Raw genomic sequence first — 143,247 nt, 5'->3', positions numbered from 1 at the left:
GAAGCCCAGGCAGATGACAGAGTCCAGCTTTGCGATTTGTGTTTTTATTGGAATCCAGGAGCCACAGTCTTATTGGAAAAGTAGACTTGACAGGAGACAGAATATATCGCATGTCCATGAAAAGGAGTTTATGTGGCGGGGGAGGGGCTAAATTCGTTTAACACTCTTGGCACCATCCCTAAGTCCACAGAGGAACTCGGCTTCCTTCTGCTGCATGGATTAGCCGCAATTTCAAAATCTGTAATTTTCTGTTATCTACCCAGACAGTCTCCTATTTATGTGGATAGGCTGAAAATTGACGGTAACTATGAAACCTAACAATCTGGAGACAGATTTGCCAAGGGGCACCCTTTAGAGTGGATGTCAATTGAGATGTTCCTCTCACTAGATGACTCGAGTTGGGGTTTGCTCACAGCTAAAGAATGTGCTATCAATCACAATCCCCCACACTAAAAAAAAAAAAAAAAAAAAAAACTCTCTTACAAACAAGCCTGGTGAGACAGGACGGACTCGCAACAAAAGAGAAGTGAGAGGTGATTTGAGGAAGTTAAGAAGAAAAAAAAAAAGCAGCGAACGCTGGGAGATTTCTGTGGAAGCTACTGACAGGGGAACTCCAAGATATATATGCCTTGTGTTGGTACTGATCTGGACCTGAGTTTGCATATTTTGCCATTTCAGAGTGCATTCTGAGTAAAACAGCAAAAATTAGCTAGCATGCGTGGTTAATGAAGCCAGCTAGCAAAAGGGTAGGTGCATCCTGTTACAGTTCCTGCAATAACAGGGGAACCCCAATTCACCAGGTGACCGCCCCACCCCCCACATGCAGGCACTGGATGGAAGCGGTTCACACGGATTAACTCATTAGTCCTCCTAAGGAGCTGGTGAGGTGCGCGTACTATTCTTGACTCAACTTTCAGGGAACTGAAGCTTGGAGAGGTCAACCAGTTTCCAAAGCTCTCAAAGCTCAGCTTTGAGAGCATAGCCCTGAACTAAAATCCTGTATTAAAATGCACCACACACTTTCTTGCCCACCTGAAACATTTGAGATGGAAGTCATTCTTGGGTTAGTACACTGTCCCTAGACTCACCCCCAAAGCCAACTTTGGGGCATGTGGCTTCTTCCGTGGTAATCCTTCCAAGGATGTATCTTAAGATCCTTTGTCCCTGTGGGGCTCTGACAGGTCAGAGACCTCACTGTGAAGGAAATACTCCTTGCTCGATACAATAGGTTTTAGTCAGGACACCAGGGAAACAGAAGCGTAATCAGCGAAGTCTTCCAATACCTGATTCATTAGAGGTAGTACTTAACGTTGCGTGGGCGTTGTACGTGCTGCTGGCGAAGTCGCAACCCAACGGTTGGAGATTTTCATATCCTACGCCAAGCTGTTCTTGTTGCAAAGCGGGTGGACATTCGAGGTACTGACAAGGGCACTTGCCACCAATTTGCTTCCCCACAAAGTCACAACACGGCCTGAAACTCACACCGCTAAGATCATTTATTTAGACAACACCACCCACCCCGTCTCACCCTGCACCGTACGGATATAAGCATGGTTTTGGAAAGACAAAGGCACCAGGCCATTCGCTGTAAACCCTAGTGAGCCGAAACGCTCGGAAAGACAGCTGGGCTCTGACGGAAGGGGACCAGGATAAGGTAAATTCTGATAGAAAACGAACATGGGTTTGCAAGGGACGGCTCAAGAAGTACCGGACCGATCATAAAGCACAGACTGTAAGGGCAATGTAGTAGTTAAAATGGTAAATTTCCAGAGAGGCCTCCGAGGAATGTCCACATCGTCCTCCATGGATGGGATCCTGTCATTTCTCTTATTAAATGATTCTTGTGGATACTGCATTCTCTTTTAAATTTAATAGCTCTGGGTGGCAAAATCAATAGCAACTATTTTTTTGCTAATCTTTAATGTACCGAGTGCTTTATGTAATCAATATCGTATTTGATCTCCTCGGTAACTCTGTTGGGAATGCGCCGTGACCATGCATATCTCATAGGGAGGTATCTCGGGCCCAGAGGATAAATTACTTACCCACGTTGTAAAGCAACTAAGTGAAAAGCTATGACTACCTTTTGTGTCCCTTCCTTTTGGGTGAGACGCATTGGGGGTCGTTGTGGTAAAGATCCACGCTAAAAACAGACAAGAAATGCTAAGGAACTCAAGAGGACATAAATGTCATCACCTCAGTTTTATCAAAGACTTCCTAATACTTTGCTTCCAAAGATATTTGTATTCGAGTCAGCATTTAAAAGCTAACATAAAATCCTGGAAGCCTAAGGTTGGGGGAAAAAGATCTTCAAACTCATCTTTTTTTTTTTTTAATAAATGGGGAAATTTAGGGGTAGTGTCTGGCTTAAAAATCTGCATGGTTGTCTATTACCAGCTCTTAGAGACGTTTACATAAAGCAAAAGATATGACATACTTGTTACTGGTAACATAGGAAAGAAAGTAGCAAAAAAAAAAAAAAAAGAAACACACACATGCACACATTCAAGATACTGAAAAACCTAGTCACACACACACACACACACACACACACACACACACACACACACACACAGTCTGATTAGATTAGTTAAATAATGCCTAGTCAAACAGAAACTCTACCTCAGTTAATTTGAACTCCACACTCTATCCCTAGTAAGAACTTAGCGAAGAGTTGACTTAAAAACTCGATCTCTAATTTTGTAATGCCCATCCTAACATGGAGACTGTCCATCCTTCCTTGTCCGTTCTAGAAATAAACAGTTGAAGACTTGTTCAATGGTTAGCTGCGAGTAACTCTTACAAGGTTCCAAGGCTCCATTCACTTTGATTGATGGCCCTTAAGTACAGATGCGAAATGAAGGCGTGCTGATTTAGACAAAAGGCAAGTAGTAACAGACTTAAAACGACTATCAATCATTTGACGCTTTCCCAAACTCTGCGTTTGAGAGGATTCTCCATTACTGAACCTCTTTGCTACCTGCTACCTGGGAGTTCGAATCGTACTTTCCTCAGAGACGGTTGGCAGGTTCACCACCCACAGCAATTTGGACAAGCTCTCTTGTGTTTGCTTAAGACCATTTACTGAGGAATTAGAGTAAAGACTGAAGGATACGCAGAGCCCTTCCAAATCCCTCTGTATCCACGATTAGCCTCTTCTGCTGGTTAAAAAAAGACAAGGTTAAAAAGTCACTTTGTTTTTAATTAGAGGAAGAGCAAACAGAATTGTAGCCTTAACTCTTCACTTCAGGGGATGTCACTGTAACTCGTATCTCTAAAGCCAAAGAATACGAAGAAGAAGTCCGTCTGCCACTTCTCGAAGGCAGGCTTATAGGAGGTTGTGGAGATGGAGAACCTTCCTCTACTCTTTAGACCCAAAACGCTATCTGTTACAGCAAGCGGCTTGTGTGTTTGCTTGAGCTTCTGTGGGAAACACGAAACCGCGTTTGCTTCTGAATCCTGAGGTTTTCAAGCTCTTTCCTTCATTAACTCGGGGTCTAGAGTATCGCCTTTCTTCTCTTACTCGAAAAGCAAGTTGATAGCCTTGAAGACCTTGCCAGAGCCTACTCCCTGCTTCCACCCTCGCTGAGTTGTGGCTCCATGGGGGGGTGGGGTGGGATGAGGTGTGGCTGTTCCCGTCTTCTGTGATGCTGCGGTCTATACTGAGGTCCTGAGCCCTTGTAAGTCTTTACTCCACCTCGGAGCTCCTACCTCGGCCCACTCTACTTTTATTCTACACAGCTCTGCTAACTCAACAGGTTGGATTTCTGCCAAGCAACTCTGTTATCTGCAGTTCTAGCTGTTCCCCAGTTCTGATTCCCACTCCGGGCCTTGTGTTCTGGAAGGAGTGAGAGGCTTTGTGATGGGAGGATCTCGGGCTGGCTTTGAACTTAAATTTCAGACTATACTTGAACTCGAGGGTACAGGAGTACCTTAGGACTAGGAAATTGGATTTCTTCTCCCTCCTCCCCCTCCTCCTCCCCCTCTTCTTCCCCATTCTCCTCCTCCTCCCTCCCCCTCCCTGCTCCTCCTCCTCCCTCTTCCTCCTCCTCGTCCCTCCTCCTCCTCTTCACCCTCCTCCCTGCTCCTCCTCCTTCCTCTTCTTTTTCCAACACAAGTTTTCTAACACTAGAAGGGTCGAAATCTCTAGTGCTGAGGGGATCGCTTCACCGAGGTTCTGAGGGTGCTAAATTAAAGCCTCCCGTTAGACCCCAGGCTCACACTTCACTCACTCCACCAAACGGAAAGGGTCTGTTGGGAGTCGTTACTCATTTTGTCCGATTTTTTTTTCCTCCTGAAAATTTCTAGGCCGGTGTCTGATTAGATAATCTCTTGAAAGAGATACCACGCAGGAGATATCAATGCCAACACCGAGGCTGCCAATCCATGAAAATAAAATCTATTTCAAATCAAAGATCTTGCCTTAATTTTCTTTCTTGGCCTCCAGTGTATAGCAGTGTTTGGGTTATAGTGGGAGTTTCACACGTTTATTGCATTGAAGGAGGAACGAAGAAACCCTGTGGTATTCCGCCTAGGGCTTTGATTTCTGCAATTATTTCTTTCAAATTTTCTCATTTGAAATGTTTTTCGAACCAGTGAATAGCAATATCAAGCGGCGATAGAATAACGATTGATTCTACTTTTAGGCTGAGGAAATCTGCCTACTCAGTAGCAAAATTCGGTCCCCAGTATTCACTTACATTAACAGCAAGAGTTCAGCTCTGGCTGCAGTGTTTATTAAGAATGCTGATTTGAAGCTATTCTAAAGCTGCGTCTGCAGCATTCGCCATGCGTCCGGATTTCCCTGTCTGTAAGATCTGTCATGACTGGTGATTCCCCCAGGAATGTTTGTGAGAGCTACTAATTAGATATTACTAATTAGATATTACTATGTACATACCTGTTACTTTCAACACCAATGGCTTAATATGCGAATGTGATGAAATCAGTTGTATACTGTAAGCAAACAAGTTAAGGGTATAGCAACAACACTCTCTCTCTCTCTCTCTCTCTCTATATATATATATATATATATATGCGCTTGGGATTAAATCTGGGACCCCGTACTTGCTGGCAGAGTGATCCACCACTACTGAGCTACATTCTCAGCTCCCACTTAGTTTCAAGAACTGATGCCTGGGGGTTGGGGATTTAGCTCAGTGGTAGAGCCCTTGCCTAGGAAGCGCAAGGCCCTGGGTTCGGTCCCCAGCTCCGAAAAAAAAGAACCAAAAAAAAAAAAAAAAAAAAAAGAACTGATGCCTGAGTGAGGTAGCTAATAGGCAGAAAGTTGGGGATCACAGATAGGGAGAAGGAATCCCACTTGTCTATCGGTGGGATCACGTGACCTGTGTGGATGTCACCAGTCACAAGCCTCACGGGAGTGGAAAAATTCTGCCATGTCTTATTCTTATAATGTAGTCACTGTCCTGACTAAATCATAATCGCCTTTGGAAGTTTTTATTAAAGCTACAGAGCATCTGGTCAGCATTAGAAATAAGACAGCAAGTGCAGCGGCGTTCAATGATCCATTCCGTCGCCTATGCTCTCTTAGCTCTCCCCGTACTCCGTCCCTGCATTTGCTTCACTGGTGTCCGGGTAAAAGCCTGACGACAATCTTGCGCGTTGCTTCTCAGACATTGTCAATGTTTTCCTTTCCTTTTCTTAGACAGGGTCTCTCGCCAGCCTGGAACTTACTTAGCAAGTAGGCTAGGGTTACTGGCCAGTGAGTCACAGAGATCTCACTGTGTCAGCCAGTTTTCGAGCACTTCAGAGGCAGACGCAGGCAGATCTCTGAATCTGAGGCCAGCCTGATCTATAGGGCAAATTTTGTGATATCCAGGGCTACACGGGGAAACCCTGTCTCAACTCTCCTGCCCTCCCGCCCTCCCCCCCCAAAAAAAAGAGAGAAAGAAAAGAAAAGAAAAGAAAAGGAATAAGGAAACAGTTACTGGAGGACTAGACGGGAGATCTGGGGGAGATTGTGACCATCTGGTCGGCAGCACCTTCTGGGATCTCAGCTCTCCTCTAACACCTTCCGTCTAACAGGCTTTCTCATCCATGGGATGCTGCTAACCATCAGTCTCTCCTGCTTTGCTCCCAGAATCCTCCCCGCCTCTGCTAAGTACTTAGCAGTCTGCCTTGTGTTAGATGTGAATGAATCTGTTTTTTCATTAGATTGTAACTCCTTAATGAAGAGAATGTGCCTTATTAATAATTTTATCCTTTGAATAGTCATACACAGAGTTTCTGGCTTAATGAGTGTTGGTGGACTAATGAATCCTAAATCGGACATGAATTGGAAAAGTGCTGAGTTCTTTATAGAGGATAATCTTGATATTAGAATTGAAAAAATGTAAATTTAGCACATGGATACTTGGCGGGGATGCTTTGCTTGGGAAATGCCCTTAATTTTTGCTCTCACAGAGTTTCTAGATTAACCCCACAGATTAATGTATCCAACAATTCAAGCAAAACAACAGCAGCGTTAGGAGCTTCTCTCTGTAGTTGAAATGCATTATTCAAATAGCCCACAAAAGGAGCTGTTACTCATCATAGTTTAAGCAAGTTAACCAATGCTCTTGCCTTCCTTTGGCAACACACTTTTGCCCGAGAGAATATTACTCACGTGAAATTGTCAGTCTTTATTGTTCTCTTCGACAGTGAGCAAAAGCTACAGAACTCACCAGGCTGTAGGCCCCTCTGCATTTCTTTCACAAAATAGATTGCTTAACATGTTCGAGAAACATTGAGACTTGGTGGTTACGAAACTGTTGGTGTGTTTTATAAATGCCATACTTTCTTGAAACCGTTATAGGCGTATTTACTCCTCATGGCTACAGAATGAAGTAAAGCCCTTCTTGTTACCCTCTTGATGTATACAGATGGGCCACTGAGACAAAAGACCTCTACTGAGCATCTACAACGCAACTTTTGCATTTCACTTAAAACAACAGTTTCAGGGCTGGAGAGATGGCTCAGTGGCTAAGAGCACTGACTGCTCTTCCAGAGGTCCTGAGTTCAACTCCAACAACCACATGGTGGTTCACAACCATGTGTAATGAGATCTGATGCCCTCCTTCTGGTGTGTCTGAAGATGGCTAACAGTGTACTCATATAAATAAAGTAAATAAATCTTATAAAAAACCCAATGGTTTCAGAATTTAAAATATTAAGGAGCTCATCACTGGAATGTGTTTATAAATTAGCAGACTGAATTAGTGATGGCTGCTGATTTTTAAAATAGGGAAATGATAACTTGACATGATAATAGTGTGCTGGGTACTACTCCCAGTGGATTCTTCGTTTTTTGTTTTTTTTTTTTTTTTTTTAGTTTTAACATTTTTATTGTTTTGGAGTTTCACATAATGCACCCTGATCGCCCGACTTCCCCCTCCTCTCCAGGTCTGCACACCCTCTAAAGATTTTTTTTATAAAAAACCACAAGTACAACTTGTGTTGCCCATGGTCAAACCATTGGTAGCCAGCCACCAGCCCCTTAAAGAAGAGTGCCTCTTTCCCCTCTCCCACACAGGCAGAACCATCTATGGTGGAGAGCTACACTCTGGCATCCTTATCAGGATTTTTAAGAGTCCTCTTCAACGGCTTCTCGTCTAGGCTGTTACTCTTCTGGGGATGGGACTGGGATAGGGGTTGTCACAGAAGCCTTCTGTGTCTCTCACAACTGTGAGTCTATGAGTGACTGTTGGTGCACTGCAGAGGAAGCTTCTCTGAGCTTTACAGTCTGCAGGATCATGGATCACGGATCGTGGACCTCCACATGGCATCTGGCAGCATCACAGGCCATGGCCTCAGGTATCAGCATGTTCCACGGACCTCAGCGTGGTCTCCTTTGGCAGGTCCAGGTTAGTGATCCCAACATGGTTCCTAGTGGCAGCCTGGCCCACAGGCATCAACATGGCTTTAGATGGCAGCTCAGACCAGGGACATCCAAATGGCCTTCGGTAGTAACTTGGGCCATGGACATTGTCTTTGTTAGGGTTTTACTGCTGTGAACAGACACCATGACCAATGCAAATCTTATAAGGACAGCATTTAGTCGGGACTGGCTTACAGATTCAGAAGTTCAGCTCATTATCATCAAGGCAGGATCATGGCAGCATCCAGGCAGGCATGGTGCAGGAGGAGCTGAGAGCTCTACATCTTCATTGGAAGGCGGCTAGCAGAATATTGATATCCAGGCAGCTAGGGTGAGGATCTTAAGCCTATGCCCACAGTGACGCACCTACTCCAGCAGGACCACATCTCCAAACAGTGCCACTCCCTGGGCCAAGCATATACAAACCGTCACAAACATCAATGTAGTCCCTGGCTTCACCAAGACCACAGGCCCTACTTGGCCCCCAGTGGCAGCATGGACCACAGAGTGGCAGCATCATTCTTTTTTTTTTTTTTTTTTTGGAGCTGGGGATTGAACCCAGGGCCTTGTGCTTGCTAGGCAAGCGCTCTACCACTGAGCTAAATCCCTAACCCCAGCAGCATCATTCTTGATGAAGAATTCTTTTCTCTCGAGAAGTCTTGCTATGCTGTCTAGACTGGTCTCTAACAACTGAGCCACATGGCCCTCCCTGAGTGGCTAGGACGGTGGGTGTGCTTCACTTCATCTGGTACCAGACGAGGAATTTAAAGGGAGCTTATAAAATAAGGAAATGTGTTTATAGTCATAATTTCTGGGGGGCGGGGAGGAGTTGATTCTAGGGGGTTGATTTTAGCAGTGCTGAACATTGAACCCAGGACCTTGCACACACCGAACAATAGCTCTGCCACTGAGCTATGTCTCTAATCCTCATTAATTTTTAAAAATTAGGTCGAAACATTCATGCTTGGTCCACAGACATTTATTTGTATGCAAAATTCTTGTAGGGTATATGTTCCGATTAACTTCCCTGATGTGCAGGGATTCAGTAAGTTTCAAGGTTCCTAAGGTGGGAATGTTCATTATTAGAGATATGCAGTTACAGGAAAGCTTGATATGTGCATCCCAGGCAACAAGGCAATGATGGTGAGACAGGGAAGGTGTGGGTCAGAGACTGAGGAAAGGGGAAGACCGGGCACACAATGACATGAGGCCTGGTGCTGATGGCAGAGAAGATGCAGGGCACACACTGACAGTGAGAAAGACTGAGTCTGTGACAGGCTTCAAATTGGCAGTTCAGGAGACTAGGCCTAAATCTCTGTTTTCAAGTCCAGGCAAGTTAGTTACTGAAAAAACAAAACAAAACAAAATACAAACAAAAACCCCAGGCTTCAGGCAGCTAGTCAGAAACTGCCCTGCCAGCATAAGCTGCCCTGCTACCTGGCCTGAGGCAAGAGGAATGGGTCAGCAACAGTTTCCAGACTTCCCCAGCAACAGTTTGCAGACTTCCCTAGCAACAGTTTCCAGATACCCCCCCTCCCCCCTCATGCCCCAGCAATGGTTCTGGAATGTACCTAGAGATAGAGCCAGCAGATTTAGAGGTCACCTACCCATCCCCTGATTTCCCCTAATGTGCTTTAGGTCAGGCATTTGAGCTCACTTGGGAGCCTCCATCTTGGTAAATGGTAGACCCCAGCATGCTGGACTTCTACATAATAAAACGTTCTTGGCTTTCGCATACTAGTTGAGTCTCTGGGATCATTTTTAGGCGAACCGTGGACCCATACGACAGGAGTTGTGATACTGGTGCTGCAGAAGATGCAGGGCATACACTACAGAAGACATGATGATAGAGAAGACTGGGACACACATAGACAGAAATGTGATGCTGATGGTAACTATCCCACGTCTACAGCGTTGGGTGCCATACATTACCATTTTGCTTAGTACTGTGCGGCAGGAGTGTGTACACAGTTGTACGCTGAGTACTTGTTTAATTATGTGACTTACACAGGATAAGCCAAATAAATGTATGTTACTTTTTGTTCTTGGGCTGTGACTACTACCAAAAGCAGTAACAAATTAAAAGAAAATAAAAATGGTATAAAACAGAGGTGACTGTAGTTTCAGGTTTTCAATGTTTTAATCATCTATTTGATGCCATATAAGGAAGTTCAAAGTTTGTTTTTGTTTTCAGCTTAGAATTTAGCTTAGTAGTAGAGCATGTGCTCAGCCTGATACTCTTGATTCCATCTTCAAGCTATAAGAAGAAAAGGAAGAATGAGGAGGAGAACGAAGAGGAGACTGAAGAGGAAGAAGATGAAGAGGAGGGAGAGCGAGAGGAATGAGGGAAGAGGGGGAGAGGAAGGTGGTGGAGGGGGAGGAGAAAGAATAAAGTGGGAAAGTGATCTTTTAAACTATTCTTAGCCCTGAAAGTTAAAAGTTCAAGAAAGTCAAACTTATAATTGAGGAATCCTCTTCAGTACAAAATAGGGGAATTCCACTTCTTATAACTATTTTGATTTACATGTACCATTAGAGAGGTTTTCAGAGATCAAGTGCGTTAATCCAAGTGTAGAAATTTGAATGAGGCACTTGTGATACAGCAGGAACACTTTTTTTTTAATAACTTGAGTATTTCTTATATACATTTCGAGTGTTATTCCCTTTCCCGGTTTCCGGGCAAACATCCCCCTCCCCCCTCCCCTTCCTTATGGGTGTCCCCCTCCCCATCCTCCCCCCATTGCCGCCCTCCCCCCATAGTCTAGTTCACTGGGGGTTCAGTCTTAGCAGGACCCAGGGCTTCCCCTTCCACTGGTGCTCTTACTAGGATATTCATTGCTACCTATGGGGTCAGAGTCCAGGGTCAGTCCATGTATAGTCTTTAGGTAGTGGCTTAGTCCCTGGAAGCTCTGGTTGCTTGGCATTGTTGTACATATGGGGTCTCGAGCCCCTTCAAGCTCTTCCAGTTCTTTCTCTGATTCCTTCAATGGGGGACCTATTCTCAGTTCAGTGGTTTGCTGCTGGCATTCGCCTCTGTATTTGCTGTATTCTGGCTGTGTCTCTCAGGAGCGATCTACATCCGGCTCCTGTCGGTCTGCACTTCTTTGCTTCATCCATCTTGTCTAATTAGGTGGCTGTATATGTATGGGCCACATGTGGGGCAGGCTCTGAATGGGTGTTCCTTCAGTCTCTGTTTTAATCTTTGCCTCTCCCTTCCCTGCCAAGGGTATTCTTTTTCCTCATTTAAAGAAGGAGTGAAGCATTCACATTTTGATCATCCGTCTTGAGTTTCGTTTGTTCTAGGGATCTAGGGTAATTCAAGCATTTGGGCTAATAGCCACTTATCAATGAGTGCATACCATGTATGTCTTTCTGTGATTGGGTTATCTCACTCAGGATGATATGTTCCAGTTCCAACCATTTGCCTACGAATTTCATAGACGCGTTGTTTTTGATAGCTGAGTAATATTCCATTGTGTAGATGTACCACATTTTCTGTATCCATTCCTCTGTTGAAGGGGATCTGGGTTCTTTCCAGTTTCTGGCTATTATAAATAAGGCTGCGATGAACATAGTGGAGCACGTGTCTCTTTTATATGTTGAGGCATCTTTTGGGTATATGCCCAAGAGAGGTATAGCTGGATCCTCAGGCAGTTCAATGTCCAATTTTCTGAGGAACCTCCAGACTGATTTCCAGAATGGTTTTACCAGTCTGCAATCCCACCAACAATGGAGGAGTGTTCCTCTTTCTCCACATCCTCGCCAGCATCTGCTGTCACCTGAGTTTTTGATCTTAGCCATTCTCACTGGTGTGAGGTGAAATCTCAGGGTTGTTTTGATTTGCATTTCCCTTATGACTAAAGATGTTGAACATTTCTTTAGGTGTTTCTCAGCCATTCGGCATTCCTCAGCTGTGAATTCTTTGTTTAGCTCTGAACCCCATTTTTTAATAGGGTTATTTGTTTCCCTGTGGTCTAACTTCTTGAGTTCTTTGTATATTTTGGATATAAGGCCTCTATCTGTTATAGGATTGGTAAAGATCTTTTCCCAATCTGTTGGTTGCCGTTTTGTCCTAACCACAGTGTCCTTTGCCTTACAGAAGCTTTGTAGTTTTATGAGATCCCATTTGTCGATTCTTGATCTTAGAGCATAAGCCATTGGTGTTTTGTTCAGGAAATTTTTTCCAGTGCCCATGTGTTCCAGATGCTTCCCTAGTTTTTCTTCTATTAGTTTGAGTGTGTCTGGTTTGATGTGGAGGTCCTTGATCCACTTGGACTTAAGCTTTGTACAGGGTGATAAGGATGGATCGATCTGCATTCTTCTACATGTTGCCCTCCAGTTGAACCAGCACCATTTGCTGAAAATGCTATCTTTTTTCCATTGGATGGTTTTGACTCCTTTGTCAAAAATCAAGTGACCATAGGTGTGTGGGTTCATTTCTGGGTCTTCAATTCTATTCCATTGGTCTATCTGTCTGTCTCTGTACCAATACCATGCAGTTTTTATCACTATTGCTCTGTAATACTGCTTGAGTTCAGGGATAGTGATTCCCCCTGAAGTCCTTTTATTGTTGAGGATAGCTTTAGCTATCCTGGGTTTTTTGTTATTCCAGATGAATTTGCAAATTGTTCTGTCTAACTCTTTGAAGAATTGGATTGGTATTTTGATGGGGATTGCATTGAATCTGTAGATTGCTTTTGGTAAAATGGCCATTTTTACTATATTAATCCTGCCAATCCATGAGCATGGGAGATCTTTCCATCTTCTGAGGTCTTCTTCAATTTCTTTCCTCACTGTCTTGAAGTTCTTATTGTACAGATCTTTTACTTGCTTGGTTAAAGTCACACCGAGGTACTTTATATTATTTGGGTCTATTATGAAGGGTGTCGTTTCCCTAATTTCTTTCTCGGCTTGTTTCTCTTTTGAATAGAGGAAGGCAACTGATTTATTTGAGTTAATTTTATACCCAGCCACTTTGCTGAAGTTGTTTATCAGCTTTAGTAGTTCTCTGGTGAAACTTTTGGGATCACTTAAATATACTATCATGTCGTCTGCAAATAGTGATATTTTGACCTCTTCTTTTCCGATCTGTATCCCCTTGATCTCCTTTTGTTGTCTGATTGCTCTGGCTAGAACTTCAAGAACTATATTGAATAAGTAGGGAGAGAGTGGGCAGCCTTGTCTAGTCCCTGATTTTAGTGGGATTGCTTCAAGTTTCTCTCCATTTAGTTTAATGTTAGCAACTGGTTTGCTGTATATGGCTTTTACTATGTTTAGGTATGGGCCTTGAATTCCTATTCTTTCCAGGACTTTTATCATGAAGGGGTGTTGAATTTTGTCAAATGCTTTCTCAGCATCTAATGAAATGATCATGTGGTTCTGTTCTTTCAGTTTGTTTATATGATGGATCACGTTGATGGTTTTCCGTATATTAAATCATCCCTGCATGCCTGGGATGAAGCCTACTTGATCATGGTGGATGATGTTTTGATGTGCTCTTGAATTCGGTTTGCCAGAATTTTATTGAGTATTTTTGTGTCGATATTCATAAGGGAAATTGGTCTGAAGTTCTCTTTGTTTGTTGGGTCTTTGTGTGGTTTAGGTATAAGAGTAATTGTGGCTTCGTAGAAGGAATTCGGTAGGGCTCCATCTGTTTCAATTTTGTGGAATAGTTTGGATAATATTGGTATGAGGTCTTCTATGAAGGTTTGATAGAATTCTGCACTAAACCCGTCTGGACCTGGGCTCTTTTTGGTTGGGAGACCTTTAATGACTGCTTCTATTTCCTTAGGAGTTATGGGGTTGTTTAACTGGTTTATCTGTTCCTGATTTAACTTCAATACCTGGTATCTGTCTAGGAAATTGTCCATTTCCTGAAGATTTTCAAATTTTGTTGAATATAGGTTTTTATAGTAAGATCTGATGATTTTTTGAATTTCCTCTGAATCTGTAGTTATGTCTCCCTTTTCATTTCTGATTTTGTTAATTTGGACGCACTCTCTGTGTCCTCTCGTTAGTCTGGCTAAGGGTTTATCTATCTTGTTGATTTTCTCAAAGAACCAACTTTTGGTTCTGTTGATTCTTTCTATGGTCCTTTTTGTTTCTACTTGGTTGATTTCAGCTCTGAGTTTGATTATTTCCTGCCTTCTACTCCTCCTGGGTGTATTTGCTTCTTTTTGTTCTAGAGCTTTTAGGTGTGCTGTCAAGCTGCTGACATATGCTCTTTCCTGTTTCTTTCTGCAGGCACTCAGCGCTATGAGTTTTCCTCTTAGCACAGCTTTCATTGTGTCCCATAAGTTTGGGTATGTTGTACCTTCATTTTCATTAAATTCTAAAAAGTTTTTAATTTCTTTATTTCTTCCTTGACCAGGTTATCATTGAGTAGAGCATTGTTCAATTTCCACGTATATGTGGGCATTCTTCCCTTATTGTTATTGAAGACCAGTTTTAGGCCGTGGTGGTCCGATAGCACGCATGGGATTATTTCTATCTTTCTGTACCTGTTGAGGCCCGTTTTTTGACCAATTATATGGTCAGTTTTGGAGAAAGTACCATGAGGAGCTGAGAAGAAGGTATATCCTTTTGCTTTAGGATAGAATGTTCTATAAATATCCGTTAAGTCCATTTGGCTCATGACTTCTCTTAGTCTGTCAACATCACTGTTTAATTTCTGTTTCCATGATCTGTCCATTGATGAGAGTGGTGTGTTGAAATCTCCCACTATTATTGTGTGAGGTGCAATGTGTGCTTTGAGCTTTAGTAAGGTTTCTTTTACGTATGTAGGTGCCCTTGTATTTGGGGCATAGATATTTAGGATTGAGAGTTCATCTTGGTGGATTTTTCCTTTGATGAATATGAAGTGTCCTTCCTTATCTTTTTTGATGACTTTTAGTTGAAAATTGATTTTATTTGATATTAGAATGGCTACTCCAGCTTGCTTCTTCTGACCATTTGCTTGGAAAGTTGTTTTCCAGCCTTTCACTCTGAGGTAGTGTCTGTCTTTGTCTCTGAGGTGTGTTTCCTGTAGGCAGCAGAATGCAGGGTCCTCATTGCGTATCCAGTTTGTTAATCTATGTCTTTTTACTGGGGAGTTGAGGCCATTGATATTGAGAGATATTAAGGAATAGTGATTATTGCTTCCCGTTATATTCATATTTGGAAGTGAGGTTATGTTTGTGTGCTTTCATTCTCTTTGTTTTGTTGCCAAGACGATTAGTTTCTTGCTTCTTCTAGGGTATAGCTTGCCTCCTTATGTTGGGCTTTACCATTTATTATCCTTTGTAGTGCTGGATTTGTAGAAAGATATTGTGTAAATTTGGTTTTGTCATGGAATATCTTGGTTTCTCCATCAATGTTAATTGAGAGTTTTGCTGGATACAGTAACCTGGGCTGGCATTTGTGTTCTCTTAGGGTCTGTATGACATCAGTCCAGGATCTTCTGGCCTTCATAGTTTCTGGCGAGAAGTCTGGTGTGATTCTGATAGGTCTGCCTTTATATGTTACTTGACCTTTTTCCCTTACTGCTTTTAATATTCTTTCTTTATTTTGTGCGTTTGGTGTTTTGACAATTATGTGACGGGAGGTGTTTCTTTTCTGGTCCAATCTATTTGGAGTTCTGTAGGCTTCTTGTATGTCTATGGGTATCTCTTTTTTTAGGTTAGGGAAGTTTTCTTCTATGATTTTGTTGAAGATATTTACTGGTCCTTTGAGCTGGGAGTCTTCACTCTCTTCTATACCTATTATCCTTAGGTTTGATCTTCTCATTTCCTGTATGTTTTGGACCAGTAGCTTTTTCTGCTTTACATTATCTTTGACAGTTGAGTCAATGATTTCTATGGAATCTTCTGCTCCTGAGATTCTCTCTTCCATGTCTTGTATTCTGTTGGTGAAGCTTGTATCTACAGCTCCTTGTCTCTTCTTTTGGTTTTCTATATCCAGGTTTGTTTCCATGTGTTCTTTCTTGATTGCTTCTATTTCCATTTTTAATTCCTTCAACTGTTTGATTGTGTTTTCCTGGAATTCTTTCAGAGATTTTTGTGTCTCCTCTCTATGGGCTTCTACTTGTTTATTTATGTTTTCCTGGAATTCTTTCAGGGATTTTTGTGTCTCCTTTCTATGGGCTTCTACTTGTTTATTTATGTTTTCCTGGAGTTCTTTCAGGCATTTTTGCGATTCCTCTCTGTAGGCTTCTACTTGTTCTCTAAGGGAGTTCTTCACGTCTTTCTTGAAGTCCTCCAGCATCATGATCAAAAATGATTTTGAAACTAGATCTTGCTTTTCTGGTGTGTTTGGATATTCCATGTTTGTTTTGATGGGAGAATTGGGCTCCGATGGTGCCATGTAGTCTTGGTTTCTGTTGCTTGGGTTCCTGCGCTTGCCTCTCGCCATCAGATTATCTCTAGTGTTACTTTGTTCTGCTATTTCTGACAGTGGCTAGACTGTCCTATAAGCCTGTGTGTCAGGAGTGCTGTAGACCTGTTTTCCTCTCTTTCAGTCAGTTATGGGGACAGAGTGTTCTGCTTTCGGGCGTGTAGTTTTTCCTCTCTACAGGTCTTCAGCTGTTCCTGTGGGCCTGTGTCTTGAGTTCACCAGGCAGCTTTCTTGCAGCAGAAAATTTGGTCTTACCTGTGGTCCCGAGGCTCAAGTTCGCTCGTGGGGTGCTGCCCACGGGCTCTCTGCAGCGGCAGCAACCAGGAAGACCTGTGCCGCCCCTTCCGGGAACTTCAGTGCACCAGGGTTCCAGATGGTCTTAGGCTTTTTCCTCTGGCGTCCGAGATGTGTGTGCAGAGAGCAGTCTCTTCTGGTTTCCCAGGCTTGTCTGCCTCTCTGAAGGTTTAGCTCTCCCTCCCACGGGATTTGGGTGCAGAGAACTGTTTATCTGGTCTGTTTCCTTCAGGTTCTGGCGGTGTCTCAGGCAGGGGTCCTGCCGCTCCTGGGCCCTCCCCCACGGGAGCCCAGAGGCCTTATACAGTTTCCTCTTGGGCCAGGGATGTGGGCAGGGGTGAGCAGTGTTGGTGGTCTCTTCCGCTCTGCAGCCTCAGGAGTGCCCACCTGACCAGGCGGTTGGGTCTCTCTCTCTCACGGGGTCTGGGAGCAGAGAGCTGCTGCGGGCCGGGATCCGAGGGTGTGGGACTTCCGGTAAACACAGAACGTGCCTGGTCCTAGAGGAATTCTGCTTCCGTGTATCCCAAGCTCACCAGGCAGCTTTCTTGCAGCAGAAAAGTTGGTCTTACCTGTGGTCCTGAGGCTCAAGTTCCCTCATGGGGTGCTGCCCACGGGCTCTCTGCAGCGGCAGCAACCAGGAAGACCAGGAACACTTTTAATACACTGCCTACACACCCATGACTATATTAGATTCATAAGTTTTGAGATCACACGAAACACACTTGTGTATAATCTGGGTCCAACATGGGGACTCAACAGATATGTCACATGCATGAAAATGACAAGAATTTTTATGAAATGGGAACAATATAGAGATCCCTTTCAGCCCTACAATATCTTCCCTTTGCCAAAGTGAAGTTCCTGAAGACAGCCACATTGTATCTTCGGAGAGGCCACATTGTATCTTCAGAGAGGCCACAGTGTATCTTCAGAGAGGCCACATTGTATCTTCAGAGAGGCCACATTGTATCTTCAGAGGGTCTGACTCACCACTAGCTTATCCATGGACATCAAGCAGCAGCTGTTACAGTAAACACCTTTGTTATCTGTCCAAAAGCGTGGGTCAGCTGCTATTAGCAGATAAGGGAGGGGCCAGGAACAGATGTGGTTCTGAAGCGTAAAACTCAACTGTTTAAATACTTGTCATTTGTTTTGTTTGTCTGGGTCTTACTCTGTAGCCCAGGCTGGTATAGATTTACCATGTAACCACAGTTGGCTTTGAATTTGGGCCTCAGCACCCTAAGCACTGAACTACCACCACACCCCACTCATAATTAGCCTTTATAGTGTGATTATCTTGAATACTATTTTTGTAGTGACATGCAAATAACATAATAGGCGAAGTTCAATAACATGAATTTGCACATAGCCTAAGTGAAGAAGTGGGTAAAAAGAAATGCATTGCAGCTTAGAATAGGCTTATAGGTGGTCTTGGGTTTCATCAGAATGAAAATGAATGTGAAACCCCACCTTTACACAATGTTTAGTTATATTTTATCAGGGTGTTTCTGGGGGACACATCTATAGCTGGAGTCCCTCTGTGTCTCTAACAGTACAATGAAAATAATCTTTATTTACTTTCTGATAGACACTAATTTCTCCCTAATGCATCTGTTTCATTTTTTATTCCAAAATACAAACCAAAATATTAAAATGGCGTTTTTTTGTTTTGTTTTGTTTTAGTTTTTGAGAACTTCATATATGAATAACACCATCCCCACCTCTCCTTTCTCCATCTCCTGCGTCCTTTCAATTCCCTCTTGAATTTAGGACCTCTTTTGTAATTATTGTTTAAAACCCTGATAGTTCATCTACTTGGGACTAGAAAACCTAGCAGGGGTTCATCTCTGGAGAAAATGGATTCCTTCTATATCAGTGGCCAGTGGCTACTCACATGTAAGGCATGCTAGCATGTCAACTGATGTTGTTGTTATGCAGGTCTTATGCAGACAAACATACTATTGGGATTTTATGGGTAAAAAATACCACAGAGCAAGGCGACCCAGATCCAGAAAGAAAAATACCATATGTTCTTTCTTATCTGTGGATGCTAGCCTGCAATCTTTAGATTTGAGTATGTGACTTGAAACTTCAGAAACTAGGACAGTTGAAAGGCACCATGGGAGAAAGGGGAAGGAGCTCTTAGAGAGGGAGGGAGACAGTGCAGAACAGGAAGGTGGGAAAAGGGAAAATGGCACAGACTGGCCTTAACTGAGGATAGGGAAGGGTGGGTGATGTATAGGGAGAGGTAAACATTGGGGTGTTGGAAAAGTCACATACTGCCTTATAGTTGGGTGCACGCCTTTAATCCTAGTCCCCAGGAGGCAGAGGCAGTTGGACCTTTGAGTTTGAGGTCAGCCTGGTCTACAGAGTGAATTTCTAGGAAATTCAGGGCTGTACATAGAAACTCTATCTCAAAAACAAAAGAGAACAAAAGTCATTTAAAATACACACACACACATTATATATATATATATGTATATATATATATATAATGTATTATTTTAAGGGATTACATCACATTTTGTGATAATTTGCTCCCCAGAAGCTTAACAAAAATCTAACAAATCCCCAGTGCTAGGTAAGAGACAACTCCTTGTGTGTGTGTGTGTGGCGGGAGGGCATCTGAGTGGCTCCCCAGAGAGTGTAGGTGACTGCCATTGTTCTAGTTTGCTTAGTAGAACTTGAAGTAAGAACTCTATTGCTGAAGACACCACACACTTCAAACAAAAACCTTCAAAGAAAGGAAGCTAGGGTTGACCTCCTCCCTGAGGTCAGAATGAAAGCTACCCAGGGGGAAGCAATTGACCCCACCCAGCTGTAAGGCCTGCAGACCACAGCAATGGCCAGGACAGCAAGATATCCCCAAGGGTATAATAGTGACACTTTTATATTGGGCTGTGGTGGGGGGGGGGTCACCAACAGTTACTGGGCTTAAGGCCACTTCAGAGGAGGGAAGTCATCTCTGGTATTGTAAATCTAGCAAAGTATACATGGTGGGAGATATCACAGACCTCTCGGAAGAACCTACGACTGCAGATTTCCGAATTGATGTTAGTTCCTAAAGGTTTTCTAAATACTTATCTCCATAGATAATGCACAGCTCTCACCTCTCATCACAGAAGCTTCTTTTTATAGCAGGCAAGGCTGCTGTAGAGAATGACAACTGGTTAGATGCAGAGTAAGTGGCTGTAGGTTGTATCAGCCCCAATTGGACCATCTACAACACAACTCTCTCACGGGACCTCTCAGAAGATGGGGGCAGGCAGGTAAGAATATGGAGACCAAGATGCCGGCTACACCATAGCATCTTCTAAGTACGACAGGGGTGCCGTGATGGTGGCATTTTAAAATCTAGGCATGATGTCTGGGTTTTAATGCCAGCATTGTAAAGACAGAGGGACAGTGGGAAAGGGGGAGGAAGGGAGGGAAAGGAGAGGGATGTGGAGAAGGAAACCACGGATTATATTTTACTTGATAGTTACGATTTACAGGCTTACGTGCACTATTTAATTAGGAAACAAATGCTAGGCCTCGCGTGCTGACAAACGGCTGTGGTAATTCTGAGAAATGTTAGATTATGGAGTTGGAAAGCTGGAAAAATTACTTTGAAGGCATGTCAGGTTAGAATACTGAGTGTGTCAAATAGATGGTTAGGAGCAGGGAGGAGATGAATGCCCCACGTCAGGGAAACATGAGAACAAATTGGGTGATCAGGGTGTCTTAGAGGGTGGTGAGTTGATCAGTGCCATGGGGATCCAAGGTTTCTGAGATTCGGGGCCAGGTTTCATCCGGTTCCCTGGCTTTCTTTAGTTTTACTTCAAGTTTCTGAGTTTCTCACCTCTTTTTTTTTTTTTTTTTGGTTCTTTTTTTCGGACCTGGGGACCGAACCCAGGGCCTTGTGCTTCCTAGGTAAGCGCTCTACCACTGAGCTAAATCCTCAGCCCCAGTTTCTCACCTCTTTTTACCTTGTAGATTATGTTATATTACAGGACCCTGTCCTGAGTTTTACACCCTTATGTTTTTTACTCCAGAGTCAGGATGTGATTTCCTTCTTACGCAGATAATGTGTGTGCTCATCTGAGGTGTGTGTGAAAGCATGTGTGTTCATGTGTGGAGAGAGAGACTGGAGGCCAACCTTGAATGTCATCTTCAAAAATGCTGTTTGCGGGGTTGGGGATTTAGCTCAGTGATAGAGCGTTTGCCTAGGAAGCACAAGGCCCTGGGTTCAGTCCCCAGCTCTGGAGGGGGTGGGGGAGGGGAAATGCTGTTTGCCTCTTGAGCTATGGCATTTTAAGGATTAGGAGAATATCCTCCTGCCTTCATCCCCATAGCACCGGCATTATAGGCATATGCTATTGGGTCTAGCTTTTTAGGTGGGTCTTGGGGAATTGAACTCAAGTCCTCAAGATGCAAGCCAATTGCTTCTTAAACTAACCTCCTCTCCTAACCTAATTTTCTAGCCTTTCCAGCTACTTGCATTTCTGAGGCCATTCTCAGAAGCCCAGGAAGCTATCCAGGTTGACCATGGCCAGTATACTTCCGTACATGAGTGTTTGTCACTTAGGACAGAGGCAAAAAGGCACCACTGCCGAGGTGCTTTTAGCCAGAGGACTGTCCTGCCCCTGGTTTGTCTCATCCTCGGCTGTGATTGCAGCTCAAAGTTCACCAAGGTGAAGAAAATAAACTGACCAATGACAGCAGCTGAAGCCCACACAGATCTTGAGACACTGACAGTGCAGGGTAATGGGATTGAGTGATCTGGCTCCTTGCTCTGCCATTTCAGGGATGATTTTGATCAAAATCGTGCAGGAAAGAGAACTGCGCTTTAAAAAGCGACCCACCCACAGCGAGTTCAGCACTGTTTTAGGCCTTCGTGCTTAATGCTCAAAACTCAGGCCACCTCAAAGCCTCCACATGGGAAAACAAGCACAGACGGTTAACTACCACACTGCGGGAGGGCAGTGGCCAATCTCAATCATAAAGATGCCCAACATTCAGGTGCAGGTAGGCGAAACCTGGAGTGGCGGATAGACCTGAGGTTTGAGCCTGGTCTCACCCTTCCCCAACCCCAGTTTTCCCACTAACTAGGCTTTTGACCAAGCCATTGATTTATTCGGTGACCACTGTATGTCAGATATGCTGTTTGGCACTGGGATTTAAAAAAAAGCAGTGTGGCCCTTCCCCTAATAAAACCCTTAACACTAGGTGTGCTGGACTGAAAGGCATTCGGGGAAAGCCTGGTCATCAGGAGGCAAGAACTGTTCTGGAGATCTGAGGAGTAGGGGTACAAATGGGGATTCCGTACATTCAAACCTGCCACTGGAAAATGGCAGAGCTCAGGCGAGGGCTCACAGCGGGAGGTGGCCCTGCAGTCCCAAGCTGCCACCTACTCAGTCAGATGACTGAAAACAAAAATGTTTAGCCTGACTGAACACTGGGCCCTGAAACAGCTTCATAAGAAGCGAAAGTGATTCGGGGTTGGCTGGAGTGAAATTGCTGAAAGTTGGGGTTGACAAGTGATCCTCTCTGTCTCTGAGGACAAGGAAGTAATGTACGTAGAGTGGCAGCCTGAGGCAGGCTGAGATACTTTTCCTTTGCCCTCTCCTACACCCAACCTCTGGTCTTTTTTGAATCAGTGTCCAGTATTGAATCTACCACACGCCACACCTACTCTCTAGATCCTGGGATACACTTGTGGCCGCCCGTGAGTGACTCTTGTGGTACCGTAGGGTTCTTAATGTGGATCTGTTTGCCTGCCACCTAACCAATGGTTCCTGCCCACCAACGGTTGTAGAATAGTAGACAGAAGCTTGGTTAAAGTAAGCTGTGGGTTTGGACAAGAGACTGGAGTTAAAGCTGACTTCGGTGCTAATCACTTGAGTAGATTCGTGTGTCTATCCATGTGAGTGCTTTGAAAGTGTAGCTTGAGCTCACTGGGACAGAAGTCAACCGTTTTCCATGGAACTAGCTCCGTTGTTTCCTAAGCCAGGAGAGGATTCCTCCCTCCCCACCCCTCTCTTCCTGTCCTTCTGCCTCAGAACCCTTCCCAGTCAGGCATGTGGGGACCAAGGTACAGAGCCTGATGGTGAAGTCGGACTCCTTAAATGTGCTCTTAAAAGCACGGCCAGTGGACAGAAGAGACGGCTCACTTTTTAAGAGCACTCTTCAGAGGAACAGGGTTCGGTTCTCTGGACACACCTGACTGCTCACAACTGTGTGCGACTCCAGTTCCAAAGGGTGCGATGTCCTCTCGTGGCCTCTGTGGGCACTAGGCATGTGCATGCTGCACGGGCATACATGTAATCGAAATCTCTACATGCATAAAGCAACAGTTAGAAAAAATAACCCTCAAAACAACAAAAAAAAAATAAAAACTAACAGTGTCAGAACACAGTCTACAAATACAGCCACGTGAGAATTCTGAGTGCTTGTGAGAAAACACCGGGAAAACAAGAGTCTTGTGACCTGTTTCTTCAAAACATGGGATTGTTCTGGGAATGTATTTTTTGTGGCCCTCCAGGTGCAGCAGATAGTTAACTTGAGCTGTTGCTAGTCGTGTGCTTCTAGAGAAAAACATTTTTTTTTTTTTTGGCCAGGTATGGCTTGTTCTTGTAGTTGTACACATTCACGTGATTCTGCTTAACCCTCGGAGTATAAATTGTCCGATGCCCTGAATAAAGCTGGCTATTGCCTGAGACTACAGCCTGCCTCATTTTTTGGACCCCGTGCTCCAGGTTCGTTCGGCCTGGTAGAATGGTGACCAGGTCAGGAAGCAGCTGAAGCTCTATTGTAGAAATGTATTTCATGCTCGGTGTGCCACTGTGAACTGTCTTAAAACCTTTTTCTCAGGCTATTTAGTATTATGTAAATTTTTACATCACCAGGTCTGTGCTGTAAATGCTTTGACCTGCTGAGCCATTTCCACGGCCCCTGCCACCCTTTAACTAAAGAATACTGTCAAACAGTTATGTACTAGGAATATATGTGTGTGTGTGTATAGTCAGAGGACAGCTTACAGGGAATGAGGTTGTGCCACAGGTGTTCAAGAGGTTGATCTCAGGTTGTCAGGCTTGCACGCACATTTCCTCATAACTCAACGGGATGCCTTGGTGGTGACCTGTTTTCGGCAGGGTCCTAAACATTAGCTTTCAAAATCCCAAGTCAGGATATGTGGGATCAAGAAAATGATCTTCTTTACCAAAACCATGATGGTGTTATGGTTACGGGTTTTTATTCTAGTGTTCTGATAAGTTGTGTGAGGCCCAAAGTGCTCGTTAAGCTGAGTCCAGTTTTGAATCGCACAAAATGGCTGCATTTCCCCCGTTATTCTGCTTGAAACACACAACTAACTGTTGGAGGGGACGAGACTCCTGTGGCTTCTCACAGTGAGGAAGATGGCCAGCTCATTTCTAAATGGAAACTCCCAAGTGCCACAACACATCAACCGTCTGACATCCAATCCGACTTCCACTGAGCTGGAATGTACTTTAAAGGTCAGGCCTTTGGATGAAGAATGCCCGTTTAGTGGGTTATGCGGCAGAAATGCCGAAATCTGGAGCACTGTTTGAGCACTGGAGAAGCAGCTGCTTTTCAAAAAGCAGAGGGAAGAGTGAACAGAGGGTTATAGCTGAAAGTCTTTTGCTTAAGCACATTTCCTAATGCCCCTGCCCCGTAACTCATTAAAAAGATAAAGAAAGGGGCTGGGGATTTAGCTCAGTGGTAGAGCGCTTACCTAGGAAGCGCAAGGCCCTGGGTTCGGTCCCCAGCTCCGAAAAAAAGAACCAAAAAAAAAAAAAAAAAAAAAAAGATAAAGAAAATGGTGGTGATTGTATGGTCCTCATCTACTTTCATGGGTGTTCGCTGGAATTGGGAAACAATCAAGAAAACTGGAGAAATTTTATATAATGGGTGGTAAAAATTTAGATTTTTAGCTTAAGAAGCTGGAAACTTCAAGCAGTTATTATTTTATTATTTTAATAATAATTATAGTTATTTTAAATAAAAAGATCTTGCCACGAATTCCAGCCTGGCCGCTAATTCTTGGTTCTCTTGCTTCGGCTAGGATTAGACTTGGGCTATGGAAGGGAGGCTGCGCTAGGCCTGATAGTGATGCATGCTCTCATAATCCCAGTACTAGGGGGGCACAGTGGCAGAGACAGGGAGATCACAAGTTTAAGGCTATCTCTGGAAGGTAATGAGGTCCAGGCCCGCTCAGGCTATAGGTGATTCCATCTCCAGGAAGTGGGGCTAGAGCCAGAGTCCCGTCTTCTCTCTTTCCACCTTTTCTCCATTTTGCCATCCTTTCCAGTACCACATACCCTCTGACCGCATTCCTGGGCCCATCCCGCAGGCATGAGACTCTTACAGTTTATGAAAAGTGAGGCAATCAGGCATTCTTTTTCAAACAGGAGAATCTTTAGTTTGGGTGGGATCAGAAGCTGCCTCTAAAGCTGCCCGACTGTAAGGATCTAACCCTAACCTACTTTTTCAGAATGGTTGAAAGCGAGTAACTAAGATTTTTGATGCTCCAGGCCACAAGCCAGCAGTGTGACCTTGGGCGATAGGGTTAGGTTTTCCCCAGCCAATAGCGATTAATGATCTTTAAAAATGATCTTAATACCGTATTTGTTTTTGAACACAATCGCACGGCTTCTACACTGCACACAAGAGAGCTTTTAAAGCTCTCCCAAGTAATTCTTAAACCGCAGAACGCTTCCGAGAGCAAACATCCGGTACAGTGCGAGGACACCTGGGCTTTGCAAGTCGCCCCGTGGGAACCTGCGAGCTTCGCGCTGTTCCTCCGCCCACGCTCCAGGGTGCCTGGAAAACCGATTCTCTCGGGAGAGTATGGAAAACTGGCTGAGACTCGAAGCGGGCAGCTTCCGACAGTGGGTCAAGCTGCTGGCCGCATTTAAGGACCCCAGAGCGACATACACAATTCCAACCCCAGCAGCCCCGCTGACCCGCGTGGGGACCACTTCCTAGTAACCGGGACCCCAGACTTCACTCCTAGCCCCAGCCCCCACGGAGATGTGCCCGTTCCTCCTCCACGTGACACGGGCCGGAACCGTCACTTCCGGCGGCGCGGACAGCGCGCTTGCGCGCGGCGCCCGGCGCCCGGCTCTGCAAGCGGTTGGCACCGGCGCCGCACCCCCCAACAGCCGCAAGAGGCGGGCGGCCTCGGTGTGAGCCCGGCGCGAACGAGCTGCGGTCTCCAGGGCGCGCAGGCCGCGGGACCTAGCGCCACGCCCACCTCGGCCGGCCCCTCCCTCTTCCCGGGCGGCTCGCGCCCCGCTCGCCAGGCCCCGCCCTCGCCCCGCCCCGGCCCCGCCCTCCCGCTGGCTCTGCGGGCGCTGGGCAGCTGCAGCGGGCGGCCGGGGCTGCGCGCTCGGGACGCGCGGAATGTGAGGCGCGGCGAGCCGCTGCGCACCGACGCTCGCGCGCGCGAAGGGCGGCGACCCCTCACAGACGGTCGGCCGCGCCCCGCGCTCCGCTGCGCGCCGCGCGGGTCGGGCTCTCGCCCCTCGCGCGCCCTCGTGCCCTCCTGGTGCCCTCCAGCGCGCCGGCGGGACCATGAAGAAGTTCTCTCGGATGCCCAAGTCGGAGGGCAGCGGCGGCGGGGCGGCGGCTGGAGGGGCCGCGGGCTCCGGGCTCGGCGGCGGCTTCGGAAGCTCGTCCATGGGGGTCCGGGTGTTCGCCGTCGGCCGCTATCAGGTCACCCTGGAGGAGTCGCTGGCCGAAGGTAGGGGCACGGCGGGAGGCAGGTGAGGGAGGCCGGGGTGTGGCGGCGGCTGCGGGGCCGGCTCGGCGGCTAGAGAGTGGCTCCGGCGTGAAGCCGTTGGCAGCTCCGGTGCGGGCACGGTTGCCTGCTTAGGAGTTTGAAATCGTTCTCTGTTCTTCCTGGCGCGAGGAAAGAAATAGAAGACGTCCCAGTAAGTGATGTGGTGTCATGATTGGACCCGTGACTCATTAGAGGGTCAGATGGAGTATTGCTGGGACACTGCTTTGCCAGCTGGGGCTCTGGCGGGTGTCCTGCGTTGCTTTCGGGTCTGAGCTTCCCGGACACCCAGGGCAGTGGACACCGCTGGGGTTTGTTTGCTAAAAATCAAAACAAACAGGACTCCCAAGCCTCTGTATAGGGCTGTATGTATGTAGATGTGTGTGTGTGTGTGTGTGTGTGTGTGTGTGTGTGTGTGTATTTTGGCACGGTTTTCCAAGTTCAGTTAAGTGGCTGTTTGCGGGTGGCGTGGGGGAGTAAACTTGAAGTACATTTATCTTCGTTGTTTAGAATCTTCTCTGCACAAGGTCCTGTTTTTGTCCTCTCTGTGTGTCATTTTGTTAGTACTTTAACAGGCAAAGTGGAACAGTTTAACTTTCCCCTGTGAGGCTTTTGGTGGCTCTTTTTATTGTCTGAGGGAGGTTATGATAGCATGTAAAAGCATAGTTACGAAAAACAAAGTTTACTCCGTGTTTAAAAAAACGCTTGACTTTAGTTTTGTATTTCTGGTGTAATTGGCTTGGAGAAAATGCTTTCTGATTTCTTATTGCATGCCTTGACCTCTGAAGTTCTGAATGCAGAATCTTAAGGAAAAAACCATAAGAAATATTTCTTGTTGGTATGTAAGTGACTTTTAAAAAGCAGATCAAGAAAACAGAAACTGTAGGGAGACGTTCTGATATTCCGTGTTGGCACGGTTTGAAAACTGGACAGATTCCACTTGTAGTTTTGACATTCCACGCACAATAGGAATCAGCACAAGAAAAAGCTGAGGGGGACATCTGTCTATAAAATAAAGGAAAAGCAGACTTACATTATCAGGGGTGTGTCTTGGATTTGTAGGCCATTGTTCAGAATAATCCCCCTTTCTGAACCTTTGGTGAAGTGGAGGGATGAGATTCAGAGTGTCTGAATGGTTTTGATGGGCTTGCTCCATTGTAAACATCGCTATCAATTGATTCCACACGAATTTCAGGTGTGGGTTAAGTCAGGTAGGTGTTGAGCGTTGGTGGCTATTAACTTACGCACTATACTTTCAGTTGGTTAGTAGTTCACTGAAGTGTAGCTTGAATAGTGGTAGCTCTTCTCACTGAGTTTCAGATCTTTTAGTAGTAAGAAAAGTACTAACATTTCATCAGTAGACTGTAAATCTTAACACAGCTCTTGATATATTACCCCACACTCAGTAACCAAGCCATGAAATCACTGTTAGAGAGAGAGAGTGAGAGAGAGAGTGTGTGTGTATATAAGAGTGTGTGTAAGTGTGTGTGTGTGTGTGTGTGTGTGTGTGTGTGTGCGCGTGTGTGTGTATACACGTGCACACCTGCCAGCATGAAGGCAGGCCCATACCACCAGACTCTTCACCTTTTAGAATTTTGAGGCAGAGTCCTGCTAAAGTTACCAGGCAAGCCTTGAATTTTCCATCTTCTGCTTCAGCTTTTCCGTGCTGGGATTTCAGGCAGGTTGTTACCAACATGCGTGGCTTGCGCTGACTTTTGCTTTAAGTGTTTATGTCTGGTATTTGTTTTGTGTACCTGTTTGTGTGCCTATGGGTGCATGCACGTGTATGCCTGTGTAAACTTCCGTGCAAAGCAGTGTTCAGTGTCTTCCTCAGTTGCTTTCCACCTTAGTTTTTGAGACATTGCACTCAGAGCTCATCCATCTGGCTAGGCTGGCCAGTGAATCCAGGGATCCACCCTGTTCTCTCTGTCTGCTAGCATCTGGGGTTTACAGAAGAAGGCTACAAGCTCAGCTTTTACATGGAAATTGGGGATCTGAATTTAGGTCCTGACGATTGTTTGGCAAGCACTTTACCTTTTGGTTTCTGCCTCATTAAAATTTATTTCATTAATTGCTGGGTGTGGCGGTATTCTCCTGTAATACCGGGCAAGTGGATCTCTGTGGGTTCAAGGCCAGCTTGGTCTACATAACAAGTTCTAAGACAGCAGGGCTACAAATAGAGACCAGGACTCAAAAACAAAGAAAACCAAAAATCCGAAAATACCTACTGACTTGGTTTGAATGAGTGATCGGGTGGTAGGAGGAAGCGAAGGCAGAAGGAACTTTTATGAAAGACGGAATTTCCTGTGTTTACGTCCTGGCTCCTGGGGCCAGGTTTAAATCTCCAGAAGGCAGGGCCTACCTAGGCTTCTTTCCAATGTGCTGGTCTTCCCTTTCTAGAACACACATTGAAATACTACTCACTCTATTTCTCGTCAGTCTGCAGGCTAGGCCTAAGTCTGGTCCACATGTAAGTATGATTAGTCAATAATCGACAGGCATGCTTGTCACTTGAGGTGAGCGCGTATGAGAGGCATTGCATTCAGAGTGACCTCTTGTCGTTTCAGTCTACTACTCACTGTCTTACTCTGTGTAATTGACTGTGTTCTACAAGTTGGAATGAATACTGACTTGCTTAGCAAATACTGAATCATTGCTTCCAGGAGAAGTGGCAGGGCTAGAGAGAAGCCTTGCTTCCCAGCATCCTTGTTGGCTGATTTATATATATGCCTGTCCTATGTGCATTTGCGTTTAAAGACAGCCTATTTGGTGTCTGTTATTGATTGATTAGCATGTCATAGCTCTAGCTCAGGCCAAAATGAAGATTATCTAACACGTTTTCTGTGTAGGAAAACCAGAACCTTTCTTGCACTTGTGTGCTCTAGCTTGGCTGTGCTCAGGAGCCTTTTCAAACACAGAGCTCACCCATGAAAAGCAAGTGAGGGAAGATTACACTGCACACGACCTGGAAGGACCCTTGCTGACAGTGTGAGAGCTCAAATAGGAACATGCAAGTCGAGAGGTCCAGTTTTCCGCCCATTTGTATACCTGTAAGTGACCATCAAAGTGGCAAGATTAGGGACCTGGGGACTTTTAGCAAGTTGACGACGTGACAAAGACAGAGTGCTGAAATGATGACCAACTCTTGTCCTACACACGTGTGCCTGGATTTGTGAAACGTGTTGGTTACAATCAGAGCGCTTCCAGGGGCATACTTCTGGATGTACCAAAGCGTTGGTGTAGTTTTCTCTGTGAAACACTTTACGTAACTGTCTTTCTAGTCAAGCACGCGTACGCTTGAAAATGTTTGGAAGTTCCCCCCACGTCCCTTTCAGTTTCTACTGAAAGCTTTTAGGACTGAGGCTGTAGTGAGGCATTTTCTTGTGTTTTCTAAAAAACAACAACAACAACAACAACAACAACAACAACAACAACAAAAACAAAGAGCAACTCAGTTTCAGGAGTTGAACTAATCCTGACTTGGAGCTTTCAAATGAAGCAGAATCACCTGCCCATGTTAGCCTGAAACACAACATGCACTTGTCAAGCAGAAATAACTCGAGTAGCCTTTCAGCTTTTATTAAAAGCTAGGACTGGTTTGCTGTTCATCTGTGCGTCCAAAAGAAGGGTTTTAATGCTGGTGTAGGGAGCAGGGACTGAACTGCTTGTTGTTTTGTTTGCAAACAGGGTCTCATGTACCTCTGGCTGGCCTGGAAACTTGCTGAGTCCCAAAACTTGCCAGCTCTTCCTGGAAGTGTGAGCGCTTGCCACACACTATGCTCAAGAGGTTGGTTCCTGCTGATGGTTATTTTTTCCGTGTACATATTTAGTGTACAGAATGGCCTTAAAGGGGATGTCAAGAGGAGAGCATGGATGATGGACTGAGCTAATTCATCTTGAGGTTCCCTGGGCCGAATAGGAATGGCATCCCTACCTATGGTTATGGGTGTGGTTGTGCCGCTCTCAGTAATCGGAGCACTACAGAATTCTGTAACTGTAACTTAGAAATCTTCTACGCATTAACTGGGTGCGTGGAGTCTAAGCTGAATGGTAACACCTCGTCGTTAACTTCATAGGAAAGCAGTAACGCGTATACACTTTAAGTTTGCAGTAAAGTCGGTAGGCAGTGACGGATTTAAGTACCTTACCTGGAAGAAATCATCTTTGGCTACCCAGTGACTTAAGTTAGTTACCAAGAGAGGACGGGAAGGATAGAGGGGAGAGGTCACAGAAATGTCAACGATTGTTGTGTCCCACGTTTGTATTAAGGGCTGCTCATGTAAGGAATACAGCCCTTCCCTAGCTCAGTAGAGACTGCGGCGTAACGCGGTGGACAAGTGTTAGCGAAGTAGAAATCTCTTGGTTAAAGTGGTTGAAAGTGAAGAGAACGCATATGGCCTTAGAACCGTTGATTTTAGGGAGGAAGTGTTAGCTAGTGATATATGGAGGAGGGAGGGCTGTTGTTCAGTGGAGAGGGAGCAGTCCCGGTGTGATGAAGACGGTCTCCAGGAGCTGGAAAGTGCTCAGAGCAGTGCAGATGAGATGGCTCTTGTTGAGGAGGGTCATGTTGGAGACAGCTCCAAGGCGGTGGTGGTGGTGGGGTACTGGGCTTTGCACCGCAGGCTGAGTTTGTGTTTTATCCAAAATGTAACAGGCAGATACTGAATAATTTAAAATGGTAACTAATTTTCCTACAGTCCTACAGATTGCTAGATAGAAAATGGTTGAGAAATGTGTAAACTAAAAGGACTAAAAACGACAGAGTAGAGATTGGATTGTTACAGTATTCAAATGTAAGGGCATTGGAGGGCTGTTCAGGAGGTGAGGGGTGCCAACATTGACTTGCTTATGCTGCCCTTGGATGAAGGTAGCATTTGCCAAGTTAGGTACAGGACAGATTTGGAGGAACTACCAAGCAGTTCTAGAATTGAGTTGAGGTATCTGACAGGACATGCTTAGTGGAACTTGGGCGTCGGGTCTGAAGCTCAGCGGTGCCATCTGGGCATCCAAATCAGGACTTACTGTTAGGGTACAGTTTTTAAGGGAAGCACGAGGAGCCCATGGATGGACTCCTGTAGAACACTGGTCTAAAAACCAAAAACAGTATTTAAAAAGTATTTTTTTTTTTTTGTTGATTGCGTGTGTGTGATCGCCCGCACATGTCACAGTACACATGTGGAGGTCAGAGGACAGCTTGTAGAACTCAGTTCTTCCACCATCTTGGCTCCAGGATGAAACTCAGGTCCTCAGGCTTGTCAATAAGCTATCTGCTGAGCCGTCTTGCCAGCACCTGATCTTAAAACATTTGATTTCACCAGAGTTATTAGAGGACATGATGAAATGCAGAATTTGGGGCTGCTTCTCGATTCTCAGTGTGTATGTCTGGCCAGGGCCCTGATACCATTGCTGCAGCATCTGGAGCCGCTCATTAGACAAGTATGGATTTGATGCCTGGGAACCTGGGCTGTTTCAAGAAGGGGAGTGGCGCTTGATCCATTTCTGGGCCTGGCGGGCACAGCCGTTGAGACTCCGCAAACCACCTTTACAGTTTCACCCCTGGACTCTGCTCTAGCCTCAGTGTGCTCTGTTTCCTGTTATTCTGTGAGTCACACTTGTGCTTGCCTGTCCTTTACTTTGTGTAATCCCTGCTCCTAACTAATGGTTATGATAGCTGTTTCCTTCCTCTGGACACTTGTGGCCATTTGCTTTCTCCTGTCCTGTCGCATTCAGTCTTTTGTTTTGAATGTAATTGTGTTAGCCCTTAAAAGCACTAAGGTAGTTAATTATTGTCGGCCTCTTACCTCCCCTAGGAGATAGCAAACTTTGGGGAACTAGAAAGAGTCAGTCTCTCTCCCTCTCCCTCTCCCTCTCCCTCTCCCCCTCTCCCTCTCCCCCTCCCTCTCCCTCTCCCTCTCCCTCTCCCCCTCTCCCTCTCCCCCTCCCTCTCCCTCTCCCTCTCCCTCTCCCCCTCTCCCTCTCCCCCTCCCCCTCCCTCTCCCTCTCTCCCTCTGAGATAGGGTTTCTTTGTGTAACCCTGGCTATCCTGGAACTCATTCTGTAGATCAGGCTGGCCTGGAACTCAAGAGCTCCACTGCCTGCCTCCCGAGTGCAGGGATCAAAGGCATCTGGCTAGAAAGACTCTTAATTGGGGCTATATTTACAAGTTTCTGTACTCGTGCATGGCCATTCAACTATGATGTTTGACTTTTAAAAATAAATGTATTTTATTTTCTTTATGATTATTGTAGACTTGAGAACGCTGGTGCATGCACAGCACCTGTGTAGAGGTCCAAGTGGCAACCTTTGGGAACTGGTTTTCTCTTTCTTTAGGGACCCTGAAGACTTAGGTCTTCTGGGCAGGTGCTTTTACCCACTGAGGGAGCTCACAGCCCTGGTTTCTGTTTCAAGCCACATGTTTTTTTAATATAATTAAAGACCTAATTTGCAAGTTGAAAAGTACCAATGAAGGGCTCTTTATTGGACCATCAAAATCTTTTACTTGGGCCAGGGGACCCTGCATTTTCACTTTTGTGAAGGTAAGCTAATTCGGAGTGTCATTTCACTTAAGCTTTCTAACTTCAAGACTAGCCCAGTGGTCTTTCCAGTCACCTCACTCTGTTGACATGGTTTTCCTTAGTCTACAGAGGTGGCTTTTAAAAAGGGAAAGCACAGGAGAGGAAAGCATAGAGAAAGACACATCCTGTGAGATAGTTTTATGATGTGCCTGCGAGTCCAGAGAAGGCTACTTCTCTAGTCTCCTGGATCCCTGGCTCCTGTCCTCTTGTGCATACCCAGTAATTACAGTCGTTTTCTTCTGTGTTGAGTTAAATTCTTAGGAAACGTTACCTCTCCTGAAACATGGATTTAGTGTTTGAGAAGATTGAAAATGGAATCGTGTGACATATCCAGCAGCCAGAGGCCAGTCAGTGTGGGCAGAGCTCAGAGTCAGGTTTAGCTTTAAACTTTTTTAGTGAAAGCCTACCCCAGCATTGTGATAGCATGTTCTCAGAAGAGCCCCACATGTATCCCCTGTCAGTTGGCACATGAATGCCCTGGCATCGCTCTCTCAGGCCACCTAGTCTCTAGAACTGTGAGAAATGAATGCTTTGTTTATATCCCAGCTTCTCAGACTGTGGGTCACCACCCCATGGGTTATGTAACAGTGTGGGGGTGTGTGTGAAGAGTTTTGGCTACAGTGAAAGGTTTCTGAATGACCAGAGAGTAAAAATTAATTGAAAACCCAACATGTAAAGCGTCTGTCCGAGGTGATGTGGGTGGGCAGCTCCTCTGAAATCTGGGTTCTGAGCACAGAGCGCTCACACCTTTCCTGCCGCACGCTGTTTAACCAACAAACCCCCACAAACACTGCCCGAAACATCTCGGGTCAGCTGGAGAGTTGGCTTACGAGCTGCAGTGCTTTTACGGAACACACTTCTCTGTTTTCTAGAAACACAGCACTTTAATTACAGAAAAACAGAGGTGTAATATTTTCCTGTTGTTATTCCTCATATCAAATTAGTTTATGTTTGGATTGTATCACATTAGATTAGAATGTTTAGAAATTATTTGAATTGTTGGTTTGACTTTTGTAAAAATAAAAATATTTAGTGAATTTTGGCTTACGTCCACTGCAGACCTTCTGACAATTTCTGAAATGTCTCTAAACTTGTGCTTGCCATTTTGTACTGAGTATTATATGAGACAGTGTTCTCAGCATCAACGATTACAAAGTAAAAAATCAATCAGCTGAAAAACATTGAAAAATACTCTGTGTTCTGTCTGCAGAGTCAAATGTTTAGCCAAGATCTAATTCCTTATGTATAGACAAATGAGGACATTCATCTCATTCGTATAGACATTTGCTTTTATTTTATTAAATGGGAAGCTGTGTGTGCCACAGGCCCCTTTACATCTCTGTATAACTTGTTGTCAGTGAAGCTTGATTGGAAATCTGTTCTGCATACTGACTACCTCAGGCTGGGTCAGTTTGTCAGGCAGAGGAAGGGGCTTATGGGTGGACAGGACTTCAGAAGCCCTGGCGGGTCATCACCCAGCATGTGGTGTTCTGATCTGATTGGCAGGCGAGGCGTTTCTGCTTCGCTTACCTTGTATTGTTACGTTTGCCTGGAGTACAGGTGCCTGTTGTTGTGTCTCTGCCTCTTGTGGATATTGGGTATTGTAGAAGGCATTCGTTAATACAGTTTCTTGTGCGAGTCTTTGTTTGCTCCCGACACCTGTCTCGCCCTTTGGTACCAGGTGTGGCAGCTGTTTCTCACGTGATAGCATTTCCTCAGTCTGGTCTGTTCCAAGAAAAGACTTTATTTTAAAATGCAGCTCATTTAGGATCTGGCTTGTAGTCATCTGTTACCTTTACATGTTGTACTCACAGTAGGCATTCAGTGTACTTGTAAAGGCGTGAGTATTTGACTTCCACAGTGACCAGCAGGCCTTGTTAACATTACCGTGAGCGGATAGACTCCCAGTTGACATGGCTGCCTGTCCCTGATGGTTTACAACTGACAGTTGTTCCCCTGCCTCTGCCTCCATTCCTTCACACAGAGTTCGCACACTGCCACTGAGCCCCAGCCCCCGGCCCTGCTTTTATGTCCATTGGTAGAAACTGAAATAGGGAGGAACTGAGAGGTTTAATACTATCTAGATGGACAGAAACACTGTGTGAGATTGGGTCCTGAATTTTGGGCTTTTTTTTTCTCCCCCCTGTTTACATGTCTAGTTAGTTTTTGATTTCTGGGCTTTTATTTAGGTGTGGCTTTCAAAATGTTCTTGCTTGAGGTCCCTTGACTGGTGTCACTCCACTAAAGAAAGTTATTACTGTGGAATAGCAAGGAGCTGGGTGGTTCCGACTGGATGATGTGTAACTCTTCTTACAGCAGAACCCTCTTGGGTGGGGGTTAGTACCTAGGCTTACTAGGATGGGTGGCTGAGAGGCAAGCCATCAGGAGGAAGGGGGACATCTTTTGAGGCTCTCCTCCAGCTACGAACTCCTAACTGGAGCAGGCCACATTGGAATTGCTTAGTTCTATGTAGATCTCGACATTGCTTTCCGATTAGAACATTTGTAGTCTTAGCACAAGGTCAGGGAAACAGCCATGTTATATACGGTTTAGTTCATAGCACACAGCACATCATCATTATCCTGGCATTCTTCCATACTTGATTTCTAAGAGAAAGAGTTCTGACACCCTCCCCTTTCCTGCCTAAATGCTATAGTTACGTGTTTTCTGAGGAGCTTGTTGGCCAGACCTTTGTTAGGACTAGCTTGGACTTTTACACACTTAACTGTCTTCTTGTGAATGGGATTATCATTAGGCTAGATTTTACTGTTCACTCTGGAATCATTAAGATATTCATACTAAAATCGTTAAACAAAATAGTGTAATATTTTACAACTGAATCCTGCGAAGTGTTTCCCTAGGAAGTGTGATCTTCTGTGGTGACCCACTTTCATTCTGTGGCCTGCATCATAGACTCTGCTGCCGAATGCTGGTTAGTGTCCTGTCCTTGGTGTAGGGAAAGTGATGGTGCAGATATAACCGGTAGGGCGTGTACTTTTTTGTTTTTGTTTTTTTTTTCAGAATTAGGGTAAATGCATGTGTTCATCTGTGCATAAATTTTTGATGGTATCTTCTGTGATGTGTAAATTTATAAGATAGCTAATGGCAGGAATGTGGATATCAAATGTTTTGTTTGTGATATGTATATATATATATCCATAAATCAAAATTATTTATATATATGGTGGATCAAAATTAGGAGTGTAGTAAGTTCCACATCTTATTAGTACAGTGCTGTGGTTAATTGATCCAACCTACCCAGTTCAAATCTTCACAAATAGTCAAAGGGATTGATATTAATCAATAAAGGTTTTTAAAAACCTTTTATCAAAATCCTATTTATATATTCCAAGTGAGAAACTTCAGAATCTCAACCCAAACGAGTGGTTTTTATTTCTGACTTAGTAAAGGCAGTGCCATAGTTTCATTTTTGTGCTGATTCTTCATGGGAAGAATGAAAGGGAGAGGAGCCTTGGCTCATGGAATCAGCAGAGTGTCAGACAGCCTGTGGCCCCTGACTTTGTTTCTGGGCCTGGCCAGACATAGCTGTTCATCTCAGAGACAAGACACAGAGGGGTGTGGGACCACAGGCAGCCTCCTAGGCACAACCCCAGGCTCACTTCTACTGTAGACAGGCCCAGCTCCTAGTATTTCACCTCCCAAGAATTTGTTGAGTTGTGTGACTATAGTTCAGTTTATTAACCCATGGATGATGTCAGAGCCCATGATTCAGTCACTCCTCAGTGACTTCCAGCTGGGTCACGCCTTTGACATGAGTCTTTCTCTTTCTTTTCTTTCTCTCTCTCTTGTTTTTAAGGTGCTTCTTATTCATACTTGAACACTTTATCTTTTTTTTTATCTTATTTCAATGGTAATTTTTGAACCTATGCAAGTAACCTAGATATATGGTAGCTCACGGGAGCCTGTACTTAAGAGGGTGGTCAGAATTAAGAGGAGGATTGCTCAGAATTTTATTATGAGATCCTGCCTTTAAGAGAAAAAACGAGTAGAAGACAACCCTCCCAGGTCTGGGTTTTCCTTTCCTTTCCTTTCATTTCCTTTCCTTTCCTTTCCTTTCCTTTCCTTTCCTTTCCTTTCCTTTCCTTTCCTTTCCTTTCCTTCCCCTCCCTCTCCCTCCCTTCCTCCCTCCCTCCCTCCCTTCCTTCCTTCCTTCCTTCTTTTCTTTCTTTAAAAAGATTTATACAGTCATGTATTTTATGTATGTGAGTGCCATAGTTTCATTTTTGTGCTGATTCTTCACGTCAGAAGAGGGAATCAGGTTCCATTACAGATGGCTGTGAGCCGTCGTGGGGTTGCTGAATTGAACTCAGGATCTCAGTCAGTGCTCTTAACCACTGAGCCATCTCTCCAGGGTTTTGTTTCTTTTACTATGTGTTTGTGATAGTTAATCCAAAGGAGATGGAAGAAGCACATTTGTGAATTTTTAGTTGTTCAAAATTGGATTTTTATGAATCTCATGAATTTCTAGAACAAGAAACTTGGATGTATATGTGGACAGTTTATTTGTTTTTGCATCCCAGCACTGCTGGTTGCTGAAATGCTGCAGGCATCACAGAAAGTTAACATTGCTGTGACAGACGGCCCAAGAGGACAACCTAACACAGACTTATTTTAGCCACGACTTCTGGAACAACAAGAAGACAAAATAGCAAGGAGTGTGTGGCACAGCAGAGCAGATCATCTCGTGCTGCACAGAGCCAGAGAGAAGGGGGAGCAGAGACTGGGTAGCCTTTAGAGAGAAGGGGGAGCAGAGACTGGGTATAGCCTTTAGAGAGAAGGGGGAGCAGAGACTGGGTATAGCCTTTAGAGAAAAAGGGGAGCAGAGACTGGGTATAGCCTTTAGAGAGAAGGGGGAGCAGAGACTGGGTAGCCTTTAGAGAGAAGGGGGAGCAGAGACTGGGTATAGCCTTTAGAGAGAAGGGGGAGCAGAGACTGGGTATAGCCTTTAGAGAGAAGGGGGAGCAGAGACTGGGTAGCCTTTAGAGAGAAGGGGGAGCAGAGACTGGGTATAGCCTTTAGAGAGAAGGGGGAGCAGAGACTGGGTAGCCTTTAGAGAGAAGGGGGAGCAGAGACTGGGTATAGCCTTTAAAAGCACACCTCCATAGGCCTGTCCTTCCAGCTAGGAATGGAGTATGAAACTTACCCAGGTGGGTGCATCCCATATTGAGACTGTAAGAGCCACTATGGATGATATGAAGTCAGGTTTATGGAATAGGATTCGTGTCTGGTGTATAAAATCCTGAATTAACAAGAACATATCCATCTCCTTTTGAAAATGTTCTAAATATTGTACTGAGTAGGATTAGTATTGTTGGATTAACAATCTTTAGAGAATGCTAGTGCTCCACCAGATTTTTCATAATTGAACTGATTATTTAATTTTAGTTCCCTCATTTTTAACTACTGGAAGGGAAGTAGGTGATGGCTCCCAGAGTCACAGTGCTGGTGTTGGTTAGAGGGTAGACCCACCGTAGGTCTCATGCCTCTACCCTAATATGTGTGCCTCACATAGGCGCTGTGCACATACAGGACTTCTGATGAAGGCGGGCGGGGACTTGCATGTTGGTGTCAGGAGGCTGGAGGACTTTGGGATCTCGGAGACAGCTAGAGTATTAATGACTGAGGAGTGTGGGGGTGCAATGTTCTTAAACATTTCTTCTTGAGTTTCAAAATTAAAGCTTGTTTATTCTTTTTGAAGATCATCAAATCAGGTGCTACAGCTTTTGAGGCAGTGGTTAATTTGGTAAGTTTAAGATGAGCTGACACACAATTCCAGTGGGCTGGAGGGCCATAATGGCAAAGAAGGCGTAGCAGCTGGGGAAGGGCGCCGAGAAATCACATCTAGGCTTTCCTGGTAGCAGGAGGGGAAGGTGGAGGGAGAAGGAGTACATGGAACACACAGAAAGTAGGGTAAGGCTGTAAACTCACCCCGCCACCCCATCCATGTACTTGCTCCTAACAGGCTCTGTGACCTGAAATTCCTTAAGTTTTCCAAACAGCACCAATAGCTAGGGGCCAAGGAGTCAATCACAGCAGCCTCTGGGGGACATTTCTCATTCCAGCCACCACACCCAGCTTCCTTTGAGTTAATCTGTTGTCTCTGGCTAGAGAAGTTCTGTCCTAATGAGATAATGTATTCACGAACCTTATGTAAGCCATGAAGCCACCGGTTTTGTCAGCTGGACTGAGCAAAGCAGTGCCTAGGGGTGCTTGCAGGGCTGGCAAGGGTGAGCAGGATCCTAAGAGGATTCCCTGTCCCTCCCTTCAGCTGCTGAGAAGCACTAGTCTGTTTCTAGGAATTTGAGTAGACTTGGCACTTCCAGAAGTAGAAGCAGATAGCAGTTGTCCTTTCAAGCCTGGCTTTCTTAACATCGTGTCTTCAGGACTAGACCCTGGTATAGTTTGCATCAGAATTCATTCTTTTATCTTTACTTTTGAAAAAGGTAGGGAATGAGAATGATCAGCTTGTCTAAGCCTCTCAAGTGCTGGGATCACTGTTTGGTGTCTTCAAGCCAGCTCCCCATCCTCTTAAGACTGATGCTGCTCCATGTGCGTCTACATCACATCTGGGTTGTTTCTGCTTTGGGCTGCAGTTGCTGGATATATGTATATTGCTGTATGTATGTATGTATGTATGTATGTATGTATGTATGTATGCATGCATGCATGTGTGAATCCCTTGTACTGTTTTTTTTGTTACATATTCTGTGCCTAGTTTTCGGAGGCACTCCATTCTGCTTTTCATAGTGTTCGTACTGTTTACAGTCCTGGCAGTACACAGGGATCCCAGCTTTTCAGCCTCCTTGTCTCTCCAGTACTCAGCCATAGTCTGTGCTTTCTATGAGCGTGTGCTAATGATATGTCATGGGTTTCATGTACGTTTTCCTAACCATTTGTGATTCTGAGCTTCTTTTCCTTACTGGCTGTGTGTTTCATATCATTAGACGACATGAGAAATGTGGATTTGCTTATACATGGTGAATAATTGAGAAAAAGCCTTCAGAATCCTGCCTTATGGAATACCATTTTTATTTGAAGGCATGGCTGACAAACTGGTTATGCATTTAGATTTGGGTATCTGGCAGCCAATTTTCTCAAGTGCTGAAGTGAATGTCATTTAGGGAAAACAACTGACAGGTGTTATTAATGCTGGAATTTGAACTTTCAAAAGACAATTATAACCCTGGAAATCGTGTATCTGCCATTATAATGCTGACAGCCTCATTACTGTAACGGCTGAGGAGACAGGTGATATTAACAAATGCAGTTTATACAACTGTGTAACAGACGAGCTGCATAACTGGGGCCGGTATTTTCCAGCACACGATTTACAAAGCACACGAGGGGCTGGGGATTTAGCTCAGTGGTAGAGCGCTTACCTAGGAAGCGCAAGGCCCTGGGTTCGGTCCCCAGCTCCGAAAAAAAGAACCAAAAAAAAAAAAAAACAAAAAAAAATACAAAGCACACGATTAACACCCCAATATTAAATATAACAGTACAAAAAATCAACGATAAGGTTTCAGATGCCACATTGCAACTGATCTTTAGCAAACAAATTGTTACATTTTTAACTGAGTAGTAAAGAATAACTATATATAATTTTCTAAGCAGACTATTAAAATATTCTTTACCTATATCTATGTGAAACTCAGTTTTCTTTATACACTTCATGCAGCCAAAATAATATTACAGATTTACATGTGTAGGCCTAACAGTAGTAAGAGCCTCTTTTTCTGCACTGCGTGTGGCAAAACTGTCCTGGGTTAGAGCCACTGGTTATTGCTGGCTAGTGTGGTCTAATATGTATGGTGTGCTTAAAACACAGGATTTTAAAGCTTTATTATGAAAAATGTAATATAAGCTGCCTTTCCCTAGTGGGAGCCTGGGGTTCTTGTTCCTAGCAAGAGCAAGGTCACTACTTCTACTGTCACAGACTGTGTTGTCCTGTGAGTCCCCAAGGGTGACCCCTGTCTGCCCACAACAGATGTACTGTGAGCACCCACTTTGTTATGGCAGGAATCATCAGTAGACAGAAAGGGTCTCCTGATCGCTGGGATGGGTCAAGGTATGAGAAGCATATCCAGTAACTCCCAGCAACTCATTCTTCAGGTTCATCTAGGTCTTAAATCTCAAGAATAGTAATTCTGTATTTAGGGGGAGACTCTAGGTGTATTAAGGATTCTAGGTATTCCTTCAGTGTTGGGAATTTGACCGATATTACATGAAAACTGTATAAATGAGGGAATTGCCATATTCACAGTATTGAGTATAGTTTTCTAGGAACACTTTTTTTCTCCTCCCACCCCAGTGTGTGTGTGTGTGTGTGTGTGTGTGTGTGTGTGTGTGTGTGTGTGTGTGTGGTAGCAGCTGGGTCTCACGCTTTAGCTCAGGCTGCTCTGGAACTGAGATCCCAGGTGTGAGTCACAGGCTCATCTTGTCTCTCTCCTTTTTAAATTCATTCAGTGAAACTTTCTTCATTACGTCCTGAGACTCCAGAAGCTTAATAGCATATGCTTATACTGTGAATGGGTTAACCTTTCATCATTATAAAATCACATGACGACTCTGATCTTCGAGATATAATTTGCCCTTGACTGGTTATGTGGTCTTACTTTAGGCCCAAGAATCAAAGATAATATGACAGCCCCTGTCTAGGAATGTCTTGTCTGGATGTTTTTAATGGACTAGTTTCTCCAACTAGAGGGGGCTCATGTTGGTAGAGAAAAATATTTAAGTCACAAAATGTGAAAGTTAACAGAATTGTATCGTTTGGTGGAAGGAGACAAAGGAAGTTGGATGTCTTAGTCTCTCAGCTTTATAGCATGGGCTCTTAAAGGTCACAGGAGCTGACTCAGGAAGTAACTTTTAGGTGATGGGGCAACTTTTTAAACTTAGTTTTATTTTCTTTGTCACATGCTCCTCCTGCCTAACCCAGATCCTGGCCACCATTCCTTTGTCTCTGAATTGACCTCTGTAAGGTCTCTATAATTGAAACCATGCTGTGTTTGTCTGTCAGGGCGGGCTTCTTTCACTTAAATGTGTTAAGGCTCACGGAAGGTTAAAATGTAACAATCCTGCTGTGGCACTTGTGAAACAGAGCACAAAGGAGTGACAGAGCAAAGCCAGTGTGCTGTACCAGAGCTAAGTCATTGTGAAAGCAAATGCCAGTGCTCGGGGGAAGGAGGACCAGGCCTTGAAGGCCGCTGTGGCTACACGGCAAGCTTAAAGCTGGCACGGCCCTCCGACCTGTCTGTAAAGCAAGGAAGCGGTGAGAGCACATAGTGACAAGTTGGGAGGCTAATTCTAATCCAGCTACTAAAGAAACTTTTTCCTTACCTCCTCTTCTTGAGATAATGTCTCACTCTGTAACCCCAGCTGACTTGGAACTTGCCGTGTAGACCCACACTGGCCTCACAGAGATCCTCCTCTTCCTTCTGTCCGAGTGCTGGCATTAAAGGCATGTGCTACCTCATAGGTTATGGGAATAGTTTATCAACGCTGGTAGCCATAGAAATCTACACCAGTGCTGAAGATGACTTGCTTTATGTCCTTTCTTGATTGGTAGAATAAAATAAGTTGTTTGATTGTAGAATAATTTGCATAAGCTGACCATGTGTGTTCCTTCCCAAGGGTGACTTGTCAGCAGATAGTCTCTAAGCCTGCCACTTAAGTTTTAGGGAAGTAACAGTGAATTCTATTACCCAAAACCTCCACAGAATTTCACTGGATTTATTATCAGAATGCATATGTGACTAATTGGATTTTAAGGTAGCCACACACGTCACTAAGATTCGTGTCTCCTAAGTCAAGTGGTACTGTATGTTTGGGTACTCAGTGCTTTGTAGACAAAGTCCTCTCTGCTTGTGACATTGGTTCTGTCCAGAATTTTAATTTTATCTTATTTTAGAAGTGCTGGGACTCAAATCCAGCCTACACATGTTAGGTAATCATTATACTTCCCAGCTGTACTCTGGTCCTGTCTGAAAGTTTAACTAAGTTTAATCAAAGTGTTTCTATATGCCATGCTCACACAGATAAAAGAGGTCAGTGGTATTATCATTGTTTTATGTTGCAACATTTGCAGGAACGTCTAGTTGCCTAGAGAACTTCCCCATTCATTGTGACCCCCCATCTACCCAGCAGTTGCTCTACCTTTCTTGTCAGCCTCGCAGCGTCACACCCACTGACTGCCTCCCCTAGCCGCTCCCAAGTGTTAGTAGCATCTCAGGTGGAGGGGAGCCTTCTCGCTCGCTCACCTCTCCTCCCCACACCATGCTATAGTTTTGTCTGTCTTGAGCGTGGTCGTCTTGCTCATGCTCTGACAACTGCAGTGAGTTCACAGTGCAGCTCCCTGCTGTGTCCGGAAAGTGTTTGTTTCCTAAGCCATCCACCACTTTGGCTCCCATGGTCTTCCTGCCCCCTCACCCACAGTGATCCTAGCCTTGGGATGAAGACTACGATAACAGATGGCCCACTTAGGGCTGAGCACTGTGCGCCTCTCATCCTCTGCATGCTGACCTGTGGGAGTCTCTGCTGATTGCTTTCTCCTGTGTGCAGAAGCTTCTTGGATGAGAGATGGGCAGGGCGCTGACCTGTGGGTACAGCCATAAGTTATTAGGAGTACAATACCATGTCAGCTTAGAGTGATGATAGCAGATTCCCCGTGGCCCATGCCCCATGCCCACCTAAGCACAGGCCCATTAACAGGAGGATTCCATCTCATGGAGTGGGCCTTAAATCCAGGCAGAAAGTGTTAGTTACTCCCACGAGATAGCGAGGCCAAAGGACTGGCGAGGAACTGGACATTTGGTGGAAGGAAACGGGAAAGTGGATAGACTTGTTGGATGCCTTTCAGAAACCTAGCCCATCTTCTTCTTTTCTCTTTCCTGTGCTGGGGCAGGATTCCAGAGCTTAGTACAGGTTCGCTAACCTTTGAAAGCAGGTGAATAGACGGACGGTTTAAAGGTGGGGGTGAATACGTGCAACTGGAGTGCTGAGAAGGCAGCTGGTTCCATATCCCAACCCACTGCTATATGAATAGATTTCATTGTATGTGGAAAGGAAGGGTAGCTAGCATCTCCCTTTGAGATTGTATTACAATCACAATGTTTCTCCCTTCTCTCCCTCCACACCCTCTCATACGCCCCTGCTCACTTCCCTCAAACCTCATGGCCTCTTTTTCATCAGTCAGCTCTGTGATTCATCAGAATCATGATTTAAACGCTGTTCTAATATTTTAGTAGCAGCTTATTTGCATAGTGTCTGTAGCCATTTATAGTCATCATGATCATCTAAAGAATGCTGCTTTTGTCATTCCGGGCCGCGCCTCCCCTCCACAGTCTGATGCATAGTATATAACTCCTTTCATTGGGAGAGATTTTCATGATGATCATAATGTGTGTGTGTGTTTAAAATACAAGTTCGATCTCAGTATGACTGACTTTTAACAAAAGAGAACATTTAGCATTTTAAAGAATTTTAAAATATTTATTATCATGTTATTATTACTTATTTTTAGGTATGTGTGTGTGCATACATGTGGAGGCCAGAGAGGGTCTTGAATTTCATGGGTCCGGAGTTAGAGGCCCCATGGGAACAAACGCTGCTCCTTTGTAGGAGGAAGCATCTGAGCCACATCTCCAGCCACAGGGACTGGCTTTTCTATCAGAAGGGCAGGTTGTTTGTACGGCAGTGCTGGGCTGAACGTGCCTGTCAGAAGACTTTGACTAGCTCTACCCAGATGATGATGTACTTTGATCAAACTGGTAAGCCACAAGGATGCTATCTGAGTGGGTACCAAAATACTGTTTTCTTAGCCAGATTCCCAAACGGCTCAGTGGTAGTGACAGATTTTTTGCTTGTTAACCCAGGTCAAATACAGACTTCCTCATTGATCTGTCCCTGCTGTCCGTGTTGTTGGAAAGCGGTGATGAGTGGGCTGGTTTTCCATCCCCAGTGGGGAGACGACACATTTAGTCAGGAATACTAAGCACAGGAACTTGGGAGCAAATGTGCTCCACTCTGCCTGACAGAGCTGATAAATAGCGACTGGACAAGCTTTCTTTGTAAGGGAAGAGTTCTACAGATTGCTCCTTCAGTGCGCCGTTCAGTAACTCAAGGTAAAAGTATTTGAAACACTGTAGCGTGTGCTGTCTTCAGGCTCACACAGAATGGGTAAATATGTATGTGCTTTCCGAGCCAAGGCTTTGGTGTCAAGCCCTGCAGTGTCACAGATAGAGGCTGATGCTGATGCCTTGGCTCCAGCTGGCATTTTCCTTGGTATCCGTTTCTGAAGTTATTACAGAAGGCACTGTGCTCTCTTGGCACGGCTGGGATTATTGAAGGGCCAGAGTAAGTGGGCGTGTTAGGGCCAGAGCCGTGATAAAGGGAGTAGCATATCCTGTTCACTGCACTTCGTGTCTTCTCCCACGTCAAGAATGTTGACTTTCTCTAGGACGGATGTGCAATTACCGAAATTACCGCACACCCTGTCCTCCTCAAGGATAGTCAGCACACGTTTTAGTGCTTTCTAGACTTGCTAGCCTCAGAATGGTGACTGGAATGTAGTTGTATGGAGTTATTTAATGTCTGACTAGCCCAGTTTCCATGCTGTAAATGAGTTTTGTTTCCTGGGATCGATTCGTGTTAATGCTTTGGGTTGGAATGGTTACCCTCCCCAGTCAGCTACAAGTCTGAGGCAGGCAGGGCTAGCTCACTGGCTCATCCCGTTAGAACAGCATGCAGTCCGACAGGAAACAGGAGCAGGAGTGCGAGGGAAAATAGAACTTTATTATAAGTTAAACATTTAAAGTAAAACCCAGCAAGGTTAACCATCATAGCAGCACACTTCAGATCTCAATGACATTATTCTTGTGCAAGAAATAATGCTAAATCACATTTTATTTTATATAAGGTTTTGGAGAGAATATATTATAAAACTTAGTATATAATGTTGACTTTTTTTTCTACAAAGAGTTTCATTTTTTTCTACATTAAGGGAAGTCCAAAATATTTTAAGATATACATGTGCATTTCATAATGCTAATTAACTGATCTTTCTTTACCTTATACTGACATTTTACCAGTCTGTTTATCGTCTACTAATTCTCCATTCACAAACATAAGTCCTGAGAATTTATAGCTGTAGAGTCCTTGCTCTCTTGCCTTCTGTGCAGTTACGATAACAAACTGTGGAGAATGCTCAAACGTGAGGAAACTTGATGTTCTCACCACATTGGCTGACCTCTTAGTTGTAAGGGAAGCCTGTTTTTAAGGCATCTGAGTAAGAGACTGGAACAGCCTCTTCACCAGTTTTCTGTGGGTTCCCTCCCACGCTAAGGTGCTGTGCTGTATGAGGTACATGTGTATGTTCATATGGTTGTCATAGGTAAGAGTGAGCTTATCACTATGAAGTATCAGTGTCTTACACCTCCTCCTCAGGGTCTTGACCTGTTATTCTCAGAACTTTCTCTTAATACCAGAGTAACTTTCCCCTTTGTTTCTTGGTTCTTCCACCAGTGCTCCCTGGCTGTCTTCTCAGTCTTCCTTGCTTTGTTTGGTCTCTTGTCCTGATTACTTTGAAATGATGTGCTTTTCTTGTTTCACCACTAGTTAGCGGAGCCTGCTATGCCAGACTTGAGACTGTGAGATCGTGGGGTGCTCTTCATTCATCACTCCTGCCCCTCCTGAGAGAGCAGGGTGCTCCTCTCAGCCTCATTCTATGGTTTCATTTCCTTCCACTCTTCTTCATTCTGTAAAGAAACCAGTCAACTCACTGCTTTGTGGGTTTGTTTGTTTGTTTGTTTATTTATTTATTTATTTATTTATTTATTTATTTATTTATTTATTTATTTATTTATAGGTAGGCTGTCACCTATATAGCCTTGGCTGGCCTTGAACTGGGAGTGGTCTTCTTGCTTCTGCCTCCCAAGTGCTAGGCTTACATGTGTGCAGGGCCATGTCCTATGGAACACATCGTCTAGGGTGGATGATGGTGAGCAGGGCTGTGGGGTGGAGGTGAGCAGGGCTGTGGGGTGGACGATGGTGAGCAGGGCTGTGGGGTGGAGGGGAGCAGGGCTGTGGGATGGAGGGGAGTAGGGTTGTGGGGTGGAAGTTGAGCAGGGCTGTGGGGTGGAGGGGAGTAGGGCTGTGGGGTGGAAGTTGAGCAGGGCTGTGGGGTGGAGGGGAGCAGGGCTGTGGGGTGGAGGGGAGCAGGGCTGTGGGGGGGGAGCAGGGCTGTGGGGTGTGGGGGAGCAGGGCTGTGGGGTGTGGGGGAGCAGGGCTGTGGGGTGGAGGGGAGCAGGGCTGTGGGGTGGAGGGGAGCAGGGCTGTGGGGTGGAAGTTGAGCAGGGCTGTGGGGTGTGGGGGAGCAGGGCTGTGGGGTGTGGGGGAGCAGGGCTGTGGGGTGGAGGGGAGCAGGGCTGTGTGGGGGGGAGCAGGGCTGTGGTGGGGGAGCAGGGCTGTGGGGGGGAGCAGGGCTGTGGGGTGGAGGGGAGCAGGGCTGTGGGGGGGAGCAGGGCTGTGGGGTGGGGGAGCAGGGCTGTGGGGGGGAGGGGAGCAGGGCTGTGGGGTGGAGGGGAGCAGGGCTGTGGGGGGGGGAGCAGGTGGGCGGGATGGTGACGATAAAGCGGCCCAAGCCGTGTGCAGAGAAGAGCACGTGCACATCTGAGCGCCTCAGAGGACAGACAGCTGCTGAGGATAGGGAGGACCTTGTGCACTCCACATCACCACTGCCAGGGAGCACTTCCTCTTTCACCAGCTCTGGGCACTGTGAATCACTGCTTCTGTCCTGGTCGCAGGTCATCTTTGTTTCCCAGACTCCTAGACGTCCTGTACTGTTAGAACACTGCTTCAGACCAAAGCATCCACATTAGTTAGTCAGACAACATGTATGTAGTAAAGCCTTGTAATGTGTCCAGCGGTGGACCATAGTTAGCCACAAGCGAATCGTTGAATTGCTCGTGAATCCTCAGTGCTGCAGCGTGATTGAAACAAGACAAGTAGACCGAGTACTTCACAGAAGACAACAATAAGTCCTCAGAAGGGAAAAAGTAAAGCAGGGCTTGATGGTCCCTGGAACACCGTGTTGGAGAGTCTGTTAGGGAGACTTAAAAAGTTAGATCTAGGTACTCGGAAAGGCAGGGGGGGAGCTGAGAGGAGATGGAAGAAAGGGAGAAAAGTCTCAGTGAGTGCATTCCAGGGAGAACAAAGTAAGTGCCAAGTCCCTGACAAGGGTGTGTGGGGTGGAGGGAAGCCGGGGTGGGGGGGTGGGGAGTGAGGGTGGGGTGGGGTGGGGTGGTGGGGGGGTGGGGGTGGGGGGTGGGGGATGGAGGGAAGCAGGGGGGGCGGGGAGCGTGGGTTAGAGAGCAGAGAAGCAGCCAGACACTACAGTCTTCTGACTCTGAGAAGTTAAAGTCATTTCCCACTGTTTCTGACTTCCGGGAAATGGGAGCCACAGGAGGGGTATGAACACAGAGATGACATGTTGGCCCAGATTTTAATATGGTCCAATGGGTGGAAAATCAAATGAATATAAACCTCACCAGAAGCAGGAAAACCACCTGGAGACTGATCCCAGCCTGGAAGTGGGAGGACTCAGACCAGGCCAGAGCTGCACGGGTGTCCAGTGGTGAGAGCAGTGAATGAAATCAGTGGGCTGAGGATGTCAGGTGTGGAGAGCGGGAGAGTGCAGCCCTGGAGATTAAGGCACACACACCCTCTCTTCCCTTTCTTGCTTATTCCTTGGGCTCATACTGGTGTAAAAAATACGAAATAGCATGTAAACTGTGTGCCTTTTATGTAACTTTGAATTTTAGTTCCTTTGATGGTCATGGTTTGAAGCACTTGAAGTTTTCAGGATATATTTTATGACTATTCTTTTAAGATTTGTATGCATTTATTTATAGGGCTGGGGACTGAGCCCTGGGCCGTAATCTGTTCTACTATTGATCTACACCTCTACAGTTCCTTGTAGTTGGAGACAGCATCTTATGTACTCCAGGCTGGCTGCCACCTCCTTATTGCTGTGATTACTGATGTGTGCCAGTACGTCTGGCTTTTTAAAAATTTGTAATGTATTTATTTGGTACAGTGTGATATTTTGATAGTGTGTATAGTGTGAAGTTACTAAATCCACCAGCTTATTTGCCAGTTGTTTGTGTGGGGATATTCTGAGCCCTCGATTTTAACAGTGTCTTGACTTGTGTTAAACATTGCGGACTGCAGGCCCTGCTGCTCTGTAGCCCGAGTTCATTCTAACTATTGAGCTGGAATCTACAGTGACTGGAGTAAGATTGCTTCTAATATCTATTGGAAACAAGCGGAGCAATGAAGTTGAGCTTGAAAACAGGGTTTAAGAATTAACTGTGATGATCACGAGAAAGCATATTAAGTGGCCTCATACTGAAAAATCCCACAAAGTATGTGACCTACATCATTTTGACCACCGAGGGCATTTTTGCTTCCAGGATGAAAGGAAAAACTTTTTGTATTTGAAATAATATCAACAATTGTCATATTGAAAGTACTTTTTCTAGGGAGGAACCAGAAAGCTGTTAAATAGCTTGTTATTATTAATGTTAAACATGGCTTATGGTAATGAACTTGTGTTCAGTTTCTGTAATTTGTACTCTCTAATAGGATATAGTCAACATCAAGGAATGAGGACTCAGAGATTAACTAGAACTACTTCCCAGCTAAAGGATTGATCAATATTAAGTTATTCAGTCACAGATTATTTGGTGTCAGTCAAGATGATTGGTGTCGCTAGTATCATAGTAATCGGGGTGTCCTTGTTTTCAATAATGGAATTCGTTAGAGAGGAGAGATCTCAACTGTTACCCAAGTGAATACCGTGCTTGGTGAGTTTGTGTTAGTACATTTGTAAGGGTCACAGACTCAGACGCCTGCAGCACACACAATTTAAGCATAAATTGGACAGCACACGGGAGTTTTAGGGAGCGGCAGTGGTCAAGATGAACAATGGTGTGTGTGCCCTGGGGAAAGGGTCCACCTGCAGGCTGATGGGAACAATGGTCTCTAGGTATAAAATTCCAGAGAGATTGAACAATCTGATTGCAGCTGAAGTAGTACAACCTAAGAAACTTTTGAATATTATTTTAATTTGAAGTTGTTCATTGTGTATACTTATTTTCATAGTTCCTTGTTACATAGTTGTGTGTGTGTGTGTGTGTGTGTGTGTGTGTGTGTGTGTATGAGAGAGAGAGAGAGAGAGAGAGAGAGAGAGAGAGAGAGAGAGAGAGGGAGAGAGAGAGGGGGAGGGAGGGAGGGAGGGAGGGAGGGAGGGAGAGAGAGAGAGAGAGAGAGAGAGAGAGAGAGAGAGAGAGAGGGAGGGAGGGAGGGAGGGAGGTGGGGGTGTCTTGTGGCCCGGCTGGCCTTGAACTAATTCTGTAGCTGAGATGACCAAGTGCCTGGTCCACTTGCCTTTATTTCTCAAGTTGTTGGATTACAGGCACACCTGGGTACCAGGGCTTTCTTCTTTTTTAAAGGCTTTACAACATCCAGTTTAAACATGGTTTGTCTTTTATTCATAAAGTATCAAGTCAAAATTTCTTGAGAAGAATTTGAGGAGGACAGTTTTCTTTTTTTGATTTCTTCATTTGTTTTGTTCTTCTGTACTATTATTTCTAGGTCCTTTTGTTTGTGATTATACATTTTGTTTGGCATATTCCAGCTTTGCACAGTAGCAGTATCGTAGCCAATGAGGTTTATCTGAGGCACGATTATTGCTAATTGTTTGGCATATTCCCAAATGGATAGGTGTGGTCTGGAAAAATCATTAGAACCTGAAATTTATAGGGGAATAAAATATAGGGCTCCATCTTGTTAGACTAGCTGTCTGCCTCCTTTGGTCTCTTTGTTATCTATAAAGTGGAAATACGTTAAATGCTGTGTGATGTTACAGGAATGAAATAAAATATGTCTTCCCCCTCAATTCTGATTCATTCTACTTACTGATAACAACAGCTTTGGCAAGAATGTAAGTTGGTAATCATTCCTCATTAGAAAGAGTCGCACTTTTAGGGGAAAGCCTTGGATTTGCTGACTTAACCTAGGGCTCTGTTGTACCAGAGATAAGCAGTCAATGGGAGGAAGAACTTTCCTGTGCCTCAGATCACATGGACTCACGCAAGTGCCTTTCCTTCTTATCTCAAACACGACTTCAAAGTCACATCATTTTTTCTTGGCACTGGTTGGAGCTAGGAGTCGCTGATAGTTGAATCCTTCCTCTATTTTGCTGATAAAATGTACAGGGAAGGAAAAAGATCACTTGGGAGGTTATCCTCTCTCCCCACTTTTCTCTCTCCCGATACATTTCATAGGAATCCTCACCCATGGCCAAGTCTTTGATAAACATGCAGCGTTTCATGTGTTGGGATGCTGGAGCTGAAGGTTGCTAGGCTACCTTAAACATTCTCTGTCACTCGAGACTGATGGTCCCTGTGGGAAAGTCTCTAGTGTATAGTCTGCAGTCGTGGTTGTCAGGAAAACTGCTCAGCGGCAGTGGTGAGATTGGGTGGCAGGGGGCAAACTCTCGGAGAGGAGTAGACCAGGCACTCATTCCCCAGCGTAAGTGGGGAAGGATGGACTAAGCAAGAGCCTCAGGGCTGGTAGAATTGGAAGGAAGATTTTGCACCAGTAATCCCAGCACTTGGGATTTGTGGCCGGCTTGGACTACGCAGTGAAATGCTGTCTCAGTACAAGGCTACGGATGCAGCTCAATGGTAGAAACCTCAAAGCATATAGAAAGGTTGACAAGTGCTACAGGCGTAGCCTCATTCCCCTATCTAGATGCAACCAACCACAGAGCATTCTACCATCTTCCCTTCACAACATGTGGGTACATTTAAATGAGGACTTCTTAGAACATTTTTGTATATAGATAGAGAATGTCAAAGAAATTAACAAATGCTAGTTTTAACCAGGGATTCAGGAAATGCCCCCTTTCCTTTGTGGGAAAACTGAGCAGCAATAGCAATTCAAAGCCTTTTCATTTTGCTTGCAACCTGCTTCGTGTTTAATACCCAGTGAAATGCTGTGTTAATAAATGGTACCAACTGTACTGTGTGGTGCAAACAGAAGTGGTGAGAACTAAAATTCATGCAAAGAATAAGGAAGTCTAACTGTATGAACGTGCCAGTATTTATGTAGTATGACTATATTGCACACTTCTGATATCTTGTACTGACTTCCATGTTTTTGGCTTTCCATGACTCCTTTTCAGTTTAATAATTTGTAATCAAGGCAGTAGTCACTGGAACATAATTTGTTGTTTAACATGAGGGTAATGCTGTGGGCCTTATCCCAACTGTGGGTGGATCTGTTAGACGTGAATGGAATTGCTCAGAGCAAATGTTGCCGAAACAGCTTTCTTGTCCAGAAGTGATATTCTCTAAGATGTTTGTGGTCAAGCAATCATTGAGCAAGTTTAAATCTCACTAATGTTTAAACATGATATGCAAGCGTCTTAAAGGTGCCAGCGTCAGTACAGCTCTCCCACTGTACTGTACCCCAGCTTAGGGCCATTATGTTCAACAAGCAGCCCAACTCCTAACGTGTAACACCACAGTGCCTCTGGAGGCAATGGGTGCTCGTCCTTCTCTCTTGCTATTGTTCCCTTACGTTCGTAGACGTAGTACACAGCGTTTTCATTTGCAAACCCAGTTTGTGGACCAAGTGGAACAAAGAACCAGGAGAAATTCTGTAACGCCCCCTACTGATTGAGAGGAGAGGAAAGTCCTAGGAAGAGATACCAGGGTCATGCAGTTGAGCCATGGAAGAGGCCACACTCTGAGGTAAGGATGGTTAATGTTAGGGCTGGTGGCTTCCAGAGAGAAATCGCAAACTGAGAGGCTTCCTGTCAAGTTGGCAACACTTTCAGTGCTGCGGAGATCTCCTGAGGGTGACACAAAACTGGCTTCGTTGCTTGCAGCTAGAAGTTTCTGCGAGACCTTTTAGCATGTTGTTGAAAGCATTGAATTTGAAGTGTGTTTTCCTTTTACTGACTTGGCTTGGGAAACTTTTCTGTAGAAACGAAAGTTCCAGCCCTTTTAATAGTGTTGTATTTCACTTCCCAGTACTAAGAAACAAACAGAATCCAAACCAGTCAGCAGAACTAAGCTATCCCAGAAAGCTGTACAGCAACAGGAGGGCATGTAATGCAACATAATCAGAAATAAAACAAATAACCACACTCCCCAAGAAACAGGTCATCTGGATGGCTTTTGTTCTGTGGCGGATTAAACCATTATGTGCATGGCATGGCACACAGAGTAACTCCGAGTTGGGTCCTGCAGGGTGGCTGGGTAGGTGCTGGTGCTGTTGCAGCTACAGGGGTATCATTTTGTTAATGGTGGCTGGAGAAGAGGCTGACCCATGCATACATTATGGTTCAGGGCTTTTCAGTATGATGGACCCTTTGCCCAGTTCTGCTTGAACCATGGTCGTGTGGTGCTGGATTCTCAATGGTCACCAAAGGTCTTCCTGAGGTAGTGGCTCCATGTTGTATTATGCCAATGAAAATTAAAAATGCCAGCCTGGTGAGAATATGCAAAGTGGAAGCAAGCTTTGTTTAGACAACTAGAGAAATGGAGACATAGTGAGGAGCTAAGGAAGAGAGAGAGAATGAGCAGTTCCCAAGGCAGGAGAAAGCCACTGAAGCGCTCTGTCTAAGGTGTTTGTAGGAAAACTGGACAAAAGTGGAGGCCAGCTGAGTTGCGCTAGTAGGGACTGGAGCAATGGAGGACCATACATACGCCCTGTGTGTCTCTTTTCTAAGCCCAGTCAGGGAGATAGGGAGATAACCGTGCATTGTTCTGTGTTCTCTGCCCAGTTAGGGGTGGCTGAAGCTGCTTTGTCCTTCTCTGACTCAGGCTCTACTGTTTCTCACCTTTGCTCCTGCTGTTAATCACTTGGGCAACATTTCGACTTACAGCTTTGTATCTCGCGGTTGGGAGTTAGACTGTTTCTGTGTTCTCTCACTGGTGTAACTAGGGGTAGCTCCTTCACAGTGGAGGTTGCCTCCCACAGTTACCAGCTGTAGTTGCGGTTCTCTTGGTCACTCTACATTTAGCTCCTTGTCTAGAGGCAGTGGTCTAAAGTGGTCTCTTAGGTGGAAGCTTCTTGGTAGAAGGTCTTTGCTTAGAGTTCTGTCTGCTATGGGTGGCTGCCTTAGAACTCAGAAGAGAAGAAGGACACTGTCTCAGCTGGAGTTACCATGGTGTACTGGCTGGTTCTGTGTGTCAACTTGACACAGCTGGAGTTACCACAGAGAAAGGAGCCTCAGTTGAGGAAATGCCTTCATGAGGCCCAGCTGTAAGGCTGGTGATCAAGGGTGGGAGGGCCCATTGTGGGTGGTGCCGTCCCTGGGCTGGTGGTCCTGGGTTCTATAAGAAAGCAAGCTGAGCAAGCCAGGGGAAGCAAACCAGTAAGTGACATCCCTCCATGGCCTCTGCATCAGCTCCTGCTTCCTGCCCTGCTTGAGTTCCAGTTCTGACTTCCTTTGGTGATGAACAGCAGTGTGGAAGTGTAAGCTGAATAAACCTTTCCTCCCACCTTGCTTCTTGGTCGTGGTGTTTGTGCAGGATAGAAACCCTGACGGAGACACATGGAGATGGAGCACCATGAACAAAGCAGCTCAGGTAGGAAGGGCTTTAAGTTAAGTTTGCACAACTTAATCCATCACTGATGGAAGTCAGGACAGGGACTCAAACAGCAGGAACCTTGGAGACAGGAGCTGATGCAGAGGCCATGAAGGGGTACTGCTTATGGCTTGCTCCTCACGATTTGTGCAGCTTACTTTCTCATAGAACCCAGGACCAGCAGCCCAGGGATGGCATCACCCACACTTGGGCAGGGCCCTCCCCCATCAGTCACTAGTTAAGAAAATGCCTACAGGCCTACCCACAGCCTGATCTTATGGAGAAATTTTCTCAATGACTGTAGCTTGTGTCAACTTGACAAAAAGCTAGCTTGTGTCTTTTGTTCCTCTAAGGCTTTGTGGTGGCCATCTGTCCGGCTGTCAGTGGCCCAGAGCCCTGGCCTCTTCTCACCTGTCCAACTTGATTACATCATACTCAATTCCAAGCCTCTATCACCTCAGTGTGTCAGATGCCGCCTTTGCAACTCTCAGTCTGCTTTTAAATCAGCCTGTTTTCACTGCAGCATATGTTGCAACTTACAGTGTTCACCATGGTCTGTCCTTCTACCAATGGAGCTCATACATGCATGAAATACTCCTTAGAACAAGCAAACTAACAAAAACACATGTATTTGTATAATAACTTATAAAACCTCGGTAGAATTATCTACCAAAGCTTACCATCATTTGATTGTATGATCCTCTGTGTGTGTGTGTGTGTGTGTGTGTGTGTGCGTGCGTGCGTGCATGCGTGCGTGCGTGCGTGAGAGAGAGAGAGAGAGAGAGAGAGAGAGAGAGAGAGAGAGAGAGAATGAATAGCAGGAGATGGGGAGGGTGGCGGGAACACCACAGTTCAGTGTCATGTGCAGTTTTTTCACACAAGAGCCCTGAGAAAGTGAGGTTGTCCTCTGGAGTATAGACCTAAGAAGGGAGGGGACTCTGGGTTAGTAAAGAGGACAGTCACTTTGATTGTCACACGTACTTCCACCAGTGTACGATTATTCTCCTGTCAGATTTGGATCTTTTGCTGGTTCTTGTGCATTTTGAAAGCATCTACAGTGTCTCATATTTTCCAGTGGTAGACAAGTTTAACAATCACACCTTTATAGTACTAACAAAATTGATATGCTTGTAAGAAAAACATGTTTCAGAATGTTCTATACCAGAAATGAATCTTAAAAATTAATGTGAGACTCTTATCTTAGATTTGATAAAAATAATTGATTTTTTAATAGCACTATCTATGAACTTCAAGTGAAGTACTTTCTCAGATGCAGGAAAGAGAACGCGTCAATGACTGGTGTGGGTAAAGCAGGCATTTACTGTCTCACTTGAGTTCTGGAGGGAGGTTGGCTAATTCAGTGGTCCACCTGTCTGTCCTGAGGCATTTTCTTTCCAATCACCATGGTCACAGACGATCTACATCATGTCTAAGCAGAAAAGAGGCAGGAACGAAGAGCAGAAGAGCAGGGTCTTCATCACCACCCACTGTCATCTGGGCAGGGACTCCTTCCCTGCCATCCTGGAGACTCTACCTTGTTCTCAGGAGTTAGAGCTGGTGAGGACCCAGCCCTAGCGTCAGTTGCTGATAAGCAACTTAGATCCCATGATTGGCATACAGTAAGCTCCCCCTGCCCTTGCTGGAGAGGCCGACGGTCATTCTTAGCTGTACTGAGTGTTATGTATAGTCGCTGCCTTGTCATCAAGATGGGCGGGTGATAGTATTGTAGCAACGTATGTGAGGACATTTGTGTGCACAGAGTCACAGGCGTCTCTGTGAAAAGGCAAGCTTTAGTATTGCCCTTTGAAAGAGAAGCAGATTTGTTTGAGAAGCATGAGGCTCTGTAAGGACTTCTCCTCACTGACGCAGGAGGCCAGCGATCGGCTCTCAAGCAATAAGCTGCTTACCATGCTTATTTTTGTCTTGAATATAGTCTTTGATAATTTCCCTCTGTTATTTAGCTCCAAAATGTGTGTGTGTGTGTGTGTGTGTGTGTGTGTGTGTGTGTGTGTGTGTGTGATTTAAAAAATATCCTTATGTAGTCTGGCCTTGAATTGACAAGAGATTCATTTTTCTCTGCATCCCAAAGGCTGGTGTATGCCACCACACCCAGTAAAATTATAGTATATAATTTTGACAGTAGTTTCTGATTGTTTTAAATCGATTGGGTTTCCTCTCACAGGCGGCTTCTCCACTGTTTTCCTGGTGCGGACTCACAGTGGGATCCGATGCGCACTGAAGCGAATGTACGTCAATAACACACCTGACCTCAACATCTGTAAAAGGGAAATCACAATTATGGTAAGTGAGAGTAAGTTTGCTTTAGATATTTGGATCCTTTTCTTTTTGTTTTATACTATAGCATTCCCAGTTTTTAAGGCAAGTTATGTATCCGTTTATACACACGTGAAAAACTTGAAAGGTCATCCAGTTAAACTATTACTTGGAAATTGGCAGTTGATTGTGTCTGGCTACATGTGAGCCTAGATGCTCAGGTCGGCCTTTCCTGGACTGCCCTGGGTGGTACTGGGAGGCTAGAATTATGTAATACACAGCAGGTTCACCTCCCCAACACTTTAAGAAATACAGTCTTCCAGATACAATGAATCCTTCTCTGTTTTCTTGCTCAACTGGTCTAGGCACTGTTTTTCTCATGCAGAAGAGACTCCTGTCCTGAAGTTGGTGACTGTATTTGCTGTCCACACTCTGTACATTCGTCTTGTGTTTATACCCACAGACAACACTTTGTGGGTTTTTTTTTTTTTTTTTCATTTTAACAGTCCTGCTCTTACTTGATTTTCCTGTGAACTTTTCAGTTGTTGGTCATTAAGGGAAGCTCTTACCAAATACTAGTACAGTAAACGTCTTAGTAGACTACTAAGAACCTCATTGCTCTTGGAACCTTACTTCTAGTTCTCATTTCTCTCCCCTCTCATTCTCGGTTCTTCCCTGCATACACCCCTAAAGAACCTGCCGACTCTCTCGCTCATTGCATGGGCTCGTCATTCGGCCCCTAGAGAGCACCCTGTCTGCTTGAGACTTCTGCTCTTAACGTTTCTGATAACTGGGGCTGTCCAATGGGTTTTTTTCTTACCTCAGTGCCTGTGAGGTTCGTAGACATTGTAGTGTTCCTCAGTACTTAATTCCTTTCTGTCACCACATGCTATATTGTCAACATCCCAGTTTATCTGGTCCTATAGAAAAGTTGATAGACATCTGGGCCGCTTATACTTTATTGGCTGCTGTGACTAGCTACCACTGTGTACATGTGCATGTGTGTGACTGGCTGCTGCTGTGTGCATGTGCATGTGTGTGACTGGCTGCTGCTGTGTGCATGTGCATGTTTCTCACCTTCACTTATATGCCTAGGTTCTTCTGTAAATGTTTGAGAAGCAGCTAGAGTGTTGTGTACCAATGGAACCACATGTTCTTCCCAGCAGTCCTCACTGACAGACAGCTTTAGTTAATGCCAGTCCCATGGATCTCACTGCTAAGGGGTTTCATTTATATCAACCTCTTTATCAACACTTTCAAATACGTGTATTTATGTGATCTGGTTTTCTGAATTCCAGTTGGTTCTGCCTCTTAGCTAGTTTAGAGACTAGGTTTTGAGACATTTTAAAGATAAAGATATTAGCAAGCAGGTTAAAAAGAACTGCTTCACGATAATGGGGAAGCCTACATTGTGTTCCCTGATGTGAGCCTAGATACTTTACTGCTGTGTACAAGTCTGTTTACCTGTGGCATTCCAGCCCAGATCTCCTTTGTTGTCCCCTGAGTCCTGCTACATGCTGGTTATGTCCGTCTCCTCAGCTTTCCCAGGCAGGTCTGCATGCCTCTCACTATTTCCCAGAATCCTCTTTCTTCCTGCCACTGTCCCACATTCTGTTTCCTGTCTCAACTCGTCTGCCATCTGCTTTTTTTTTATTGGCAGGGGATGCTTGTAAGAGATTCTCTCTACCGAGCCACACCCTTTACTCAGGAGAGTTAGTATACTTCTGAGACAAGGAGAGGGTACTAGCAGCGGCTCCAGGCAAGTCTTTGCCTTTAAGCTACTAGGCACTGTGGGGAGAACAGACCTTTGCAGCAGTGGTCTTCAGCTGCTGTTGGACCACCCACTGCCCACTGTATGATTTAATGTGTTTTGCATATAGTAGTTCTGACTACAAACTATTTTGTACAGTTGAAACTCAGTCTACTAAGAATGATAATAGTTGTAGGAAGTCATCCATGCTAAGCAGCACTGACCACTGCGTGGTCTCCAACCCTCTCAGTAGCCGCAGGATGCCGATGATGACTTTGTACCAGGAGGAAACTTCGTTGTTAGACTTTCCGTTTTGTTATTTCCTTGAACACAGCACTAACATTTTCTTTAATCTCTGAGTTCCTTTTCACAAATGTTTTTGACCACTTGTTCCTGTTTTAGTTTTAGTGAAGAGTTCTCCATAAACTGTGATATTTAGGAAAACATGAAACTTGTTCATTAACATTAGAGCTTAATTCCTAGGGTTTATTCTTACTTTATTTTGTATTTATTTGGTTTTCAAGATAGTGTTTCTCTGTGTAGCCTTGGCTGTCCTAGAATTCTCTCTGTAAGAGAAGGCTGGCCTTGAACTCACAGAGATCTGTCTGCCTCTGCCTCCCAGCAATTGCTTTATTATTATTTTTTAGATAAGTATTATTAGAATTCTCATAGTTTATTCTTGAATTTCAGAGAACTGTGTTCCACACTTACTTTGGTAGATTAGTTCTAGCTTATACTTGTTTATTTTGTGTGGGTATGTGGGGGCAGCATGAGCAGACAGCAGGGCAGCTGTGGGGCTTGCTTTTGCCCTTCACCATGTCGGTCCTGGGGCTTGAACTCAGGTCCTCGGGCTTGGTGATCAGTGTCTCCACTGGCTGAGCCATGTCACCAGCTCTTGGAAGGTTATTGCTTTCATTACTTTCCTGGATGAACTTACAAACAAATGGTCATTGGTTATTCATCTTAGTGATGTCACATATGTATTGAGTTTTCAATGACGCCATAGAAATCACTGACTGGAATTCTGTATTCTCATACTTTATTCCTGCTTTTAGAAATTTATTAATCTACTAATTTAGACTTACAACCATTACTCTTAGAAGTTTAAGATTTGTATTTTCTAATTTTAAAGATTTTATTTCTTTCTCACAGAAAGAGCTATCTGGCCACAAAAATATTGTTGGTTATTTGGACTGTGCTGTCAATTCAATTAGTGATAATGTATGGGAAGTGCTCATCCTAATGGAATATTGTCGAGGTAAGTATCTGTCTTCATTTGTATGTACTAAAAAGGACATCCCTTTCCATAGAGCATGAGGTCCGAGGCGTCTCCCAGGGCAGCGCTACCTGTTCTGGATGCTTCATTGCAATTCCAGCTTTAATGACTTAATTACACATGCTGTTAAAACTTATTTAAAGTCTAGTGATAATTTATAATTATGACAAGAGCCTGCAAATGGAGAGTTAAACAAAATGATAATTGGGTTCAAAACAAGAAATCTAAGCTAGTGAAGTTATACTCGTAGTTGTCTGTTGAATTCTTTTGTAATCCAACCAAGAATTAGTGTTTCAAGATGCACTGTGTACATATTAAATTTGTTACATTTAGGCGGCCCATGCTAGTTTCCTTAGTGTGAATGTGTATCTGTGTGGGTGTACCCATAGGCAATTTAAAAATGCTTGTATTATATTTCTTTGTGTGCATGTGTGTGCTTGAGTTTGAATGAAGGCACTCAGAAACAACATCATTGTAGGTCACAAGACCACTTGTGAGTCGTTCTCTCCTGCCACTGTGTGGGTCTTGGGGATCACACTCAGGTCTTCAGGCTGGGTAGCAAGTGCCTTTTACCGACAGCCACTCTTAGCCATAGTGCTTACACTGCTGGTTTTTGAGACAGGGTATCTCAGTTGATGTGGAGCTCAGTAGGTAGGCTAGGCTTGCTGGCCATGGGCCCTGAGGCTCTCTACCTGTTTCTACTCTGCAGCGTTGGGATCATAGGTACACCTTTCCCTACTGCGCTGTCACCCCTGTCACCCTTGGGTGTTCTCTCTGAGACAGCACTTCATATAGCTCATATACCTTGAACTCCTGATTCTTCTTTCAAGTTATAGAGCCTGCGTTTTTTAAAAAAGTGATTTTTAAATTTTTATTTTATGTGCATTGATGTTTTGTCTGTGTGAGGGTGTTGACTCTCCTGGAGCTGGAGTTATAGACAGTTGTGAACTGCCATGAGGGTCCTGGGAATTTAACCTGGGTCTTTTAGAAAAGCAACCAGTGCTCTTAACCACTGAGCCATCTCTCCAGTTCCATAGAACCTGCATTTTAATACATAATCTTAATGTTTTTTATTCATTTGTGTCAGAAAATAGGAAACCATATTTATTTAGACCTAGCATGGTATTTAAGACAAATGTTAACTTGCACAACATGCCTTAACAGTAATGGCACATGCCAGCTACCTCTGACTTCTACCCTTCATATGTGGGAGGAGGAGGAGGAGGAGGAAGAAGAAGAGGAGGAAGAAGAAGAGGAGGAAGAAGAAGAGGAGGAAGAGGAGGGAGAGGAGGAGGAGGAGGCAGAGGGGGCTCTCAGTCTATTTCCTATAAACACAATGTCACTTACTTTGGTTTTTGAAAAGAAATATTTTCCCGATGTTTGAATCAGCAAGGTTTGTGTCACAGGAATTTTAGAATAAAAAATGATTTCTTTAGAGAGAGCTTAGTGGTTAAGAGCACTGACTGGGCTTGCAGAGGTCCCAGGTTCAGTTCCAGCCACTATGTGCTGGCTTATAACTGCCTACAGCTCCAGTTTCAGGGACTATGACTCCCTCTTAGGGCCTGCATGGGCACCAGGAATACATGTGGTGCATGTATATGTATACATATATGCATACACACACACACACACACACACACACACACACCCACACCCACACCCCTGAAGTCAAAGTGCTCTTAAAAATAAATCTTAAAGTAAAGGAAGGTAAGTTATGTGTATGGTTCAAAAAACCCAATAGCTAGTGTGGTACCACAGGTATTTAATCCTTGCACTAGGGAGGCAGAGGCTGTGAGTTCGAGGTCAGCCTGGTCAATAGAGAGTTCTAGGCCAGTCAGGGCTACATAGACTCTTAGAACACAAAACCAACCAACCAACCAACCAACCAACCAACCAACCAACCAACCAACCAACAGCAGCAGGAACATTAGCAGGAGGAAAAGACAGACGCCCAGTAGTTCTTCTGTTCAGCCCTGGGTCGGCTGAGCTGCCTGCTGATGCCTTCTCTCCTAAATATGCATAGATGTTCCTTCTCAGGTTCCCCCCTGTATTTCTGGGCCTTGTAAGTGGGAGTTGGTGTTCTTGGTGAGCATTGGAAACATGAACGTGAAGGAACTTAGGCAGCTAGGGCAGTATGGATTCTGGTAGGAGCATGTTCTCGTAAGGCAAACAGCCAGTGCTCTGTCTGGTTTTGTGACACTGTCTCCAAGGCAGGTTAGGAATTTACTCCCAGTGTTGATATGCTTACTTTGGGACCAAGTCAGTTTTTTTATTATTTTGCTTACCATTCAGGGGTAACATGTATAATTATATTTTCTTTCTTGTACAGTTGATTTTCTTGGAGTTAATAATTGCTCAACTTTTCCCTTGCCTAATTTCTTCAAGTGTATTATTAATTTAGCCCATCTTCCTCAGGAGAAACTCAAGTCTGTGAGGGAAGCTGTAACACTTGTGAGTTTAATTTCCCTCCCTTTCTCAGAAACGCTCCTCGGGGAGACTTGGTTCACTGTTCAATTTGAAGCAGGATTTAGCTGTCCCTTGGGATGCTTTCCTGCCATCTCGGACTCCCCGCTCTCATCTCCCCCTCCCCCTGGTTAGGTGTTAGTGATTGCATGCCTATGAGTGCGTTGCCGCTGAGCAGAGGAGTCTCTGGTCTCTGGGACTAGTGAACTTTTCCTTAGATTTTTGATAAGTTTATGGGTGGGGATGGCTTTGAGGCTTGAGTTAGTAAGCATGTCTTCACTTTGCCTTTCACATATTGACCAGTGCTGACACTGTTTAGCTTCTGAGGTCAGAGGAGGTTGGGGCAGGGGATGGCCATAGACGAGCATGTCTGTATTTTGTGCCACATCTGACCATCGGTTTGGGGAGCTAACAGAAGAAGTGCTGGTGGAGAATTGTGATGGTGTCGCTCTTTTCTCTCCATGAAGTGTGAGCATTCATTTGTCGATGAGGCTTATTTCTGCATAGACTCAGCACGCAGCTTTCTGGTTATCTCCATTGTTCTGGGTCTCACAGCGGGGACACTTCACGCAGCTTTCTCTAGGACACCTGCTTTTTCTCTTGCATGCTTGTGCTCTCATTTAAAATGGATGCTTGTCTTCCTGCGGTGATTAGTCATTTGATTTTCTTTTCATTTCTTTCTCATTTCTGCGTCTTTTGGAAGCTTCCTTAAGTGTGCTTCAGGTTTTCTATAGAATGTTGTACTTTTGCTCTATTATTTTAATTTTGAGTGATTCTTTCTTATTTCATGTAGTTTTACAGTTGCTCTCATTTTATTTTTTAAGCTTTTTAAAATTAAAATTGTATTTAAAATGTTTTGCCCTTTGTTCTGATGTTCCTCCGATTCCTCTGCTTTGTTCCTCTGTTGTGTCTCATGTGGGAAGTTCTGTGTGTGTCACAGAAGATGGCATCCCCTCTGGGTTGGCGTTTTTATCTTAGCAGGAGGAATGCAGAGGCCTGAGCCGAGTATTCACAGTTTCTTCTCTGATGTGACTCTTCCATGGGGGAGGGGTGCGTTGGAGGAGCAGGGGGTGGGAGAATGAATTCTCTCCTCCACTTCATTCATGGAAGTCAGTTGTAGGTAGGATGAGGAGGCAGTGTAATACACACAGTCAGACACACTGCTGTGCAGGGAGGGCAGAAGAATGGGTGGCTGTGCCCAGCACATTACTTGCTCTATAGTCTACAATGTTGACAGACATCTTCTGTTAGTAGCCTTTGCGTCTGAATTCATGGTTTGGTAACTACTTACCTTGCTAGTTCACAGGTGAAGCAGGGTTCTTAGCCTGTGGGCTGGACCCCTTCTGATTTTCAATGCCCCTTTCACAGGGTCACATACCAGATATCCTGCTCATCAAAAATATCATTCACAACAGTAGAAAAATTACACTTATAAAGTAGCAGTGCAAATAACTTTATGGACAGGGGTAGCAGCATTAGGAAGGTTGAGAGCTACTGATTTAAAGAGATAATGTGTTTTGCCAACTTCTGGATCTCACTGGTTATTAGAGTATATTTCTATTGTTTTATGAATAACTTAGGAACAAATTATGGCAATGTGTAACTTTCTAAGTTTGCTTTGGAAGAGCTTTGTATTAATTTCTCTAACTTGTATCTGTACTTAATAGTAAAACACTTGAGTCAGTAGCATGAAGAAGCAGTTGCTAATTATTGCTTGTCCATCTGTCAGTCAGCAGCTGTGGGTGGAGCCGGGCAGGGTGGGGGTGCTGACTTTGTCAAAGCTTGTTCACGTCTGTTTGGTAGCAGTGACTGGTTGGGGGTAGTTATACTTTATATCGCTCATGCTCTTATTGGCTCTAGTAGGTTCTCCTGGGGTGGGCTTTTCTCATAGTGATAGAAAGAGTGGATGCCCACACAAGCACCTGTGCTCTGTCCCTCCCTCAGTTGGATGTGAGTGAGTGAGTGAGTGAGTGTGTGTGTGTGTGTACACGTGTGTACTTGGGTGAGAAACTTCTCTGACCAAGGTTGAGAAGAGCACTGTCTCTGTGTCTGAGCATAAATGTTTAAAAGGGGCAGTTTAAGGGCTGGCGAGATGGCTCAGAGGTTAAGAGCAATGACTGTTCTTCGACAGGCCCCAAGTTCAAGTCCCAGCAACCGCATGGTGGCTCATAACCATCTATAATGAGATCCTGGTGTCCTCTTCTGACCTACAGGCATACATGCAAGCAGAACATGGTATACATAATTAATTCTTTTTTAAAAAGGGAGTTTGACAGCATGTCCACTTAGTAAGAAACACTATTAGCACCCTCTCCACCTGGGTCTGTCATCTCCCAAGCCATGAGTCTTTGACTAGGTTTATAGTAGGAAGAATATGGCTGTTGTGGGAGCTCATGCGGTTGGATATGCTGAAGAGGCTGAGGTGAGGAGGATCATGAGTGTAAGTTCAGCCTGGCAGTGACAGGGGTAAATTCCTTCTTCCAATCCAAGCAGAAGCAATTGTTATCTCCAACTGTCAGGCTGCTGTGGCACCAGACAGCAAGGCTTGTCTGGTAGGTCCACAGCATGCGTGACCTACAGCCGGGCAAGGTTGCTGATTATTTCTCTCCCAGACCTCTTATTTCTTAATAGGAATAAAGCATTAGTGGCTTAATTCCTCAGGTCCCTTTGTCCTGTAGTCAAGGCTATATTTTCAAGCATCAGGTCAGGAGTTCTCTTTGGCCTTTTAGATAAAATCTGAGGTGCGGCTGTCAGGCACTCCCCACCCTCTATGGGCTTCCTTGGCCGTATCGGCACTGGTTCTTTAAGAGGAGTTGTTGTCAGGAGATGTTTGTACATAAAGCTCATCATTACCCACATGGTCTCCATTATTTTTCTGTGTCCACATGACTCTCACAGAGATAAGAGAAGCCTATGTTGTTCAGTCTTCCCTCTTCCTTCCTTGCCCCAACCTAAACCCAAATTCTCCAGGTGAGCTCTCACATATTCTCACTATGCAGTGCTATAACTTATAATCATATTTGTGTCATTATTTTTCCCTTGAAACACTATATATCATATTTTTGTTTTTCACACTTTATCCAGTACAAAACAGTGTTGAATGGCTATTGCTTCAAATAAATACATCATTTTCATAAGGAGACCTGCAATTTCAGAAGTGGCTTAATCTTAAAAATGGCAAATAGTTTTAGCAAGACACTGTCTTTTCAGTGTTCTGATCTCAGAGATGTGATGTAGGAAAGTGTGTCACGAGCCAGTGCAGTAGGCACAGGGAGCTTCATGGGAGTTAGAGTCATAGCTGGTGCTACAGAGGCATTTTGGGTGTCGGCTTTGTTTGCAATAGGCCCTCAGAGCTACTTCTTGTTTAGCTGGGCAGGTCGTGAACCAGATGAATAAGAAGCTGCAGACAGGCTTTACCGAGTCTGAAGTCCTACAGATCTTCTGTGACACCTGTGAAGCAGTCGCACGGTTGCATCAATGTAAGACTCCCATAATCCACCGGGATCTGAAGGTAAGAACTGGGCAACACTTGTTCTACACGTCAAATTTAAAATGTCTTTTCTTTCTTTCCCTGCTCCTGTACCCTTGCCAAGACCCTGTGTAGTTTGCTTACACATTGTGCCTGGTGTTTATTTTCTAGCCTTTCTCATATGATGTAAGGTTCCTGGGGCCTTTGGCATTGGTTTGGTTTTGTGTTTGATAGATTTATGTTCTTGAACAGTGCATAGCACCGAGGTTCACTAATTGATTAGTAAATAAACAAGTGAATGAATGCCTGTTTTAAATGATTAAATATAATTTCATATCTTATACAAAAATAAAGTGTCATTTAGAATATAGGTTGTTGATGGTCATGAAAGCTAAAATAAACGTTACTATCATTTTAGTAATGTAAATAAGAGTAAAAACAAAAGACATTGCCAGAGTAATAGTAATTTATTTGGTCCTTAACCTATTCCAGACTGTGTTCTGAGTACTTCAGGTGTTTTATTTTAACAATTCCATGTCTTGACTCTCACCTTCCCTGTTTGTCTGGGTGAGGTAACCAGAGTAGGAGCAGTTCAGCAAACGCAGTGATTGGTCAGCAGCAGCTGGGGCTCTTTGAACCTCTGTGGTGTAGTCAAGGCCCTGGAGTAGGCACACTTTGTTCTTTGAACGCTGATTTCCAACTTAAAGTGTAAATTTAAGATTGTGTTTTTCACTGCAGGATTTTTAAATAAAAATGATGGTATAGGCTGGATCAGAAAAATCTACATTTGAAAATGCCTACTTTCTTAAAATGTTTGAGACAATATGGTAATACTGTTAGTGTAAAGAACCTGACCACATGCGTCAGGTTGCAGTGAGAATGTTTTATAGAACTATCAGGCATAATTTTTAAAGAGGGTATGAGTTATGAATAAATTTTGTCTTATTCTTGAACTCGGTCCCCAATATAAAAAATAATTCCAAGCCAATGACACTTCTGATTTCAAGCAGTTTGCATATAGATATTCAAGCTAAAGAAGTTAGTTAGAAATAGATTTTAGATCTTTTCCACTACTCATTGACTGCAGGTGGACTGAAGTCTGGGGATGGAGAAAAATGGAGATAAATCTTGACAGCTCCCCGTTGTCCTTCAGAGAGGGCATTTAGGAGGTTGGGTTGAGCAGAAGGGTTACAAACCCTTCTGGCCTCCTGCTTGTTCCTCCTGAGTTCTGGGGTCATTAGGAATGTGCCACTGACTACTCTGGTTCATCTGTTTCTGGCTTAGGTGTCTTCTGTTTGTATACGTGTGTGTGTGTACACGTGCACACATGTGTAGGTGTGTGTGTTGCATTTATGTGTACCTAGCACCTGATCCCAACAGGTTAAAAAACAAGACAACTTTCACTTTGAAAATAGTAATCATTGATTTTCTTTTCTTAAGGTAGAAAATATTTTGTTAAATGATGCTGGGAATTACGTGCTTTGTGACTTTGGCAGTGCCACTAATAAATTTCTCAATCCTCAAAAAGATGGAGTTAATGTAGTAGAAGAAGAAATTAAAAAGTAAGTTTTTAATCTTTATTTCATTTTGTCTCATAGGCATTTTGATTAACGAGTCTGTAGCTAGCTACATTAATACATTCCATTTGTACATTAATTATTCCATTTGTAGATTCCTTCAAAATGAAAATGATTAATATATGAATAGATAATCTAATAGACAGTCAATAAATACAATGAATGTTTTTTGTCTGTGTGGTACAATTAATAACAGACCATGTAAAATAAGCTATGGTGGCTAATAGAACCATTAAGAGAAATTTAAGTGATTTAAGAAGATTTATTTTGATAAGCATTTGAATGTTTTGTATGTGTGTGTGTATGTATGTATGTATGTAGTACCCGTGGAGCTCAGAAGAGGGCATTGGATCCCCTGGAACTGGAGTTATAGATGGTCGTGAGCCACCATGTTGGTTCTGGGAACTGAACCCTGGTCTTCTGAAAGAGCAAGAAGTGTCCTTAACCACCGAGTTACCTTTTCATTTCTTTAAGTGACTTTTGAATTCAGCAGAGTGTGTTTGTCTTTACGGAACTGGGACAGTGGGTGCTTTTGAAAATGTAAATTGCTCGAAGCAAGTTAGCTATTGTTAAGAGTGTGAGTATTACATGTACTAAAAACTGTATAAAAAAATGTAAGTGCTGAGACCATATGAAGTCATTTTGCTTTCAGGGATGTATTGCAAAGCTTTCTGGAAAAATATCACTCAAGTTTCATGTTGCTATTGTATTTTCAGTGGTTGGCAGAGTACTTGTAAGAACCTAACTTCTGGGTTTAGCTTTAGAAAATGGAACAAACTGTCTTAGAGCACTTCCTGAAGTGACACGGCTGACAGCAGTCTGTCAGAATAGGGTCTTCTCGGTAGTCTCCTTTCATCACAGGCTCTCAGTCAGGAGGAGGAGCTGCTCAGAGAGCTGATGTCTGACCCACTTGTATATTCAGTTACATACACAATATATAATAGTAATGTGTGCCATAGACTATGTATTTCTACCCAGAAAACAGCCTAGAACGATTTACTAGATTCTGTAAGAAGAAATCCTCAGTAAACATACATACATGACCTGTAGAACACAAGAATAGAAACATTGCAAGTTGGCTTCTTGGAATTCATGTAATTAAAAAATCTTGTGGATGAGTATTTCTGGTGGCCGCCTGAGGTCTTAAGTATTTCTGATCTGCTAGATGTTTAATTTGTTGTTGCATTGTAGGATATGGTTAAGGCTCACTGCATTGTGGGATATAATTTAGGCCTGGTTAAATTTTTATGACGATTGGAATATAGTGAGGTAAGCGGATTGTGAGTTCACAGCCCGCGTGGCTCGGTCTAAGAGCTGATGGTCCAATTCTTGAGTTCCTAGGCTTACTGAGGGCCAGCTCCGGTCTTGGTTCTGGGATATGGTGAAAGTTCTCCCGCCATGAAGCTCGTGCTCTGGTTCCTCTGCGTAGCACGTTCAGATGTCCACCTGCACGAGGGATTTGGGCAGAGTAAGGTGTTAGGATGCTGTGGTTAGTTCTTCTTGTAAAGTAAACACTACAAAAGGATTTTGCTGTGATAGAGGCTGTCTGTTCATACTCTTAGGATTTCTGCTATGAGATTTGAGCACTACTTGGTTAAAATTTTCTGTTCCTAATAGATTTAGAGTTTTTTTTTTTTTGCTAATGAATATTGATTTACAGTGTCTTTCAAGTCCAGAGAACTTAGGTTGGTATTCATATTAGAATTGTATATAATGTGTATAATGTGTTAATGTGTACAGTAACAAGGTAACTTAAGAAAATTATAAAAACTCAGAACATTTACTACTGTGTGTGACTGGGTGCACTAACATCTATAAAGCAAACTCCTTAGGAAAGAGATGAAGTAAAAAATTTGAGAATGCAGTTTTACTTTTAATACATGAAAATATTTTGATAAGGAGGCTGTTATAGTTAACTGAATTATTTCATATAAGTCAACAGAAATGATTTCCAATAGATTGTCATTTCAGTTTTTTTAATAAGGAAAATTTAGCTTTTATATAATTAGAGATACTGTTGCAGTTCCTGAATAAAAGTGTTTATGGATACTTAGTTTTATTTAATTCTTGATAAATTTTTAACAAGCCTTTAAAAACAGTATCATATCTATATATTTCTGAATCTAAAAGCCTTTTATGTTGTGTTTTAGAGAGGGCCTATCTTACCTGTCTTTTTGTTTTTGAATGTATCTCCCTTGTTTAATTCCTGCTGCCAGATACACGACTCTGTCATATAGAGCCCCAGAAATGATCAACCTTTATGGAGGGAAACCGATCACCACCAAGGCTGATATCTGGGTAAGGTTCAAGGCTGTGCTCGGTCATAGTGGAGTCTGAGTAGAGCTGCCTCCCGTGCTCTGCTTCCCGTGCGAGGCGTCCTTTCCTGCAGCCAGGAGCATCTTACTCAGGAGAATACTGGGGATGCTTCACCTTCTAAGTCAGGAGACAGGATGCCCTTGGTGAAGAGAGGGGACACTTGTAGGGAATGTGGCTGCCACCGCAGTCATTTTTAGGGGTTGATTACAGGTGAACGTTCACACTTTTCAGATTTGGTTGAGTAGAATCTTGGTTGATAGCAATATAGAAATTCTGGACAGAATTGTTAAGCAATTACACTGTAACTTTCTGGAATATTTTATGATTTTTTTGAATAGAAACTAACCCAAGTAAACTTTTTATAATTCTAAACATGTCATTAACTCTTCTTTATTCAAAGTCCTTATATATAGTATATATATATCTGGATTTAGTTATACTAATAGATAGTATTAATGTATAGAAATAAAACCTGTTTAGAATCTCATATCTCTTTCAAACTAAGTAAAATTCATTTGTGTTGTATTTAGTAGTCGAAGAAACTATCTTAAACTCTGAATGCATTAAACAGTAACCGTTAGTTGTATTTGCGTGAGCGTATTATCAGGGTACATTTAAAAAAATAATTGTAGAACTTACAAAAGAAATGAGATAGTTTTGTTTTATTTAATTAAAAAAATATCTCTTTTGTGTGTAAGGCCACATGTCACAACGTGTGAGTGGAAGTCACAGGACAACTTTTAGGGGTTGTTTTTCTCCTTAGAACTTGTGGATTCCAAGAATCCCACTTAGGTTTCCGGGGTTAGCAGTAAGAGCTTCCCTGCCTGAGTCACCTTGCCCGCTCCACAAGTATAAGTGTGAGCGAGTGGCCACCTGCTTGCCGGTTCCCCTAGCATTCTCTCCCACCTCCTGCACCCCCCAGGGGGGGTGTTGGGAAGCCACAGAAAACCCAAGAAAGAGATGGACGGTCTGGCAAAGCAATCAGATCTTTGGGATCTCCTCATCTGCTTATTGCAACCCATTTATTTATTTGTTCATTTCTTCATTTTTTGGGTCAGTGATTATTAAGGTAGTTGAGTTTTATACTATGTAAGATTAAGCCAAATTGAAAGAAAATTTATTTTAATTATTTTGACATTGTGCCAGTCTCCATGATTCAGTTAAATTTCCTGTCCTTGGCATTGTCACTGGATTGATTTGATAGCTTACAGAAGTGTTGATTATATGTAATACAGAGTGCGGAGAAAGTTGGACACTCGTCTATACAGTGAAACCACTACAGGACGTGATTGTAGAGATCTTTCCTGGCCCAATTTTGTGACTCCTTCCAGCTCCACAGCCCCTGAACTTTTCAGCCACACAGCAGCTGCACAAAGCAGCTTCACTACGTCTTTGAGACCCATGGGTGCTCTTGTTTTTGTTTTCCTGAAGCACACAGTTATTGTCTAGTATCTTATTGCAAAGTATGACATCGTTCTTCATTTGTCACTTTTAAAGTACGGTTTAGTAGATGTGTAAATAAGCACATGAATATTTAAAAGAAAAAAAGTCAATGTAGTGTCTGTTTCCATATCCATGACAAGTGTCTGACGTTTGTCCCACTTAGTGCAAGTGGGACAGAAAACCACTGCATTTCAGGTGTGAGTCCATTCAGTTTGATGAAAAATTGAATTTGCTGGTTCTGTTTCAAGAAAATATACCAGTTAAAAGAATCACAATGTTCAGGTGAAGTACTCATACGATGTTTTATAGTTTGGCAAAAATGGTTTTTCCCCCTAGAGTTTTCCTTATATGTTATTTTTATTCTGACATCTAGAATGACTAATAGAAATGCTACATTAATTTTCATGAAGAAAATTGAGCATGATGATGCCCTTCAAATGCATCCTTCTCAATCCTCCTTATTTCTTAAACAGTTGGCATTGTATTGACTGAAGAGCAGCTTACTGTGTCTATGCAGTGCACAATGTTTGACTCTTTTCCACCATTCCTTTTTGGGGGCGGGGTGGTGTCCTAGGAAGCACTGAACATCGGAACTGCGTCCTCAGAGCCCACAGTCCGTCTCCTTTTATAAAGTAAGCCGGCATTGCCAAGTTATGTGTGGACCCTCACATTCAATCTAGACCAAGGGAAATGGCCAAGACTTGATTGGCAGGATAGGACTGGCGGAAAAGCAGTCTCGTCTGTATTGTAGGTAGATGGTAGAACGATGTCATTTCATGCAGACACTATGCCTCACTAGTGTTTTTACAGTCGCTGAATGGAACTCTCATGCTCAGTTTCTCATGGTATCTTCCCCATAGAAAAACAGCCATCATTACCATTTTAACCATAACAACTGGATAGTTCTAGTTAGTGTCATAGCATAGCATATTGATTTTCAAGTAAAGGTTTGGAATTTCAAGAGCTTTGAAATTTCACTACATGAGTGTTATAATTGAAAATACCATTTTAAAATTAGTATTGTACTTAACAAAGGTTTCTGTGTATTATCGTATTCATAGACATTATAGAAATGCTTGTTAGCTGTGGATGGTGAAACAGGTATTCGGGGAAATGTAACAGCAGAAAGCTTACCTGGTAATTAGCTGGCGTCAGCCATGATGCTGATGCAGCTGTGCTAACTGCTGGATAACTTAGTTAGAATTGGAGATGCTCCTTACTCTGGGGCTTGAAGCGCTGTCTTTCGACAAAGTGATAGTTTTTGTGAACCAAAATCCTTTTTTCTTTCTTTCTTTTTAAAAATTGCGTTACAGGTTTGAACTGTGGCAGCTTAGCTGTAAATGTCCTATGCTACTTTTCTAGAAAAAATTGTTCTTTAGAATGCTTTGCCTTCATGTCAGTTATGTGACTTAACTGACGCCGTGAGGCTTATTTTATAAATCCATGGAGGTTTAGCAGACACAGCTCTTTTTTTTTTATTTGATGCTACAGATTAGTATATAAAAATGTTTAATATTATCTATAGAAGCAGAATTAATTTTAAAGATTGTGTGTGTGTGTGTGTGTGTGTGTGTGTGTGTGTGTTCGTGCGCTAGTACCTATGGAGGACGGACAGCTATCAGACTTCTGGAGCTGGAGTTAGAGGCAGTTGCGAGCTTCTGACATGGGTGATGGGAACTGAACTCAGGTCTTCTGAAGAGCTGCACATGTGAATTGTTGAATGATTTCTCCCACCCCAGGGAGTTAATTTTTTATTGCACCTAACTTATTTTATGCCTGTGTGTATGTGTGGAGGCCAGAGAACAATTCGAAGCCCCTACTTCTCTTTCCACCACAAGAGTCCTGGGCATCAGACTCACGTTATCAGACTTGTTAGCACAGACCTTTACTCATCTTGCTGCTCTAATTATGAAATAATGACTGGTAAAACTTACTGTTGGTTGCCTTAACTTTGATGGACAACCTACTTATATTGTGAATCATCAGATTTAAGTCATGTTTTATAGTGAGTGTTAAGACCATTTGTTTAAAACCGGCCTTAAGCTTCCTTTCATTAGGGTTACTTTGCTGGGCTGGGCACTGTGACCAAACGCACCTTGTGGAGGAAACGGTTTGCTTTATCCTACAGCTCATATGTCCATCAGATAGGACGGCCAGGGCAGGAATCTAGAGGCAGGAACTGGAGCAGAGACTTGGGGGAATGCTGCGTCTTGGCTTTCTATCCATGGCGCCTCAGCCTGCTTTCTTATGTCAGGCACCACCACTAGCCCCAGGGTGTCCCCACCCACAGTGGGCAGGGCCCTCCCACATCAATCACTAATTGTGAAAATGCCTCTGTAAACTGCCTGTGGCATCTGATGGCGACATCTTCTCAGGTGTAGCTGTGTCCAGTTGGCAGTACTAATGAGGACAGTACCAAGCATAGTGTTTTCTCCAAAAGGAACTAGCCAGCCTTTCTCTTCGTTACCCGTAATACAGAGAGAACAGCTTAGCTAACTGAGCATAGACACAGCAAAGAAAGATCGGACTAAAGGCTTTTCAAAGACATTGCACATCTTAACTTGGTTAATAATTTGGAAGACGTGCCTTGTTGGAAATGGCATGTGCAGCTTTGGTTTTCTCGTTGGTGGTGCTGAGCGCTGTGCTCTGGGCCTTAGGTCCAGTTCCAGCTCGGCCTTGGCTGTTTGATGGTCTGTGGTTGGTTGCTGGGCACTAATGATGTTCCCATTCCTTTGTTTTGCAGGCCCTGGGATGTTTGCTGTATAAACTTTGTTTCTTCGCTCTTCCTTTTGGTGAGAGTCAGGTTGCTATCTGTGACGGCAGCTTCACCATCCCAGATAATTCTCGCTACTCCCATAACGTTCATTGTTTGATTAGTAAGTATCTAGAAAGCTTATTAATATTGTTTTTTTAGATGTTGTTTTAGGGCTTGCTATTTCTATTCTTTCTTAAATCTAGATTTTTCATTTCATATAATTTTATAAATCTAGTAAAGATATTTAAAGATGGTTATATTACCTCTGGAGGAGAAAGTGATCTAATTACAATGAGTACAAGGACATTCTTACCCTCCTAGATACAATTTCTGTAGCACATGGCAGCAATTGCATTGGTAAGGCAGCCAGAACTACTGAGGACAGCTCTACTAACCTTTAATTGTTCAGATTTTTACCTTTGAAACCACATATCCATACAGTCAATAAATAACCAGATTTCCTTTCAGCCTTTTCGAGGGTGTTTGCTTCCTTTAAGGAAGATACTGTGATTTAACATTTTGTACATGTGGATGGTAAAATTTCAGAGAACGATCTTTGAGGGGAGGGCAGCCATTAGGCAGTAACCTTCGGTGGTGGCGGCAGGGCTCAAGCGGCTCCCCCTGGTCTGGTTAAAGCGTCCTTAGCATTGTGACTTTCTTCTCTGCACTGTAAACACCCGCTGTGCCCCTGTGCCACAGAGCAGAGAACACATATGATAAAGACAGCATTTAAACTTAGTGGGAAAATAGTTGGAAAGAGATGATTTTTCTCAGTCATTTGTGAACAAAGGGCAAAGTCTTCCATTTTTCCTGTTAAAACGTCCATAAATAAAAATTTTAAATGTAAAGAATAAAATATATGCTGAAAGAAAATAGGCATGAATTTAATGATAGGTCTAGAATATAGAAAATGTAGGCAGCCAACCCCAGGCGTTATACAACATAGCCCAGGGACATAGAACTGCCTTTAAGCCTGCCCGTGTGGCTTGGGTGTTGTGGCAAACACAGGTAATTCTAGCACTGGGGAGGCAGATGCAGGAGAACACAGAGACGGCCTGGTCACTGAGTTACAACTGAAAGACTTCTCAATAAAGCCAAGGCCAGATGCATGCTGCTCAGTGGTAGAATGCTGACCTAGGAGGCATGCGGCTCTGGGTTCACTCTTGATATGTATGTGAGAAGTGGCCGGCGTTCTAATGCACGGCCTCTGTAAACCAAGGAGAAGGGCTCCACAGTATGAAATATTGTTCATGATGTCCAAGAGAAAAAGGGACATAAATGATGTAGTATGACTTTCAAACTTTTGAAGGACAGAATTTCTATGATACAGCTTTGCTCAAAGATACTGAAATTTGGGAAATTACATCTTCTTGACACACAAAGCACTGTGCCATCCAGAATGGTTTTCCTAGACAAGGGGAGCCAGAATAATGGAGGAGTGGGGAAGGAAACAGCTTCAGCTTGGCTGCTGCGCTGCCAGCGCAAACACTTAACTATGAGAGCATTTAATACGTTTGCGTGTGTATGCGTGTGTGCTTGTGTGCTGTGCTTTTGCACAACTTGGGTCCTAGACCCAAGGAGGGAATGAAGAAGCCAGACACCCATACAGAACACTAGGGTCCAGTGGTCCGACTCTGATGGAGACGCCTCAGCTCTCTAGAAGCTCACCATGTTTTTATATACAGATGAACAAGGAGACAGTCCAGGGGTGGTGAGAAAAAGCTACAGTGTACGTCTCCTGGACACACCATCAATATCTACACTCCCCTGAGGAAGGCTTTGCCATCCTCCGAGCCTCACCTGCGGACAGCTTTGCCACTCTCCTGGGCTGAGGCACTGGTGTCCTTGACATGGCGAATTTAATACTAGGTTGGGCTCGGGGATGTAGGACATGGGCGCTTGTGGAAATACTGATACGCGCTTCCACAGGTCTCCACTCACGCTCTGCACTTGCCTGTAGGCTTTTGTTTCCAGAGAGCTGCAGGTCTGTTTTGTAGCTCTCCATACCTGTGGAATGGTGTCAACTCTCGACTTGAATCTCCATGGTTAAGCACCTGGCAGCATTGCTGTGTGTGTTGTCTGATCCGTGCCAGCCCCCAGTCAGATTGGAGCTACCCGCCTGGGCAGTCTACGTCATTGTTCTAGGCCCCCATGAGTGGGCTTGTCAGTCCTCTGAGGACATTACTCTGGCCTTACTCTTTCAACAGGAGTTCTATTTTGCTGTACTATTTTGTGAATGATTTTAAATCAGAAGACATAATTCCATGTATATTTGAATATTAAACTCTTAATAATATTATTAATATTAAATATTAATAATCTCTAACAAACTTTAGAACAACAGAAGCATAAAGTAGTCCCTGTTAATCATAACGCTCAAAGACTAGAGCATGGACTTCAGTTGCTGTGTTCTCTCGCTAATTGAGTTTTAATGTTTTGATGCAGACAATTTTATAAATTATTGTAGCTATAATTGCTTTATTGCTAAGTATAATGTTTTAGTAATAATTGAATGTACAGTTTTAGTAGGACTCTTGAAGTGTCCTAAAGGCTCAGAATGTTCTCACTGGCCCAGTCTGTGTGTTAGACTCGGCAGCTCATGCACTGGAATGTGATTTCCTCCTGAGTGCTACGGAGTTTCTCCGTGTTTACGTGTGACACCCATATGTGTGTGGGAATGTGTTTGTGTAGTACTGCGGTAAGCATGATAGTACTGTTGATAATTTTAGCTTCAATTAGAGTTTAATTAATTGCTAGTTTACTGTGTAGCATATGCTTCTTTTATTTGACCATAAATATGAAGATCTTAGTTTCTGCTGTGCATTTGACCATGCCAAAATGAAAAGGATTAAATAAACTAAAAACATTCAGGGAACTTTGGGATTATAATACACTGTAAGTTTTTAAAGCAGCCCAGTGGGATGGCCCAGTGGGTAAGACCAGGCTCAGTCGTGCCAGGGCCATATGCAGGAGCCGCCATAGGAGGAGAGAACCGAGTCCTCTCCTCCACATGTGCACACTCACACACTCACACACACCAGTAACAGTTGTAAGTCCTAACAGTTTGCCTCCTTGTCAAAAGCGTTGTAGACAGTACTTTTAAAATGCCGTAATGAGGTACAGATTTTGAAAAAGACAGTATATACTTATTGATAATGTGATGCTAAAAACCAATTGGAATTCTTTTATTTATATCCTTCACACGTGGCCTTGCCTGCTTCTCACTGTCATATTCAGCTGTCTCTGTGTGTATAAAATGCATTAAACCGAGTCCTGCATTCAGAACACCCAGTGCTCTGTAGCTGTGCTTCCATGGTTCTTGAGTTTCCAAGTTTTCAGTGCTAAATTTTATTTATCCAGTACATATACTTTTACACAGTTAACTGTAGTGCTCATGCGATTTATCCTTTTGATGTCATTCAGGATGTTTGAATTAACTAGTCATGAGTTAATAGCCAGTTTGCTAAAGCTGTGTAGTTTTGTGGTTATGTCGGGTATTGGAATATACACCACTGTTAGCAGTGATCCGGAAGAAGGGCTTGTGACTGTATTGGTGAAAAGCTGCTTTTATTAGTTTTGTCTCTCTTTCCTGTGGACTTTGCTTATAAGCAGCAGTCTTGGTTTGATTCCTGTTAAACACGTGCTGCTGTTGCTGTGAGGGTGAGGAGTGGACACTTTTAATTTTGAATGTAAGTTGAAAAGATGGTCAATAGCAGAGGATGAGAAGCATTACTAACCAACCCCTCTCCTTCCTTAACCCTTATTCTTACCCTAACACTAACCCGAACCCTAATCCTAACCTTCCCCCATTTTAATCTTACCCTTACCTCAGCCTTACCCCTACCCCTACCTGAGTAGTTATGGAGATAGACAGGGCCTGCTTCCTTCACCCTCAGCATGGACACGCACGCACGCACGCACGCACACACACACACACGCACACACACACGATTGAAGAAGACATGACTGAGAGGGAGTCTGGGGAGAAGGTTTAAGTGCATTAAGTGCAGTACTCATTATGAAATTCTGCAAAGTGAATTGAGAAGTACCTGCCTCTGAATTTTGGTGAGAATCACAAATCACAAGTGCTTGTTAGTGTGTGCGATTGCCTACCGGTCCCTGATGCTGTCCTCCCCGTCACACTTGGTTCTGAGGGTGCACTCTGCCTGCAGATGTCTTCAGGGGCTTCAGAGCACACCTACAGCTCTGTGGTGACTGCAGAAGGTGCTGTACATTTCATGCTGTACAGTTCATGCTGCACATTTCATGCAGTCCAGAGTATCCTGTACAACTGGTAAGGCTCTGTCCCACCCGCCTGTACCGTGAGGTTTATACCGAGGAACTTCACTTCTCTCGCTCTGGTTCACTAACTGCTTGCTGGGCATAGTCCTGGCACTTAGCTCTTTTGTTCTAATTAGATGACTTTTAGCGTCTGTGCTGTGGAAATCCAGGAGTTGTTTTAATTCTCCTAACTGTATTATGGGGATTAAACAGTAGACAAGCAGAATAGATACTTTTACTTGTGTCCCACTTGTCTTCAGAGGTTATCAGCTCAGGTCTAGTCTTGCTTCATCTATGCACTCATCTGTTCTCTTACACAGTTTTGGGGAAAGTACCTCAGACACATCGATATGTCTTTGAAAATAAACCAAGCGTATGGTAGGATTTCCTTGAAGAGACTCTCTTCGCTCACTCGTTAGTGCTGGATCATTACCTGGCAGTGAGAAAGGGCCCTTGTCAGGACAGTCCCACGAGAGGTTCCTGGTGTATTTAGAGTGCCACTTACTGCCCTACTTATAGTTGAGTGTATGTATGTATATATACACATATACACACAGTTATTAAATTTGATCTGTAGTAAATAGATTTAGGAGTCCTACATCTCGCATGTAAATTTCTGTAGTAATCTCCATGGGTCGACGTATAAAATTAAACTGCTTAAAATGTAGTTTCAAAATTACAATTTCTCAGCAAAAGCTTCAAAATGAATAGTGAAGTTTTTCTTTTGGTATATTACTATATTATTGTAATAAATGGAATTCACTGGGAGGGAATACGTCACAGAAAGAGAAAATCAATACGTTTTAAGGCAGAAAGACTCAGGACTTCTAACAAGGCATTTCTCTTACATTTGTGAAGTCATCAGGGGAGAGAGAGGTGCTGCTGGTAAGCCCAGCTTTGTCTAGGCAGAGGCATGCATCTCATTCTGACTTGACTACCATGTACTGGCTGAGGGCCACTGTGGTGGCCGAGCCCTTGCTCTCCTTGCTGCTCTGTCAGGATGGGGAAGGGTGCTGTCCTTTCCTTGCACAGATGTGTATGAAACCCAGCTGCTCGATGAGTGCTTTGTGGTGAGAAATGCATGGGAATCAGCTGAAAGTGTCACTGGTTTCATCAGAAACTATGGACGTGCTGAGACCCCATTCCAGGCTGTGCTGTGTGCTGTTGTCAATGGAAAGGTCACACAAGAATGATGAGAGAGGTTGAGTTTCTTCAAGGCTAACATTTGGGAAAAAATGACTTTGTGTTCATGTAAATAGGAGTCGATGATAGTTGTGATAACGTGCATTGTTCCTTTAACTCAAAGGCAGTGTAGTTCCTGTGTTCTCTCCCTTTGCTTCCTGCACTCTCACCTCTGCTTCTTAATCTGTTACTTCCCCAGAGCACATTGGAGGATGCGGTTCAGTTGTGGACTAGTTATTTAAGACATTTTAGACATAGACGAGCTAGTTGGACACTGAAGATACCATTCTATTTATTTATGTATTTGTTTGTTTGTTTTACCACTAATTTATTTATTCACTTTACATCCCAATTGCAGCCCTCCTCCTCCCACTCCTCCCTCGGTCTCCTCTGGCAAGGTGGGGCCCCCTCTTGATACCAACCCACTTTGCCACTGGGGGCAGATAAGGGGAGCAGGATCCATAGGCGGGCAACAGAGTCAGGGATGGCCCTTGCTCCAGTTGTTCATGACCTGCATGAAGACCAAACTGCATATCTGTTACATATGTGCAGGGGACATAGGTTCAGCCCATTCTTTTCTTTTTTTGGTGGTTCAGTCTCTGGGAACCCCCAAGGGTCCATGTTATAGTTAAGTCCCAGCATTGAACTAGATTAAAGCTGGTAACCTTGTACTTTAGCTTGATTAGGCCATGCAGTAACCAAAGGGTACATTTACGGCTCTATTTCTGAAAGAGTTCAAGATTATATATAATTTAAATTAAATTCTAAATGATTTCATATTGAACTTTTCTTTTTTACTATTTCAATGTCTAGTAGTTTCCAATTAAAAACATCTAGAGATTAAAAAAAAAAAAAACAAGCTCTTTTCTGCCTGTGATTTTACTGGTGATTGTTAGTCATCTCGTTATTTGGAGTTTAAAATTAAACCCAGGGGCTGGTGAGATGGTTCAGTGCAGACAGGTACTTGCTGTCTGCACAAGCCTCACAACCTGAGTTTGATCCCTGGAATATGTGTAAGTATGGAAGGAGAGAGTTGGGCCCTGACAGCCACACATGTGGCTTGACATGCATCCCCACCACACACAAGTCCATTAGCACGCAAACTAAAACAGCAACAACAAGAAGCTGGAGACATGGACATGGTGCATCAGATAAGTCCGCCATCTTGACTGCAGAATGAGAGCATGATGTTCTAAAACCTAAAACATCGAGCATGGACTTGATGCTGTGTGGAGAATCTCATGCATAGTATCATGACCGGTTGTCAAAATACAAGTGCCTTAGCAACATTGTGTAAGAGTCCTTCAGGGTATTCGCATTATGAGCTGAAATCTGTGTGACACTGTGCTTGAGAGAGAGGAGTGGGGGAGGGAATTTCCTGGTCCAGTACTGGTTAGAGCATGCAGTCCACCTCCCCCTTTCTTTACTGCCTTCAGCTAGTGTGAAACACAACATCACTAACTCAGAACAGGATGCTTGAAGGCTCCTCCTTTGTAGAAACTTAAGTATATCTTAGATGAAGGGAGGTCCCTGAGGAAGCACATTCTTCTACCACAGGGCTCTCTTTACACTGCAGAACTTGTTTTTCAGTTAAACTGCATTTAGAAATTATGTCACGGGTCTCTGTTGGAGGACTGTGAGAGATGTGATCAGCTGTCACTGCAATTCCTTTAAGGGTGCTGTTCATGCTGTAAGCCATCTTTAGTGGGACTTGAAGGGAATTTTCTCTGCTTTTGTATCAGAAGAACTAACTTACTTTATGACATCTGTATTATAGATGCTATAATTCATGTAACATATAGGATCATGTTACTCTGTGTTATCAGAGACTGAATTTGGAGCCTCCATTTATAATCAGATAGCTAGTTTCTTCATTCTCTTGTCCTTTGCCAGTGAATGCCTTTCCATGATTCTTGCTTTCTCTTGTACTTGAAAAGACCTTATGCTTTCTGAATGCCAAATTCAGGCTTTATATGATATTTACTAGTAGCTACTTATGAAGTTTAATGATACATTTTACAAGTTCTATATCACTAACGTATAAAATACGGTATTTTTGTAATTTTGATGTTTCCTGTAATTTGGTTGTCTTTTCATAATCTCAATAAATACTGTTAAAGAATGCTATATATTTTACTTTGTTAAATTAATTTAATGCTGTTTTTAAAACATTTAATGTTTTTTGGTGTTAAGATATAATTATTGTAGAAGATAAATATACCTTAAAAAATCTCTCATCTCTTTTTGATTAGGAGAGTTAAATATAAACTAATAAATAACCGAATTAAATGTTTTTTTAGCTATTCTAGTCTAATAGTGCTGCTAAGACGAAATAACAAACTATATGTAGTATGTTAGCTCTAAAAATATGTAAGTCACGTGACACGGGTAATTCTTGTGATTTTAGAATCAAACTCATCATTTTGTGCCCCATGTGTTGCTGTTTTTGTTCCTTGTTCAGGGCCTGAGGTCTACAAGGGGGTTGAGTCCATTTTGACCTGTAGCTTCCTCTTAGTGGTGGGACTCAAGACACTCATTGTTTTATAGTAACTTTGGGAGTAGCTAGCATGAACTTTAATTTTAAACATGTTTGACGTAAGTTAAGCATTAAATACTTTAAGGGCAATAAAGTAGAACCAGCCGTGGAGGTGCCAACACAGCCAACTTTCTCAGTTACAGAATCGAGTAAGTTCCAGCCTTTTGAAATAGAAGCCGCCCAAAAATGTATAAATAGTAGCGAATGGTCATTGGGTTAGACAGAACATGTCAGGGACTGCGGCGAGGTCAGTGTAAATATGTTAATAGTGCATTCTAGAACTGCTCGGATGGTTGGCAGTGATGATAAGAATACGTATACAGAACTGTGTAATACTTATACAGAGGGCTGTTAGTCTGCCAGCCCTCTGCTGCTCTGCTAAGTACCTTTTAGGTAACAGGTAACTAAAGGGAATTGTTTTAGGGGACCCCTTCACCTCCTCACTGTGGCTCCAGAGCTTTCTTGAGTAATTAGGTACTTCTGAGTTCACAGGCTTTGTGTTCTTAATTCACCTTTTGTTTGGTGTCACTTTTTCAAGAGTTTAATGTCTGCCATCTGTCCAGCACAGAGATGGTCTGTGATGGCCTCTGCTAAGTTTACTTTTAGAAAAGGTTTCTGCTATTTCCTCTAAGCATTACCAAAGTCAGCTAGAATCATGGGCCGTAGACTAGAACAGACCCCCTCCCATAATGTGCCTCTCTGTAGTATTTGTCTTCAAACAGCTTGCCGTTTGATCTGTTATTACAGGGTTCATGCTTGAACCAGACCCCGAGCACAGACCTGACATATTTCAAGTCTCCTACTTTGCATTTAAATTTGCCAAAAAGGATTGTCCGGTCTCCAACATCAATGTAAGTAGTTTGTGTAGCAGGTAAGCCTTGAGCATCCATTTTGACTGTGTGTATGCGTGCATGCTTGCTGGGACGGCCACCTGGTTCATGACAAGTGGTCCTGATGGCGTCACGCTGGCTTGTATGGAGCCTCGTTTCTTAGACTTGACTCAGGTGTTTTGGAGAGCTTCAGCAGGATAGCTGGTTTGCAGTGTGCAGAGAAACACAGCATGGCATGTGTCAGTCACAGAGCATAAGCTGTTATTAACATATTTGATAACAGGGTTTTAAGTGTTTTGTTTTTGTTTTTAACCAAGGGGTGTGATCAAATAGTATTGATGATGCAGATACTAAGCACGGTGTTAAACCTCGGGACTCTGTGAGGTGTGAATGGCAGAGCACAGGAAAGGGAGGCCCGACTTCAGTTACTTCCTTCGTCAGTGGCTGAGCTTATGTCTTTACGGTGCAAATCCTCTTGTCCTCCTGCTGTAAAGTCAGGATAGTGAGTTATAATGATCATAGTTAATGTGTAGTCCAATAGCCCAGGCTAGGCCAAGTAAGCAGCTCATTTCTACGCAAAGGCTTTGATTTTTCTTTTTCTTTCTTGCTTCCTTCCTTGCCTGCCTGCTTGCCTGCTTCCTTTGCCTCCTCCTCTTTAAATTTAATTTTTATTTATTTTTTTGAGGCAGAGTCTCCCTACATAGCTCTGGCAGTCCTGGAAGTCACTCGGTAGACCAGGCTGACCTTAAACTCCCAGATCCTGCCTCCGCCTCCAGGAGTGCTGGGATTAAAATGTGTGCCGCCATGCCTGGCTGCAAGGCTCTGACTTGCAGTCACTCCCTGCACACTGTCATGAACTACACATGCCAAGTTTCTGCTACTGTTAACGAAGGTTTCTAGCTCAGCATTGATTCTGTAGAGACCATTCTGGTCTGACTTGTTCTGTTTCCTTCAGGTGTAACCTCACTCACCTGCTCAGACAGGGAGGTCTGTGGCGCCTCTCCCTTTTTTAGCCCCTCGCTGTCTCTCTTGAGTCTCTGTGGATGCTCTGACCTCCTAGTGAGCAGAGTAGCTTGGCCTGGGGTGTGCCTGCCTTCAGCTTTCAGTTCATCTCCTGCTTACAGTGCCCCAGGCCGACAGACGCAGCTCTAAGAGGAACTGTCTTCTAAACGTTACAATGCCATGACAGTTGTTGGTAGTACTTAGAGACAGCATGATTGTTAATCCTGGTCGCTGGTTGTTTATTTCTGAAGTACAAAGTATCATTGATTTACAGGTGTGTCATAGTTATTTTTTACTCAGTGTTTACACAAAAAAAATAGTTATGCAATGACGCTGTGATCATCTTGTATAGATTTCTGTGGAACATCCATATGAAGATGGCATTACATATGTGAAGTTATTTACAGAGTAAATCTGTGGAGTATGTCTGAATACTAGTATCTCAGTGCTTTAAAAGTTGAATAGTCTTATCTATAGCATAAAAATTACTACCACTCAAATTAAAAACTAAATGAAATGTTCCTTTTTCTTCCAAGAATTCCATTCTTCCATCAACTCTTCCAGAACCGATGACTGCTACCGAAGCCGCTGCTAGGAAAAGCCAGATGAAAGCCAGGTAGGCAGGGCTGTGCTGGAGCCGACAGCCATCTTGTCAAAGGAGAGGCTGTAGTTCTCGTTCCCTAAATACTAGCTCCCTTACCCAGCATGCTGTGGGCTCAGTCTGTGCTGCTCCCTTACCCAGCATGCTGTGGGCTCAGTCTGTGCTGCTAGAGCCTAGACAGTAACAACAGCCGCTCAGACGTACGAAGTAGAGGGCCTGACTGCCGCTCGTGTGGGTGCTCAGGTGAGTGAGGACCCGAGAGTGGAAGTGCCGGTGTCTCTGTGGACATGTGGTTGTCATCATTTTTGTCACCCGCTGATCTTAATTCAGGGACCTGCAGAGGCGAGTTAAGAGCTAGGAAGCCTATTGCTTGTATTTAAGAAAGGAAAAGAGAAAGGCCATCATGTGTGTAGCTGTACAATTTATATGTGTATGTAACTAGAATGCTTGGTAAAGAATCAAGTTTGAAATCTCACTTTTTACTTATTTACTCCATTAATAAGCTTGATTCTATCTTGTAGAGTGAGACCTTAAATGTGGGGCTGGGGGGATGATTCAGCAATGAAGAATGCATACGGCTTTTGTGGACACTTGATTATTGTTAAGTGAGCTGTGATTGGCTGTGTATAGAAATGATCTTGCTGTCTTCATTACATTTTTACATAGCTTATACCTTTCCGCTCCAATCATCGGTTGTCTGCCCTGTTACTGTTAGGAGACAGCATGCCTGCAATATGTTTATGACTGTTGGAAAAACCTTGCCTTAAAGGCTTTGTTGAATAATGTTATGCATCACACTGTCCTTTGATCATATGTGCCATCCTTGGCTCCTCCCACCGTCCCCTCCTCCTCCCACCAACGTCTCTGTGATACTTCTCTTCTTGTTATGACCTGCTGACTTCAATTAGGTTACCAACCCGAATTTTCTGAAATTTTGCCATGAGTTTTTTGTTTTTCCTTTTAGAAGGCTAAGTGTTGGGAGGGCTCCCTCTTGTGGTATGTAGAGGTATTGTGAAAGAGAGGTAGGTGTGTGTTATAGGAACTGGGGGCTTGATAAATGATGCATATACAGTTTTAGTTGTTAAATCATTTGAAATTATATTAAGTGACGTCATTAAAGAAATATAGGAGAGATTTATTAAAGTTTAATTGAGTTTATGAGTTTACAGAAAGCAAAGTTGAAAAAAGACGTAATTTTCAGAGTATATTGGTCCCACACTCATGCACATACTGGCGGCACCAAGAGGGCTGAATGGGCATCAAAAAAAAAAAAAAAAAAAAAAGCCCATGGAGTTGTGAGGGAAAAGTTTTGAGGTTAATAGGGAAGAAATTGGAGTGTGGAGGGTTGGGAGTTAGATTTGATCAGATACATTGTATGCATGCATGTACTAAAAATAAATTTACCTATTTTTGTTGTTGTTGTTGCTCGGAAATGTCACTTATATCTGCTAATCGTTGTTTTCAAACTTGTGCTTACTGTTCTGCTGTGTGCATTTGGGGCTTATGCTGAGTCCCAACCAGACATTTCTCCTGATTGCCGTTCAGTGTTCTAGGTAAACAAAGGTCGGGGGGCAGGCCGCCTGGCTTAGCAAGCACAGGAGACAGTGCTTTCTTTTTCTGGAGTCCAGGTGAGGGGGATTATTTTGTGTGCCTTTGAAGACCTAGATCCTGGCTTCGTCAGAAACCCTGTGAGCGGGTTTCTGTTCGTGTACTCAGTCTTAGTGCTGTCCCTTAGGTCGCCAGGGCTGTACTCCGTGCCTCCCGCTTTGAAGGTGGACCGTAGAGTACAGTTTCAACAGCTAGCTGTACCTGGCTGCGTTCTCTTTACTAGCTGTAGTAAACCTGTATTCTGAGATGGAAAGTGGAAGGACTAATGTGGTCATCTGTAATAATCAACTATGTCTGTCTCTTATAGAATGAATAGTAAATTAGAGATAATCTCATTATTTGGAATAAATTATATTTTCTATTATAGAATAACAGATACCATTGGACCAACAGAAACCTCAATTGCACCAAGACAAAGACCAAAGGCCAATTCCACCGCTGCCATTTCCAGTGTGCTGACCATTCAGAGTTCAGCAACGCCGGTTAAAGTCCCTGCTCCTGGGGAATTCAGTAACCACAAACCCAAAGGTAATTAATTAGCCTGGAAACACGGCTCTGTCGGCAAAGTGCAGGGTGAGCACCCCAGTGCACATCCCTGCACCCTCAGCAAAGACGGATGGACATGGCAGTGTGCTCTCATAACCCAGCACAGGCTGTGAGGGGTGTGTGGTGTGGGGGTGGGGTACTGGCGGGGGTGGGCTCAGGGTAGAGACAGGCTGGCTTCAGGTTTGAGGGCCAGCCAGTCCAACTGCAGTGACAGGTTAGTTAGATTGTCTTAACAGAAAAATGGGGGCAATGATTGGCCATCCAGACCCCAACCTTTGACCGCTGTATGTGTTTTACTTTTTAAAGATTTATTTTCTATAGAAATTAGAGTAAAATATTCATCTATTATAGAAATATTGACAGAAAAATGTAAAACTTTCCTGGTTTCTTTTCAGGTAATACCAGTGTAGCATGTACCTTCTTAGCTTGTAAGCATGAATAATCATTTTGGAAATATGAACATAGTCCAAATTAATATTACTACTATAGCCATGTTTAATTCATATAAACAGTTTATGTCATTGGCATAAATAGACCCAGGTATGTTTCTTTGCCACTTGCTTTTTAAGATGTTTTTGAAAAGTTTTGTTTGTTGTGTAATTTTTAACTTACTCCATGTCAAGTGGACTGTAAGTTTATAACCACTTAGATAACGTCCAGTATTTATTTGCTGTTATTAACAGTGTGGTATAGAACAGCCATACAGTCAGTTCCTGATTTCCGTGCCAGTGCATTTTTCAGAGGAAAGTATTGGACATATCTGGGGACTGGAGAGAGGTGAATTGGTTAAGAGCATTTGCTGCTCTTCCAGTGAGCCCTCACTTGTTTCCCAGCACACATATCAGGCTGCTCAAAACTTCTTGAAACACCAGCTCCAAGAGATCTGACGTCTTCTTCTGATGTCCAAGGGCACCTGCGTGCACATGCTCACACACGCCTAACGTGAATAAAACTTTAAAAGAGGCTTATTTATTTAAAATCTGTGAACAGTCAGATCTGGCCCAAAGATTCCAGGAACTTAAAGGGTCAGCCAGGGTCAGTTCCCTTTACCCTTGTCTTTGCAACACTTGATAGTTGTCAGGAGCCATCTAGGATAGGGTAAAGGCATGCAGGTGATTTCACCCGAGATGACCCACTGTTTTTGCATGGGTGAGATAGATAAACTTGGAATTTCAGGGCCTTCAAATTTCATCTCAGGATATCTTCTTGCAGCTGATATGCCTTTTCTTATCACTATTACACAGTCTAATAGACTCCTGGGCATTAACCAACTCTACTGGGCAGATTTCCTGCAGATCAACATCAAGACGAACTTACATGAATTAATACTGTTTAGATGAATTAATGAATTTACAGAATTCCTCATTTGGTTAAAATAATTTTAAGAAGAAGGTTTTAAGAGAAGGTTTTAGTTATTTTGCCAGAAAGATATAATAAAGTTAGAATCAATTATAGAATGTGTCCATTCTTCATAGAATAGTAACTAAAGGCTGCATTATAAAGAATACAATGAGCTTTCACAATTACACTAAAAAGAGAAATAGGCTTGGGACAAATTTGTGAGCAAGGCAAAACATTCATTCTAGGTCAGGTCCAAGGAGGAAGCCACATGTGTACACTATGCTAAAACCAGGCCACGTGAAACTTGTTGCTCTGAACTTATAATGAGCTTACGAATGAAACACTGCTTTGAACTTAATATCAACATCCTTCTGTAAATCCTCCTTTGTGTAACATTTTATCTATGAGGTATTTGCTAAGAGCTTTGTTTATAAAAAGGCCCGAGAAAAGAAATTAAGTGTGGCTTCAGGGCCTCTGCCCCACCCATACATTCATCCATCCACCAAATGCATATACACCTGTGCCTGCTTATTTATGTGTACATGTATAGGTGTATGTCTGCACATGTGAGCATGCATGATACTTGTAGAGCTGATTGAGGCAGGTGTGTGTGTGTGTGTGTGTGTGTGTGTGTGTGTGTGTGTGTGTGACAGAGAGAGACAGAGACAGAGAGACAGAGAGACAGAGAGACAGACATAGAGAGTCTGTGCATATTGCCTATGTAAAAGATTTAAATTCTTTCCTTTTTTTACTCTCTGATTCATGAAGTTAAGGAGTCCAAGCCTCTTACATGGCCAGCAAGAGGCTCAGGGCAGAAGGGAAAGGAACTCTTAACAATTAATCCTTTACTTAATTCTCAGAAGCTACGGCCAGCAGGAAATAATTACCAAATGCCCATCTGCTGTCTGTCTGTCTATATGTATGTACATGTAGGAGTTAACAAAAGAGTTCAGAGTATCTCGCTGGGCATTAAGTTGTGTTCCGTTAGTAGTATTGATCCTGTAAATCCCATCTGCTATCAGCATGACCCAAGTCGCCGAGGCTGCTTCTCCATTGACTGCCTTCCTGGAAGCCCTGTGATACTGGGAAGGCCTTGGCAGGTAGTAAAAGTTTTTGAAAATGCTTGCCCCATGATTGGTGAGATGATTTTTCCCTTTAGATTATTTTCTCAGTGCTTTGATTAATTTTAACAACTACAAAGTATGCGTACATACTTTAACATACAAAGTAATGGATTTTATGTTATTCTTATATACCTATGAAATATATGTACATATTATGTAATATATACATTAACCCTCTCACTGCCCTTAACTCTTTGTCCCACCTACTGCCCCTCTTCCTTCCCCCAAGTACTTACTCCTTGTACTTTTATGTCACATATATTCCGTTACCCTCTCTTATCTCTCCTTCCTGTTAGACTTCTTCCTCCTCCATAATCTCTTTTTACTTATGTATCTGTGTGTGTGTGTGTGTGTGTGTGTGTGTGTGTGTGTGTGTGCATGCATGAGTGCATGCATGAGTGCGTGCCTGTGCCACAGGTTGGTGTTGGACCTCCTACTGTCTCACTCCCTGCTGCATTCTTTGGTGGCTGCTTTCTCGATGAAGCCTGGAGCTAGGCTGCTAGCCAGTGAGCCCCAGTGAGCCTTCTGTCCCCCAGGTTCCCAGCACTGGGCAGCAGGGTGCGCTTCGCAGTTCCATCCTGACCGTTAGCTGGTGGCTGGATCCTCATTCCTGATGCTGCACAGCACAGCAAGTGCTTCCACCCCTAGCTTTCTCTGAGCTCCGCACGCCTCCGAGGCCGGCTTTCCCGGTGGACCTGGAGCTCACTGATTTGGGTTGATGGACTTCCTAAGATCTTTATTTGTTGGTGTTGTCGATGATAAGATTATCTTCCATGTGCATTTACAAGTATAGTAGATATTTTGTTTAGACTATGTGATCCGCACAAAGGTCTATTACAAAACTGTAAATGTTTTAATAACTTGAAATCTACTCATCTTAATGAAATTACCTGTGTATTAATGTTTTTGAAATATAGGAGCACTGAGACCTGGAAATGGGTCTGACATCTTAATGGTTCAGGGACCCACTCAGCAGCCACCACAGCAGCATAGAGTTCTCCAGCAATTACAGCAGGGAGATTGGAGATTACAGCAGCTTCATTTGCATCGTCATCCCCAGCAGCAGCAGCAGCAGCAGCAGCAGCAGCAGCAGCAGCAACAGCAGCAACAGCAGCAGCAGCAACTACTTCAAAACGCTTATTTGCAGCAGGTAGTATTTTTATTACTTTATAGAGGGAAGTGGTGGTGTGAAATTCACACAGCAATCGAATACCTTTGCTTTTAGATCATAGACTTAAAATAGGCATATCATAACTTGAAGTATATTCAGATAAACACTATCCTCAATTTCCTAATCACCAAAGGATGTTTTATTAATAGACGTTTGATGCTCAGTAAAGAGATGCGCTGTTAAAATAGATCACACCCTGGCTTTATGAAGCATATATGTTCACTTGGTGTGCAGAAATTAGCATCACAGATATATTTTGAATCTATACCAGTGCTTCTGGAAAAAGTGTTTTATTTTCAAAAGATGATTTTCAAATCATCTTTCCTGTTTATCTGTGAGCCTGGTAACCCCAGGTTAATCCTGCACCTCTGTTTTTAATGTTTCATTATGTTGCCTGTGTTGATATGGAGGCACAAAGGAGGTATTATTCTGTCCTTTATAAAGTCCTGCCAAATTCTAGCCTCACTAAACTTTTCTACGTGGGACTTCTGTAAGCCCAAGTATCTTATCATTATCTAAAGGCATGTTGGGGACAGCTATGTCCTCAACACGCCATTGGGCTGCCCCGTCCACTGCTGCCCGATAGACTGTGGGGTGGTGCGGGAGAACACGGCAGGCAGGAGAGTGAGTAACCTGTGGTATGAGGGCTCACTGAAGGTGCCCACATCGGCTAGGAAAAGGCGAGGTGTGTTAACTTTCCTCCAGACATCCTTAAACGGTGCTGATACAGTTTTAGTTACACTCTGCCTTACTACTACTTTTAAAACCAATTTGATGAACATAGGGAAATTTACAGTCACAGATTACGGTTGTTTTGTATTGTTTTCAAGACTATTTTCTTAATCATTATTCTGATAAAAATTAATACTTTAAAAAAAAAAAAACAGAACTCAGGATGGAGAAAGGGCCCAGTGGTTAGGAGTAGAAGTTGCTTTTCCAGAGGACCTAGGGTCGATTCCTAATATCCACATGATGGTTCACAACTATCAATAACTCCTGTCCCAGGGAATTTAGTGCCCTCTTTTGGATTCTGTGGGTACTTCATGTACACGGTGCACAGACAGACATGCAGGCAAAGCACCGATAACACTAAATTAAAAATAAATAGCAAAAAGACAGTTCAGGTACTGGAAGGCATGGATATTAGTCATCTTAATGTTCTGTTACATTGAGGAGACACCAAGGCAACTCATAAAATCAAGCATTTAATTGAGGGCTTACAGTTTCAGAGGTTTATTAGTCTGTTGTCATCATGGTGGGAAACGTGGCAGCAAGTACACGAGTGTGCTGGAACAGTAGCTGAGGGCCAAAGCTGATTTGTAAGTTGCCCAAAGAGAGTGGGACTGGGCCTACCATGGACTTTTGAAACTTCAGAGCTCACTCGCCAGTGACATGCTTCCAGCAAGACTCCAGCAAGGCCACACCGCCTAATTCTCCCCAAATGTTATCTTTAACTGGAGAACAGCATTTAACCACAAGAGAACCTTCTCATTCAGACCCCCACAGTGTTGATTTTCACTTCTGTTTTTTCCCCTCTCGTAGTATCAACATGCAATGCACCAGCAACAAATACTTCAACAACAGTTTTTAATGCACTCAGTGTATCAGCCACAACCTCTTGCATCTCAGTATCCGACCATGGTAAGGCTTTGTCACGTCTAGATGTTCTTTATAGGTGTGTATTTCTGAGGGAATTTACAGTATGCATGGTGCTATTAAGAATTCATTCTTCAGTCTGGGGCCTGGGAAGATGAGTCAGGCCAGCAAGTGCTTGTCGTGCATGCATAAGGAAATGAGTTTAATCGTCAGCACCCATTCTAAAAGTCTAGACTTAGTAACTTCCACGTGTAACCCCAGCAAGGAGCAAAGGAGGCAGAAATGGAAAACCTCAGGCTTGCTGGCCAGGCAACCTAGCCAAGTCAGTGAAGTCCAGGTCCAGTGAGAAAGACTATGTCTCAAAAAGTGGGAAGGCTGAAGACACCAGATGTTAACTGTCCACAATGCAAGTCAGTTTACGTTACTTAATGAGAGACAGTGGAGAGATGCTCTGTGACAGTGTTGCCATGTGAGCAAGAGGACTGAGTTCAGAGCCCCGCTGGGTGGGGGTGGAGACAGGTAGATCTTGACCGTTTGTTTGTCAGCCATTCTGGCTGATGAGCTGAGCTCCATCCAGGCTCAGCGAGAGGTCCTGTCTCAAAACCGAGCAGGGGACACACACATACACACACACGCACACACACACACACACACACACGTTAAAAACTTACCTTAGTGGACTGTTTCCTTGAAGGCAGATGTATATTCTCAAGCAGCCTGATTGGAATGTGGCACATTGTAACTGTCTAATGACACTTGTGGTTGTTAGAGTCCCTGTTCTCTTTTGTCATATGTCTCTTCCATTCAACAAGTATCTGTTGAGAAAAAGTGACACATAGAAGGACCATGCCATGCATTTGCTCAGTGTGCCTTTTCTTCTTTTACAGGTATCAGTTGACCTATTCGTTTGTCTTTTTCTTAGACCACTTAAAGAAAGAAATTTGAATCTGGCCAGTCGAGTCTGACTTTTTAATATTAGATGGGTTTAAATCACTCTGGGCAGTTTTCTGGTAACAGGTCCTTCTTCAAATACGCAGTTATTTTGTGGGTTTCTGGTTTTGTCTCCATGAGTGGGTAAGGGAGGAACGTAGTAACCGGAGGCTGTGTTCTTGTTTCAGATGCAGCAGTATCAGCAGGCTCTCTTGCAGCAGCAGATGCTAGCTCACCATCAGCAGCCAGCGCAGCAGGTGTCACCTGAGTATCTTACCTCTCCTCAAGAGTTCTCACCAGCCTTAGCTCCCTACGGCTCTTCACTTCCAGCTCAGGTTGGAACCATAGTGGACTCCTCTTATGGTGCCACCAGGCAAGTATTTCCTAGTGGATGCAAAGGCACTTACTGTGGAAGTGGGTGATAGCATCAAGAAGTGCTGAGTGGCTCTTGGATGAGCTATTTGTTCCCTCCTAGTCCTCTGTTGTATGCCTTCCTTCCTCCTGCTCCACCTAGCAAGTCTGCCAGCTCTATTTGCAGACACAGTTTAACCACACGGAAGGACATCTAGGAGTCTGTTGCTGTTCACATACAGCATTCTTTGTAACTGAAGTAGAAGCAAAGTCCAAGAAGACTACTTTATATGAGTGCACTGTCGCTGTCCTCAGACACGCCAGAGGAGGGCATCGGATCCTACCACAGATGGTTGTGAGCCACCATGTGGTTGCTGGGAATTGAACTCAGGACCTCTGGAAGAGCAGTCAGTGCTCTTAACCACTGAGCCATCTCTCCAGCCCGCCAAGAAAACTACTTTGGAGATTGAAAATGAAGAATCCTTGTAGACATGTTAACTTCTCCACTTAGATGTTACACTTCCTTCAACTACTTGACTCTGTAAAGCTTGTATGATTTGGTTCAGTTTTCACAGGGACAAGCATTTTAAGTAAATCATGCATAGCAAACTTACTCTTAGTGTAGTTGAGAAATAGTGAATTTTAACTCTTCAGATATATTAGAATTGTTTGGGCACTTTCTATGGGAAGTCATTACAATAGGTTGAAGAAGTTTGGTACATAGTTTCTCACATTTGGATGTGATATTAATATTAGGTAGTTCTTCAGGGTCTTGGAATTAAGAGTCAATATTAAGGGTTGGGAGAGAGCTTGGTAAAGTACTTTTCCAACAAGCATGAAAGACCTAACTTTGATCTCCAGGCTCTATTTAAAAAAAAGCAGGGAGTAAAGTCACACACTGTAATCTCAGAGCTGGGGAAATGGAGACAGAAACAAATGAGCCTAATTGACAAGCCCAGTATCAAAAAAACTAGGTGGACAGCCTGAGGAATAACACTTGGGGTTGACTTCTTCCCTCCTCGTGTGTGAACACACACAAATATGCACGAGTATACATGTGCATACAAAGATACACCCCCTCCCGCCCCAAGGTAGTAAGCATTGATATCTGTAATTGTGAAACTGAAGTTGGCTGACGAAGTGGGTGCAGGAACACGGAAGAAGCTCTTAGACTCAGTGAGGGTTTGACACAGTAGCTGAGCGCATGTGGGTTTGAGTAGACAGTGAGCTCGAGCACAGCAGCAGCATGCTGTCAGTTGAGTATGTCGGGGGGCGGGGGAGAGGAAGAGAGAGGGAGGAGGCGGGGTGGGAGAGGAACGATATCGATCTATTACATTCTGGGGAGACACCAGGAAGGAGATCTAAAGAATTAATTTATGAGACATCTCTGAAAGAAGAGCAGTGTATGGGTTTGGGACAAATGACTGCAGTGGAGAGCAGCACTCAAAGGGGCGTCGGCTTTTGCCATTTGCTTGCTCACTCTAGCTTTTGTCTGCTTAGCACACTTCCTTCATACATTAGTGGCATTATTACAAGGAAGCTAGGCCTAAAGTGCACACCGGAAGCACGTTAGATCCAGTAGACTCTGAACTATGAAGTGAAACTATGAGGTTAGTTCCTCTGTGACAAGAGCCATGTAGTTTTTCCTTTTAGAATCACATAGTCTGCTTGATGCTAGTTCATATACATGGCTAAGCTGTCGTTTCAGTAGAAATCCCCATAGAAAGGACTGAGGTTCCCTCTCCAGCACTGCAAGAAACAGGAAAAAAACCCAAAACAAGTAAGAAAAGTTTAGATAGTGTACACATTGTAGCACAGAGCCTCATACGCAGGTTTCCACACTCAGTACTCAATTTTCATTGTGCACGGTTATACTTCTGGAAGCTGGTGATCTTTCAGAAGCATAAAACATATATAAGTCAGTACCCCTAAAACTCAGTGATCGGTGTATCAGCCTCATCCATGTCTGTCGTTGTTTTGATACTGGGTCTCATTGTGTGTAATCTTGCCTGTCCTGGAGCTTTTTAATAGACCAGGCTGGCCTTAGACTTAAGAGACTCTCATCTGTATCGTAAAGCTAAATAATACACAAAAGAAAATCTTTCCATTTATCATCCATCCGTCTGTCTGCCTCTAATATATGCTGGAAATTGAAGCCAGGACCTTGGGCCTTACACAAGATGCTGCTTGTGAGTTGTTTCCCCAACCCCTATGCTGTTTCTTTTTTTAAATTACTTTCTATTTTATGTGTATGAGAGTTTTGTATGCGCACCATTGGGTGCCTGGTGTGCACTAAGGCCAGAAGAGGACACTAGTCTCCCAGAAGCGGAGTCACAGATGGCTATGAGCACCAAGTAGATTCTAGGAACTGCACCCAGGTCCTCTGCAAGAGTAGGAGGTGCTGTTTGCCACTGGTTGTCCTCCAGCATTCCTACCTGTCTTTAATAACGAATACTATTGCGTCTTTAATTTGTTCAAAATGCTCCTAATTATTTAGTTATGCAAATGAAATGCCATTTAAAGAAAGCAGTGTGGCAGAGTAAATAATTGTGACTATGCTAAGAAGTTAAGTGCTAAGTGCCACTTAGTATGCTGAGTGGGGTTAGGGATTAGGCTTCATTCTTTTAGAGGAAAAGTGAAACAGTTTGTTAACCCTGTATCAGGTCTTTATTAACTGAGTAAGTCTAGTTAGTTGTAGGCACGTTATTGTTTATTTCCCTTTGTGTGCTCTAGCCCTCAACAATTGTTTAAACACTGTTCTTTTCGTTGAAACACACCAAGTAGGCCTGGATTTAGGAATGAGAAAGGCACCTACCTGTTGCCCCTTGTTTTCACTTCTGTGACCCATGTTTTGGGATGACAGTGACTTTAGGCTTATAAACTATTTCTTTTCACATGTGGAGTCTTTCCCCACTATCAATTTTTTGGAATCAAATTGTGAAAGGAAGCAGAACTTTTGTTATGCTGCCTCATTTCTGTGTTGGGCTTTCTGGCTGGGGTGAGGGAGGTGCCCAGGCACCCTTGGGCTTTAGGCTTCCTTGTATTTCCTCCTAAAAACAACAGGCCTATCAGGTAAATTCCATAGAACCTTTCTATGGACTAGGATGCAGAGTCAGAGGCTAAGTAGTTAGTGTGCAGTCGCATGTGCAGGGCTTAGAGCCCTGTGCTCTGTGGGGTGGCTCACACAGCAGCCATAGTCTGTCCATCCTGTGCTTTTATTTCTTTACTTTATCTTTTGGAGACAGGGTCTCACTCTAGCCTACGTTGGCTGGGAACTTACTCTCTAAATAGCCCGGGCTGTCCTTACAGCCTTGGGTGCCAGAGTGCTGGGATTCCAGGGATGAACCACTGTGGCCCAGGTTTTAGTTTCTTTCTGTGATGAATATTGAGTCCTGGGTCTTATGCATACCAGGCAAGCATTTTATCCCTGAGCTACAGCCTAGGCTCATCCTGTACTCTCAATCTAGTGTCCTCAGTATCATCCCTGTCATTCATTCTTTCTCCTCTCTCAGCAGGTCAGTCGCTGAGAAAGAGGCAGTTGCAAATTTCACAAATCAGAAGACCATCAGTCACCCCCCTGACATGTCAGGGTGGAATCCTTTTGGAGAAGACAATTTTTCCAAGTTAACAGAAGAGGAACTGTTGGACAGAGAATTTGACCTCCTAAGATCAAGTAAGGGACACTTGAAGGCTTATTTTGCTTCACAGTAGAGTGGCAGCTATATAGTTCAGCAAGGCCAGAGACTGCATGAGGTGGTGTCAGAAACTCTGTCTGTGCATCTGAGGGAAGACTCCAGGCCTCTTTCTTCCATGTCCTATTAGGCTATGTCGTGTTGCACATTAGAAATTAGTTGCCGTGTAGTAGCTAATGAGCCAAGATTGCTGATACCCTAACCATCTAAAACTGAGCGTGCAGCTCACACCTTCAGAGCACAGAAGGCTGATGCTGCACTGAGGAAACATCATCAGTCCCTTGCCTTACTAATCTCTTTGTAGCTCTTTCTTGCTCACTCAGTAGGAGATAGCGTGGGTCTGAGCCACCCTTGAACACGCCCGGAGAGAAGTGGGCTGCACTATGGTAATGTTTGTCATGTCCTTTCTGTGAGTGGTGACATAAAGGGGCTGCTTTGTCGTCCTGATGTGGCCAAAGTTAAATAAATTTTTCCACTTTAGATCTGATATCTCAATGTTTTTACTTGGAATCATTACCTTTTCTCAAACTACCTAATACATACATCAAGCCTTCCCATATATATTTTAGAAATGATCTTTTTTTGGAAGAATTTGAGGAGATTTGCAGAATAAGAGCAAGAAAGGCTCATTTTGTGGAAAATGTAGTTGATTTTCTAGTTTCTGAGGCTTGTATGTATGTGTATGTATGTGTATATATGTATGTATATGTATACATGTATATATACATATATACTTGCATATATACAGTGTGTTTCTCTGTTTTGCATATAAAGAAAAGGGCCCAATAAATTACTCTGTTTCTAATTTCTATTTTATTTAAGTAACTAGCTTTAGGAACACATTTAGTAAATGAAATGCTTTGTCTGAATTAGTATGTATTTTATGTAAAGTTTACAGATAGCTTACATTTATGTAAAGGATTCCTGTAAGGCATTCATGTTTGGCATCTAATTTTGTATTTTGCATATTGGTGATTAAGTGTGAGCATAAAAAAGAATTTTAAGCCTCTGACATACATTTGTTAACTTTGATAGAAAAAAACCTATCTTACCTCATATTAAAAAATGTTTTTAAATCACAACAATTTTGTATGGTTTTTTCCTAGAGTTTATGTTAAGCAGCCACCAGCTTTAAATAAGGTTGTAAATGATCTCTTTTGAGGAATAATAGAGGAAGATGAAGAGGTAGTGAAGTAATTATAATTTACAGGGTTATTTTAGTTTTATAATGTGTGTGGTGTGCGTGTGTGTGAATGTGTGTGTGGTATGCGTGCGCGTGTGCATGCGTGCGCGAGGTCGTGTACATGTGTTTGCATGTCTGTTTAGACTGGAAGTTAAGGGTCCTCTTTGGGCCTCCCTGCCTCATCATTTGAGGAGTAGTCTCTCGATGAACCCACAAATACAAAATAGAGTTTCTTGAGCCATTTTGTCTGGAGTCTTCCTGTCTGCCTACTACGCACTAGGGGTACAGTTGGCCGCCATGTACGCCTACCATCCACACTGGGCATTTGGATTTACGCTGATGCAGCAAGTGTATGGACTAAGCCAGCTCCCCAGCCAAGGTTACCTTAGAAGCAGAAAGTGTAAGTTTTAATGTACTCTGAGAAGGGTCTCCTAACAAATACTTTTAGTTTCTTGGGTTAAAAAAAAAAGTCTTTTCTTAAAAGTCAAGGGACAGGTGCAGGACCTTACAAAGGGCGCTGTTTCTTTGGTGGAGACAGGAGCTGGACGCAGACACTCCTGTATGTGCAGTTTCACCTTTTAAATTTGAAGATAGGCAACATCAACACTGCACACGTGAACTTGCATACCTGTTGGCAGAGGCAGCTCACACTGCATCACAGAAGATGCCAGGTCCCAGATGAGAGCCCAGGAGCAAGGATGGGGAACAACCGCCACCATTATAAACGGCCCAGATGGCCTTGAGCAGTGGCAGCAGTACCTGGGGGCTTCTTACCCTCCTTCAGCACACGGCATCAGAGCCCCACGCTTGGATCCGGGCTGCCATCTCATAGAGTAACGTCTCAGCGAGGACTCAGCTGCTGTGCCAGGCTCACCCCTGCCGCTTGTAAACTGGGATGGATGGTACAGGGTCGCTGGGGAGCTGAATGAAGGATTGTCTCCACGTAGACAACAGGAGCCATTGCCTCACATCTAAAGATGTTAAGCTGGCATCTTGAAGCCATATGCAATTCACCAGGTTTCTTGGTAAATTAATCAACTCGAGAGTCAAGAGCATAGAGCACTGGCCCCGGATGGGCAGGTGCCGGCAGGGAAGCCAATGGAAAGCATTCTGTTCTTAACACTGAGTGAGTGGACTGAAGTTCACGTTTATGGAAATTTATAAATCGATGGTATATGAGGCCTGGGTACTTTAGGGACATTTCCTTCTGTAGTCTTACTTAGGTATAGCAGTCATCTTTGATATCTCTTTCGGTACAGCAGTAGCGTATCTAATGTTTGATCTCTCTGGTAGAGTTTCAGTCATTCTGGTAAGCAGGGGCCTCCTCTACAATCTTAATTTCAGTAGAAGCATAAATGTACTCTAAGGGTTGGTGGGTGTTCATCATTGCGCGGTTCTTCTGTCCCCAATGATTTTTTTTTTCCAAACTGAAGAAATAAATTAATGTACTTTGAAGTACCACATAGTTTATTTATACATTTGTTACTTGGCACACATATTGATTGTTTTCCAGAGTTGTTTGTAAAAGCACACATGTTTGGTAATGAAATACTTGCTGGGCAGAGACTGGCCATCTTTCCCCGGGCTTCTGAGAACACCCTATCCCTGCAAGGGACAGATAAGTTGCAGAGTGACCACAGTTGAGGGCTACATTGCCACTCAAGCTTTTCCTGATACAGTGATACATGGCTGGCTATTTGTCTAGTAGGACAAAGATAACATTGTCTAAAAAAGATGTATCACTTCCGTGCTTCATAAAGGAAGCAATTTTAAAGTAACAACATTTTTGATATAGTAAAACTGAAATAATTGATAATATTTTTTAGTGATCTTTAGGGAAATAGTTGATAACCTATAACAGGCATTTAACATATAAAATAAACTCTTGTTGCTTTTGTTTTCAGTGTAAATGAATAATTTATGTTTCAGAATCCTTCACTGGTTCTTTCTTAATAATAACATTAAACCAATATTAAGTATTAATAACAAAGTTTGTCTCAGTGATTTTTTTTTTTGTTTTAAATCTGTTGTCATTATTTTTTGTACCAAAGCATCAGATCAGTATGTCCCCTCAGGAGTCTAGTTGTCATGATATTTGCTATGTTAAACAGTAACTGGAATACCACGTGTTTGGAGAAAATGTCAACTTGGATTTGGTTAGATAGTGGTATCCTTGTAACTGTTAATTAAGAGCAATGAAAGGTCAATTTTTGGACAAATAGATTTACTGTTTTCTGTTTAAAATTTCATCAAAATGACTAAAAAGGAATAACAAACTCAAAGACTGGTTGTTTTGCAACTTTACTAAGTATGTTCTATAAAATTTGAAGATATAAGAGTTGTAAATGAGAGGATGTCTAATTAGTTTCTGGTAAAGTTTTCAGCCGTTAACCTCTGTTCATCCTGAGCGTCACAGTGTCTCCAGTGCAGGGTAATGATGTTCAGGCACATTAGACCGACTCCATAGTATCAATGAATACTTCTTTTTACAACTCCATTAACTGTTAAGTCTTTGTTTGAGGGCATTATCTATTTAAGCTGCATATTTAAAATACCTTCTGGAGTACTTAGTGTGGTGGTATGATGGAAAATACATTGCCTTCAGAATTTTAAAGTCCTACCTTTTTTCCACTGTTTATATCAGTTGGACACTTTGAAAAGAATCTGTCTTCTTGTGTCAGGATGAGGCCATTTCCTGATGTGTAACCCAGACTTTGTTCTAACTGAAAGGAAACCGTTCATTTGAAACTGGTACTTAACAGGTTAGGTGGGGCGACCACGTCTTTAAAATGTGGCTCCACAGTAAGATTTTGTTTTTATGTCTATGTAGCTGACTGTGCAGTAAGTTAATGTGTGTTTGTATCCTGTGTTCTAAGACCTAGATTGTGTGAATTTTAGAAATCTTAAGTAATATAAGAATATTCCTTTATGCATCGACTTTGTGTTTTGCGGAACAATAGAACCTAATGTATTTTGTTACAAATGTATTCTGACTTCTGTTTGAAAATAATTTAGTAAATGAGTTTTTTTTTAATACAATTGTACCTCTATCTTTCCTCTTGGAGACTTCTATATAATAATTAGCTTACTCCCACATGAAGGTTTCTGTTGTTATTATGTCTTAACTGCACAGCACTGTTTATGTATTTACCACAATTTGCTTGATTGCTGAAAATAATATACCAAATGTAAAAGAATTCTAAGAGCATAGTAGTGATTTTGCACTTCCGTAAGCTAGGGAGCCATTGTTACGATAGCGTTTTGTAAATTTGGAGAATACATTAAAAGTGGAGGTTTCCAAGTTCACACCTAGATAATGTGATTCATCACGTCTGTGTTGTAGGGCAGGCAGCTGCTCTAACCTCCTGACAGGTAGGATTCAGGTTTAAGGAGGCTGTTTCTAGTTCAGATTTAAGTGTCTACATGCTACCTTGATGATGCTGTAGCGGCCGTCACTTGGGTTAGCCTTCTTTTGTTCTTTTGCACTCTCACCACCGAATCTAGAGGGTGTGTAGAAGGCTGAGGAGCCTAAGAGGACCCTTGGATATGAGTGCATAATCCCTGGTGTGTAGTTACCCTGAGAGACCTCTACGCTGTCCTTCCATCATGTGCCAATGCTGCTTATCACATTGGTTATATAAATGGGCCTCATTGTCTTCCCAGAAAGACGTTATGAAACTTGCTCTTCGAATGGTGCCTTAACCTCTAGCCTTTTCATTTACTCACCAGAACAGTTCTGGAAAACAAGCTAGCATGAACATGGATTTGATTCGGTTTTTCTTTTAAAGTGACTGTGGAACATAGGTGTACCAGGAATGCCTAAAATCCCTCTCCTCATAAGTTTCAAATAGTACAGTTTTGATTGCTTAAAACCAGGAAGGAGACATTTACACATTGTGTCAAAGTGCTTAGTTGGCACTAAGCCTCCCTAGTGGAGACAGCTTGAGTGGAAGGGAATACAGCCATGACTGGGAATGGCGATTCTTTCTCAGACATGGCTGCCCTTGCCTTTGCTCTGTGGCGTTCATCCTCGCCCTGTGTCTCCAACCCCAGCTGCCCACAGTCTTTCTGTCCTGTAGCCAGAAGGCTCACTCTGTCAGCCTGCGTTCCTTCCTTCTCTGCATTTTTTTTTTCTGTAGCATACTTGTTCTCAGACACACTATGCATTTTTTCATGTCTACTACTTTAATGCTTGTTTTTCATATAAGCGACGTGAGGGTAGGGGTCAGAACAGCGCTGTGCTTGGTGTATACTAAACACTCAAATAGATGTGCTGGTGCGTGCGTGCGTGCGTGCGTGCGTGCGTGCGTGTAATAGTACAAAGTGTTGGGAGAAATGAATAATGTCAAATGGAGTGAATTAATTTTCTGACTATTGAGAATTTGAGTTACTAATTTTATGAATGTATGAATAACCACCATTTGCAATGTTTTTTCTCCTATAGGTATTTTTTGAAAGCCCTAACTGTGTCTTTGTAATAAGCAGGGTTTAAACTCAAGTTTAATATGTTACAAATAAAAATCACTGGTATTAAGTGAACCAGACTAGCTAGGTAGATTGTGTTTAATGTAATCTAGCCCTGATTAATCTCCTTGAACTTGCTTTTGTAGCAACAGATAGTCGTTCACCTTAGGACAAAGCCTCAGTCCTTATCAGAACAGGGCTGTGAGATATGCTTTTCTGAAGCTGCTGTTTTCATTTTCACTGTGGTTTATACTGTGTTTCATGTTTTGTTTAAAACCATCTTTATTTTATTTTATTTTTGTTTTGTTTGATCTTATTTTTGCAGACAGGCTCGGGGAGAGCACACCCTCAGATAAGAATGTAGACCCGCCCCCTGCTCCACATAGCCGTCCTCCGGAGGAGCCTTTTGCTTCCGTCCCTTTCATTTCTCACTCAGGCAAGTTACACGCGTGGCACCGTTGTTCTTAAAACGCACACGAGCAGAAGCGAGAGACGATGTTAGGGACAGAAGATGAAAGATAGGAAGCCTGTGGCTCTTAGCCATCTAATCTTCCTCCTGTGTGCCCTTTGGAGTTGCTATTGTGCTGTTCCTTCCCATCATGGGCAAACGCCAGTTCATACAGGAGGAACGCAATTCTTTTCACCAGTTACTGGGTTCTACTTGGACAAAAAAATGAAAGATTGCACATGAAAATACCTCCTATATTTAAAATACACTGAATATAATTTTTATACTTGGCCTTTGCTTGAAGACCTGATGTTTTCCTAGCATGTACATGGCTTCTTAGGTATATAATGGTTTTGTATTTGGCACGCCACTAACTACTCGTCTTGTATTCGTGCCTCTAGTTTCAGTTCAGAAGTTGAATGCTGATGCGACTCACCATGTAAAATTACTCGTTAGTGATGTCAGAGTCATTGTATGATGTACCTATTGCCGTCGTAGCCATGTTTTATTCTGTGCTGTCATTGAAAAAGGCCTGTCTAACATTTTATGGATGACGTAATACCTGTAGCAGGGACAGCCAGCTAACTGAGTCTGCTCAGCTGTGCCGTGTGCTTCCTCTGCCATCCCCTAAGTCAAAAGTGTGCTATTTTTCTTGTACTGCAAAAATGCCCGTCGGTGAGCCTGAGAAGCCGGGAGTTGGAGGACATTTCCTGAGTGCTCTTTCGGCACACATTGCCTTGTTGATGTGGTTGACACTGTCATTTTGTTGAACCTGGTGTGTGTTCTGTTAGATGTGGACTTGTTGAGGGTTGGGGGCGTGGCTTGTGTTTGATCCTGCCCAGTAACCAACCCATTAATGACGTCATAGTCATTGTGGGAGATCATCGTGGCCATTTATGAGAGGCACTCGTGGGTATTTCTTAGAACTGGGGCAGTTAGGATAAAGGGCCCCACTTGAGGACTTGTCAGACGGTGAGAGCGTTATCTATCACTGTTGCGGTGGTTTGACTTGGAAAAGTGTGTGAAGGAGCAGGCAGGCCTGGGAGGCCTGTGCCTGAGACAGCAAAGGTGAATCTGATACTGTTCAGATTCAAAGTTTACTTGAAATAAAAAGTCTAAATTAGATAATTCCCACTGGCCTATATATTACAAAGCGTGGAGATTCTTTCTTATATATAAAATTTTTAGGTAAATATAAAATATGGGGGATATTCATTTTTCTCTAGTAGAAGAATAAATTAATCTCCTGAAACTAAAATTAACCTCTCCTTAAACCTCAGGAAATGGTTGTAAGAGGGGGACAATTATCTGTAGTAAAAATATGTTCCATGTAGAAAGTGATACCAAGTGAGCATTGAGGAGCCTGCATGTTTGGTTAGGGAGTTGTCTGTCATCCATCATCCGTCCGTCCGTCCGTCCATCCATCCATCCATCCATCCATCCATCCATCCATCCATCCATCCATCCAATCTGCCTTTCATCCATTCATCTATTACCCTACCACTCTATCTATTCGTATTCCATCCATCATCTGCCTGTCTGTCTGTCCTTTTGTCCACTTACTCATCCATCGTGAGATCTATCTTTATCTATATATCTATATATGTGTGTCCATCTGTGCACCCACTCACCCATCTATCCCACTATGTATCCATCTGCTTATCTCTCTAGCTCGTTAATCATCCATTTATATATTATATCTATTGTTTGATATGTATTTAGGCCTTGTTCAAAGTTGAGATCTTCATCCTGCTTCTGTCTCCCAGTGCTGGAGTTGCAAGCACGCATTACCACAAACTGTATCCCTTTTGTTTTAAAGGAGGAAACTTTTGTTAGGAACTATTAAGAAATGATAAGTGAGAGAAATAGTCTTCCCCAGGGAAGAGCACGCGACTTGTTGTCCAGTACCACACAGCCAGCCCTGGCAACATACTCAGAAGTAACATTTAGAGATGATGGGTTATATTTAGGGATAAATGTGTCTGTACACACAGGTATGCAATAACAATGAAAAAGAGGCAATGAATTTGAAGGAGAGTGGGGGACATGCAGGCTCGCCTACAGGACGCTACACATGGGGTCATTTTCTCAGTTGAGATTCTCTCTTTCAAAATGACTGGAGCTGACATGAAATAGCCAGCACAAACTTTAAACTTATAATGATTGATTTTTTCCTTTATCTTTTTTCAGCTTATTTTATAAATTAACTGACAATTTTAAAAATAACTAAAGAAATTTTATTTTAATGTGGGACTCAAGAGATGGCTTAGGGGTTATGAGCGTGTGATCCTCTTTCAGAGGATCTGCACTTGATTCCCAGCACCCACTGCAGCCTGTAACTCTAGCGTTAGGGGGAACACCGCCTCTAGCCGCCGAGAGCATCTGCACTCGTGTGCGCATAGCACACACAGACGGGCACACATGTATGTAATTAATGTAAATGGTGCGTTTGTTTAAGATGTCAGACTCAGCAGAACAGTGTTTATGACTGGCCCCTACCCTTCTTCTCTACTACAATTCCCTGGAAATAAGTGGGCACTTCTGCCACTTTAGTATCTCGTTAAGTTTTTATTTTTTGTCTAACCTCCTCCTGAACTGATTTTGGATGACATGTAAAATTCATATATTGGCTCATATGGGTGAATTTATATTCTATAATTATACCATTAGCCCATCTCATGTGCATACATTCACTGTACATGTACAGTCAGGTACCACACAGCAGTGTATCGTTCAAGTCCACGTACGTGACTGTGTTTCTGTGGTGTAGCTCAGGTTCCTTAGTGTGCACACGTTCCTGCCTTTGATCCGCATCACATGCGCACATGCACGTGGAGAAAACACCCCTCTCCCACAAAGCTCTATGTTAGAATTTGGGTATCTTTCTTAACCGCTTTCCAACTCCCTCCTTGAGGTTTCCTGCGGAACCCAGAGCTCCCTAGCATGCTCTGGGAATCAGTCCCCATCTCTGCCTTCCACCCTGTCTGGGGGCTGTCGTTCCCACCCAGCTGAAGGTGGGCTCTGGGGATCTGAACTGTGCTCCTCCCATTGTGTGGCAAGCACTTTACCAGGCACACTTCTGACTGGGTCACCTCCTCACCCATTCTGCCAGGTGCTCTCTTCTCTGGCTACTTAGGTTGCTATGGTGATTTATTCCTTTGGTTCTTTTGTTTATTGCCATGCTGATTAACTCTTTTGTTTAATGCCTTGCCAAGGCTGCGGTCCCCCCACCTCCCCTCCCGCTTGCTTAGTTTGTTCTGTACTCTGTTCATGTCTTCAAGATGTTTTATTCTGTTGTAGGCTTTTTCATTATTTACTGTAGTGGAGACCTAGTACATCTTTTTAGTGTGAATTGTGCATTTTCTTGTGCCTTTTTGTCGTGGCTGTAAATGTAAGGATATTGTGCATTGTGGGTTGATCTTTTAGTTTAAGACATTGGCACTGTTTTCTGTGTTCATCTTAGGGATTCCCTATTGGCCTGTTAATTCTAATTGCAAGTGCTGTCACATTTCTTGGATTTTCATTGATTCAGTCTATTTTCATTTCCGGGGATACTTTATAGTTTTGCCCATTTTTTGTCATGATTTTTCTGTCTTTCAGTTTAAGGAATGCCAGCAAATGAATGCCAATCTCTTACTTCCCATAGTGGGTAGCTAGTGAAGGGAACGTGAAGGACAGGAAGAACTCTGTTTAGTTGATGCGGTATCTCCTAGGCTGACAGTTGTTTAACTTCAAACAGGTGACTGGGTGCAGATCGGTTTGGGAAAGTGGAGAGGAAGAGAGATGTGGGAGGGAGCAATCAACCATGGACTTCTTAGCTGAAACTCTACCATAATGTCTTTTGGTTTTAAAAAAGATTGCTGGTTTCAGTTTTTAAAGAGATGTTTACCTTATGAGGAATATGATGTTGGTTTCTGTTCGTTAAGAATCCTTTTCAAGTTTTATTTTGTTTGTGGCCCTTTGAAGTATGTTGGGGATGCTGTGCTTAGCCTCTGTGGGAATCAGTGTCGGATCTATATGTCTTCCCTTAAACTTTGTAAGAGTTCCTCTGGGAGGCCAGCCACGCTTCAGAGTTTCCTGGGGAAAGGTTTTTAAGTAATACTTTATTTTATTAATACGTGTATTCAAGTACATACTTCATGTTGTTAATACAGTGATGGTTTCATATCTTTTTTTCTACTGTAAACTTTGAAATGTGCTTTTCCCACCTCAAAAAGTTTGCTGGTCTCATGTAAGACACCAGTCGGTGTTCATTACTGATGTGTTTCCTGATATGCTACATTCATTCCTCTAAAATCTTGTAGGCTGAACTTGGTGTTCCTTTCATAGTTTTTAATTTGTTTCCCCCATTTGACTTGCTCAGACTTGAGGGCAGATCAACGATTTCAATTTCCTAGAGTGAGCTTTGACTTCATCTGCTCTTCTAATTCATGATTAGGCTGTATTCATTCTCTTCTACCTATTTTGGGAACAGTTTGTATTGTCTAGCTTCTCAAGCAAGGCCTAATATGTTTTCCCTCAGCATTGGGGTTGGAGGCCAGAGCCTCGAACAGTTTAGGCCGTGAACTGTCACTGAACCTTGGCTCTCTACTCCACCATTGTTTCGACTTTTATTTTCATTTCGAGTGCATGGTGGTGAGAGCCATGATGAAGGTCGGAGGATAACTGTGGGGGATGGTCCTCTTCCCTTGTGAGTTCCAGGAACTGAACTCAGGCTCCTGCTGAGCTATTTGCAAGCTCTGCTCTGCTGTATTCAAAGTGCCGGTGGTCAGGAGCTTGCCTTGCAGATTTCTTTATAAGCACTGCTATTACATACACGCACACACACAAGCACACACACATGCACACACATGCACACACACACAAGCACACTTGCACACGCACTTACACACATGCACACGCACTTACACGCACACACGCCACACATTTAAAATGTGTATATATAAAACATGCACACACATCTAAATATAAAATGTATATATAAAAACACATATTTAAATGTATATGTACATTTTAATACACTGTGATTCATTTAAAATGTTTTTTAATTTCTCACATGTTCTAATGTATTTTGATTAAAGGTTCAAATTCCAGGTCCTTGAGTTAATTAATTAGCTAATGTTTAAGACAGGGTCTCACCATGTAACCCCAGCTGCCCTGTAACTCACGGAGATCTGTCCACATCTGCTTCCAGAGTCCTGAAGTTAAGAGCACCATGGGTAGCTAAAATTAATTTTTAAAAATTAGTTGAAGATTCCCTTAGAGTAAACAGTAATATAATAATAATAATAATAATAATAATAATAATAATAATAATAATAATAATAAAAAATAACAGATCCTGTTTCTTTGGGAGGAAGGAGAAAAACAGGATTTGACAGTAGTACAGCCTGTCCTCAAACCTTGTCCTGCTTCAGCCTCCCAACTGGTGGGGTTACATGGGCACACCCCCACACCTGGCCATAAGCCTCGGTAAGAGGCTTTTCCTTTACTTTTAAAGGAAAGTTAAATTAAGCCTTGGATGGAAAAAAAAACTAATTGACTTATAGATTGATTAATAGGAGCTGGGATATGAAGTTGGGGATTTAGCTCAGATGTTTTTATAACATTAAAATTTTTTATACACTAAAAGGACCATATAGTTGCCAAATAGTTCTTAATTTGCATAAAATAGTTTTTATCTAATGCAAATTATTATAAATAATCAAACATTAATGGTAGTAATATTAAAATTTCTCATAACAAATCTGGAAGTTTTCTTGCAGTCAAAATTATGCCATTCAGTTTCCTTGCAACTAATGATTCTCCTGTCAATATCAAAAATGCTATTCTGGGCCCAGTGAGACAGTGATCCATCAGTCCAAAAACTGTATCAGAGCCCAGTGGCACATTCTGTGATCCCAGCACCCTCAAGGCCAAAGCAGGGGACTCCAGATAGAAAGATTGTATAGGTTACAAACTAAGGTCCTGTCTGAGACGCAAACAGAGCAGAACCCTCAGGCACACGACTGTTGTTCTGCTTCTTTTCCTTCTTTTGGGGCCCTGTTCCCCAGTAGTATTTAAAACCGTGGAAATGTGCCTCTCTTGAGATAAATATATATAGACGGTTCTGTTCAACGAGACACAGCTTCTGGAACATACAAATATCACTGAAATTCTCACATTGTATTTGAAGGTTTTTCACACTTACTTTGCATTTCAGTTGTGGTTTGGTCTACGTTTAATGAAACGTGGGTCTGAAGGTGGCTCACCTTGTCAGGTAATGAGGTATGTCATTTATTCCTTTACAGTCAGTTTATGATTCTTGAGGGTCAGGACTTCTTTTTAAAGGTGTTGGCAACTCTATTTGTCATAATTGAATTCTGCCATATGTTCTATGGAAACAGGCTGGGGGGTGCAGCTAAAGTCACATAGTTCATAAGTAGGAATCCCGTTCTGATGCTCCACTTCCATAAACAGTAGCAGTAGTAGTAGTAAGCAATTAAAAACAAAACAGAAAACCACCTGCACCACCAGCCATGGAAGAAGACGGCCCCTGTGTGGTACCTCGGGTTTGGAAACAGTGTTCACAGCTCATGTGGGTTTCTCTTTACATCTGGACTCTGCCACGCGGCCGGCCTGCCGAGCAGTCGTGCAGTTCTGATGAAGCCTTTTGCTAATCCACTAATCCTGAGGCCTGACATGGTAAACTGCTGGGAAATGGTGGCAGGCAGTATGCTTCCAATTCACAGTGTGCTTTAAAGCGCCCAGCCTCTCCCTGCCTGAGTGAGGGGACAACAGACGGCGTGTAATTACAATAGCAGCTCAAGCCATTTATCCTCTATAATCTGATACTAAAGAAAAGAGCATTGAAACAGAATTTCCTTGACACTGGAAGCTTCTTACATGATTAAAAGTATGCCAACTGTTTGCCCTTTGAGCGGAAACCATCGGGAGAGTTGCAACGTAGACAGAATGTGGCAAATGTGCATTTGTCCCTGAGGAGGGGACTTTCAGCAACGTGGCTCTTTGGTATAGTCTATGAATTTAAGAGTACATACTTGGCAGGATTGATTTAAAATAGTGACGTGTTAACTAGGACCTCACTTTTAAAATGAAGTGTTTAAGAGAATACAGAAATCCAGCCAAAGAAATGCTGTGTTAGAGATTGCCTCCAAATGTAGATTTAGTGTTGGAGTTTTCATTTATATTGTGCAAGAACGTATCTTTGAAATGTGAATATCTAGAAATTGTCTTTTATGAAATCTTACGAACCCAGAACTGGTCAGTTTATTCTCGCCACATTCTTTTGGTGGATTCCTGTCTGTGCGTCTGTTTGGTGAGGTAAGCTTTTTTTCAGACCCCACCCCCACATTGTGTCTGTCACTCATTGTCAGATGTAGTGACAAAAGAAGCATGGAGCCTTCAGAGTAACAGAGGAGCAGTGTCACAGGTTGCTAAGTGACGGATGAGCTTTCAAGTCAAACACTGTCTTACTTACCCTGAAGGGCAAAGCAAATGCCATAAGAGACAGACAGACATCCGTCCTCCTTCCTTCCTTCCTTCCTTCCTTCCTTCCTCCCTCCCTCCCTCCCTCCCTCTCTCTCTCTCTCTCTCTTTCTTTCTTTCTTTCTTTCTTTCTTTCTTTCTATCTTCCTTTCCTTTCCTTTCCTTTCCTTTCCTTTCTTTCTTTCCTTTCCTTTCCTTTCCTTTCTTTCCTTTCCTTTCTTTCTTTCCTTTTTCTTTCTTTCCTTTCCTTTCTTTCCTTTCCTTTCTTTCCTTTCTTTCCTTTCCTTTCCTTTCCTTTCTCTCTTTCTCACTTTCTCTCCTTCTCTCTTTCTCTCTTTCTTCATCTTTGGAGAGACTATAAAGGAACCCTTAAGGAACCCCTGAACTCAAACACTGTGTTGAAACAGAAACAGCAAGGATCAGTAGTACCTTCTCTTGCTCTGGCATGCTGCCATGGGGGCAAAAAGAAAGCAGGCCAGCTCCTGGTTGAACTTGGCAGTGCCTTGGTAGACTGTTCTGAATGTTGCCTGGTGACGCTAGTCCAGAGTTTACAGGTCAGAGTTCAGAGGTAGCATCTGCAGCTGGAGAAGTCACTGTGGCTTTAATGTATGTGGCTCCAAACTTGGTAACTGTCAGAGTCCTGCTGTGTGAAGAGAGAGGGAACTGAAATGTACAGATCTCCTGTTACTGAACGCGCTCAGGGTATGGTTGAGGCTGTGAAGCAGGGTTAGAGCTGCAGAGCAGTGAGGAGATGGAGGGATTTGAGTGGAAGTAGCATACACCTTTGAAAGAGTAGGAAGCAGACGGTCTAGCAAAGGTCATAGCAAACCTTACAGATCCCAGTGTGGTGGGAGCCAGGAGTGAGGCGTTAGAATGTGGAGACCCACACGGAAAACCACTTCCTTGACCCTTTAACTGGTGCCCTCGTGCATCCCACGTGTGTGGTTAGGAGCTCCATAATGCTGTGCTGTCGGGAGCAGGAGCCCTCCCCCCCAAGTGTCGTGACTGCGGCCCAGTCTGGGCCTTTACTCCCTGTAAGAGGCTGGTGGCGTCTTTGATTTCACAGGTTAAGAACCTAAACCACCGAGTAAGGAAAATGTCAAAGGGCACTGTAGTGTCTTCTCTGAAGAGGTCTTATTCTGTATGTTTTTTTGTAAACACCAAATGGCTGTTATGCTACTGCTCTCCTACATGCTGAGATGTTGCTATGGTTACTGAGTGATTGGCATATTCCATCACTGACAGTGTTGTGCGCGAGGTGTGGGATCAGTGGCTTTGGTCAGAAGGATTTGAGTTTGTGCTTGTTCTCTTTCCTTGGACTCAGGGAGACTTTCCTGGCTCTCATGTTTTATGATGCTTTTACTTAGGATTTCCATGCTCTCACTGATCACCCCGAGTCTGCATTGCTCATCTTAGTCACGTTCTTAGGCCTCTGGTCTCAGTGAACTTGACAGAAGGACAACACGCTCTTATTTCTGACCGTGGGGCAAGTAGGAAACATTTCCACATGTGGACTGTGCCCAGAGCCCACTCAGGCCCGCTGCTTCTGAAGTGGTCCCACAGGGGAAAGTCTGAAATTGTTTGAACTCTGGGCCGTTTGTAATTGTGGAATCCCTAAAGTCTTGGACACTTGCGGAAACTGATGGCTTTACTTGCGGGTAAAGGCTGAGGGTGTAGCATTGAGTCCGCAATGTTGAGTTTCTGAAAATGTTCTTTTTTAAAAGTGGGAATGAGATTCTTACTTGGGATCTGAGCTAATTTAAATTTATTCATGTTTTTCTTACCTAAATGTGGAATATATTAATACACACATACACACACACAATTTTGAATTTTTTCACTAAAAGTCTATTTAATATGTTTCAACTAAGATTTACTTATTTTCTTATTTGGGAGACTGAATATAATCAATAGCTCACAAAGGATTGGTTTGCTATTATTTATTAATACATATCAGCTTGGCCATACAGATTTACCCCTGCCGTTTGCTTATTAAATCTATAACAAGATGTTACGCTTGCTTTCCTGTCACCGATGATACTGCCTCTTGCTCAAACACTCCAAAGCCTAGCATGTCGTTCCCAGCCCTCTCAGTGCCGCTCACAGCGCTGCTGTGCTCACAGGGCAGTTAGACCCAAATCAGATGAGCTGCCCAGTACATGAGGCCAGTCACTAACGGTGGAACCAAGAGAAGGGCCAGTCTCGGGGTCTGTGCTGTGAGTAGCGTGCCCAGTACTTCCTGTGACTGTTCCAGGTCTCCACCTGCTTCAAACTGCTATTTTTACATTAACAATACAAATCTCAGATGATTATGACGACAGGAGATGCTGAAATTCAAAGCAGCATATTTGGGCTATACTCTCAGGAAATTTAACTTTAGCAGTGAGATAATCCTGATTAAATTTCATAATAAATCAAATATGTATTATTTAATCTAACAGCTGGGAAGAAGCAATCTGTTCCCAGAAGCAAAGAGGAATATCTGAGGCATTGTCCTCATTCTGTATTTATTTCGGCATCTGAATTTTTCTTTTTCACAAATTAGAGGAATATGTTTGACAAAGAAATGGTTTGTATATGCCGAGGACACTTTTTAGCCAGAAGTCATTATGTAGCTGGCACTGTGTATTAAAGTTAAGGTACTCCAGCCAGCTTGAAGTGCCTTTTGGGTGACTGGTGGGGCCTGGGGAGAGCTGTCTTTGTGCCGTGGCATAGGGCTAAAAGCTGTAAGATACAGTTGTCTTTCTCCACCCTCGGACCCAGCCCACTCCGCACTAAAAATATTAAAAGAAGGTGTGCCTATACTGGGTGCACTCTTACCACCCCCTATACAGGCGACGGTGTATGAAGCATGGTGCTGTGCTGGGGTCTGTAACCGTCTGTACAGAGATGGTTTAAGATACACAGGAGGAAGAAGGAGGTCATGCATTCATCCCATTGTTCATAAGACACACAGGTGTCAGGATTTGAGGTTCTGGGGGAGTAACCAAAACCACGGGATCCTGGAACTGATTTTATTTTTGTATAGTTTACATATTTCTGCTCTTAAGTAGGTTCACAGTAAAGGAATGGCGGGTGACTGGCTGGGCTGCCGGTGCAGAAAGTGGATCATATCTGGGATTCCGGTAGCTGGCAGCTGGCAGTCCGCTTCCTCAGCAGATGGTGCTAGAGTCTGACTTGTGTGAGCTTGTGTGGCCTGGTGGCCTGGATGCTGGTGCTGGCCTTTGCCTCATTACTCAAGTAGCTTACAAAAGAGCAGGCACTGGGGGGATGGGGACATTTCAAGAATGTGGAGACTCCCTGGGGTCTGAGAATGTAGGGTAAGACGGGATGTGAGAAGTGCCTTTTATTGTTGTGTTAGTTTTAAGAAGGAGAGAGACTCTAATAAAATCACTGTCTATACAAAGCCAGTCCTGGAGCTGGCGAACATGGTGGCTTGTGACTTTGTCTGCTCATTTTGAAAGCATTTCTGTCCTACTTGTTGCACTGTGTTCCTGTTATATTTAAAGAGATGAACTCCCCAGGATTACAAGTTCACTCTGGGTACGTGGATGTACATCTGCTTATATACTTGCTTTTGATCAGTTCTCAAGTAGATCAGTATTGTGGGGTTTGGTTTGGTTTTGTTTTGGTTGTTTCTTCTTTTCTTTTTTCCTTTCTCTCTTTTTTGCCAAGAATTTCTTCTTCCCTTTTGCTTCTTCATGTGTTCGCTCACATTAGAGTCAGTCACCCATGGTGCCTACGCGTTACTGGAAGCTGGTTGAGTGTGCTGGGGAAAGTGAAGTGATTTGCCTCTTGTTGCAGGTGATGAGAAAGCCCATTTAGTGTCAGGCACTGTCGGTACCCTCCCCCCTTTAAGATTTCCTTTTATTGTTAGTGTATGGGTGTTTTGGCTACATGTATGTCTGCGTACTACATGTATGCAGTCTTCCAGGAGACCAGACAAGGGCATCAGATTCCCCAGGTGGTTGTGAGCCTCCCTGTGGGTGGTGGGTATTGACCCAGGTCTTAGGAAGAGCAGACAGTGCTCCTAACAGCTAAGCAGTCTCTCCTGTTCCCTTGGTGCATTCTTAACAAGGCAAATGGAATAAAAACCTGTTGTCACCCTATTTCATTCATGGTTTAAGAGTAGAATAGCTGTCATCCTGGTGAGTGTTTCTCTTGGCTCTTTGTTAGTTATAAGTGGGAAGGAAATAACAGTACTACGTGGACTAAAGTGAAAGCGACACCAGAGAGGGGTAGCTTTCCCATTTTGCTCCCTCAAGGGAAACATGCACAGATCTTGGTTTTCCTGTTGTAACTGTGAGAAAACTAGAAACCGCCTAGACATTCTCTCGATCGTAAGGACGCACGTGCATCGTCTTAGCGAGCTTTGCCAAGAAACCATGGGTTGTGTTGGTACTTGAAAGGGTCCATGAAGATGGGAAGGAAACACCAAACAAATATATGCCCACAGTTAGTTATGGAGGTGGCTCTGTGCTGCTCTCTACACTGCAGAAAGGTTTGCTTCTGTGGATCTGATCCTACGTAGTTGAGGAAGGGCGGTCAGAAGGAAGAGTGGAAAAGCAGCCGGTGCCTTCTGGACAGAACGGAGCCGCCACGGTGGAACCGAACAGTCATCTTGGGACGAGAGGACTCGGGGTGTGAGGGGAACAGAAAGGTGCAGTGGATGGCCTCTCTGTGAGCCCTGCTGTGTTAAGAGTTCTGGAGGCCTCTGGGGATGGAGCGTTTTCTAGAGGAGCTGCAGGGTAGCATTTACCCGAGGACCTGCCTCCTCATCTGTTCATACAGGTTAACAGGTCATACTTCATGAAGGTAGAGAAACGCAAATGTGGGGCCTTCCGGGTTCCATAAAGTTAGATTCTTTTGTGTAGCAACCTGCAGGCGAGACAGAATGGAGGCAGAGCGCCAGGTGCATCCTTCCCTAGGTTGAGCTGCCTGAGACCAATCGGCTTGTCTCATTCTTGTCAAAGGCTTAATCCATGGTCCCCCAGGGGTCTGGGCAGAGTGCGTGGTGTATGCATGGCCGTCTGTGAGGGCTTAAACGTCTTAGAGAAGTGTTCTTCAGTGAGGGTAACTCTCTCTTCCGGAGCCATGTGTGTTTTGCCTTCAGAGAAGCCCATGAGTTCACCATTACTCCTAAGGTAACTTTTTGTTGCTGTTTTCTGTTTGCTTGTTTTTTATGTCAGAGGAGCACCATGTGAGTGAACAGTGAAAATGAGAACCTGCATCTCATTGGTTTTGGTTTGTTGGGATGATGAACAGCACTGAAGCTTTCAGCTAATCTTAAGGACTGGGCAGAGGACGGCATGATGTTGGTATAGCCCGATGGGCTTGTCTGCACCATCAGCCACTCTTGCCTCACCACTAAACTGCACAAGGTGACTAGGCTCCTAGGGCCATTTTCTTTGGCCCCATTGCTTAGGGCTGCCCTGTGTGGCTCAGGTGCCTGTCACTCCCCTGGACACACTTGTCCTGCTTCCAGGCACTCTGCCCACCTGGTTTGGCACCGCTTACCGACAGCTTCTCCTCCTTGGCCGACTCCTGGGTTTCAGCCCTCGGGCTCAGTTTTGCCCTTTATCTCATTAGGTGATAACCCTGAAGTCTGTGCCTTCTCTCTGTGTATCACAAAGTGATACCTTCCGAATCTGTCTTCTGCAGCTCAAACTAAGCTTCGTGTTAAAGCACTTCACATGTGCATTGGGGCCCCAGAGCAATGTTCTGCTCAGTTCCTAATCCATTCTTCCCAGGTAAACAGTAGCACACCTCGCTCACGCTCTCTTTCTAGTCCCTTGTCTTTCCACCCGCTGTGGACACTGAGGACAACACGGTGTCACCTCTCAAGTACTGCCCACCATAAGAAGTCATCCCTACATTTAGTTAGTGTAGGAGTGTGTGCACACACACTTGTCTAGCCCTCTTGAGAAGGTCAGAGCACAGCTTGGGGAGTCACCATGAGGATCCCAGGGACTAACCTCAGGTGTCAGCCCTAGAGATGAGTGTTCTTGCTCTCTGAACACCCTTTGTCCTTTGTTCCTTTCCCACTGTCCCATATGCTCTGTCCCCCTCCCTCTCTTTCATTAAGTTAAGGTCTCTCACTGTCCTAGAACTCCCATAGTGGGCTAGGCCAGCTCGCCAGGGAGCACCAGTGGCTCCTCCTTGTCTCCCCAGCACTGAGGCTACAACGCACATGGGAACGCTTAGCCTTTCACACGGGTTCCGAGCAGTGTAGCAGCCCCCTTTTCTCACCATGCTTCAGCCACACTTGCCCGCTTTCACTGCCTCAGGGTACCAGAGCTTGTGGTCTGGAGCAGCTAGCAGCTTGCCCTTTGTATGGCTGGCCCTTTCTCGTGGTTCAGTCCTGACCGCTCCTTAGGGAGACCTTTACTGACTGCCAGAGGGAGGTTTAGTTTTATGCACCCATTTTCCCTCCTGTGATTTTCCTGCACATTGGAAAATTTTCAGTACTGACACTGAGTGCAAACTCCTAAAAAAAGATATTTGTTCGTTAAATGTAGTAAGAAAATGCAAGTAATTGAATTCTGAGCTAAAAATGCCTCCATATGGTGACTGAATTTTCATTATACTCCTTCCTATCTATGCCAGTGGCTAACCTTGGAGCAGTCATTTTAGTAACACGTGTGCGCAGAGCTAGGACACAGAGAGATGCTAAGTAGGAGTGGTTGGCAGCCACAACACTAGAGCAGCCTGCAGTTGAGGGTTCTATGAGTCACCAAGCGTCAGGGCATCTCTGTAGTCCTGGAGGTCTGTCCTGTGGGCGGGGTCCGTCAGCGAGTCGTAAGGTGTGATACTACAGAACAGAGAGGTGTTAGGACAGCACAGCATTGTTGATCCCCCTCAAGTGTGCTGAGGTCCTGATTCTGACAGCACGTTTGATGGACCCGGGTTGCTACTCCGTTCCTGAGTTGTCACAGGAAGAGCTCAGCTATGCCTGTAATAGGTAGTATCATAGAAGACATCGGAGTTTGCAGCTGAAGGCAGGACAGGACAGTTCACCACACACAGGGCGGAACGTCTCAGAGCCACTAAAAGATTCCTGATAGGTAGCTAGTCACATAATGGATGTTCCAAGTTGCTCTGTGAGGGGTAAAGAAGAAAATGAATAAATGAAACTGGGCAGGATGCATTCAAAAACGGAAGCTACAGTGACTGGTGAGGAGATGGTCTTGATGTCTGCTGGCTGGAGGACTTGCATAGCTGGAGGTGCAGTTAACATATCCTAAAAGGCTGTTGAGACCCTTAGAAATTCCTGCCTTTCAAGTATTGACAGGATGCACAGTCTCAGGAGATAAGCGTAAAAGATGTTAGACTGGAATTTACCCTGAAAATATCAACTAAAAGGATGTCTACCAGAACGGCTGCTGTATGAGGCACATAGCATATGGTTTTAGGACCGGGGAGGCTGCAGAGGGAGTGACATCGAGGACAGGACTGTGGGGAACTTCTATGTTTAAGGAGGTGTTGGTGGAAGAGTGTGGGCTACAAGTTGTCAGAACACGACATCGTGGACTTTGGAGAGAAGGAAGTAACTGCGAAGCCATGGTGCAAGAGAGCTTTGACTGAGGAAAATGAGTAGTTCCTCTACCGAAAGCTGGTGGCTTTCACGACGACATATCGCACTGCCAGCCCTCAGTAACTGTTTGGAAAACATCTTAGTCATAAGGAGGGGAAGAGATAAGTATTTGTAATTTGGATCAATACAAATTGATTCTCGCCTATGGACATATCCAGTTCAGTGGGCCAGTGTACTAAAGGTCGCATATTTAAAGGTAAACTAAGGCGTCTTAATTAAAGGTGTGCCAGTCAGAGAAGGCACGTGGTGCCACCTCATTAAGTGTCCCTGAGAGTGTCTGTGTCAGGTTGTCCTGAGCTTTGATCAGTCTATGAGACAGCCAATCTAACATAAAGCACCAAGTTTAGAAAGCAGAGTGCAGATGAAAACAAAACACACAGGGCACGTGGGCAGGCAGATACTTAGCAAAGAGAAAACAAAACCACCCGTACCTGAGGACTGTAATGATTTTTCTTTGAACTTTTAGGTTCTCCTGAAAAGAAAACGGAACATTCTCCAAACCAGAAAAATATCACTGCACACCCAACCAAAAATGGAAGCTCAAGTCCGATATGTAAAGCTGGACAGAAAACCTCAGAGAATCCTGTAGTTAGGGGTCACGCACAGAAGGGAAATGACGAGTCTGAAAGTGAATTTGAATCAGACCCCCCTTCTCCCAAGAGCAGTGAAGAAGAACAAGAGGATGAAGACGCACAGGGAGAACACGGGGACTTTAATGATGAGGACACTGAGCCAGAGAACCTGGGTCACAGGCCTCTGCTCATGGACTCCGAAGATGAGGAGGAGGACGACAAACACAGCTCTGACTCGGAGTGTGAACAGGCAAAAGCCAAGGGAGGAGAATCGAGCTCCTTGCGCAGAAACAAACCTGGTGGTGCCCCGGAGCCTGCCAGTTCACCCGCGCTGACTCCCAGTCAGGAGTTCGATGTGTTCGGTGCTGTTCCCTTCTTTGCAGTGCCTGCTCCAGAGCTGCAGCACAGAGGGAGTGGGAAGAGCGTCTCCCAGCAGATGTTTCCAGAGCAGGAGGAATATGACGTGTTCACAAAGGCACCCTTCAGCAAGAAGGTCACCGTACAGGACTGGCCCGCCGTGCGGCCAGACACTCGCCCCCTGCCTGCACGACCCAGAAGTGTAGACATATTTGGCTCCACTCCCTTTCAGCCATTTTCCACAGCAGCCAGTAAAAGTGAAAGCAAGGAGGATGTTTTTGGGCTCGTGCCCTTTGAGGAAATAACCGGGAGTCAGCAGCAGCAGCAAAAAGTCAAGCAGCGTAGCTTGCAGAAACTGTCCTCTCGCCAGAGGCGCACGAAGCAGGATGTGTCGAAAAGCAACGGGAAGCGGCATCACGGCACACCCACCAGCGCCAAGAAGCCCCTGAAGCCTCCCTACCGCACACCCGAGAGGGCCCGCAGGCACAAGAGGGTGGGCCGCAGAGACTCACAAAGCAGCAATGAGTTCTTAACAATTTCGGACTCCAAGGAGAACATCAGCGTCGCGCTGACCGATGGCAAAGACAGGGCCAGCGTCCTGCCACCCGATGAGAGTCTGCTGGACCCTTTTGGTGCCAAGCCTTTTCATCCTCCAGACTTGTGGCACCAGACCCATCAGGGCCTAAGCGACATCTGTGTGGATCACACCGCCATTCTGCCTGGGAGACCACGACAGAATTCAGTACATGGGTCATTCCACAGCGCAGACGCATTGAGAATGGATGACTTTGGTGCCGTGCCCTTTACAGAACTCGTGGTGCAGAGCGTCTCTCCGCAGCAGTCCCAGCCGGTGGAATTAGACCCCTTCGGTGCTGCTCCATTCCCTTCTAAACAGTAGACACTTCAGGTGGACTCAGCGATACTCCTGTTCAAAAAAGTATGAATAGTTTTATGAATCTGGAAGAAATGTATTTGTATAGTTGTTTATATCATTCACTCACTCTCACAGGTTAATCAGGATAGGTGATTTTTAAATAAACCAAATGGAATTATTTGTACAGGGTAGTAAGTTGATGCCTTCTTCAAGCAGGAGAAGGCCTAAATCGAAAGCCAAGGGCTTTTGCTACTGACAGCTCAGAGGTTCACCCGTGGGGCTTCCTGGGAAAGCTGGTGTGTACCGCTAGGGACAGGAGAGCCATCACTTCGGATATCAAGATGTCACGTAGGGGCACACCCTAGATCCAGCATTTGAAGCCAGGCAGGCTGACTGTTTCCACCCACGAGGGAAGAGTCTAGAGTGTGCTCTCCATACACTTCTCTGTAAGGTAGAGCCACAAGAAACTGACTATTGTGCCTAAAAAACTGTTGCATTAAAAACAAAAAACCAAGTGCCATTAACAATGGACTCTGTGATGATAAGGATATGAAATGATGTATATATTAGCTCAGTCTAGCCCTTCTACGGTGTATAGAGCAAGACATTACATGGTAATATATATGCGGTTTTTAATCTGTCAAGAAAAAATTTTTACAATGTGGAATGCTTAATAGAAGCCTAGAACAAAAATATAAAGAGAAATATCTGGCATTTGAAAAAAAAATGTAAAAGAATGACACATCAAAAAGAAAAGCACCATCTGGTACTTGAGAAATACTTTGTCTTTGAGTGGGTATTTGCCAAAACCTTTATCATCATGTCCCTACTGAAGTACCTTCATAGAAAGGGGAGGGGCAGGGTATATAGAAATTTAATTTCAGAAACAATGTAGCTGAAACTTTAATTTTTTAAAGAAGTTTACAATGTAAAATCATGTTGCATTTACTGACACACTTTATGACAGCACTTCCCTCCTCCAGCAGGGCAGAGTCCTGGGCTGCAGTTCCTTCCTTCAGGGTGAGAGGGGGCAGTTCTACTACAGTGCTCCAGCAGTGCCACCCAGTCCCTCAGCACTGACAGCCAGACCCTCAGTGGGTGGAAGAACTAGATGGTGGGACTAGGAGCTTAATTCTGCTACCCGATTGCATTGATAGTGAAAAGAACTAAACTACCAAATTGCCTTTAAAATACATCACCAGTCCTAATGAGAAACTTGAAATTTTGTAGTTGTGGTCAGTGGTAATAGTTATACATCAGTTAATGTGAATGTACTGTCCGTGCTTCCTCTGTCTGTCCTAAGTTATGATTAGATGTCTTTACAGATGAGCATTCGAAGTTTCTAGATCAACAGCTATTGCTATTGGTAGCTGTGTTTTAACTTTGCCCCAGTTAGTGTCCCTTAATAAGTAATCTTCTTAAAACCTTAACTTTAGTGCCCACAGAGGACACATCATTTGCCTACTCTCAGAGTTCAGAACCTGGAAAGAAGTGAAACACAAAACCAAGCCGAGGTCCCTTTTTATGGTTGTCTCCTCCTCTGCCAGCTCAGCCAGGGTAGTGTGGACAGGACAGGTCACGTCACACCGCCACCCAGAACAGGGCTGCACCACTTAATGTCCTTGTGCCAAAGGCAGAGGCTGTGTTTGCACCTTTCTGTCTGGTTCTCAGGTTGATTATTCTCACTAATGCAAATGGCAGTAGGCCCTCTACGCTACCGAACAGAAATGCTTTCCTCCTAAAGTAATGAGTTGTGACTATGAAGTCAGAGTTCCACTCGCCTTTCACTGCACTGAATACTTAGAAGTGATTCACTCGCAGCCCCTCCGGCTAATGCTGGACAAATCCTTAGGAAACAGCTGTGCCACAGCCTAAAATGTTTACATTGCCTCCAACAGCCCAGCGGGTGACGCGCCTCTCGAGACCATCTCATTGGACAGACTGTTTCACTGGAGGTCCAAGGGGCGGCTCCTTTGCGTTACATTTTCTCTTGCACAAGAGAGCACTTAGCACCCAGCACCCAGCACCCAGCACCCAGCACTCACTGAAAGGCTGGCTCTGTTATGGGACGGCCCAGTTCTGGTTTAAAGAATGTCATTTGGGTGTGCCTTGTGCTTCCCAGTGTGCAAAGCAGTTCTAACTAAACCTGTTAGACTTGAACATCGAAGGGAAGTCACGTTAGGAACCCAGCTCGAAAGTCTGAGGCCAAAGGTGTCACCTAGAAGCTTTAACTGTGCTCATTAACTTGGAATCTTTTCTTAAAAAGTGGACTACTTGCTTTACTTTGATCACGTCAGCAAAACGCTAGTATTACCAGAGGATCTTTCAGGGCACTTAAGAAATGGATCTACTAAGGCACAGACGTTCTCGGTATGTAGTTGGAGAAAAGGACTACTCCAAGTTGGGTGAGAATGGAACCGACCAGAATTTTAAGCACTGAGTGCCCCTCCCCTGAGCTGTGTACCCTGGGCATTTATGAAGTCACGTGGCTCTCGGATCTGCGCACCTTGCGATCAGTCCTACCCTGTTTAACAGGGACTGACTACTCTCCTCTTCCTGACGGAAAATACGAAGGTGGAGCCAGTCTTGGGTGTGCCTCCCTTGGGTTATCCAGATTTGGGCACTTCACTAAAGCACTGTCAGAAGGCGCACATGTATTAATGTCACTACCTGTGGGGAGTTAGGTATTATCTGTTTAATACATGTAGAATGCGCAGTGAACTCTGTCATTCTTTTTCTTTTATTTCTAAGCAAAACTAGTCATCAATTTACATTCAGTTACTGAGTTGACAGTCTACTGAGTCTACTGAGAGAACAACAGATGACTGTTGGAAAAAATTTACACTCGGTGGTGTTCTCTACTAAGATAAAAAGACACAGGCACATCGAGGCTCTCCACTACGGAATTAATGTGAATTTAAAAAGGCAATCGTTTCTCTTAAGAGCATTCACTCCTAGTGACGAAGTTTACAAAAGCCACTAAAAGGAAGAAGTAGATGAAAATACAGAGGGCTGGGTCTGGTTTAGGTTATTTTTTTTTAATTAAAGTTCACAGTGCTACAGGAAGACTGATTTTATTACTATGTTCTTTTTGTGACTGAGAGATCATCCTATACTAGAAGGAGTAATTGCCACTTGTTCTTTCTTTTGCGGTGCTGGGAACTGAACCCAGGGCCTTGCACATGCTGGGCAAGCGCTTTAGGGCTGAGCCACACCTCCAGCCTGGAAGAGCCCTTTAATTGCTGGCAAACGGCTTTAAGTGCACTTTCTTTGATTACACTTCCTTTTTTTTTTTTTTTTTGTTAAACTTGAATTTTCTGAAGCCTTTTATGTACCACTAAGCAAATAACTTTAATTTTTAAATAAACTGGGTTTATATCCTTAGTTATATTTCTAATTGTTATAAGACATACTTGCTAAAGTAACTTAAGCCCTCAAATGTAGCCGGGAAGAGTTTGAGATAGACTTCAGTTACTTTCCCTGTACCCAGTAAAGCACTAATTTTGTTACCTTATTGCCTTTACATTGCTTAGTCTTGAATTCTGTTCACTGTTTTGTTTGAGATTTAAAGTTATTTTCTTACTGTATTTATCATACCTACTGTTTTAATAATCTGCCGTCTTTAAATGCAATAAATCCCAAACGGATCGCTTATTCTTCATAGCCAATGCCTTTGGAGTTTTATTATTACTATTTGTATCATTAAAAGTTTCATCACAAACTTCTGTTCAGTTCTTTCATCATAGAGTCTGTCTCAGTTATGTCCTCTGCTCTCCAAGAGTTCATGGTTAAGGATTTAAGAAAATGCACTTGGCCTCTTTTCTGCAATAAGAACACTTCGTTAAACAATTGTCACAGATTTACCAATACAGTGATTATGAGGTCAGAACACAGGTCTTAGCATGCCTTTTCAATTACTTGTCTGGCACAGTTTTTTAATATGTACCATGTTTTGTTTGGTTGATTTTTTTTTTTTTAATTTAAAAGACTCAGCATTAATTGAGTAAGAGGCTTTGGCGTGTTATAGAGATGGACTGTGTGTAAGGACGTGCTAACTTTGGTGACAGAGCTGCAGTCTAACTGAGAGTGCAGGATTCTTCCCTCTGGAGCCTGATTGGTGGCTTGTACACGTTCCCAGTTGTGACGAGGTTCGTTTGGTTGGGTGTGAGTGGACTTCTGTTTTGAAGCAGTGCAGTCACTTAGATCCAGTTACAGTTGCGCTCTCCCAGGAGGAACTTCATACAGTATTGAGATGGTTACTTTGAATAATTCCTTTCTAGGAAAGGCAGGCTCAAGCACAGCTAATGCTCAGACTGAAGCCATGATCTTTGGGAACGCACATAGCCTGGCATGACAGAACCGACATGCTGTGCAGGACCTCTGTGCAGGACCTTGATGCCACACTGGAGGAGCAGGGGGAGGGCCTTGGTGGCCCCTCGCATACAGTGTGCGAGTTCACTCTCCTCAGGAGGGCTCTACTGCTACTTCTATCCGAAAACATTTTAAAGGGTAGGTTTCCGTTCTAGACCATTCTCTCATCAGCCCAGATGACAACATTTCTTAGCAGTGTAAACAGCTATGCGGCAATGCATATAGAAGACCCCTCTGCCCCTTCACTAGCAGCCAAGCTGCTTCCCTGGTAGGTGGAGCTGGAAGAAACGCTACTGCTTGGGTGGACGAGGACCTTCTCAGCAAGTGGCAGGGATCCAGAGGGGCAGGCCTTGCCCCGTGGCGTGTAACACAGGGCAGGCAGGGCGTATCTCTAGGGGACCTGCCAAGTGGAGGGTTGTACAGCTCTGCGTTCTTCACAGTGAATCCTCTGCCCGGTGGGCTGCGGCTGTGACAGCCCTGACTCATTTGACTTTACCGTGCCATTTCAAGCTGTAATGTATCACAAAGAAGGACAAGCAGCACACGCTTAGTAAACCGTATTTATTTACATAGGTGCACTTGGCCACGCAGGTACTTAACTGCACTTAGTATAAGCCACAGAGATGAACAATGGCTTGCTGTTGGGAAAATGGCGTTATAGAGGAAGATGACTGATTATTAAGTGAGTTAACTGCATCTCTATAAGTTATAATTTAAAACAGTCACAGTTAAAAACAGTCTTCGCTTTTAGAGTTTGGATAAGCTAGTGAGACTTGCTTTTTTAAAATACTGTAGCTGGAAATACCATTTTCAACTTATTTTAATAAACTAATATAAACAACTATACATTATTACAAAGCTCAGATTTTTAAGCATTTGTCAAATATTCTTTAGTGTGAATAAATTTTTTTATCAGTAGTGCTATGCACACAGTAGATGGTCAATAAGTGCGGACATACAGAAGTGTTTAGAGTTGACAGCAGTCCAGTCATTCCTTTATAATAAATACATTATCAAGATAGATGGGAACAACAGAGTTTTGTTTTTACAATACTGAACATTTCAGAGGACACAGAATAACTGTCCCTACATTTAGGTCTTAAATTTAAAGAGCAGTTGTTTGAGAACAAAGAATGCTGTTCTTAGGTGCGTGGTACATACAGCAGTCATTACAGAACTCATGTACACAAGGAACCCAGGCATTGTAAGAATTAAAACATACACGTCTGGGCATGGTGGCACACGCCTTTAACCCAGCATTCGGAAGGGAGACGCAGGTGGCTCTCTATGGTTACAAGGCCAGCCTGGTCTTTATTAGCACGTTCCAGGGCTACAGAGTGGGACCCTGTCTGAAAAAAGAAAAAAAAAGTAAACTTAAAAGACTCAGTATATTTTTTAGAAGAATTCATAACAAAAATGGGTCTACATCTAAAATTACTGGATTTTACTGTTTTTACTTAATAAATATTTAGTAGATTTCCTTCTGGCCAAAATGACAAAATGTATATTCAAGAACAACATTGGCCAATAAAGGATATTTTCTGAAAATATATCCCACTTTTGTTATATCCAGGTCATCTAAAATTGAGCATATGAGTTGAATTTGTGACCTAAGGTACAACAGCCACTTCCAAAATAGTGTTCCGTCATAACAGTGCTATGAATTAGTGTCCTTTCCTGCTAACATTCCAGCACGGGAGATTTATTTCAGCGCCACTGGACTGGGAAGAAGGCCCCTGCAGAGGTGTATCGATGTTCCTAGCACTGGATACAGAACGTGCATTTAGGGATAAACGTCAATGACAAGAAAATTCTATGGTGTATTAGTTAATTCCATTTTTTCTAAAAATACAGCAGTATTTAAAGCAGCTTGTCAACTTATTAGGAAACTTAGTGATGCTTTATAGTTTAGTAGACAATGGAAGCTTTCCTGAATACTGAGTGATTTAACTTATGCATCTAGAAAGACTAGGAGCCACTATCTGATGGCAGTGAGATCTACTGCTGAGTTTAACAAGACCAATGCTCCAGCTCTCAACTGTGCATGGTGTTTATAGGTGTTTTTAAGTTGTCTGTCAGATGTCGGCACAGAGCGAGCTGGACTGCAGCAGTGAGTCTCACTGTGCTCACATGAGCCATCTGCGTGCTCTCGGGCTTAAGGCTCACATCACCCAGATGGCGCGGCCTGCAAAGTAGCATCCGCATAGTTTTCAACCCATCGTCATGAAACTTGGAACGACAGAGTTAGAGGTGAAAGTTCTTTGGGAAAACTAGGTTCAAAGTTCAGTGTCAAGAATCCAATTATAATATGGGATTAAATAATATTTCATTTGGAGCAAAAATTAGGAAGTGGGGACTGGGCTATCAGACAGTGTGTGGCTCAGTCATGCCCTAGTTTCCAGTCTAATGTTTTTAAAACCAGCACGTTTGTCTCTCCTCTCACTACCTTTCTTAAAGGCAGAATTAAGTGTTTTGTTAGCAAACATAAAAACAAACATCACAACAAAACCAAAACCAAAACTGTAAACGTTCCTAAGGAGAGGAGAGACTGGCGCAGGGCAGTGGGTCATCGGGTGCCAGTTTCTCACAGACTGCGTGGGGCTGTGGTGGCGGCGCTGTATTGCTTAGCTTGGAGCAGCACAGGACGCAGCAACCCTGGCCTTGAGGAGGCACTCAGGTTTGACCATTGGATGACAATGTCTCCTCTGAGAGTCATCATACAGGACAGACGCTTCCATTGCTTATGGACAGGAGCTCTTCCTAAGGCATGCAGTGGGTTTCACAGAACTCAGAGTCATTTCATACCCAGGGCTGCTACTCAAAAACGTTCTCAACGCACTTGAATTCCGCTGCTGTACCAACAGCGAACCATCGATGCAGGGGCCAAGCACAGTTCTTACTAGAGATCCAAATAAATGTTTCCATTTTTATAAAGCATGACTCATTAAACAAGTAAAGAAAAAAGGAGGGGGAAACTTAGAAAAGCGGGGTCTGAAATTCCCCAGTGTATTGCTGAATGACTGGGCCGTACCTGGAGTCACAGATGGGACACAAAGTCAGAGCAAGGCTTGCTGTGTCTGTACTGCATGACGTACACTGTGGACTGATGCCACCAGTACAGCATCACCACTGCAAGGACGTGCCAGATCTGGTGGCTTGACCCCAGGTAGTTTAGCTGTCCTGGAAGGGAGAGCAGAAGAAAGGCTGATTGACTATAGATTAATTCAGACCCAAGTATTTTTTAAAGAGGCTAGATTCATACTTAAAGTTTTATTCCTTAAACTTGCAGCTTGCAGGTTAATGTCAGAAATGCTCGGAACTGTTTCTAGGTGACATCAGGCGTATGTGGGCACTATGGCCTCAGACCTCGACTTTATATTCTTAGCGTCGTAACTTGTGTGGGACAATGAAATAGCGGCTGAAGGCACCCACCATCAAGTCTGATGGAGCCTGCTATCCCTCAAATCCACGGGGCATGGAATAAGAGGGAGCCCGCAGAGGGGAACTTGATCTTTGAGATTGTCCTCTGACTGATGAAGGGACACTGTGACCAGCTCATGTGTGCACACGCAAGCACGCACACTCGGTAAACGTGAAAAAGTAATGAAGGTTTGATTTCAGCAAGTTCATCTTTTGTCTTCCATTCTCAGCAGTTGGTAGAGTGGGGGGAAAGTATTGTAAGAGACAAGAGGCACTGGAGCGCCAGACCGGCACGGGTATCCCTCGGGACACAGCACTTACACTGTCCGGCTGCAGGAACCTGCTAGCGCCACACAGGAGGGAAGGACGAGATGCTCGTTAATACAGGGCGGCTTCCTGATGTCTCGGTTAGCAAAGCCAGAACAAGAACACCTGCCAGCATCCGCTGTAGCCCTGCAGTGGTGCTGTGGTGTAAACACCTCTAGCAGTGGTGTAGGACGCTCCCGCCTTGACCTACTGTGTGGGATTGTGGGAGGCTCGATCCTCTTACCTGTAGGAAACGTTCCTAGGCACTAGACATCAGAAATCACAGGTCCAGCCCTAATGTGTGTAGAAAAGTGACCCTGAGCCTGTCTTCCTGCAGTTCTTGCTTTATGTCTCTGCGTATGAATTCACTGTAGTATGAACAAGTGGGTATGGACGGAAGAACATGGTGGCTAATGACACGGCCCCATGGTAAAAAGAACAGGGGTCAGAAGTCACATGATCCTTGGAGTCTGATGAGCACTGTCACAAACTTATGTCAGTGACAACAGTGTCAGCCCCAGCCCTTGAGCCCACATCACTCTGTAGGAGATCTCTATGAAAGCCCCCTGAAATTTAACTTTATAGATTAGGAATAATAACTCCATAATTAGCAGTTCTGAGGAACCATCTAAATTTTGATTCTCAGAAGCATTTACTTCAAATGTGTTTTCAGAAGAGAGCTACAAAGCCGTGGTGACCAGGGACCTACCTGGGAAGTACCGTTCCGGGACTTTGGAGATGTAGAACAGGAAAGCAAGAAGAGCAATCACGTACATCACAATCACTCGGGGAGCGAAGTCCTGGAAAGCAAAGTGGGTTTTCTTAGGCTCCCCAGTTCCACTGATACCTGCTGGAGGTCAGAGGTGGGGTTTAATGATTGCTATATCTCAGTCATCTGCCGGGGGGCTCCATAGTAACGGTCTCTTATTCCCGCTCTACGGGAATAGAGGTCCGAGAGTCTGGCTGCTCAGGGAGCTTGAGCTGGTGACAGTCTGAGATGCCCACGTCCTGTACTAAGTGGTTACAGAGCACCATGCGTACGAGAGCCCAGTCAGTAGAGATCTGAACAGATCTAACAGCCCTGTCCAAGGCAAGAAAGGCTAGAGTAGATTTCCACTTCCCGGATAAATGCCCTGAGCCATTCTATAGACGCTTCCCTCTCTCTGCTGAGGCATGGCCCTAAAGGTCTTCCCCACTCTAGTGAAAACCACGAGCTGAGACACATACACTGTTCCCAATTCTCATTACAAATCCCATTTACCAATAATTACCATAAGAAACAACTTTTCAAGTCCATGAGAATGACCCTGGCGTCTCCAATCTAGGATCCTCTAGATCAACAGTCTCGGATTTCTAACCATCCGAGAACCCACCACCCACCACCCGATGGGCCGAACCCTTCCAGAAATAACATCTTTAGGAAGGACAGTTCTTCCCATCTTTAAAGAATGAGAGCTTTTTAGTGAATTTCTTCCAAGGCTCCCTTTTGCTTCTTTGCTAGGATGATTGATGATCATAATAGAATTCTGTTTTTAAGACCCATTGTCTATTTACCAGTTTCCTATCTTAAGTCTCGTGAAATTAGTATTCCAATTTTCCTAAAATCCATCAGCTCTTGTTCTTGTTCATTTATCATTATAAGCTTAGTGTAATTTACCGCCTTTAAAATCGATCACTTCTGTATCAGTTACAAGTCATATATTTCTGTTAGAATTAAAACATGGGGGCTGAGGATTTAGCTCAGTGGTAGAGCGCTTGCCTAGGAAGCGCAAGGCCCTGGGTTCGGTCCCCAGCTCCGAAAAAAAAAAAACCAAAAAAAAAAAAAAAGAAAAAAAAAAGAAAAAAAAAAAAGAAAAAACATGGGCAGCAGCGTCTCATTCTATTGTCTTATTCTTGGAAGACCAAGATGGCCAGAGAAATGGTGTCTCACACAGCAGGACAGCAGGTCTCTCCCTCTCATCACAGCTCTGTCCCTTCCTGGTCTTTTGAAGAGAGGACTGCTCTCCCTCCCGAGAATCCCAGGCCTCTATCTCTGATATAGAACTGTCTTTCTCCTCACTGTTCACCAAGGGCTTCCCCGAGGCTCGCACAGTGACAGCAAGCCCACTGACAGCCCTTCCTCTCCCAACTCGGTCTCCTGCAGTGACAGCAGCAAAGTGCGCTGAAGTCAGACAGGGCTCCGCGGCAGCCACACACTGGTGAGCTTTCCTGGCACACGCTTACACACCCAACCTTCTCCAGCTTTCTCTCCAGCACACACTGGGGGCTTTTTTACAGGAATTTCTACGAACACAGAAACGAATTTCTGTTACTCTCAGGAAGATGGAACCCTACTGGAGTCCTTCCTGTTGTCTATCCTGCTGCCCACAGGACCTGAGTCATGTCAAGAGCTTTTCCTTTACTTCTCCATCCTGCGGTTCCAGCTACTGATACGCTACGTCAACTATTTATTACCGTCTCCACTCCAGCCTCACTGGGGACCCCAGGTCTGCCTTACAAATCTCCAGCCAGAAAGTCCTCCTCAGTGCCTCATCCCTCCCCCTAAAGAAACCTGCTGCTCCCACTTCTGTAACCCATAGTACTATCATAGGCCAGTGGGCAAACTGCAACCTCAGAAGCTGTCCCCAGAAACGACGTGTCCTTACACACGGTGACAGAGAAGGAATTATCTCACACGGTGGCTTGTCAGTGATGAGTAGAGCTAACATGATTTTGAAAAGTATGCTGAGTTATGTAGCTGTGGAAACTGTTTCAATGTACAACTAAAAGCATGAAGTAGTCAGAGCCACCCACGTGGCCTGATTACAGCGCTTTATCCAAGGAATGAAGATGAAGGGTAAAAAATAAAGATTCTGACCACACTCCACCTACCTGTACAATGGGAGCACTGATTCCTCCATTGAGCCAAACCCAGTGAAGAGTGGGGATCACTCCATATCCCGACACCGAGCAGAAGATGATGGGGCGGAGCCTCTGCCACTGCTGTGTGAGGTAACTGGGGTGGATCTGTGCGAAGAACACTGCCAGGATCATGGCGAGCACGGTGATCAGGTACACTTGGCGCCAGTACTAGAGTGAAGAGAAAACAGCCTTCTGGGAACCTACATCAAGCATTACGGGCTCTAGGGATTGGCGGTAATATCCAAACCACACAGCCTTTAAAAGAGTGCTCAATACAAATGTTAAGTTTTGAAAGTTTGTTAGGATGACAAACAAAAATTGAAAGTGAACTGGTAAAGGGCCACACTTACTTCACGTACAAGAGCATTTCCTGAGAACCTGTCACATGCTAGGCACAGGAGAATGCTGTAGGAACAAGGCTGCCTATGGCATGGGCTCTCCTGGCTACTGAGCTCAGACTGTGGAGGGGCAGCCTTGAGAACATGATAATGTAAGATAACACTGTGACCAAGTCACAAATAGGATGTTGGGGAACCACTGAAGCAAGAATAGTAAATGTCACCTGTGCCTGCAGACTATGCGATCACACGGGAGACAACATCTAAGCTGGTGAGGAATGCAAATGCAGTGTGCTGGGAGAAGGAGCAGAAAGGGCAGGGCGGCTTGGAGAAGAGGTGACTAAGACTAACTCTGCCAAGCTGACACACTGGGGACTGCTAAGGAAGAGAGTGTGCGCGCGCACACACACACGCACGCGCACACACACATATCAGATTTAGGGGACAAGTCTGATATAAGAGAAGGTCTTAATAACTGACTCTTTGAGACAGGGCAGCTGAGGAAGGTTCAACCTTTTCTAGCCTGAGGAGCCGAATCCTTAAAGGCTAGCCTTTAATGGCTTCCACTGAAGGGCATGAACAATGATGGCCCAAGTTTGTGGAGAATAAGGGAAGCCTGAAAGTCACTCGGACAAAAAGTTTAGAGCCAGCTAAGCATACACGAAGAGCTACAAAGCACTTAGTTGCTAAATGAACAGGGAAGGGCTCAGGGCTCAAAAGGCAGCTCCTCAAGGGCAGGCATCATTGCCGGGCTCCCAGGCTTCTGTGGGCTGCTCAGCTCTAGAAATCGCCTGTCAGGTCATTAGTCTTGTGTGAGCCCAACAGTCCCGTTTTCAGGTTCATCTCCAAGTGTTTTCTATCTCTTGAAAGGCAGGCGCCACTAAAACTAACTGCTTGGAGCTACAGATGCCTGGGAGAAGGCACTGACTGACCTCTCTTGTATGTAACTGTGGACTTCAACGCCATTGTTTTCTTCTCTTTTTCTGGGGTTATTTATTTATTTATTTATTTTATTAATTTTATATAATTTTATTTTATTAATTTATTTAAATTTAAAATAAGCCTCCGGTTTTGATACTTAGGAAGAGGTAAACAGAAAACATGAGTGCATATAAAGCAGCGGTATGAGGCTGACTGCATGCCAGCTGTCCCCGCAGCATGTTTCCGTGCCTTCCCTTTACGGATCCACAGAGCACACAGTCCTCTTTACCTCTGGGCACACCTGATCAGTTTGCTAGTAAAATTCAACTGATCTATACAGTAATTACATACGTATTTAATGATATACTAGGTTATAATCTATCTAAGTCTGAAAATCACGACATAGTTAATAATGGTCTTCACATATTAAAGCCTAAGACTTTTCTTTGGTAGTCAATTTTTTTTTTTAATTTTATGTGTATGGGTGTTTTGCTGGCATGTATGATGCGTGGCGTGTATGATGCGTGATACCACAGAGGCAGGAGAGGATGTAGGATCCCACAGAGCTGGAGCGACGGAGTGCCATGAGCTGACAGGCACGCTCTGGAGATCACCCCGGGGCGTCTGGGAGACTCTTACAGCTCCCTAACTGCGCTGCAGTGGGCCCACGGCACAGGCAGGGAAGCTTGGGCAGGGCACACTCTGCTCACTGGGAGAGATGACGACCGTGTGTTATGCTGTTCCCGGGAGAGAGCCATACTTTGGGCTCTGAAAGAGGTGCAGTGAGAGAGGAAGTAAAAATCGAAGTGTGACAGTAGGACGGGGTCGATGGATGCTCGTTCTGTGTTGAGCGGGGTTTGCTGTGTAGCTCAGCCTGGCCTGGTAGCTGAGATCCTGTGCCTCTCTGTCCTGAGTTACCCCATCACAGACACGGGCTGCTGTGTTCTGTCTGTTGTATCTCCACACTTACGGTCATAGTTTCCACCAGAAAATTAAAAACAAAGCAAAACTATGGGCCCATCGTAGATATCAGAGATCACAGGGATCTTCTGAAGATTAACTCTGTCCCCGCGCAAGTCTCTCCTGCTGAGTTGCAGTCATGGATTTAAACCATCGTAAGAAACTCCAAACCCTACATAGCAGATAGGGTGTGGGAGCTCTAAGCACTTACATTATTGCAATAAAACGCATAAAATACTCCCGAGACATAGCAGCCCAGGATGCCGATAGAGATCCCTGCATAGTCCAATGCCATCCACCTCCGACACGTCTTTTCTGACCGATGACAGGAAAAAAGATGATAGCCCACCGAGCAAAGCATGCAGACCTGCAAAAGGAAACGCAGCCTGTAAGAACCAAGGGAGAAAACGGAAGGCCAGGCAATTCACGAGTGGCACTCAGATACAGGTCTTGGGCCCCACATGGGCCTACGAATCAGGGACACTTGAGTGCAATGCAGCTCATCATAGGCTAAACCGTCACTGATCTGAGCTTCTCCAGTTCAGTAAGACGGGGCTGCAATTACCAAAGACTTACACACTGTAATTATTTTAAAACATAAAACTGTAAATAAATAGCAAAGATTGGGAAATAATACAATCCAAATATTTTTAAATGCAAATATTTTCAAATTACCTCCTAAGGTTACTCTGATTATGAATGAGTTGACTTTTATACAGTAAACTCGCATATATCCCTTAGCAGAGATAAAAGGACACAGACTTGTACACTGCAAAAAATATAAGCCCCTGTCATTGAATCTATTCCTTAGAGGTCACTATTAAGAACATGTTACATACCTTTTAACACATGTGTTCCCAGGACCTGTGATACATATGTCTACAAACACATGATAGATACTTTAAAGTAATCAAATTACTCATTATAATTCTAGTATACAATGTATTTTCTTCTTGTTGCTATGAGACAAGGTCTCACTATGAGCCCTGATTGGTCCAGAAGTCACTACATAAATCAGGCTGGCCTTGAACTCAGAGACCCCCTTCCTCTGATCTCAGGTGGTAGTTTAAAGGTTTGTGCCAATATTCTGTTGTTTTTTTTTTTTTTTCGATCATATAAATCTTTCACATTTTAGAGTATGTGCCACCACACCTGGCTACGATCTGTTTGTTTGTTTGTTTAAAGTTCTAAGTAACCATGGCTTCATTATATCCATGAAAAATAAAATGTGTGGGTTTTCCCAATGGACAGCAAAGCTACTGATGTAGTCAGTTGCTCTGAGGACTTGAATCTGGCCACCGACTCTCGGTTGAATGTCATGCAGTGCCTTGCAAGCATTATAAAGACGAGGCCTCTACTCCCTAGAGATACTTTTTCGGGAAACCCTGCTGTAAAAACTTCTACAGAAGTCAGCGTAGACCATAGAAAAGCAAGGAAAGATGGTATTGGCCGTGTGGTGCACGTGGTGTGGCTGCTGGTGAGGGAAAAGCATTACAGAAGGAGGGGCTGAACTTGAGCCGGGCCAGCATTCAGCCAGTGTTTGTACGACATTTGGGGGAGAGATCCAGGAAGACCAGCCATATAATGAAAAACATGAAACCAATAAAGAACAAGATGCAGACTCTTCATGCCGTAACTAAAGCCACATACAACAAAGTGCTTTAACTGGAACCTCGGCCCAGTTACAAAGCTTCTGACGACATGAATAGTACCCTTCCAGAGGTGTAGACAAGCACAGCCCCGGGGGAAAAGGCTGACTTTATCAAGTCAGTGACACTGGGAGTGGAGAAAATGGGACAGTAAACTATTGTGAAGTACGCCCAGCTGACAGACGTATTTCAAGCAGATAGCTGCTAAAAGAGAAATGAAGGTCCAGTTGTTTGTTCTTAAGCAAGACTAGCCAACTTGAGGAGACGGGTGTCCACACCTAACCAAGATTTAGTCCATCTGCTGTCACAGCCACAGGTGCTGGCCCAGCCACACGTCCACCTCGGTGGTGTCCTCTGGTTATCCCTGCACGTACATGCCTGAGCCTGGAGAGACCATGGTGGGCTTCTCACTGGACGAGAACAATCTGTGTCACACAGAGCGACGCAAGAGGCAGCGGTGAGATAAGCATAGGCAGCACAATGATCTCACTGTGGAAGCAGCCAGTACACGGGCAGAGAGGACGCCATGAGGCAGCCACGTGTGCAAAATGTCCATTAGAACTGCCACAGCAAGGCCACCTGTGGGAATGCGGGTTCAGGTGACTTCTCCTGTCTGTCTTAGACGTTGGTCTGTTTGACTGCTGACATGTGTATTAGTACCTGACAGTAATTATAAAAGCCAGTAATAAATTTGACCTCCTGAAGAGAGGCATCTGAGGAAGAGAAACTATGGTATCAAAAGGAAAAGAAAAGTATCCCAATAAAGCCCTCCATATTTTAAAAGGTGAATCTACACTTCTGTGTGTTGTTTGGAGAGGTGTACACCCTTGTGAAGGGTTCCTAGCAGGACCAAGGTTTTGGCCAATCTGTATGTTTCAGATCCAGTAGGAAGCATCCTGTGGCGTGTCTCACTATCAAAGTGGGGAGATAATTACAGTGTACAGCCACGTACATAGCACTGGCAGGTAACAAAGTGTGCCATGATCTGGCCCTGCCAACGGCCTGCTTCCCTTCCTCCTCTGCTACCCCAGGACTAGGACGGAAAGAATAAGTACCTCTAAGTCTGGGTGGCGCTAAGGTGTCTGTTGCTTCTGGCCTTTTCCGTAGCATTGCTCCTGGCTGAATGCCCGGCTCACTTTTCTGCCCCTACATACATGACTTGATCTCCCTGGCACGCTTTTTCTACTCAGCCCCACACATGACTGCTGCATGGGTGTGGAAGTACACAGGGACATTGAGTGTCTGCTAAACCAAAGCTGAAATGGCCGCGAGCTAGCCTGCGCCTGTCAGGGGCAAGTGTGGTGTGCTCTCCTCTCCAAGTGCAGCGAGCTAGCCTGCGCCTGTCAGGGGCAAGTGTGCTGTGCTCTCCTCTCCAAGGGCAGCGAGCTAGCCTGCGCCTGTCAGGGGCAAGTGTGCTGTGCTCTCCTCTCCAAGGGCAGCGAGCTAGCCTGCGCCTGTCAGGGGCAAGTGTGCTGTGCTCTCCTCTCCAAGGGCAGCGAGCTAGCCTGCGCCTGTCAGGGGCAAGTGTGCTGTGCTCTCCTCTCCAAGGGCAGCGAGCTAGCCTGCGCCTGTCAGGGGCAAGTGTGCTGTGCTCTCCTCTCCAAGGGCAGCGAGCTAGCCTGCGCCTGTCAGGGGCAAGTGTGCTGTGCTCTCCTCTCCAAGGGCAGCGAGCTAGCCTGCGCCTGTCAGGGGCAAGTGTGGTGTGCTCTCCTCTCCAAGGGCAGCGAGCTAGCCTGCGCCTGTCAGGAGCAAGTGTGGTGTGCTCTCCTCTCCAAGGGCAGCGAGCTAGCCTGCGCCTGTCAGGAGCAAGTGTGGTGTGCTCTCCTCTCCAAGTGCAGCGAGCTAGCCTGCGCCTGTCAGGAGCAAGTGTGGTGTGCTCTCCTCTCCAAGTGCAGCGAGCTAGCCTGCGCCTGTCAGGAGCAAGTGTGGTGTGCTCTCCTCTCCAAGTGCAGCGAGCTAGCCTGCGCCTGTCAGGAGCAAGTGTGGTGTGCTCTCCTCTCCAAGGGCAGCGAGCTAGCCTGCGCCTGTCAGGAGCAAGTGTGGTGTGCTCTCCTCTCCAAGGGCAGCGAGCTAGCCTGCGCCTGTCAGGGGCAAGTGTGGTGTTGCCGTTTCTTCTCATTTTCACGTGGGTCTCTACTCCGAGTTCTTTTAAATCATTGAAACACCAATGGGCTATGGCCTGTATTTATTTCCCGCTTTTCAATGGTCTATTTGAACACTTTGATTATGCCAGGGTAATTGCTCAAAAGGTACAGGAGTAACCAACCACTATTTGACTGAAGTCACTTCACGAGACGGACCCCATGGCTGACACTGCCTGGGAGGACAAGAACCTAGGACTGGATAGGCCACGGACCTAGTGGGGAAAAGCAAAGAACCTTCTGCTAAAAGAGGCTGGCAACATAAAAAGTTCTAGTGACACTCTGCTGTACTCATAGGTCAGTGTCTTGCCCGGCCATCCTCAGAGACGCTGCCTCTGATCGTAGACAGGCTGAATACAGACAGAGAGCCGCAGTCAGACAGTGTGTGGAGAATGAGAGAGCTGGGAACACCAGTTCAAATGGGACGTCTCTATCAAATCTTCTGCGGCCTTCAGGGACCTTTACAGAAGAGGAGGCGGCAAGAATGTAGGAGCCAAGGGGGACAGGTGACACTTAAGGGAAGAGTGTGTTCCAGACACGACAGGACCGATACACAAATGAACTCACACGCACTGTGTCAGCGTGCACAGGGCCTGCACGGACCTAAGCAGATGAGGAACCGACACTCAGAAGGGGAAGCAGGTATGAACCCCGTCCCTCCCAGAAGCTCTCTCCAATGGATGACCATTAACAAAGGAAAAGTTGTTCTTCTCCAATGGAGTCCCACCAGCGTACAAACCACGCCTAAAGGAAGCCCCCACGCCCAGCATAGAGGGCCAACACAAAATGAACTCAGTGGTGATGTCTGAGATTTGCTTTTATAGAACTTATGATCTGTTTGGGCATTTTTTTAACCTTACTTGTCTTTTGCTTATATATTACAGTGTCTGATTTTGTGACGTCATGGGCGTCCCATGAATGTGTGCCTCTGCCTGCATGCGTGTGTGTGTGTGTGTGTGTGTGTGTGTGCGTGTATGTGTGTGTTCCTCCCCATTTCTTCTGTTCATCTCTGGTTTGTTTACTTCCTGTTTTGTAAAGAGAGAGAAGGAAGGCATGGAGTTGGATGGGTGGGAAGGTGGGAAGGTGTGGGAGGAGGTTGGGGAGGGGAAGCGGTGATCAGAATATATTATAAGAGCAAAAAGGTAATTTCAGTAACAAAAAAATGGTCTGTTTGAAAAATTAATCAATGTTAAATTTAAAGATATTTCTATAGGTCCTTGGAAATCATAAGCGTAACGTAAGTAATAAATTCAAACGTTAAAGACAAATAACAATGCAATCAACTTGAAACCAAGCAACTGCCAAGGAATGTAAGGAAGCTGACACGGAAGCGTTAGAGCAAAGGCGGCAAGGAAGGCAGGCAGCAAGGAAGGCAGTGGGAGACAGCAAATGCGAGTGCACGTCTGTTCAAACAGCGGAAAGGCGTCTTTCTAAACAGGCTTTGGGTAGACACTTCGACCACACAACAGAGGACAGTCAGACTCATGTCCTAGTGTTCGTCTCAGCCAAGATGTCCAGAGATTAGAGAACAAGGCACTCAGGCACGCCTATAACCCTGGCACTTCATGAGGTAGGAAGCTGAGGAAAATTTGAGTTCAAGGCCAGTCTGGGCTCTGCAATGGGGCTCTACCTCAGACTGGAGTAGGGGGAGGCATGAACACAGTTCCCACTTCTTTGAAACGCAGTGCATTTCAATCTGCTGTAATAACAACCTCCAAGTACACGAGAGTAGCGGCCTCTGTGGGCTTCTGCTAGGAGAGCAGGTAGGTGTCCGGGGTGCCCTCGGGAGGCTGTTCCAAGCTGTGGGTCTGAAGATCCAAGCAGGCACTTCTGACAAAAGCTCTCCTCACTCCCAGCAGTGTCTGCGGAGTGAGGGACTCACCTGGAAGCAGAAAAGGCAGATGGAGCAGATCACAAAGTCTTCTCTGGATGCGCTGGCCGACGGCAGCACGGACGTCATGTCATAGATCCCCAGCGTGAAGAAGAGAAAGAAGCCCAGCAAATGACTCCAGATGTTTACCGTCTCGTTGGACAAAATAAACAAGCTACAAAGAAAACACACACGGTTCAGATGCGCTATGGCTCAGTGGTTGGGACTGGGGGAGGTGCTCAGCGCCAGCCTCTCTGCCTCTCGAAGACTGGCTGTCCCATTACTACTTCTGTGATTGTTCTCCCATTTGCACCAATCCTGGGAGTTACAGCTGCCGTTGTTCAACCCTCACTGCTCTCACTACTTCTTCCCTCAGACTGCATCAGCGTCCTTGTTCAGATGCAGTCCCTTCCTCCAGAAACGATGCTTGTGTGCAAACACTGGAAGTTAGCAGCAAACCCAGTCCCTGCTCAGTGCAAGTTGAGGCATAAACATAAAATACCTTTTAAGCACTTGTTAAATAAATACATGTACAAAGTTCAGTGCGTCCAAGAGAAGCAACACACACACACACACACACACACACACACACACACACACACACGAACCTGCTGGAGAGGTCCCGGGACAGGCAGGCAATGCCAGAGCAATTGTGCTATGCAGGTTCTGAAACCAGTTTCAGCTTCAAGAGGCATGGGTTTACCCCTTTTAGGAGCACTGGAGATTACTCTGTGCGTGGGTACTATTTGTCCTCTTAAAGCGCCTTGGCAGCACAGGCTGGCATAGACTCTACCATCCAGAGCAGGAATCGGTTTCTTCAGCCATGGAGAAAAGGTGTGGCGTTAGTGCTCCTGCTGGCTTCCAACTCTTTCGCAATTCTGGGAAATGGTTCGTCGTTTTTACTCATGACTGAAGATTTAAATGCTTTTTCATGTCCCTAGCAGAACCAAATCTTTTGTTAAACCAACAACAAATCAATTGGGGGGGTCTTGATAAGGTTTAATTATCCTTATTTCCTGTCTGTGGGTGTTTTACCTCTACGTCTATCTGTGTATCACATGCACGCCTGGTACCTGCAGAGGCTAGAAGGCATCAAGTCCCCCGGAGCTGGAGTTACAGACAGTTGTGAGCTGCTAGGTGGGTGCTAGGAATCAAAGGCAAGTCCTCTGGGAGGGCAGCCAAAGCTCTTAAGCACTGAACAATCCCCTCACCCACACCCCGGCCACAGGCTCTGAATCTGAAAAGCTGTGAAGAGCACAAATGTACAACTAGGTGTCTGCAGCAGTCCCTGTGGTTCTCACAGCCTTATCCTTATGAGGGCGAAACACGACAAATTCCCAATGACCAAGAATAAAGAATACTGTGTATCTGCAAACACAGACTTTATCTTGCCTGCCATCAATATAAAGACTATCTGTAATTGGGGGAGGAACTAAAAGAATGCTCTAGAAGCATCTAATTACAGGACTGTTTTGGCAACCAACACGACCTTCTGCCTGTTGCCTCAGAACTTCTCATTTCATGAAACCCAGTATAACCTGATTAACTAAACATGCTCTATCCATGTTCCTTCCCAGGAACAGAACGCAGATAGAATGGACAGACAGTCTCTCTTCACATGTAAAATCTGTCTGGGAGACTCTTGAAGGTCAGAATTAGAGAGGGTAAAGGCCCAACTAGGATAAGATCAATATTGTAGGAAGAGTATCCCCTCCACCCCACCAAAGATAGAGTACAATTGTCAGACGAGCTAGGCACTCACGAATTTTGCTTATCTTCAAAATCAACAGGTTAACCCTTGCTCAAATTTCTGAAGCAGTTAAGAGGCAGGCTTGTTAACTTGTATCTGACTCAACAACTCGAGATCTAATGTTTTATATGGCCTGGTTTCGACTCCTTCAGGTTTGGACTCAACATCCAAATGCAGAGGGCCACTGCGGGTGGGTATACAATATTTAAAGGAGCCTATATCTGGCCTGCCTCCTCCATCTCCACGGCAGGGCCTAGCTCTGATTTCTTAATTATGTACAGGAGGCACTGGGGAAATGAAGCAGGAATTAAAACTCAAATGGTGGCACCACTTGGTCATGCATTCAAGTCATGCCACAAAAATACTTTCAAGGCAGTACAAAAAGAAACAGGATGGGGGAAAGACCATGCTGGAAAGATCAATAAACACGCACGTGGTTGCTGGTTGAGCAATTCGACAACCCACATTGGGGAAAGCAAAGTCTGCCACTCCAGTGACCTGGAATGCTGTACTGAACTTCTGTTAGAGTGATTACTTCAGTACATACAGTGAGTCCTGACAGGAGACCACTCTAAAAGCTAAAGCCCTTTTTAAAAATTTTCTTTTCTTTCTGATTTTTTTTTAAACAGGCTTTTGGGATTCATTTTAAAGCTCTAAATCAACAAACCCATTTTGTACAGAGGCTTCTAAGGTGTTCTGTTGGACCGGCTGTCCTCTTTCAGCTTTCCTTGCTATAGGGTTTTTCCTACACAGCATTTTCCACAATTACTATTATGTAATAGTGTAATTATCCCTTTAGTGTCTGCCACTCAGGTGAGACCTTAGCAGCTTCATGGGAACAAGGACCATGCCTGCCTTCTGCAACTGGTATGGTGCCTACCATTTAGCAGAGGCTCAGTGTGCATTTGCTAGACTACTGAATGAATCAGGGCTTCCCACATACATATGCGCAGCAATGTGGACTTGTCTGCTATTACACGGACATTCAGCTGGCCAACACTTCTGAATCCCCACTGTGCTGCCCTAGAAACAAAGCTCAGGTATACGAAGCAAATAAGGTTCGGCTATTGTCAGTGGGGAAGAGTCCAACCCATATCCCCAGTGATTACCAAATGGAAAAAAAGGATGCAAAAGCGCGTTGTAAACAGCAAAAGGCCAATGGAGGAGGCAACGATGACCACTATTAGTATCATTGTTAGTTCGTGGATCAAGGACCCGCGGAGGGGAGATAGAGCAGCTGAAAGATAAAGGGCCCAGAGGTGAGGAATTGATGCACACAGAGAATAGCGGAGAAAGACGGGGAGAGCAGACAAAAAGACTGAGAGTAGAGGATGCGCCGTGGGGAGCAGCCACTGTACCTTTTGATACACAGCCTGGAGGGTAGGTAGGCCCTGTAGCCGTCGGTGATGTAGGGGTTGTCTTTGAGGGACACCGGGATCTGTTCATAGGTGTAGAGGCGGATGCCTCGGGGCACCAGGACCGGCCAGTACTGGTAGCTGCCCAGCTCGATGTAGTGCGCACTCTTCAGCAGCTTCTGATGCATGATTCCCAGGCGTCGGCCTGGCCCCGCCTCCCCGGGGAGGGGGCTTCGCCGCTGGCGCCCCCGCCCCGGAGCCGCCGACGCAGAGCCTGGTGCTTCGGCCCCCGTCTGCCCAGGCCCGGCTCCGCTACACACCTCCGCCGCTTCAGCTCTGGCCCGCCGCCGGCGTCGCAGCCTGCTCTGACGTCAGCGCGCCCTGAGGCCCCGCCTCTCCCCGCCCCTCGCCTTGTCGGCCCGCCCTTCCTTCTGCCTTAACCAGCAGGACCCGCCTACCGCCCCGCCCTTTACCCGGTTGGAGAGCTTCTAGTTCCTCCTTTGCCTGCCAGTCAATCTCTGGCTCCGCCCCTCGAGTCCCGCCCCTCGAGTCCCGCCCCCTCTAGCCCCGCCCTCCCAGCTGGTCCCGCCCTTCTACCCGGCCTGGCCCTAGTCCCGCCCTCCCAGACGTCCCTTCCCTATCACCAAACAGGCCCGCCCCTCTCCCCTTAGCTGCAGGTGAAAAATGTAAAGTACAACTGAATCCAAGTGATTCTTTTTTTCTGTTTTTCATCAGAAGTAATATTTACTATATCTTGAATAACAGGATGAGAGTAACAGAAAGGTAACTAATTCAAGCTAACTTACAGCGGGATGATGTGTTGTTGATGAAATGCACACAGAAAGGACCCTGGTGTGTGTATGTGTGTGTGTTGTGTGTGTTGTGTGTGTGTTGTGTGTGTTGTGTGTGTGTTGTGTGTGTGTTGTGTGTGTGTTGTGTGTGTTGTGTGTGTGTCTGTGTTGTGTGTGTTGTGTGTGTTGTGTGTGTGTCTGTGTTGTGTGTGTTGTGTGTGTATGTGTGTGTTGTGTGTATTGTGTGTGTGTTGTGTGTGTGTTGTGTGTGTGTTGTGTGTTGTGTTGTGTGTGTGTTGTGTGTGTATGTGTGTGTGTGTGTTGTGTGTGTGGGGGGGTTGACAATGAGTACATTGGGAGTTTTATATATTATATTTATTAAAAGGTCGTATTAGAACAAGACACATCTCATAGTAAATTCATATAAATATCTACCCATATACACTAATACAGTTGTATGGACTGAGGAATTATTTTATAATGGCAAGGTTAAACTTGAAGCTTGTCTTTAAAATACGTTTGACACAGGTAAGAAATTTAGTCACGTCTTCAAAACCAGAGTCACTACTGAGTGAGAGGGGAAGACCATGAAAACTTAAATATATATATATATATATATATCATAAATATTTTATTGTTGGACAGTCTATCAGTGGGGAAAGAGACTCATTCTGGATATTACCAGTCATTTGGTTTTAGTTTTAATTGTCTAACTCAGATTCTTTCTTTTATAGAATCCAATGATACTTTATAAAACTGAATGTTTTTCATACAATATATTCTGATCACGGCTTTCCTTCCCCT

At 44.1% G+C, this 143,247-nt stretch overlaps 2 protein-coding genes, 1 long non-coding RNA gene and 1 pseudogene across 13 annotated transcripts; 2 read left to right on the top strand and 2 right to left on the bottom strand.

Annotated features, from left to right (window-relative positions):
* The first annotated feature begins 25,883 nt into the window (after window positions 1-25,883).
* Bmp2k (BMP-2 inducible kinase) lies at window positions 25,884-123,391 on the top strand. Of its 6 annotated transcripts, none has more exons than XM_039092658.2 (16): window positions 25,884-26,285; window positions 56,759-56,877; window positions 59,753-59,858; window positions 65,708-65,850; window positions 67,249-67,370; window positions 69,602-69,683; window positions 73,888-74,020; window positions 82,646-82,749; window positions 84,267-84,346; window positions 86,307-86,467; window positions 89,868-90,100; window positions 91,664-91,762; window positions 92,836-93,020; window positions 96,511-96,671; window positions 102,663-102,773; window positions 118,334-123,391. In XM_039092658.2, the coding sequence occupies exons 1-16, from the start codon at window positions 26,117-26,119 to the stop codon at window positions 119,692-119,694; spliced, it is 3,369 nt and encodes a 1,122-aa protein (XP_038948586.1). In that variant the 5' UTR covers window positions 25,884-26,116; the 3' UTR covers window positions 119,695-123,391. The 6 variants fall into 6 exon arrangements, with proteins under 6 accessions (XP_038948586.1, NP_001406727.1, XP_063129527.1 ...); NM_001419798.1 differs by having other exon boundaries at window positions 25,903-26,285; window positions 96,514-96,671; XM_063273457.1 differs by lacking the exon at window positions 102,663-102,773 and having other exon boundaries at window positions 25,926-26,285; window positions 96,514-96,671.
* Window positions 50,608-50,672, top strand: LOC120096864 (U4 spliceosomal RNA; annotated as a pseudogene).
* Window positions 68,469-72,526, bottom strand: LOC134481718 (uncharacterized). Its single transcript, XR_010057465.1, has 2 exons — window positions 72,279-72,526; window positions 68,469-68,831 (listed from the first exon to the last, which is right to left on the bottom strand). It is a non-coding gene; the product is annotated as an uncharacterized LOC134481718 (long non-coding RNA).
* On the bottom strand, window positions 112,099-142,021 carry Paqr3 (progestin and adipoQ receptor family member 3). Of its 6 annotated transcripts, none has more exons than XR_010057364.1 (8): window positions 141,656-142,021; window positions 138,560-138,722; window positions 133,099-133,254; window positions 130,639-130,836; window positions 128,477-128,567; window positions 127,073-127,221; window positions 118,299-123,492; window positions 112,099-117,371 (listed from the first exon to the last, which is right to left on the bottom strand). XR_010057364.1 is itself a non-coding variant. In XM_039091840.2 (8 exons), exons 3-7 carry the CDS (start codon window positions 138,635-138,637, stop codon window positions 127,079-127,081), a joined length of 666 nt encoding a protein of 221 aa, XP_038947768.1. In that variant the 5' UTR covers window positions 138,638-138,722; window positions 139,156-139,484; window positions 141,656-141,792; the 3' UTR covers window positions 122,682-123,492; window positions 127,073-127,078. The 6 variants fall into 6 exon arrangements, 5 of the variants coding, with proteins under 5 accessions (XP_017454660.1, XP_038947768.1, XP_038947769.1 ...); XM_039091840.2 differs by lacking the exon at window positions 112,099-117,371 and adding an exon at window positions 139,156-139,484 and having other exon boundaries at window positions 122,682-123,492; window positions 141,656-141,792; XM_039091841.2 differs by lacking the exon at window positions 112,099-117,371 and adding an exon at window positions 139,156-139,425 and having other exon boundaries at window positions 122,682-123,492; window positions 141,656-141,767.
* Window positions 142,022-143,247: the final 1,226 nt, after the last annotated feature.

This window comes from Rattus norvegicus, chromosome 14 (genome assembly GCF_036323735.1).
Source record: "Rattus norvegicus strain BN/NHsdMcwi chromosome 14, GRCr8, whole genome shotgun sequence".
In the NCBI taxonomy this organism is placed as follows: domain Eukaryota; kingdom Metazoa; phylum Chordata; class Mammalia; order Rodentia; family Muridae; genus Rattus; species Rattus norvegicus.
Note: the sequence above shows the minus strand (reverse complement) of the source record. Positions and strands in the feature narration are given on the sequence as shown.

What these genes read in the sequence shown, in the direction of transcription:
- Bmp2k (XM_039092658.2), top strand. Translation starts at nt 26,117, where the DNA reads ATGAAGAAGTTCTCTCGGATGCCCAAGTCGGAGGGCAGCGGCGGCGGG. An exon ending in TAACGTTCATTGTTTGATTA is followed by an intron (nt 74,021 to 82,645) that starts GTAAGTATCTAG and finishes CTGTTATTACAG; the next exon opens with GGTTCATGCTTGAACCAGAC. An exon ending in CAGTAACCACAAACCCAAAG is followed by an intron (nt 86,468 to 89,867) that starts GTAATTAATTAG and finishes TTTGAAATATAG; the next exon opens with GAGCACTGAGACCTGGAAAT.
- Paqr3 (XM_017599171.3), bottom strand. Translation starts at nt 141,840, where the DNA reads ATGCATCAGAAGCTGCTGAAGAGTGCGCACTACATCGAGCTGGGCAGC. An exon ending in ATGCGTTTTATTGCAATAAT is followed by an intron (nt 130,837 to 133,098) that starts GTAAGTGCTTAG and finishes TCTTCACTCTAG; the next exon opens with TACTGGCGCCAAGTGTACCT. An exon ending in CCCGGAACGGTACTTCCCAG is followed by an intron (nt 127,222 to 128,476) that starts GTAGGTCCCTGG and finishes TCTCCCTTCCAG; the next exon opens with GACAGCTAAACTACCTGGGG.